Genomic DNA, 144179 nt, shown 5'->3' with positions numbered 1-144179 from the left:
TGCTTATTTTTCTCTCTCAGAACTCCTGTGATAAAGTCACTAGGATTTCTATTAATAGAACCATTTCCCATACTACTTAACTTTGTTTAATGTTTTCATCATTATTATTTTGTACTCTATCCTTGTGGAAACCCATGTTACTGCTAAATCTTACTGCTGTTTAAAATAAGTGAAAATGGAACTAAATCTATTTTATTACTCAGCATATCCATTTATTGAAAAATATTTTTTTGCCACCACATGCTTAATTACCAAGAACTTCTCAGTTTTATAATAACATTTTCTTTTTCATGGCTACATTTATCTGGTGATACACTTATTTTAACTTTTCTGTTTTCACTAAGTTAAGTCCTTCAAGGATTAGTTTTCTGACTTTTAAGTTTGATGCTTATTATGCAATTGGAGGTCCTCAAATATCTTTTGAGTCTTGAAATTTTGTTCATATTTGTGAGTTTCTAGACGCTTGCTAATATTTATAGTATTGAACGCTGGAATGTATTTTTTCACCTAGGTGTGAACATACAATGTTTCCTCTGGCTATGTGAGCCTTATTGGAAATGGGTATGCAAAGAAGCGGGGTGGGTGATATGCAGTCAAGCGACCTTCTGCTGATGTCTTTGAGTGATTTCTTTCCTTGGCTTGTTTTTCCTGTTTTCTTTCTACTGTCTGCTGACCAGCATCTCCTCTGGAAGTAAGTGGTTTCAGAACTCCTGGCACACACACACACACAAAAGAAAAAAAAGAAAGGAGGGCTCTGTGAGGACTAGAAGGATAGCTCTACTCTTTTCTAAGATAGGACCAGCTCCCTATTCCTTTCTTTATTTGTCCTGCCTCCTTCTTCTGTCTTCACCTGGGTTTTCCATGAATTTTATGAGAAATAGCTCTAAGAGTGTGCTTCTTTTTCTGCTTATATGATGAGCAGAGACGCTCTCATCATTTGTTGTGATTGTGAATTCCAGTCCTTTGAAACTCTGATAGCTTCAATTTTACTACTAAAATATGGCCATCTCTGAGAAAGTGAATTAGTTTTCAGTTGAAATTTCCATTGAAACTTACATGTTTATCAATACTAATGTAACCGTTCATTTAAATATCTATTGACAAACCAAAGTGCAGTGATGATAAAGCAATATTTATTTAGAAGTTCAAAGACTTATTGCATGTTTGGTGATAAGCTTGCACTTTGTTTTTTTCTTTGCACTTAGTTTTTATAAAGTGTTTGGATTCTAAGCTTTCAGTTGCCCTCATGCAAAGCACACCAATGGATCTCTTTGTAGTTCTGGTGATCTGTCTTTCTATTTTGATTTTCCTTTTTCTATGGAATCAGAGGTATGCCAAAGGGAAGCTGCCACCTGGGCCCACACCTCTCCCAATTGTTGGAAATATTCTTCAGATAAATATTAAGAATGTCAGCGAATCCATAAGCAAGGCAAGTATGACTACTTTTCTTCCAGTTGTTTGTGATGAGTAAATAAGACAGTCCTATGTCTTGTCCCAGACTCCATAGTCCCAGACACCATGTTTGTTAAAAGTGGTTTCAAAGGGGAGTTCCCATTGGACACCTGGACATTATTTTATTTATTTATTGTTATTTATTTTTATTCATTTATTTTAAGAATATTTATTTTTGGCTGTGCTGGGTGTTCATCACTGTGCACAGGCTTTCTCTTGTTGTGGCGAGCAGAAACTACACTCTAGTTGCAGTGTGCGGGCTTCTCCTGCCATGACTTCTCTTGTTGCAACAGACAGACTCTGTGGCTCATGGGCTTTAGTAGTTGCTCCTCACAGTCTCCAGAGTGTAGGCTAAGTAGCTGTGGTACTCAGGCTTTTTCCCTGCAGCAGGTGGGGTTTTCCCAGACCAGAGATCAAACCAGCATCCCTTGCATTGTGAGGCAGATTCTTAACCGCTGGATTACCAGGGGAACCCTGTTAATTTATTTTCAATTGAGCTAGAGTTGATTTACAATATTATGTTAGTTTCAAGTGAGAACATAGAAAATTTTATAGATTATGCTCCTTTGAAATTTATTATAAAGTATAGGCTGTATTCCCTGTGCTGAACAATTTATCCTTGTAGTTTATTTGTTTTATACATAGCAGCCTATAGTTTTTAATCCCCTACCCCTCATTTCCCCTTCCATTCTTCTTGTTTCCCACTGGTAACCACTAGTTTGTTCTCTATGTATGTGAGCCTGTTTATATTCTGTTCAGTTAATTCATTTTATTTTTTAAAAAAAATATTCCACATATAAATGATAACATAGAATATTTGTTTTTCTCTGTCTGACTTACTGCACTAAGTGTAATGCCCTCCACATTCGTTTATGTTATTGCAAATGGCAAAATTTCACTCTGTTTTATGGTAAAGATTGTAAAGAATCTGCCCACAATGTGGGAGACCTGGGCTTGATTCCTGGGTTGAGAAAGATCCCTTGGAGAAGGGAATGGCTACCCACTTCAGAATTCTTGCCTGGAGAATTCCATGGACAGAGGAACCTGGTGGGCTACAATCTAGGGGGTCACAAAGAGTTGGACAGAGCTTAGTGACTAGCACTTTCACTTCAGTAGGAGGCAGATCCAAAAATATATGCTATGATACATGTCAAAGTGTATACAGTCTATGTTTCCTTCCAGGAGTTTTATGGTTTCTGGTCTTACATTTAAGTCCTCAACCCTTTTTGAGTTAAGATTTGTATATAGTATGAGAAAATATTTGTTTCTGTGTTGTTCAGTTACTGAGTGTTGTCTAACTCTTTGTGACCCATGGACTGCGGCATGCAGGTATACTCTGTCCTCTACTATCTCCTGGAATTTGCTCAAACTCATGTCCATTATCAGGGATGCTATCTAACCATCTCACCCTCTGCCACCCCCTTCTCCTTTGTCTTCAGTCTTTCCCAGCATCAGGGTCTTTTCCAACGAGTTGGCTCTTCCCATCAGGTTGCCAAAGTATTGGAGCTTCAGCTTGATCAACAATCCTTCCAATGAATATTCAGGACTGATTTCCTTTAGGATGGACTGGTTGGATTTCCTTGCAGTCCCAGGGACTCTCAAGAGTCTTCTCCAACACCACAGTTCAAAGACACCAGTTCTTCAGTGTTCAGCCTTCTTTATGGTTCACCTCTCACATCCTTACATGACTACTAGAAAAACCATAGCTTTGACTAGATGAACCTTTGCCAGCAAAGTGATGTCTCTGCTTTTTGATATGCTGTCTAGGTTTGTCATAGCTTTTCTTCCAAAGAGGAAACACTTTTTAAATTCATGGCTGCAGTCACTGTCCACAGTGATTTTGGAACCCAAGAAAATAAAATCTGTCACTGCTTCCACTTTCCCCCTTTTGTTTGCCATGAAAAAATGGGATGGAATGCCATGATCTTAGTTTTTGAATGCTGAGTTTTAAGTTAGTTTTTCACTTTTCTCTTTCACCCTTCTATAGTTCCTCTTCGCTTTCTGCTATGAGATTGGATTTATCTGCATATCTGAGGTTGTTGATATTTCTGCTGGTAATCTTGATGCCAGCTTGTGATTCATCCAGCCCAGCCTTTCATATGATGTACTCTGCATATAAATTAAAATATACTCTCCATATAAGCAGGGTGACAATATACAGCCTTGTTATACTCCTTTCCCAATTTTGAACCAGTCAATTTTCGCATGCCCAGTTCTAACTGCTGCTTCTTTACCCGCATACAGGTTTCACAGGAGACAGGTAAGGAAGTCTGGTACTCCCATCTCTTTAAGAATTTTTCACAGTTTGTTGTGATCCACACTATAGAAGGATTTATTGTAGTCAATGAAGCAGAAATAGACATTTTTCTGGAATTCGCTTGCCTTCTCCTAGAAGAGGATGAAATGGTTGGTTGGCTTCACTGACCTAATGAACATGAGCTTGAGTAAACTCTGGGAGTTGGTGATGGACAGGGAGGTCTGGCGTGCTGCAGGCCATGGGGTCGCAAAGAGTTGGACATGACTGAGCGACTGAACTGAACTGAACCTGCTTTCTCTATGATCCAATGAATGCTGGCAATATTTGATCTCTGGTTCCTCTGCCTTTTTTAAACCCAGCTTTTGAATCTGGAAGGTCTCGACTCATGTACTGCTGAAGCCTATCTTAAAAGATTTTCAGCATAACCTTACTAATATGTGAAATATTTTAATTTAATTCTTTTACGTGTAGCTGTCTAGTTTTCCTCACACCGCTTATTGAAGAAATTGCCTTTTCCCCACTGTATATTTTTGTGTCCTTTTTCATGGATTCGTTGTTCATGTAAGTGTGTGTTATTTTCTGGGCTACATATTCTGCTCCATAGACCAGTGTCCGTTTTTGTGCCAGTGCAATTCTGTTTTGGTTACTGTAACTTTGTACTGTAATCTGACATCAGGGAGTATGATACTTTCAGTTCTGTTCTTTCTTTGGATATCTTTGTCTGCTTGAGATCTTTTGTGTTTCCATACAAATTTTAGAAGTACTTTTTGTAGTACTTTGAAAATTACACTGGTATTTTGATAGGATTTGCTTTGAATCTGTTGATTTCCTTGGGTAATATGTAATATGTTCATTTTAACAGTATTAACTTTCCCTGTGCTCGAGCATGTTATGTCTTTCCATCTATTTGTATTGTCTTTTTTTTTTTTTTTTAAAACAGCATCTTATAGTTTTCTGAGTACATGTCTTTTAATTCCTTGGTTAATTAGATTTATTGTTTGGAATTTTATTCTCTTCTGTGTGGTGATAGATGGGATTGATTTATTAATGTCTCCTTCTGATAGTTTGTTCTTAGTGTTTAGAAATGGAACAGATTTCTCTATGTGAATTTTTTATCCTACAACTTTTTCAAATTAACTGATGAGCTCTAGAAGACTTTTGTTGGGATCTTTAGAATTTTGGACAGCAAGGAGTCCAACCAGTTCATCCTAAAGGAAATCAGTCCTGAATATCCATTGGAAGGACTGATGCTGAAGCTGAAACTCCAGTACTTTGGCCACCTTATGCAAAGCGCTGACTCATTTGAAAAGACCCTGATGCTGGGAAAGATTGAGGGCAGGAGGAGAAGGGGACGACAGAGGATAAGATGGCTGGATGGCATCACCGACTCGGTGGGCATGAGTTTGAGTAAACTCCGGGAGTTGGTGATGGACAGGGAGGCCTGGCGTGCTGCGATTCATGGGATTGCAAAGAGTCAGACATGACTGAGCGACTGAACTGATGTCCTTGTGTATTTTGAAAGCTTAGAGGTCTCTGGTGCTAAAGATGTGAAGAATGGATGATGAGGGGATGATTATTAGTCTGCATGTGTGAGAGATGGAGCACTTTCCTTTAAAGAGAAGAAACATATCATTTATTGTCACTATATTAAGGAAGGAGCAATTACACATTTGGCAGAAAAAAGCTTAATAGAAAAATACTAATAAAATTCATGCTATGGCCTTTGTCACATAGTAGGACCTGAATAAAGAGTAACTATTGATGGTGATAATAATAATAACAGTATTCCTAATAATATAATGATAATTACCCTTGTATTAAAGTGATGTCACATTATATTACTGGTTCTAGAAATTGAAATCCTTTATAATGTGTGAATCTTAAGAAGATTGAAAATATTTCCCACATTATCTATATTTTCCTACATTATCTACATTTTCAGCTTTGAAATACTCACTGTTCTTGCATCTCCTGTTTTCTCCAGCTAGCAGAAGATTATGGTCCTGTGTTCACTCTGTATTTTGGCATGAAGCCCACTGTGGTGTTGCATGGATTTGAAGCAGTGAAGCAAGTCCTGATTGATCAGAGTGAGGAATTTTCTGGCAGAGGTAGTTTACCAGTGGCAGACCACATCAACCAGGGATTAGGTATGCTTCTATTTGGGGCATGTGTGGGAATTGTAGGTTGGAAAGATTCAAATAGGCTAAGGAATTGAGAAATTATAGGTAATAGAGAATTTTATGAAAGCATCATAAATAAACAGTTTTCTATGGATCATTAATCCATATTTAAAAGTATGAAGATGACATGGTCTGAATGAAACATTAAGTGCAGTGAAAGCAAATCTAATCACTGATGTTCTATTAGTAAATTATGGCCAGATAAGAAAATGAGAAAGAGACAGAAAAAGGGAGGAAAATGACAATAAATTTTCCTATTTATCAAATATCTTGCTTTCTGGCCTGAGTCATGGGTGCTAAGAGACTAGTTTTGGGAGCTTCCATAATATATACACGGAACTACCAAAGGTTTGAAGTATGTACATTGCATTTAATTTTCTATTCTTCTTAGAAAAAAAGCACAACAAAATTTTTTATGCGATAGAATGTAATACAAAGCATAAAGCACAAACATGCTCTGAAACGAGGGTCATTGGGAAACACAATAAATATAAATTAGGGTATTAAAGAAAATCTTTTGAAATCAAATACTTGCTCTGTCTGTCATCTGTGTTTTAGTAGCTAGACCTTAAACTGTCCTATCCTCTGTGGTTCACTGGGTTCTTACAAAAATAACGCCTGAATAGGGTCACTTCATCCTTTGCATTGTTCTTTAAGGTCTTATTAGACAAGCTCCCTATGAGCATTGTCTTTCCCTCTGATCTTGTCCTTGGCTCTGAAAGTCTGACATTGAACTTTCTTGGTACAGTGTGAAAAACAGATGACAGACAGTGCAAGCATTTGATTTCAAAAGATTTTCTTTAGTATTCTAATTTATATTTATTGTGTTTCCACATGACCCTCTTGTCAGAGCATATTTGTGCTTTATGCTTTGTATTATAGACCTAGCCTAGCTGTGGGGTTGTCAGAAGGAGGGTGGCAGGTACACACAGGGTAGAACACGGGGAAGACATCCATATTTTGTGATAGAGATTAGTAAATAGAGGGAAAATGTCAAAATGGGAAGAGCTATGGCTATGTCCCTTACTTGAGGAATAGATTTTCATGAACTTCCTTTCAATACACAAGTGCTCTTTATACCCGTCTTAAGAATTGACTCTTTTGTTCCTTCTCCTACAGTTCATTTTCTGTGCACAAATCAATACTGAAAACTTAACCTATTACTTGGACTCTATGGATTTTTAGCTGAGTCATCAAAGAGCAGGCATTTTTGCCTCTGTGATTTTCAGCATCTTTATAAGTAAAATGGAGACAAAATACTTGGTTCTTAGGGTTGTTCTGAATTTTTCAGGAGCTAATGGATAAAGAAGAGTGTAGTAATATGTAAAACCATGAGTCTTGACAGTAAGATACAAGCTGGGTTAAGAGAGGAGGAGGCAGGTGATGAATGGCCCAATAGGAATTCCTGAGGCTGTCACTACTATATTTAATTCCTGCTTAGGTGTTCTTGTCATTTCCTGGTTTAAAGACTCTCAGCTAGAATTCATGGCAATGGCTTATTCTCTACTTTTGGTTTTTGTCCTGGTAGGAATTATTTTCAGCAATGGAGACAGATGGAAGCAAACTCGGCGTTTCTCCCTCATGGTTTTGAGGAATATGGGGATGGGGAAGAGGACTATTGAACACAGAATTCAAGAGGAAGCCTTATGTTTGGTGGAAGCATTAAAAAAAACCAATGGTAGGTATTTCTTTATGCAATTAACAGTAACTGCTTGGGCAGACTAAATGATATTACAAGTAGACTACAGAGAGATAATGGCTCAAACACACCAAAGGTTTACTTTCTGCTCACGTGACAGTAGTAAGAGGTGAAGTGGTTGGCATAATGGCCTTTCCAAGCACCTGGTTTTCAGGGCCTTTGATGCCTTCAACATATGAATGCCTTCCTGTGGCATCCAGAGTTCATCTCTTTGAATGGTAGAGCGGGGGTAGTAAAGAAGAAAGAAAAGAACAAATAGTGTTTTTAACAGGTAAGATATGGCACTTGCACACAAAAGTTCTTTCATATTCCATGGGCTGTAACTCAGTCACAGGGCCACACCTAAATGTACAAGGAGCTGGGAAATGTGGTTAGCTGTGTGCACAGAAATAAGAGGAGAACGTGGATTCTGGCAATCTGCTAGTAACTTGAAAGACTAAGTTCTCAGGTAACTTCTTGAGAAGCATTGCAAATATTTTGCAACATATGCAAGTCATGTCATTATGCTATATAGCACCTTAAACTTGAGCAGATCTATCAGTGATATCTTAGTAAAACTAAAACAAAATTAGTGGTTCAGGTGTGGACTTTGCACCAAACCCTTCTCTGAGTAGGTCTGTATTACAGCTCCCCTGTTGGTGTGAAAGGAGGGAGCTTCAGCAGCACACATTTCCTCAGTGTACACATGTGTGGATGCCCATGCAGGACAGGAAGAGGGGATAGGAGAGAAACGGGTGACTAGAAGACTTGACAGGGAAGGAGCAAGATGAGGATCTTATGGCACATGTGCTTTTGTAAACCACAATGTTTAATTTTTATTACAAATATTTGCATGATTTGGGTTTCCTCTTTTGAGTAAGTTTCTCAAGATGGCAGCAGCGTGTCAATGAAAATCATTTGGACTTGGTGCATATTATCTAGGAATGGGTGGGAGATCTGACAGAAGAACACAAGGCTCAACCTGCATAGATTGTTCTCTACTCTTTTGTTCAAATTTAACATATTAAATAAATATTTTCACATGCTTAATTTTTAAACATTTATCATGAATATTGTTAATAAAATAGAATGGTAGTTCATTATTTTGGATGTACCTTAAGTTATTTTAGGTCATACAGATTGCTTTCATTTTTTGTTGCTAATAATATTAAACAATGCAATCTATATTAATCATTGAACACTCCTGATTACTTTCTAGAGTAAAATTTTGGAAATGCAATTAATAAATCAGTAAATATTGGGATTTAGCATGTTCTTGTTGTTCAGGCACTGAGTGATACCTGACTCTTTGTGACCCCATGGACCACAGCACACCAGGCTTCCCTGGTTTTCAATATCTCCCAGAGTTTGCTCAAATTCATGTACATTAATTTGGTGATGCCCTCCAACCATCTTGTCCTCTGCCACCCCCTTGCCCTCCTGCCCTGAATCTTTCCCAGCATCAGAGTTGGCTCTTATCATCAGGTGGCCAAAGAATTAGAGCTTCAGCTTCAGTGTCAGTCTTCCAATGAATATTCAGGATTGATTTCCTTTGCAATTGACTTGTTGGATCTCCTTGTTGTCCTAGGGACTCTCAAGAGTCTTTTCCAGGACCACAATTGGAAAGCATCAATTCTTTGGTGCTCAGCCTTCTTTATGATCCAATTCTCACATCCATGCATGACTACTGGAAAAACCATAGCTTTGACTAGATGGATCTTTGTCAGCAAACTGGTGTCTCTGCTTTGTAATATGTTATCTAGGTTTATCATAGCTTTTCTTTCAAGGAGCAAGTGTCTTTTAAACAGCTTCTTATTAACTGGCTCATTTTTTCCATAGTGAATAAGACCTTCCTCAGTTTCCTTGCCTATGACCACCCAGACTCTGCTCGAATCCACCTAACTATGGAGACCTCATCCTCTTTGGGTAGCCCAGTTTGTCACTGGTTAACTAACTGTTGTAAGTTTATTTCACATGTTGAGCAGAACCTTTTTTCTTGTAATTTCTACTTTTGATCCCTACGAAGTTTTTTCATTCTGTAGTTAACTGTTGTGGTAGTAGTCACCAGGAAGAGGCAGGATGGATTTCCCGCTGAAAATTTAGTATAGCTGTTGAGGTTGGTAGTGATACACATATCTCAATAGGATATGAAAAGTTCTATTACTCACATAATGAAGCTTTCTGTGTAGGGCACAGTAGCTAGAAAACTGAATAAAAAATGACTGGAGAAACCCGGAAAAGGATGCCAGCTTGGAATTTTTATGGTGGGTAAGGGCTGGAGTGGGGGGTGAGGGTTCCAATGTATAGACCAGGGTTTGTGTGGTTTAAACTTCCTGCTTGTGCCAAAGAAGCAATCACATCAGCTAGTCCAAATGTGAGTAGAAGAAGAAAAAGCAAGGCTTAAAAGTTGCCAGGACTCAAAAAACAAAAAATGGTGTCATATTTGCTATTTTATATTGTTAACCTGTTTATAGTTCAGTTCAGATCAGTTGCTCAGTTGTGTCTGACTCTTTGCAACCCAATGGACTGCAGTATGCCAGGTCTTCCTGTCCATCACCAACTGCCGGAGTCCACTCAAACTCATGTCCATTGAGTTGGTGATGCCATCCAATCACCTCATTCTCTGTTGTCCCTTCTCCTCCTGCCTTCAATCTTTCCCAGCATCAGTTGTCTTTTCAAATGAGTTAATTCTTCTCATCAGGTGGCCAAAGTATTGGAGTTTCAGCTTCAGTATCAGTGCTTTCAATGAATATTCAGGACTGATTTCCTTTAGGATGGACTGGTCGGATCTCCTTGCAGTCCAAGGGACTCTAAAGTGTCTTCTCCTGCACCACAGTTCAAAAGCATCAATTCTTCTGCACTCAGCTTTCTTTATAGTCCAACTCTCATATCCATACATGACTACTGGAAAAACCATAGGTTTACTAGATGGACATTTGTTGGCAAAGTATTGTCTCTGTTTTTTAAATATGTTGTCTAGGTTGGTCATAGCATTTCTTCCAAGGAGCAAGCGTCTTTTAATTTCATGGCTGCAGTCACCATCTGCATTGATTTTGGAGCCCCCCCAAAATAAAGTCTGTCACTGTTTCCATTGATTCCCCGTCTATTTGCCATGAAGTGATTGGACCAGATGACATCATCTTAGTTTTCTGAATGTTGAGATTTAAGGCAGCATTTTCACTCTCCTCTTTCACTTTCATTAAGGGACTCTTTAGTTCTTTGCTTTCTGCCATAAGTGTGGTGTCATCTGCATATCTGAGGTTATTGATATTTCTCCCAGCAATCTTGATTCCAGCTTATGCTTCATCCAGCCTGGCATTTTGCATGATGTACTCTGCTTATAAGTTAAATAAGCAGTATGACAATATGCAGCCTTGACATACTCCTTTCCCAATTTGGAACCAGTCTGTTGTTCCATGTCCAGTTCTAACTGTTGCTTCTTGACCTGCCTACAGGTTTCTCAAGAGGCAGGTAAGGTGGTCTGGTAGTCCCATCTCTTGAAGAATTTCCACAGTTTATTGTGATTCACATAGTCAAAGGCTTTGGTGTAGTCAATAAAGCAGAGGTAGATATTTTTCTGAAACTCTCTTGTTTTTTCTATGATCCAGCAGATGTTGGCAATTTGATCTCTGGTTCCTCTGCCTTTCCTAAATCCAGCCTGAGCATGTGGAAGTTCTTGGTTCACATGCTATTGAAGCCTTGCCTGGAGAATTTTGAGCATCACTTTGCAGCGTATGAGATGAGTGCAACTGTGTGGTAGTTTGAACATTCTTTGGCATTGCCTATTTTTGGGGTTGGAATGAAAATTGACATTTTCTAGTACTGTGGCCACTGCTGAGGTTCCAAACTTGCTTGCATATTGAGTGTAGCTCTTTCACAGCATCACTGTTTAGGATTTGAAATTGCTCAACTGGAATTCCATCACTTCCACTAGCTTTGTTTGTGGTGATATTTCCTAAGGCCCACTTGACTTCACATTCCAGGATGTCTGGCTCTAGGTGGGTGACCACACCATCATGGTTATCTGGGTCATTAAGATCTTTTTTGTATAGTTCTTCTGTATATTTTTGCCACCTCTTCTTACTATCTTCTGCTTTTGTTAGGCCCATATGGTTTCTGTCCTTTTCGTGTCCATCTTTGCATGAAATGTTCCCTTTGTATCTCTGATTTTCTTGACGAGATCTGTAGTCTTCAATCCCTCTCATTATTCTCTTCTGAGAGAAAAGCACACTCAACCTTTTTCAATGCATTTTGTAAAATATGATTTCAATTCTCCTCAGTCTTCTTACCTCCTTATTATATTGGTCAGTTTCTTCTGGGTATTTTGAATAATATCAACACCAAGAGCTAAATTTTATAATTTTAAAGACACTTCAAAATGATCTCCTTCTTGTGTATTACTTTGTGGCTTTAGTTAGAGAATGATATCAATAGAATATTGGGAGAAATTTAATAAATAAATAACACTGGATTAGATAATTTTGCTTAGGGAAATACAATTTTATTTTGTTGTTGTTGTTCAGTTGCTAAGTTATGTCCGACTCTTCACAACTCCATGGACTACTGCAGGCCAGGCTTTTCTGTCCTTCACTACCTCCCAGAGTTTGCTCAAACTTATGTCAGCCACTTCTCATCTTGCCCTCAGTCTTTCCCAGCATCACAGTCTTTTCCAATGAGTCAGCTCTTCTGATCAGATGGCCAAAATATTGGAGCTTCAACTTTAGCACCAATGAATATTCAAGACTGATTTCCTTCAGGACTGACTGGTTTAATCTTGCTGTCCAAGGGACTCTCAAGAGTCTTCTCCAACGCCACAGTTCAAAAACATCAATTCTTTAGCACTCAGCCTTCTTTATAGTCCAACTCTCTAGGCACATTGAATTTATAGTGATGATGGCAGGTCCAGGTTGTTCCTGTAATAAAAAAATCTTAGAAATCAACCCTTCTCCATTATTTTAAACAGTAAACTTAAGATTTATTTGAAAATTATATTCCAAATTTTGTATTTCTTTTTAGGATCTCCATGTGATCCTACTTACCTTCTGAGCTATGCTCCCTGCAATGTGATCTGCTCTATTATATTCCGGAATCGTTTTGAATACAGTGATGAAAATTTTATAACCTTGGCAAAGTATATTCATGAAAATGCAGCAATTTTTAGCACGCCCTGGATTGAGGTAAGGTCAAGGTTCCTTTTAAATAGGAAATAATTTTCTGTCTAAATTGATTACCACATCTCTTTGTGCTATCGTTTGTTACCACTTAGTGAGTTATCATGAGAAGGAAATGGCAACCCACTTCAGTATTTTTGCCTAGAGAATCCTGTCGATGGAAGAGCCTGGTGGCCTGCTGTCCACAGGGTCGCACAGAGTCGGACATGACTGAAGCGACTTAACATGCAATGGAGAAGGAAATGGCAGCCCACTCCAGTATTCTTGCCTGGAGAATCCCAGGTACGGAGGTGGGCTGCCGTCTATGGGGTCGCATAGTGTCGGACATGACTGCAGTGACTTAGCAGTAGGAGCAGCAGTGAGTTATCAAAGCAATTGAATGTGTTGAAATGAGTTTTTTAAAATATAAAAATGGTAATAAAAAATAGTGCAACAATTATAGCAAGGTCTTTTTTTTGGAGAAATCTTTTTTCCTCTGATTTTTATGTGTATAAATAGGATGTATATACATCGTATTTTTACTATTAGTAAACTGTCAGAAAAAAATAATAACATATGTTGTACTATAACTAACAACTAAAATTCCATGGATCATAATGTTATGATGTTTTCTACCTGGGAAGGACTCTAGAGAGCAAGTAGTCTATGGAACAGAAAGCTCATCTGGAAATACTGAGCTTATTTTCAAAATAACCTAACCAAAAGAAGAATGAGTTAGATATAAAAACTAGGTTTCTTGATTCTCTATCCAGTTTGATACAAGATAGCAGCTGAATAAATATCTTCAGTACCTATCGAGGGTATTAAGTCATGAAGGTACTGTTTAAAAAGGATTCTGTAAACCCTAGGACTGTGATGGCCAAATGAATAAAGGCAATGTGTACATTTCTGAAGATGTGAAATGCCTAAATAAAAGTAAGTTAGGTAATATATTCATTTCCTTAATCTTTCTGGTATAGTTTCTTCATTTAAAAAATGGTATGAACAGATCACCAGCCCAGGTTGGATGCATGAGACAAGTGCTCGGGCCTGGTGCACTGGGAAGACCTAGAGGGATCGGGTAGAGAGGGAGGTGGGAGGGGGGATCGGGATGGGGAATACATGTAAATACATGGCTGATTTATGTCAATGTATGACAAAAACCACTACAATATTGTAAAGTAATCAGCCTCCAACTAATAAAAATAAATGAAAAAAAAATGGTGTGGTGTGAACAGACTTAAAAGGAGTTATTGACAGTAACACAATAATACTAGGAGAAATTAACACATCAGTTACATCAATGGACAGAACAGTTCAATTCAGTCACTCAGTCATGTCCAACTCTTTGCAGCAGCCCCATGGACAGAACAGACAAACTAAATTAATAAGGAAACATTGACCTTAAGCAACATATTAGACACAATGAACTTGATAGATTTATATACAACATTCCATCCTAATGTAGCAGAATACACATTCTTTTTCAAGTACACATGAAACATTTTCCAAGATAGATCATAAATGTTACAAAACAAGTGTCAGTAAATTCAAGAGATTGAAATTATATTGTGCATCTTTTTGACCACAATGGTATGAAACTAGAAATCAATTACAAGAAAAAAAAAAAAACAAAAACAACAACTGGAAAAAACACAAACACACAGTAACTGAATATGTTGTTGACTATGTTGTTCAGTTCAGTTCAGTTCAGTTCAGTCACTCAGTCGTGTCCGGCTTTTTGTGACCCCATGAACTGCAGCACGCCAGGCCTCCCTGTCTATCACCAACTCCCAGAGTTTACTCAAACTCATGTCCATTGAGTTGGTGATGCCATCCAGCCATCTCATCCTCTGTCGTCCCTTTCTCCTCCCACCCCCAGTCCTTCCCAGCATCAGGGTCTTTTCCTATGAGTCAACTCTTTGCATGAGGTGGCCAAAGTATTGGAGTTTCGGCCTCAGCATCAGTCCTTCCAATGAACACCCAGGACTGATCTCCTTTAGGATGGACTGGTTGGATTTCCTTGCAGTCCAAGGGACTCTCAAGAGTCTTTTCTAACACCACAGTTCAAAAGCATCAATTTTTCAGTGCTCAGCTTTCTTCACAGTCCAACTCTCACATCCACACATGACCACTGGAAAAACCATAGCACTGACTAGACAGACCTTTGTTGGCAAAGTAATGTCTCTGGTTTTTAATATGCTATCTAAGATGGTCATAACTTTCCTTCTAAGCAGTAAGCATCTTTTAATTTCACGGCTGCAATAACCATCTGCAGTGATTTTGGAGTCCCCCAAAATAAAGTCTGACACTGCTTCCACTGTTTCCCCATCTATTTCCCATGAAGTGATGGGAGCAGATGCCATGATCTTAGCTGCTACTAAACAACAATGTGTCAAAAAGGAAATAAAAAACTTTGAGAGAAATGAAAATGGAAACAAAAACATTCAAAAATCTATGTGACTCACAAAAGCTGTTCTAAGAGGGAAGTTTATAGTGAAAAAGGTCTACCTCAGGAAATGAGAAAAATACCAAGTAAACAATCTAACCTTACACATAAAACCAGAAAAAGAGTGGGCACTCTCCACCCCCCTTCTGATGTCTATGTCAGAAGCTTTCTCTGTCCCTTTTCTTTCTTTAACAAAACTGCTACACAAAAGTTCTTGAGTGATCAAGAATGGTCCCTGGTCCCAAAGCTAAATCTTCTTGAGATCACGAATCTGACACCGTTCACCATAATCTATCATCTTGGGGACTCATCCAGGATTTTCAGGACAAGATAAGAATATTCAAGAGCATTAGCCTCTGTGCTTTCTCAGTATACACATTTTCTGCTTTACTTTGCTAACACCATGGTGTGTTTGTGTGAATGAAAGACATGCCCTGCATGAAGCAAGTGATGAGTCCTCTCTGTGGTTTCGAGGTGCCTCATGACTGAAGGCAGCCCCCCAAAGGGGAGCCTTGTTGGGGGTTTATGCTGACCTGCCAATGCGAAGAGGCACTCAACACCCCTTCAAGGAGAATGGCCAGAAATGGGCAAAGCATGTGGAGTGAACTTTCCTTTCTCGGTCAACTTTTTTTGGTCTCTTTGACCATTCCGTAACTGCCTGGGGAATTAGAACTACTAACTTAATCTGTCAAGAAAACTGAGCGCTGAAGAATTGATTCTTTTGAACTGTGGTGTTGGAGAAGACTCTTGAGAGTCTCTTGGACTGCAAGGAGATCCAATCAGTCCATCCTAAAGGAGATTGGTCCTGGGTGTTCATTGGAAGGACTGATGTTGAAACTGGAAAATACAATACTTTGGCCACCTGATGCGAGGAGTTGACTGATTTGAAAAGACTGTGATGCTGGGAAAGATTGAGGTCAGGAGGAGAAGGGGATGACAGAGGATGAGATGGTTGGATGGCATCACCAACTCGATGCACATGGGTTTGAGTGAACTCCAGGAGTTGGTGATGGACAGGGAGGCCTGGCATTCTGCGGTTCATGGGATCGCAAAGAGTGGGACACGACTGAGCTACTGAACTGATACTGAACCTAATCTGTCGGATCATAGACTTTCAAGGGAATTGTGATTCATGCCGATACTATGTACTTTTACTTAGACCCCAAGTATGGAAGCCCCTAGCCTTGCTAGGAGCCAAAAGTTACAAGAGCTTGTTTGCGAGCGAGCAGGAGCTCAAGATCCAGGAATGTCTCTTAGGCTAGAGGTCACTCTCTTGACTGCCTGCCTCAGGGCCCAGAGTCCTAAAAGTGAGTCTTTGTCATGGCTGTGCCTCCTATCTATGTGGATAAAAGCACAGCTGGTGACCATGAGGTTTTTGAGGATATTGATTCGGAATTACAGGACCTGTTCAGATTGGAAGTGCAATGGTCTTCTCCCTTTGGTAGTGCTAGCTGTTAGCAGACCAGAGAAACCTCTCCAATGGCTTCTGTCTCAACTCTCTAGATGTTCCTTTTGTGGAATCTGTGGAAAGGAACTGGAAGGATTGGACCTAGTAGCTTGACGACAAAAATCACTTTTTCCTCACTGGCCAGCCCTCTACCACCTCTTTTGCTATGACATATACTGGCATGGTGACACTCAGAAGGGACATCTTGGTTCTTGTTCATCTCTTTATGACTCACCACTTCAACTGAAGTCAGCAGTGTACTCAGGAATGTACATGGGCATACGTAAGATGGATACTTCCTCTAGTAGTCCTAGCTTGGGAAACATTGTGGGAAAGTACTCTGGCAAATCAAAGAAAGGTCTTGGTGGTAAGAAACTAGAAATCAATCTGGGATGCCATCAGGTCTATCCCTGGTGCATCTCCACCCCACCTTGGTGGTAGAACTAGGAGGGATGAGTAAGATGCCTGCGTCAGTAAGGGACAGACTAAGCCTGACCAGGGAAGGAAACTTCAGTGGAAAGTCTGTCTGCACTCCTATTTAGAGCAGGGAGGGACACCTCTGGTGGAAAGCAGCCATGGTCGTGGATGCTGCTTTTTTCTCTCCTACAGATGGGAGCTAACAGTTCCAGAACCACTCCTTTAAAGTATATTTAAAAAACGGGACAAGTTTGATCCCCAGAGTTTAAGAAATACACACCTGATTCTTCTTCTGTGATACTGAATGGCCACAGTATCCTTGGGAAAACAGGGAACACTGGCTAGTTAAAGGGTATCTCAATTATGATACCATTTTACAACTAGACCAGTTCTGTAGAAAACAAAGGAAATGGGTAGAAGTGCCATATGTGTTGCTCTTTATCTCTCTGCGAGACATGCCTGACTTATGTCCGAAGTGTGCAGATTTGGGTGTGAAGCCTTCAGCTGCCTCCTGTTCTCTTACTGTGCCCCTGTATCAGGGGCTCCCTACTGAACAGGCTGAGAATCAGGGTACCCTTCCAGGAGGGGTTGCCTCAGTCTCAGTAGAAATTCAAACAGTCCCAACTGTGGTCGAGACTATTTAGAGGATCCAAAAAGTACATAGAAGGCTTTATGGGGCTAACTTTACTTTATGACCTTACTTGGAAAGATGTAACTTATGTCTAGGGACAGACATTGACTCCTGATTCATAAACTTGAGTTTTGGGCGAAGCTACTACTTTTGGAGATGAATGGCTTGAAGGCAAGGGGAAAGAGGGAACATGAAATAGCCCTCCTTCCTACTGGGCGCCAAGTGATTCCAAGAACAGAGCCAGCTTGCCAGATGTATTCTTGAAGGACTCAAGTGAGTCCTTTATACTATGGACTTTATACTATGCTAAGTTGACTGAGACAGAACAGGGAGAGAAGAAAACTCCTAGTAAATTCCTAGCTAGACTATAGGGGGCTCTCTGCAAGTTTACTGATGTTTATCTTGAAATTACAGAGGGAGAAATGATCTTAAAAGATAGTTTTCTCACTTAATCGACTTCAGATATCTGCTGTAAGTTACAAAAACAGGCGTTCGGGCCAAATCAGTCTTTAGAAAAACTGTTGCAGCTGTCTCAGACAGAATATTATGGTGGAGAATATGAGGAAGAAAATGAGGCAAAAAAAGAACCAGTCAAAAGACTAAAGTCCCAGCATGGCTGTTAGATTCACTCTGAAACAGCCTGAGGGAAAATGCCCAGAGGGACCCGGGTGAAAAGGGATGGATTTGTTATTACTGTGGAAAGGAGGGGCATCTCAAGTGGGATTGGCCTGAGGCATCTAAGCTATCCCTGGCTCCATGTCCAGTCTGCAAAGGACCATACTGGAGAAGAGGCTGCCTCTGAGGCGTAGGCCCCAGGGGTTGGACTCTCAAGACAATCAGGACTGAAGGTGCCCAGGTGTCCCCACACAAGCTCCCATCCTAATTACCCCTGAGAAATCCTGGGTATTTATAACTGTTGGGGGCCAATCAGTCAGTTTGTTTTGGACACTGGGGCAACTTTCTGTGTACTCACTGAAGCCCCTGGTCCTCTTTCCTCCTGATCCCATACCGTAATGGGACTGTCTAGACAAGCCAAACATTATTATCTTAGTTGTCCTTTAAACTGCAACTAGAATTTTGTGCTATTTTCTCGAGTTTCTAATCGTGCCAGAATCTCCTTCACCCCTTCTGGGGAGGGATATACTGAACAAGGTCCAGGCCTCTGTTTTCATGAATATGGAGCCTGCTCTTTCTCTCCCATTAATTGAACAAAGTATAAACCCTAAAGTGTGGGCTGATGAAAAACTGAGGGTTGAACAAAAAATGCTGTTCCTGTCGTTATCAGGCTCAAAGACCCTCACCTATTTTCACATCAAAAGCAGTACTCACTAAAGCCCGAGGTTAAAGAAGGGTTAAAACACATCATTGAAGATTTAGAGGAACAGGGGCTATTAATTCCCTGTAATAGTCCATGAAGCAATCCTATTTTGGATGTAAAAATGTCAAATGATAAATGGGGACTAATTCAAGATATACAAACAGTAAGTGCCTAATCCTTATACTTTATAGTCTGAAATTCCTAAACAAGCCAAATAAGACTTTAAGATAGTTGAGAGGATTTTGAGGCATTACAGGCTAGTGCCACATTTGGATTGTGGGTTTTGGGGAGCTTGCCTGGCCTTAATATAAACTTATAACTGAGACTCAGCTGTCCAAAACTGACAAGCTGCTTAGGTCCCCAGAGATTCAAAAGGCTTTTAAGGCTCTTCAAACTGCTGTCTTGCAGGCTTCTGCTTTGAGCTTCCTCACAGGATCAGAGTTTAGTTTGTCCCTTAGTTAAAAAAAAAAAAAAAAGCCTATGGCCACATTCCTTAAGGGTAATTGCTGCTATTGTTTTGCTAATGTCTATAGCTCATAAGTTGACTAATGGGCAATGTCTTATTGTACTGACTTCTCATGATGTAAGTGAGATCTTAAACTGTAAAGTTCAAAGCAACACTGGCTCCATCTTTAAAGCTTTAACTCACGGAGCATTGAAAACTCTATGAATAGACTATCACTTACACAGAATCTGGAGACCCCAAGCTTCAGAAAAAGTTGAAAAAGCTAATGACATTATTAAGAGGCATCTGTGTAAGCTAACTCAGGAAACATAAGACAGTTGGCTTAAAGTTCTACCTGTAGATTTAGTGAGTGCTCAAACTGGCCCTAAAAGAAGGACTGTTCCCCTTTGAATGTATCTATGGAAGACCCTTCTTACACGCAGACATTGTTATAGACCCTGAAGCCTTAGAATTAACTATGTGACTCAGCTTTCAGCTTTTCAACCTCCTCATCAATTAAAGGCTTCCCATGGTGGGTTTCTCCACTTCAAGGAAATGACTTTCTTTAACTCTTCACCACAACAATCATATGTGTTGCCTCTTCTTAATCTGATGACTACTAGCGATCCTAAGATGGACCAATGTAACTATGGACATAATGTACTTTTAATTTTGATTATATTTTAACCTGGTTTAGTGACTATTTTGCCTCACATCTGTGACTGCAAAATGGGGTCTGTTTCTAACCGTCTGAAAGTTTCTAGGTTACAAATGGTTGTCCAGGCTCCTACGAGTGCCACAGCCTCCTCCAACTATTTCTTGAGTCCCTTGAATCAGAGATCCTCAATATGAGGGTTAGGAGAATATGTTGCCTCAACAATTTAGGGGATGATGCCCCTCAACCGCAGAAAGTAGTTAAGGAATGGAAATGATGTCCCTTTCTCTTGGCAACATAATTGCCCTAAAAGAAAAGAGGGGAACGAGAGAGTCAATTCCTAGGCAGGTTGATAAGAAGTCCGGCATCCCTGAGGAGGAGAAAGGGATCTGGGGCTCATGAAGTGCAGATAGGGGTCTGGAATTCTCAAGGAGGAGGAAAAGACAAACATCTCTTTCCCCCTCTACATTCTTTAGTCTTAGTCACGTAAAACATTTTTTTCTTTAAGCCTGGTACTGATGATTATACAACAAACAACTAAGTTTAAACTCCGTACTGGTGGTGGTGGTGGTGGAGTTGCTCAGTCATGTCTGACTCTTTGCGACCCCATGGGCTGTAGCCCACCAGTCTTCTCCATCCATGGGATTTTCCAGGCAAGAGTACTGGAGTGGGTTGCCATTTCCTTCTCCAAAACTCTGTACTAAGGATTATATAACAACAATATATCCTGCTTGAGGACAGTTCCTCCTTCTTGAAAACCTCCTGAATAATCCTGTTATCTTAAAATGTTAATTATGGGAGTGGATCTAGTAAGATCTTTACAACCTTGAGACATTCTTTTGATTTATCATAGTAACTAATTAAAAAAGTACATAACTCCCTTGCTTAGACTGAGGGGGGCATTCTCTGTCCCCCTTCTGATGTCTATGTCAGAAGCTTTCTCTGTCCCTTTTCTTACTTTAATAAAACTGCTGCACATACACACAAACAAACTAGAAAAAGAAGAACAAACAAAGCCCAAAGTTAGCCGAAGGAAGGAAATAATAAAGATCAGAGACTAAATAAACAATAGAGACTAAAAGGGCAATAGAAAAGATTCAATTCAGTTCAGTTCAGTTGCTCAGTCATGTCCGACACTTTGTGACCCCATGGACTGCAGTACACCAGATCTCCCTTCCATCACCAACTCCTGGAGTTTACCCAAACTCATGTCCATTGAGTCAGTAATGCCATCCAACCATTTCATTCTCTGTTGTCCTCTTCTCCTCCTGCCTTCAATCTTTCCCAGCATCAGGGTCTTTTCGAGAGTCAGTACTTCTCATCAGGAGGCCGAAATATTGGAGTTTCAGCTTCAACAGCAGTCCTTCCAATGAACACCCAGGACTGATCTCCTTTAGGATGGACTGGCTGGATCTCCTTGCATTCCAAGGGACTCTCAAGACTCTTCTCAAACACCAGAGTTCAAAAGCATCAATTTTTCAGTGCTCAGTTTTCCTTATAGTCCAACTCTCACATCCATACATGACTACTGGAAAAACCATAGCCTTGACTAGATGGATCTTTGTTGTCAAAGTAGTCTCTACTTTTTACTATGCTGTCTAGTTTGGTCATAACTTTCCTTCCAAGGAGTAAGCATCTTTTAATTTCATGGCAGTCACCATCTGCAGTGATTTTGGAGCCCAAAAATGTCAGCCACTTTCAAAAAGATTCAGTTCAGTTCAGTTCAGTCGCTCAGTCATGTCCGACTCTTTGTGACCCCATGAATCTCAGCACGCCAGGCCTCCCTGTGAAAGGTTGCTGCTGAATCATGCAAAGACGCTGGGGTTCTTGGCCTCCGGAGGAGAATTCAATCCAGGGCCAGAGACAAGGCTGGATCGCTCAGAGCTTTTGTGTAATAAAGTTTTATTAAAGTATAAAGGAGATAGAGAGCTTCTGACATAGACATCAGAAGAGGGTAGAAAGAGTACCCCCCTGCTAGTCTTAGCAATGGAATTATATACTCTCAAATTAGTTATTACAGTGACTCAAAAGAATATCTGGAGGTTGTAAAGACCTCACCAGACCTACTCCCAGAATTTACATTTTGAGATAACAGAATTAGCCAGAAGGTTTTTCAAGAAACTGTCCTCAAGCAGGATACATTATTGTTATATAAACCTAAGGAATGTAGAGGAGAAAAAAAATTTTGTCCTTTCTTCCTCCTTGAGAACTCCAGACCCCTCTCTCCATGGGGACCCCTACACTTCTTATCAACCTGTCTGGGAATTGACACTCTCAGCTGTCCATCACCAAGTCTCGGAGTTTACTCAAACTCATATCCATTGAGTTGATGATGCCATCCAGCCATCTCATCCTCTGTCGTCCTCTTCTCCTCCTGCCCCCAATCCCTCCCAGCTTCAGGGTCTTTTCCAATGAGTCAACTCTTCGCATGAGGTGGCCAAAGTAGTGGAGTTTCAGCTTCAACATCAGTCCTTCCAATGAACACCCAGGACTGATCTCCTTTAGGATGGACTGGTTGGATTTCCTTGCAGTCCAAGGGACTCTCAAGAGTCTTCTCCAACACCACAGTTCAAAAGCATCAATTTTTCAGCACTCAGCTTTCTTCACAGTCCAACTCTCACACCCATGCATGACCACTGGAAAAACCAAAGCCTTGACAAGACAGACCTTTGTTGGCAAAGTAATGTCTCTGCTTTTAAATATGCTATCCAGGTTGGTCATAACTTTCCTTCCAAGGAGTAAGCATCTTCTAATTTCATGGCTGAAATCACCATCTGCAGTGATTTGGAGCCCCCCAAAATAAAGTCTGACACTGTTTCCACTGTTTCCCCATTTATTTGCCATGAAGTGATGGGATCGGATGCCATGATCTTAGTTTTCTGAATGTTGAGCTTTAAGCCAACTTTTTCACTCTCCTCTTTCACTTTCATCAAGAGGCCTTTTAGTCCCTCTTCACTTTCTGCCATAAGGGTGGTGTCATCTGCATATCTGAGGTTGTTGATATTTCTCCCGGCAATCTTGATTCCAGCTTGTGCTTCTTCCAGTCAAGCGTTTCTCATGATGTACTCTGCATATAAGTTAAATAAGCAAGGTGACAATATATAGCCTTGATGCACTCCTTTTCCTATCTGTAACCAGTCTGTTATTTCATGTCCAATTCTAACTGTTGCTTCCTGACCTGCTTATAGGTTCCTCAAGAGGCAGGTCAGGTGGTCTGGTATTCCCATCTCTTTCAGAATTTTCCACAGTTTATTGTGATCCACACAGTCAAAGGCTTTGGCATAGTCAATAAAGCAGAAATAGATGTTTTTCTGGAACTCTCTTGCTTTTTTGATGATCCAGCAGATGTTGGCAATTTAATTTCTGGTTCCTCTGCCTTTTCTAAAACCAGCTTGAACGTCTGGCAGTTCACAGTTCATGTATTGCTGAAACCTGGCTTGGATAATTTTAAGCATTACTTTACCAGCCTGTGAGATGAGTGCAATTGTGCGGTAGTTTGAGCATTCTTTGGGTTTGTCTTTCTTTGGGGTTGGAATGAAAACTGACCTTTTCCAGTTCTGTGGCCACTGCTGAGTTTTCCAAATTTGCTGGCATACTGAGTGCAGCACTTTGACAGCATCATCTTTCAGGATTTGAAATAGTTCAACTTGAATTCCATCACCTCCACTAGTTTTGTTTGTAGTGATGCTTTCTAAGGCCCACTTGACTTCATATTCCATGATGTCTGGTGCTAGATCATGATCACACCATCATGATTATCTGGGTCATGAAGATCTTTTTTGTACAGGTCTTCTGTGTATTCTTGCCACCTCTTCTTAATATCTTCTGCTTCTGTTAGGTCCATAACATTTCTGTCCTTTATTGTGCCCATCTTTGTATGAAATTGAAATCAGCAATACATTAACATGTTATAATCTATGAATAAGCCAAATTTATTCTGAGGATGCAAAGATGGTTCAGTGTCTGCAAATCAATCTATGTGATACATCACATTAAAAATGAAGAATAAATCATATGATTTTTTAAGTTTTGCAAAAAAAAACTTTTTGACTGAATTCAGCATCCATTGAATGATAAAAACTCCAGAGTGAATAGAGAGGGAACATACCTGAATGTAATAAAGCCCCTATAGTAGAAGCTCCCATCATTCTCAATTCTGAAAAACCTGAAAGTATTTCAACACAAGTATTCTCACTCTCCCCATATTTATTCAGCATAGTACTGGAAGCTCCAGCCACAGCAGGCAAAGAAAAAGAAGTGTGGTATTGGCACAAAAGCAGGCATAATCAATGGAACTTAAGAGATAGCCTAGATATGAATCCACACTTAGCAGGTAATTAATATACAATAAAAGAAGTTAGAATACAGAATGTAGAAAAGACACCCTCTTCAATCACCGGTATTGGGAAAACTGGAGGGTTACATACAAAAGAATCAAAGTGGATGCCTTTATCACACCACAGATAAAAATAAATTCAAAATGGATTAAGGATTTAAATGTAAGAACCAGAACTATAAAAATTCTAGAAGTAATCATAGATGTGCGCTCTTTGACATTAATCTTGTTGATATATTTTTGGCTATTCATTGTTAGGCAAAGGATACAAAAGCAAAATTAAATGGATGTGACCTAATCAAATGTAAAAGCTTTTGCACAGTGAAGGTAACTATCAACAAAACAAAATGCCTGCCTGCTGAATAGAATATATTTGCAAATGATGTATCTGACAAGGAATTAGTGTTCAAAATACACGGAAAACTCATACACTTCAATAACAAAAAGAAAACTCTAATTTAAAAATGGACAGAAGGTTCAAATAGGTATTTTTCCAATGAAGACAAACAGTTGGCCAATAGGCACATTGAAAGATGATCAAAACACTAATTATCAGGAAAATACAAATAGAAACACTAAAAGATTTTACCTCATACCAGTCAGAATGCCTATTATAAGAAAGAGAAGAGGGGCTTCCCTGGTAGTCCAGTGGTTAAGACTCCATGCTCTCAATGCAGGAGACACGGGTTCAAACCCTGGTCGGGGAACTAAGATCCCACATGCCATAAAGCATGGCCAAAACAAAACAAAAATAAATAAAACACCTTTAAAAAAAAAGAAAGAAGAAATAACAAGTGTTGGGAGGATGTGGAGATAAGGGAACACTCATGCACTGTTGGTAGGAACGTAAATTGAAACGGTCACTATGGCAAACAGTATAGATGTTCCTCAAAAAGTTAAAAGTAGAGCTCCTATATGATCTGGGACTTAACTGGGTACTTCTCTCTAGAAAACATCTGGGTATTTATCTGAAGAAAAGAAACTTATTCAAAAAGATATATGCACCCCTATATTCATTGTAGCATTGTTGACAGTAGGTGAGATATCGAAATCACCTAAGTGTCCACTGATAGATGAAAGGATAAAGAAGAAGTGGTACACACACACACACACACACACACACACACACACACACACACAAAAAAAATGAAATATTACTCAGCCATATAAAAGCATGAAATTGTGCCATTTTTACAGCATGGATAGTCCTAGAAGATATTATGCTAAAGGAAAAATGTCAGGCAAGCAAAGAAATATTATATGATTTACTTCATATTTAGAATCTAAAAATTAAAACAAACAAAACAGAAACAAATTCATAGATACAGAGAAGAAACTGGTGGTCCTCAGAGAGGAAGAAGTGGAGGGATGAGTGAAATAGGTAAAAGGGATTAAGAAGTATAAACTTCAAATATAAATGTAATAAGTCACAGGTATGTAATATACAGCATAAGGAATAGAGTCAAAAACATTTCAGTAACTGTATGATGACAGATGATTCCTAGGCTTATCATGGCGATCAATTTGTAATGCATGTAAATGGTGAATCACCATTTTGTACACCTGAAACTAATATAATATGTGTCAACTGTTAATATATTTTCATAAAACTAAAAGTAGAAAAAGTGTATGATCCCTGCACACTTTTTAGTTGACTCTCTGTAGACATGTGTGTAGTGTAAACTGGGATAAACACTGTCACTACCTCTGTCACTAGTTTTGTGTCTTAGACTGGTTGACTAACCTTTCTGAACCTTAGTACCCTCATTTGGAAAGATGTGGTATGATCCTGAATTTCTTCAGAGCTATGGTTAGGAAAATAATTCAAATGGTTTTGAAAGTAGTTGTTAATCTGTGTATACTGTCACTCAGGCCATTTTATCAAATCTCTCTCTTCGTCAAATCCCAAATGGGTTCCAGAAGAAACATATTTTATTCATATTTATTTACTCATTTTATAGCAATATGTCTGCACCATAATATGGGCCTGTAAATGTTTGCTGAATTAATTGTCTCTTCTTTTTCAGCTCTGCAATGCTTTCCCCTCTTTACTACATTATCTCCCAGGGAGTCATAACACATTATTTAAAAACATGACTGAGCAAAGGAAGTTTATTTTGGAGAAAATAAAGGAACACCAAGAATCCTTGGACCTCAATAACCCTCAAGACTTTATTGATTACTTCCTGATTAAAATGGAAAAGGTAAAATGGGATCCAGATTTGCTACTTCATCTTTGTATGTGGAGTGATGTGATGCATGGAATAGCTTTGTTTCTTCTCAGTAGAATCAATTTATTAAAACAAATGCTCCTTCTTAAAGATATATTCATTGCCTGTGCAACCTATTGTTGTGCAAACCATACTGGATGTCTTGAATTATTTCTGCATTGTCACTGAAAATTGCTTGGAAGTTTTTATATTTACCATGTTAAAGCTGGTTCTTTATTTGAGAACAGATTGAAACACATACACACATTCAAGATAAGTGGTAGATAGTATATTCTCTTTCATTAGATAAATTCCATGAATGGGTGATGTAAGAAATGAGAGAAGGTAGAAATGGGTGGGAATCTAGAAAGGCTTACTCTTGGAAAGACAGTAGGAAACAGATGAAGTAGGTTTTGAGGATTAGCAGAGATGACAAAATTGGATCAGGGAAAGATAAGTGCAGTGATGAAGTGTGTGGAGTTTTTAAAGAGATTGTCTTGCTAGTAACTGAGGAATTGTCATGGGTTTAATGACTGATGAATTTGGGACTAGTGTTTCAGTTTGAGGATAGGTGGTTCTGAAGGCCTGAGTGAGAAATTCAGATATGATGAAATAGACAATAGATGCCCGAACTTATGGTGAGTAGTAGTGATGACTTCATAAGTGTCAGGTTAGAAAGAAATGACTGAAGAACTGATTTACTCCAATGGGTGAGAAAGTGAGGAATCAGAAAGTACTTGTTGGAAGTTTAACTCTGGTTATATTTTAACTGAAGAAATTCTAACAACTCATCTAAGTTTACCTTCATCTATAGCATTCTCTAATGTTTGGCTTAATTTGTCAAATAAGTAAACTTAAAAAATTATGTTGTTGTATGGAATTATTTTAAGTTACTTGTAAGTTTCTTTTACTTATCAAGTAATCCTAATACATCATTGCTAGGAGAAACACAATAAACAGTCTGAATTTACCATGGACAACTTGATTACCACTCTATGGGATGTGTTTACTGCTGGAATAGAGACAACAAGCATCACTCTGAGATACGGACTGCTGCTCCTGCTGAAGCACCCAGAGGTCACAGGTAATAATATCACAGATGATGGACAGGATGAAATTCCGATTAGAAATTGGCAGGCAACCCTGATGACTTTTCTACTCTTCATCTGCCTGGAAGATGTAATAGAAAAACTTCCATCCTTAGTAGATCTTCTTATCATTGTATGAGTTGCATTCAAATTAGAGAATAGTAAAAAAGGAGAATGAAATAGTTAACCAGCAGCAGAGTTATGGAGGGAAGAGATCACTGTCCTCCCTACTGTGGTGGAGTATCCTTGATTTGCATCAGGTCAGGTGCAGTTGGGCTCCCACAGTGAATCAGATGGTGAAGAATCTTCTCTACAATGATATTGCTGGTAAAGCTTTCCAAGTCCAGATAAATGTACTTTTGTCAAAAGTTAATTCTATGCAGATCCATTTTCATTGGAATGAATGACTCAACAAAATCACAATCTTTCTTCATCAGAAAACTTCACTCTTTAAGTTTAAAAATTATACACAAAAATTCTCTTCAAATACACCCTTTTGACCAAACAAAATTTCCTGAAAAATGTAATTTCTCATCCTCCTTTTTTCTTTATTCATTCCTCACCTAAGAGAACATTTCCTTTACTCTATCATGCTTTGTGCTTTGACCTATTAAGACACTTTTATTTATTTTTTTTTGAGTTTAATTGTCTTAGAATGTTGTATTAGTTTCTGCTGTACAACAGAGTGAACCAGTTATATGTATATGTATTTACAGGCTTCCCAGGGATTGCTAGTGGTAAAGAACTCACTTGCCAATGTGCATGTGAGACATAAGAGATGTGGGTTCATTCCCTGTGATGGGAAGATCCCCTGGAGGAGGGCATGGTAACCCACTCCATTATTGTTGCCTGGAGAATCCCATGGACAGAGGAGCCTGGCGGGCTATGGTCCAAAGGGTCACAAAGAGTCAGACATGACTGAAGCAACTTAGCACATATGCATGTAGATTTATAATTGTTATATCTTCTTGTTGGATTGATTGTTTCTTTCATCATTATGTAATGCCCTTCTTTTTTCTGTTGTTCCATACAGTCTTTGTTTTAAAGTCTATTTTGTCTAAGAATTGTTTCCTCAACTTTCTTTTGACTTCTGTTTGCATTCAATACATTTTTCTTGTGGAAGAGCTGCTGGGTGATATGGGTGGGGTTGGGTGATGTGGCAGCTGGTTATGAAACCCCTATGAGGCCCAGTCTAGTCCAGGCCCTCTGGTGGTTAGAGCTGGGTCCAGGGCCTCTTCCTGAGATGGCTGGCAGAGAGTTCTGGGGTTTCCTAGAACTGGGTGTGAGTTTGCTGTTGGGTGAGCCTGGGGCCCAAGATGTCTTCTAGTGGTGTGACCTGCTGTTGAGGAGGCTGGATCTTGACATGGTTGGCTGCAGGACTGCTGTGGTACTGGGGCTGAGGTTGGCCTGTTGGTTGGTGGATCAGGCCCCAGGAGTCTTGAGGATAGTACCTGCCTTCTGTGTGTATGAGGCCACATCCTGGCTTCTCTGGCTGCAGGGTCTTGGGTATCTTGGTGAGGGGAGCCAGATCCTATGTTCTCTGGCTGTGGGACCCTGAGGATCCTGGAGTTAGAGTTGGCCTGCCCGTTGTCTGGATGGGGGCCCAGGGGGACCCGGGGTTGGTGTCTCCCAACGGGTGAGTGGAGTTGGGTCCAGGGGCAGCTGGGACTCAGGGCTGCTATAGTAACCGGCATGCTGGTGGATAGGACTTTGTGCCAGCCCAGCTAGCTGCTTGGCCTCCCACATCCAAGAACGGGTGATAACTGGCTGATGAGAAGGACCAAGTTCTGGCAAAATAAGTCAGAGGGGAGATTCTAAAATTGCACTTACTATAATCCATGTCCATGTGTTGGGATGAGCTCTCTAAAATAGCTGCTACCAACTATTCTATATGTGTTCCAGAGGTGAGCCCCAACTGCCCCTTGCCTCTCTGGGAGGCTGTCCAAGATCAACAAATGGGTCTGACCCAGGCTCCTTTCAAATTACTGCTCCTGCTTCTGGGTCCTAGAGTGGGTGAGATTTTGTATACGTTCTTTAAGAGTGGAGTCTACTTCCCGCAGCTCACTGCTGCTGTCACTTCAGTCGTGTCCGACTCTGTGCGACCCCATAGACGGCAGCCTACCAGGCTCCTCCGTCCATGGGATTTTCCAGGCAAGAGTACTGGAGTGGGGTGTCATTGCCTTCTCTACCCGCAGCTCACTGCTGCTGCTGCTGCTAAGTCACGTCAGTCGTGTCCAACTCTGTGTGACCCCATAGACGGCAGCCCACCAGGCTCCCGTCCCTGGGATTCTCCAAGCAAGAATACTGAAGTGGGCTGCCATTTCCTTCTCCAGTGCATGAAAGTGAAAAGTGAAAGTGAAGTCGCTCAGTCGTGTCCGACTCTTCGCGACCCTATGGACTGTATCCTACCAGGCTCCTCCGTCCATAGGATTTTCCAGGCAAGAGTATTGGAGTGGGGTGCCATTGCCTTCTCCAACCCGCAGCTCACTAGCTCATCTGAAATAAGCCTTGTAGGCCTGCAAAGCCAAGTGCTTTGGGGGCTCATCTTCCTGGTGCAGCACTCCTGGGTTAGGGAGCCCAGTGATAGGTTCAGACCCCTCACTACTCGGGGAGAACCTCTGTAATTGTAATTGTCCTGTTCATGGGTCTTTTATCTGGGGGTATGATCTTAACTGTGCTATATTTCTGCTTCTCCTATGTATCACATGATTCCATCTTTAGATCTTTAGTTGTTGAAGAACTTTCCCCTTAGACTTCAGGTTGTTCTTATTGATAGTTGCTCTGTAAATCATTGTATTAATCATTTTGTAATGCTTGTGGAAGGAAGTGATCTCAGAGTCTTTCTACTCTGTAATTTTGGATATTCTCCCTTAACTTACTTATTATTCTTATGTGTTGAGTCAACCAAGTATCTGTTCAGTTGGTCCATTTATTAAGTATTTACTGCATGGAGTACTTCTACTCTCAGAACTTTCAGTGAGTTTATTTTTAAAAATACACAAAGGAGAGAATCAGAATTGAAAAATGAATTTCATAATGTAACTGTGTTTTATATGTATATGTATTTAAGTCTCTAATGAAATTCCAATTTGCCCATGACACTGAAATTCTGTTTCTTTTTTTCCCTTTTAGGGAAACACATGTAATTTTCCCTTCTTTCCATATCCTACCACAATGTAATCATCATTAAGAAGATAAAATTATATTTATCATTTGACATAAATTCTGATTTCTACCTTGCCAGCTAAAGTCCAGGAAGAAATTAACCGTGTGGTTGGCAGAAACCGGAGTCCCTGCATGCAGGACAGGAGCCACATGCCCTACACAGATGCTGTGATCCACGAGATCCAGAGATACATTGACCTTGTCCCCAACAACCTACCCCATGCAGCAGCTCAGGACATTAAATTCAGAGAATATCTCATTCCCAAGGTGAGAGGTATTTCATCTATACTCCTCATTAAGGCTCTTGGGTTTCAACTATCACAGCAGTAGATGTATAGATTGCCTAATTGTCTACAGGTATTACATAGTTGTGTCTAAGGTATTTCACCCTCTGACGATATGCTCCTTTCCTTTTAGTTTGTAGATACAGTTTAATAAATATAATAGTGCTCATACTCCCACAGGATTCTCAGTACATTGTTAGACCCATTTTCTGTGTGTTCATTAGGCTACTCTTCTGTCCACTCCTTATTTTCCAGTGTGTTTTATTACTCTTACCACTTAATCAGTAAGCACCTCCCTATCTGTTTCACTTGTCAAAAGATCAATGCAACAGTTTTCTTCCTCCCTACGTGCATTTGAGCTACTGATCCCTTCTGGAAGACCATGCATCCCATCAGGGTGATATTATTGTCACCAACTCAATCAGTTCAGTTCAGTTCAGTTGCTCAGTTGTGTTCAACTCTTTGTGACCCCAAGGACTGCAGCATGCCAGGCCTCCCTGTCCATCACCATCTCCTGGAGTCCACTCAAACTCATGTCCATCGAGTCAGTGAAACCATCCAACCGTTTCATCCTCTGTCATCCCCTTTTCCTCCTACCTTCAATTTTCCCCAGCATCAGGGTCTTTTCGAATGAGTCAGTTCTTTGCATCAGGTGGCTAAAGTATCGGAGTTTCAGCTTAAACATCAGTCCTTCCAATGAACACCCAGGGCTGATCTCCTTTAGGATAGACTGGTTGGATCTCCTTGCAGTCCAAGAGACTCTCAAGAGTCTTCTCCAACAACAGAATACAAAAGCATCATTTATTCAGCGCTCAGCTTTCTTTATAGTCCAACTCTCACATTCATACATGACTACTGGAAAAACCATAGCCTTGACTAGATGGACCTTCGTTGGGGAAGTAGTGTCTCTGCTTTTTATTATGCTGTCTAGGTTGGTCATAACTTTCCTTCCAAGGGGTAAGCATCTTTTTATTTCATGGCTGCGGTCACCACCTGCAGTGATTTTGGAGCCCCGCCAAATGCTGGCAATTTGATCTCTGGTTCCTCTGCCTTTTCTAAAACCAGCTTGAACATCTGGAAGTTCACAGTTCATGTATTGCTGAAGCCTGGCTTGGAGAGTTTTGAGCATTACTTTATTAGCATGTGAGATGAGTGCAATTGTGCGGTAGTTTGAGCATTCTTTGGTATTGGCTTTCTTAGGGATTTTATCCAATGTTTTTGTTTCACAACTGAACTCATCTTGCTCCAACAAGCATACCACCACCACCACCACCACCAACCTTCAGCTCTGAATTCTTCCCTTCCAGTTCTCCACCATGGACCTTCCACCAAATGATCTAGTCTTTCACAGAGAAATTCAGAAGCCATTTTAGGGGTCTTCCTCAACTCCTTTCCACTAGATTTACAAATTTAGCTACATCCACACCCCTTTATTTGCTTTTCATTTTATTGTTGTGGAAGAATGGCTTTCCTTTTATTTAAAGTAAATCTTTCCACTTGTGTCATAGATCTCTTTCCTCTCACTTTTTTATGGTTCCTCTTCAGGTAATCATTTCTTCTTTTTTCTTTATCCTCTCCTTCCCTGCTGGTTCCTTCCATTAGCATTTAAACATACCCAATTCTCTTGCGTCTTAAGGAAAATTTTCCCAAATCCTGACTCCTTCTGTTCAATATAAGTGATGATTCTGGTTTCCTTACTGATCTTAAAAGAAAAATTTTCAACTTTTCACTGTTGAGTATGATATTGAATGTTGGGGTGTCATATATAGCTTGTAGTAGGTTGAGGTACCTTCCCTCTATACCACTTTGTTAAGAGTTTTTATAATAAATGAATGCTGATTTCATCAAATGCTTGTTTTTTTTTTTCTGAATAAACTGAGAGGATTCTATGATTTTTATTCCCCATTTTGTTAATGAGTTCTATCACACCAGTTGATTTATACATGTTGAACCATCCTTGCATCCCTGGTATAAATCCAACGTGCTCATGAATCCACCTGTTACTGTATTCTTCAATTCAGTTTGCTAATATTTTGTTGAGGATTTTTGCATCTACGTTTATCAAGGATTGTTGTTGTTTTTCAGTCCCTAAGTTGTGTCTGACTCTTTTCATCCCCATGGACTGCAGTACGCCAGGCTTCCTTGACTTTCACCATCTCCCAGAATTTGCTCAAATTCATGCGTATTAAGTTGGTGATACTGTCTAACCATCTGATCCTTTGCCGCCCTCTTCTCCTTTTGCCTTCAATCTTTCCCAGCATCAGTTTCTTTTCCAATGACTCGGTTCTTCAAATCACATGGCTAAAGTATTGGAGCTTCAGCTTCGGCATCAGTCCTTCCAATGAACATTCACGGCTGGCTTCCTTTAGGATTGACTGGTTTGATGTCCTTGCAGTCCAAGGGACTTTTCAAGAGTCTTCTCCAACAGCACAATTCAGAAGCATCAATTTTTTGGAATTCAGCCTTCTTTATGGTCCAACTCACACATCCATACATAATTAACTGGAAAAACCATAGGTTCGACTGTACGAACATTTGTTGGCAAAGTGATGTCTCTGGTCTTCATACGCTGTCTAGGTTTATCACAGCTTTTCTTCCAAGGAGCAAGCGTTTTTTAATTTCATGGCTGTGGTCACTGTCTGCAGTGAGTTACTTTGGAGCCCAAGAAAACAAAATCTGTCACTGTTTCCAATTTTCCCCCTTCTATTAGCCATGCTGTGATGGGACCAGATATCAAGGATATTGGTCTATAATTTTCATTTCATGTAATATTCTTTTTGGTTATAATAGAAGGGTAATGTTGGCTTTTCAAAGTTAGTTTCGAAGTGGTCTTTCCTCTTGTATTTTTTGGAAGAGTTTGAGAATTGGTATTCATTTCTCTTTATATATTTGATAGAATTAATCAGTGAAACTGTCTGGTCCTGCACTTTGTGTTTTGGGAGTGTATGATTGCCAATTCAATCTCCTTACTTATGATTCATGTATTCAGATTTCTAATTCTTCATGACTGTTTCTTGATAGGTTGTAGGTTTCTAAGAGTCTGTTTTTTCTAAGTTTTCCAATTTGTTCAGGTATGGTTCATTATATTAATAGGTTGTTATGATTATATGTATTTGTCTGGTATCAGTTGTATTGTTTCCTCTTTTATTTCTGCTTATTTTAGTCTTATTTCTTCTTTTCTTGGTAAGTCTAGCTAAAGGTTTGTTGGGTTTTTTTTTATGGTTTAAAAAAGCCAGCTCTTAGTCTCATTGGGTTTTTTTTTTTTTTTCTTATTGATCTCTGTTTCTTTTATTTACTTTATGATCTCTATTTCCTTCCTTCTGCTGACTTTGAGCTTTATGTTTTCTTCTTTTTCTAGTTCTTTGAGGTGTCAAGTTAGGTTGCTTGTTTGATATCATTCTCATTTCTTAATGTAGGCATTTATCACTGAACTTTTCTCTTAGAACTGCTTTTCCTGACCTCATAAGTTTTGGTATGCCGTGATTACATTTTTTTTTTTTTGTCTCAAGGTACTTTTTGATTCTTTTTTGACTTATTCTTTGATCCATTGATTGTTCAGTAGCATATTGTTTAATATCCACATCTCTGTGAATTTTCCAGTTTTCTTATAATTGATTTCTCAATTTATAATATTTTGTTTGGAAATATACTTGATATGATTTCAGTCTTTTAAAACTTCTTAATATTTGTTTTGTGCCATAACATATGATCTATTCTGGATAATGTTTCATGTGTGCTTGAGGAGAACGTGTTCTATTGCTTTTGGATGGATTGTCCTTATATGTCTATTAAGTGCATTCTACTTTTTAAATTGGAATATTTAGTTTATTGCAATTTAATATAATTACTGATATGGTGGGTTTATATTTGAAAATTCATCATTTGTGCCCTGCTTATCCACCAAGTTCATAATTCTACTCTTCCTCCTTTACTGTTTTCTCTTGGGAATAACTGTACTTTTAAATAACTGGTTTTACTCTCCGACATAAATCACAGTAAGATCTTCCATGACCCACCTCCCAGAATATTGGAAATAAAAGCAAAAATAAACAAATGGGACCTAATGAAAATTAAAAGCTTCTGCACAACAAAGGAAACTATAAGTAAGGTGAAAAGACAGCCCTCAGATTGGGAGAAAATAATAGCAAATGAAGAAACAGACAAAGGATTAATCTCAAAAATATACAAGCAACCCCTGAAGCTCAATTCCAGAAAAATAAATGACCCAATCAAAAAATGGGCCAAAGAACTAAACAGACATTTCTCCAAAGAAGACATACAGATGGCTAACAAACACATGAAAAGATGCTCAACATCACTCATCATCAGAGAAATGCAAATCAAAACCACAATGAGGTACCATTACACGCCAGTCAGAATGGCTGCTATCCAAAAGTCTACAAGCAATAAATGCTGGAGAGGGTGTGGAGAAAAGGGAACCCTCTTACACTGTTGGTGGGAATGCAAACTAGTACAGCCACTATGGAAAACAGTGTGGAGATTTCTTAAAAAACTGGAACTAGAACTGCCATATGACCCAGCAATACCACTCCTGGGCATACACACTGAGGAATCCAGATCTGAAAGAGACACGTGCACCCCAATGTTCATCGCAGCACTGTTTATAATAGCCAGGACATGGAAACAACCTAGATGCCCATCAGCAGATGAATGGATAAGGAAGCTATGGTACATATACACAATGGAATATTAATCAGCCGTTAAAAAGAATTCATTTGAATCAGTTCTAATGAGATGGATGAAACTGGAGCCCATTTTACAGAGTGAAGTAAGCCAGAAAGATAAAGAACATTACAGTATACTAACACATATATATGGAATTTAGAAAGATGGTAACGATGGCCCTATATGCAGGGCAGAAGAAGAGGCGCAGAAGTACAGAACAGACTTTTGAACTCTGTGGGAGAAGGTGAGGGTGGGATGTTTCAAAAGAACAGCATGTATATTATCTGTGGTGAAACAGACCACCAGCCCAGGTGGGATGCATGAGTCAAGTGCTCGGGCCTGGTGCACTGGGAAGACCCAGAGGAATCGGGTGGAGAGGGAGGTGGGATGGGGGACCGGGATGGGGAATACGTGTAACTCTATGGCTGATTCATATCAATGTATGACAAAACCCACTGAAAAAAAAAAAAACTGGTTTTTTGTTTGTCCCTCTTTTTTATATCTCTCTACTTCTCGTTTCTTGCCTTCCTCTGGATTAGTATATATTTTTTTTCAGGATTGTAAGTATCTGTTGTCATTGAACTATTTTTTAAATGATTTCTCTTGAGATTACAATATGTATCCTTAAATTTTTACAGTCTTCTTAAAATTAAACTATTAAATTAAAAAATACAGGAACACTGCAGTCATATATGACTATTTAACCTGTTCCTCTTCCTTTATACCAAAGTTATTACATGTATAATACCTATGTATATTATAAAGCTGCCATTAGTGTTATAATTTTTGCTTTAAGCAGGGTTGGCAAACATCTCTTTAAGAGGTCACATAGTGATACAGATTTTGTGGACCATGTGGCCTCAATCTGCCATTGTAGAATAAAGGTAACCATAGATAATACTTTAAGAAATAGGCAGGGAAGTATTTGTTTACAACAGGTGGGTATCTGGATATAGATTACCAGGGTATAAGTTAACTGGGTATAAGTTTTTTCTTTTTAGCACTTTAAATATTTCATTTAAGTATTAAATGAAATCAATATTAAATATTAAATGAAATAATTTTAAATATTTCATTCAAAAATATTCCATATTTTTATTTTCTGGGTCAAGTATTTTCTGGTGAGTAGTCAGCAGTCATTTGAATTCTTGTTCTTGTGTAGGTAATGGGGCATTTTTCTTTGACTGTCTTCAAGTTTTCTCTGTGTATTTGACTATACTTTAACTACAATATATTTATGTTTAAGTCTGGTTTTGTTTTTATTTATTCTATTTGTCTACATTGTAGATGTCTACATTTTCTTCATTATTTTCTCAATTTTTTTTTGCCCATTCTCTCTTAATTATTTTCTTTCTTTTTTTGGTACTCCAATCACCTTATGGTGTTGTTGAAAATGTTCCTTAGGTTCTGTTTGCTTATTTGCTTTCAATTTTTTCCTTCCCTCCAGACTGAAAAAAGTTTTATTGATTTATCTTCTATTTCACCAACTTTTTCTTTCAAACTATTGTAAAGTCTATTTAATAATTAATCTAATCAACCATAAATTTTAGTTTTGGAATTTCCATTTGGGTTCTCTTTACAATTTATATTTTGATCACTCATTCATTAACATTTTACTTTATGTTGAGACATTTTTTCATTTCCTTGACTATAATAGTTATGATTATAAATTCAAAATTTGACCATGATTCAAAACTCTTATCTGTTTATTCCATTTTCGCTATTGTTATTTTAGTGCTAGTGTTGTTCTTCTTTTTCTCTTGTGTATGGGTCACATTTTCTTGGTGCGTGTGTGTATGTATCTGTGTCCTACATATTTTTAATGATATATCGCAGGGACTCGTGATTCATTTATGTCCTTTGAGGAACATCAATCTTTGTTTACTTGCTTGTTTTAGCAGGTCGTTAACTATGCTGTTCTCAACTCAAAATTCTGAGTTTTAAATTTAGTTTTTTTAACTTTAGGGTAGTTATCTGGAATTTATTCCACACGTAATTCAAGGATTATAGGATTGTCAGAGATTTGGGATATTTCATACAGGGAATTTAAGGGTCCTCTTCTCTGGCTCTTTCTTTTATGGTATTACCCCCCGCCCCCTCTTTTTTTTTGGTTTCTGTGCAGTAGGTACAGCTGAATGTTGTCATTGATTCTTTAAAGCAGTGAGACGTGGCTTATGGCCATGTTCTAGTCACTCAATATTTTGTTGTCTGAGACCTGTCCTCATGATAACATCTTTAAAGTGGAAAACTCACCCAGTATCTTTTTGTCTTCTCAAGTGTTTTCTACACTTCAGTATTTTCATGCTTTTGGCTACCTTGCAGAATGTGTGTGTTTGTGTTTATTTCACAGTTTATAATTACTGTCTGTTGGAAAGTTCTTCCAATAGGGGCTTCTCAGCTGTTACTCTATTGATAAGTCTCTAAATTCACTAACATTTTCTTTTGCAGTCTCTAATGTTTTTAATTCAATCCTATAAAAATTTCATTTCTAGAATTTCTATTTTTATAGTTTTAAATCTCTGTTGAGATTTCTCATTTGTTCTTTTTTTGTTATTAATTATTCCTTTAAGAACTTGGATATACTTATGATAGATGGTTTGTAATTCTTGTGTAGTTCTTAGATAATTTTAACATCTAGGATAATATGGGTTTTACTTCTATTGGCTATTTTTCTTCAAATTTGGGTCACATTTCCTTCATTTCATATTTATTTTTTGTTTTCTGTTGTATAGTGAATGTTCTGAACGATGTCTTACAGGGAATCTGGAATACCTTTTCTTTAAAGGGCACTGAATTTTATTTTGAAAGGCAGCTAAATTACTGACAGATGTCTTTTAGTCTCTTAAGCTTACTATAATTGTCATTGTGATTTAATTTCAATGTTTGATTTAATCTTAGGGCATGACCATTAGTCCAGGGTGGGTTCTTTAATCCAACAATTTAGAATTAGGGGATCAATCATGATAGAAAATCTGAGTTGCCAGGAAAGTTCTTTCCACTCTCACTGGGATGGAACCTCAACTTCTCTGTCACTGTACAGTATCTGGTATCCACCTTCAGTTCTCACCTCCCCAGCAGTCATACTCTAATTGGGGTCCTGAAGCTGCCCAACCCACAGATATGAATGTACAGAGGATGGTCTTGTATACTTTTGAGTTTGTCCCTGTTTATAGATTCTTCCTGACTTGTGTCCTTCCTCATTAGTTGTAGGCATCAGGCATTGATCTCTGTCTCCTTAGCTCAGAAAGGGTCTCACTTTGCTTGGCTACCACCTCCCTGCACTCTAGGAGGAAAGTGTTCTCAGAAGTGTATTAGGAGTGAATATAGGGCCTACCTAATTCCTCTTTATTAAAGTATCACAATCCTGGATTGCCTCTTGTTCAATGCTGGAAAGCTGTTACTTCATGTTTTTCCCCTGTAGATTTCAGAAAGTATTATTTATTTGGCTGCACTGGGCCTTCATTGCTGCATGTGGGCTCTCTTTAGTTGCGGTGAGCAGAGGCTAGTCTCTAGTGTGGTGCCTGGGCTTCTCATTGCAGTGGCTTGTCTTGTTGCAGCATGCAGGCTGTAGAGCATGTGGGCTCAGTAGTTGTGGTGCACGGACTTTGTTGCCCTGAGGCATGTGGGTTGTTCCCTGACCAGGGATCAAACCCATGTCCTGTGGCAGGCAGATTCTTCACCACTGGACCAACAGGGAAGTCCTCCTCTCTGTATTTATATTTATTTCAGGTTTGTGAGGGCAACTCAAAAGCAGTTGCTCTGTTATACCTTGAAGTACATGGTCCCATCTTCCTCAGTTGGGAAGATCCCTGGGAGAAGGAAATGGTAACCCAGTCCAGTATTCTTGCCTGGGAAATCTCACGGACAGTGTGGCCTGGCAGGCTACAGTCCATGGGGTCGCAGAGAATCAGACACAACTCAGCGACTAAACAGCAACAGATGGTCCCATCATCCAGGATAAATTTTTTGTCACTAATTAACTTATATGAAAGCCTTTGTAGTGTGGCCATACTATCTTCCTGTACTTCATGCTCAAGGCATATATCTAAGTCCACCCAGGTCAGAAAATGAATCACAGGAGTTGCTGTGTCATAAGGAAGAGGTTCAGGAAAGACTGAAACTTCAGTTTGTCCTTTATTCCACTCAGTTCAGTTACTCATTCATGACCAAGTCTTTGCAACCCCATGGACTGCAGCATGCCAGGCCTCCCTGTCCATCACCATCTCCTGGAGCTTGCTCAAACTCATGTCCATTGAGTCAGTGATGCCATCCAACCACCTCACCCTCTGTCGTCCCCTTCTCCTCCTGCTTTCAATCTTTCCTAGCATCAGGGTCTTTTCGAATGAGTCAGTTGTTGTCATCAGGTGGCCAAAGTATTGGAGTTTCTGCTTCAGTCCTGCCAATGAACTTTCAGGACTGATTTCCTTCAGGGTTGACTGGTTTGATCTTGCAGTTCAAGGATCTCTCAAGAGTCTTCTCCAACACCACGTTCAAAAGCATCAATTCATCGATGCTCAACATTCTTTGTGGTCCAGCTCTATACTTGACTACTGGAAAAACGATTGTTTTGACTGGATGAACCGTTGTCAGCAAAGTAATATCTCTGGTTTTTAATATGTTGTCTAGGTTGATCATAGCTTTTCTTCCATGGACTAAGCATCTTTTAATTTCATGGCTGCAAGTCACAATCTGCAGTGATTTTGGAGCCCAAGAAAACAAAGTCTGTCACTGTTTCCATTGTTTCCCCATCTATTTGTCATGAAGTGATGGAACTGGATGCCCTGACCTTCGTTTTTGAATGTTGAGTTTTAAGCCAGGTGTTTCATCTTTCACTTTCATCAAGAAGCTCTTTAGTTCCTCTTCACTTTCTGCCATAAGTGTGGTATCTGCGTATCTGAGGTTATTGATATTTCTCCTGGCAATCTTGATTCTTTTATTTATTTTCATACATGGAAATGATGGTCTGTCTTTCAATTCATGATGTTTTGGAGTGAGAACTATATCATGTATTTGGAAAGGCCATACAGTATACCAGAAGGTATTCAGATGAATCTGAATTTGAATTTTGTCTCTGTATTATTATGATCCCAAGATATTGTGAATAAAATCATTGTTATCATAACGGTAGCAAAATTTTTATTTATTGAACATTTTAGCTTGTGGTAATAGCCTCTGTTTAAAAAGTATTTCTTATATTATCTCATTATATAATAAAATAATGCAAATTTATTGTTTATGCTTTTTTGTTTTTGTTAGTTTAGTTTTTTTGGCATGCTGAGTGACTTGTGGGATCTCAGTTCCCCAACCAGGGATTAAACCTAAGCTACAGATTGAACCCTAGACACCAGGGAACTCTGTTTATATTTTACTTGTGATGAAAATGAGGCATGCAAATGTTAAAAAAAACTTGCCTATAGTCACAGAGATTAATTTAATAGAGAAAAATGTTCAATTGATTCTAAAAACTAAACTCTAAATCATTATGTTACATGGTATCTCTGAGTTTAGGATAAACCTTACAAGAAACCAGAAATGCCATCTTATTTCCAGAAGAATATTCAACAAATACATTGAAAAAACAGCAGGAGGAGGGAATGCTTACCAGTGTCTCATCTTAGTAGGAGAAGAAAATAGGTTTCAAAAATATGGCCACTCATGTAGTTTTCTTTTTTCCCCCTTGGAATAAGTTTTTATTTTTTAAATTTTATTTATTTATTTATTTTTAATTTATTTTTATTAGTTGGAGGCTAATTACTTTACAATTATAGTGGTCTTTGCCATACATTGACATAAATCAGCCATAGATTTACATGTGTTCCCCATCCTGATCCCCCCTCCCACCTCCCTCCCCACCCGATCCCTCTGGGCCTTCCCAGTGTACCAGCCCCGAGCACTTGTCTCATGCATCCAACCTGGACTGGTGATCTGTTTCACCCTAGGTAATATACATGTTTCGACGCTGTTCTCTCAAAACATCCCACCCTCGCCTTCTCCCACAGAGTGCAAAAGTCTGTTCTGTATATCTGTGTCTCTTTTTCTGTTTTGCATATAGGGTTATCATTACCATCTTTCTAAATTCCATATATATGCGTTAGTATACTGTATTGGTCTTTATCATTCTGACTTACTTCACTCTGTATAATGGGCTCCAGTTTCATCCATCTCATTAGAACTGATTCAAATGAATTCTTTTTAACGGCTGAGTAATATTCCTTGGTGTATATGTACCTTAGCTTCCTTATCCATTCGTCTGCTGATGGGCATCTAGGTTGTTTCCATGTCCTGGCTATTATAAACAGTGTTGTGATGAACATTGGGGTGCATGTGTCTCTTTCAGATCTGGTTTCCTCGGTGTGTATGCCCAGAAGTGGGATTGCTGGGTCATATGGCAGTTCTATTTCCAGTTTTTAAGGGATCTCCACACTGTTCTCCATAGCAGCTGTATTAGTTTGCATTCCCACCAACAGTGTAAGAGGGTTCCCTTTTCTCCACACCCTTTCCAGCATTTATTGCTTGTAGACTTTTGGATAGCAGCCATTCTGACTGGCATGTAATGGTACCTCACTGAAGTTTTGATTTGCATTTCTCTGATAATGAGTGATGTTGATCATCTTTTCATGTGTTTGCTAGCCATCTGTATGTCTTCTTTGGAGAAATGTCTGTTTAGTTCTTTGGCCCATTTTTTGATTGGGTCATTTATTTTTCTGGAATTGAGCTTCAGGGGTTGCTTGTATATTTTTGAGATTAATCCTTTGTCTGTTTCTTCATTTGCTATTATTTTCTCCCAATCTGAGGGCTGTCATTTCACCTTACTTATAGTTTCCTTTGTTGTGCAAAAGCTTTTAATTTTCATTAGGTCCCATTTGTTTATTTTTGCTTTTATTTCCAATATTCTGGGAGGTGGGTCATAGAGGATTCTGTTGTGATTTATGTCAGAGAGTGTCTTGAAGAAGATGTCATATTTGATTCCAAAGAGAAAGAGCTAGATTTTCAGTGACATCAGCACGTTTAAACAGCATGGCTTTTTTATTTGGTCAAGAAAAATGAAGCTCCTTTAATTTACTGGAAAGCAACTGCAACAGATAGGCGTCAAGCTGAAGATGATGGTCTTGGAGTCAGGTTTTAACAGTGCCCTGAACTGACATTATAGGATTTTTTTTTTAATTTTTAATTTTTTCAGTGGGTTTTGTCATACATTGATATGAATCAGCCATAGAGTTACACGTATTTCCCATCCTGATCCCCCCTCCCACCTCCCTCTCCACCCGATTCCTCTGGGTCTTCCCAGTGCACCAGGCCTGAGCACTTGTCTCATGCATCCCACCTGGGCTGGTGATCTGTTTCACCATAGATAATATACATGCTGTTCTTTCGAAACATCCCACCCTCACCTTCTCCCACAGAGTTCAAAAGTCTGTTCTGTACTTCTGTGTCTCTTTTTCTGTTTTGCATATAGGGTTATCGTTACCATCTTTTTAAATTCCATATATATATGTGTTAGTATGCTGTAATGTTCTTTACCTTTCTGGCTTACTTCACTCTGTATAATGGGCTCCAGTTTCATCCATCTCATTAGAACTGATTCAAATGAATTCTTTTTAATAGCTGAGTAATATTCCTTGGTGTATATGTACCACAGCTTCCTTATCCATTCGTCTGCTGATGGGCATCTAGGTTGCTTCCATGTCCTGGCTATTATAAACAGTGCTGTGATGAACATTGGGGTGCACGTGTCTCTTTCAGATCTGGTTTCCTCGGTGTGTATGCCCAGAACATTATAGGATTTAAGACCAGTTAGACTCGGTCATTGGGGTTCCCTGGTGGCTCAGACAGTAAAGAATCTGCCTGCAATGAGGGAGACCTAGGTTCGATCCCTGGATTGGAAAGATTCCCTGGAGGAGGGCACGGCACTCCATAATTCTTGCCTGGAGAATCCCCATGGACTGAGGAGCCTGGTGGGCTACAGTCCATGGGGTTGCAAAGAGTCGGACATGACTGCGTGACTAAGCACAGCACAGGCTTGGTCATTAATTTGTTCTCTGACATGGAAAGAATAACTTTTTTGTATGTGCCTCAGTCATCTCATCTACAAAAGGAAAGGATTAGACAAGGTATTTTTTTTCAAGCACCATGACCATTTTTATAATCTCGTTAATCTGTTTGTTTTTATCTCAGGGCACAACCATATTAACATCTCTGACTTCTGTCCTGCACGATGGCAAGGAGTTTCCCAACCCAGAGCAGTTTGATCCTGGTCACTTCCTGGATAAAAGTGGTAACTTTAAGAAGAGTGACTACTTCATGGCTTTTTCAGCAGGCAAGCATGCTTCATTTTTGCCTGTACATCAGTGGTGAAAGGAGAGAAGGAAGGGCTTTGCATGGAGGCTAGTCTGGGCTGGACAAATTGTCATTTGCATGAGGCCAGAGGCACCACTCCCAAAGTGCAGATAATTTCTCACTGGATTGGAGGCTGTATTTCCTGACTTCTGCTCTCTTACCCAGTGCTGAGTATTCTAAGAGCTCCTCCTAGATGTCTAGTTCCACTGCGACTTTTCTCCCCTGCCCTGAGAAGTCAATTCTCTCAATGAAGTCAATTCACTCAATGAATGAGTCAATTCACTCAATGTAGTCTACATACCTTATATGCAGTAGACTCATGCTCACTCAGGTCCAGAGATACAAATGTGAGTAACAGACACATCCTTCCTCTAAGAAAGAGGAATGCAGGTTAAAGGCAAGTATACTCCAGAGAGAAAATACTCTTCAAAGGGCTTCTGTCGGCCCCCAGAGAGAGAAGCCCCTGAATGTTGCATTTTGAGGGACAGGGCAGAGGGCAGAGTAGTTGGAGAATAAAAGAAGTTTTCTTGCAGGAAGAAATATTTTATATTTAGTATCTTCCTTTAGTTTGTTAGGGTCCTTGAAAGAAAGAGGTAGCATACTTCAGACTGTTTAATGAACAGACTGTTTTCAGAGGTGTGGACATGATTAAGGGAAGTGGCAAGGAGTGGTCGAGGATTCATGGATGAGCATCAGCAGGATGATGTTACCATCCTATGTCGGAAGGGTAGGGAGGTGGAGGATATTGCTGAAACTCAAGCAGATTTTTAGCAAAGAGAGAATGGATGCCTCAGCAGGAGATGGGTCTGTAGATTGGAGAATACAGCCACTGCTGAAACTGTGGCCTGGCAGGCTGGGACTGAGGGAGGACATACTGTAACCTTCTCAATGTTTAATCCTCTGAGTTTACTCACAGTGAAGAAGGTAGCTAACTACTGGAGTTATGCATTCCAAATAAATCAACTTCCTAAACACAGAGTAGGTGCAAAAGAAAAACAAACAGAATTGATCTGGGAAGATGGAGAAACATCCCCAGACTATGAACAATGTCCAGAGGTGATTGCATAGAGAGACCCTGCTTATCTCCTTAAGTTCTTCCTGTATTTTGGGTCCACTGTTGCATAATGAGCCTGCTCAAAATTTCTGCTCAATTTACAGGGTTTGTGGGATTGCTTTTGTACTGACACTGTGCTACCATTTTAAGATCTAAGGCTTTACCTTATGAGCTTATATTCCAGTGTGTGGGTCAGAGGCATAATTGCGATTTCATGTGAAATATTCTGTATTAGAAGCATTAATAATTAATAATAATACTCCCAGTGAGTGAGTAAATTATATCTCCCTAGATAGATCAAAGAAGTTTGTATGGAATAAATGACACCTGTGCTGTATCTAGAAGGATGTAGAGAATCTCAGCTGGCAGAGCTGAGGGGATGAGTATTTCAGTTGGAGGAATGATTGGAAATTCCTGACACTTGAAATAGTTTATGTGTCTGGGGCTTGGTGAGCATGTAGTAATACTTGTGTCTAGATTGTGACATTTCTTTTTATACCTGATATGGGTAAACTCTTAAAATAGTGTTAATACAGGGACATGCAAGGTCAAGATTTTTTTAGGACTCAGATGAGGAGAAATAAACCTGTTGTTGAGACTTGGGTTGGAGGTAGATGGAAAGGCTATAGTGTGCCTCATGCCAATTGGGATGAGTGTGTGTGTGTATATATGCCTGTGTGTGTGTGTATGTTTGTGTGTGTGTGTATATCTGTGTGTGTGTGTTAGTGTAGAAAAATGTCGCTGGCCACCCTCAGGAAAGCAATTCCAATGTGGGTGTACAGAACAGATTTTTAAAAACATATTAAATAGAATGTACACAGAAATATGTTCTGATGGAATGAAGCAGACCAGATTTTGGTGTAAATAGGAGAAGCCATTGGTTATTTGGTCTTTCCTTAGTTTATGTATTTATTTACTCTATTCTTTCATTTCGTATTTATCTACACCTCCCTGTGCACTAGGTCAAATGAGAATTATATGGATATTTCACTTATATGTCTTTTTTAGGAAAAAGAGTTTGTGTTGGAGAAGGCTTGGCACGCATGGAGCTGTTTTTACTCCTGGTCAGCATTTTACAGCATTTTACCTTGAAACCTCTGGTTGATCCGAAGAACATTGACACTACACCACTTCTGAAAGGGGTGGGCTCTATACCACACTTCTACGAGGTCTGTTTCATTCCAATATGAAGAAAGGGCCGCTGCCAGATTGCAATGAGCTTCTTCAGCTCTATCTGCACAAACTGATGCTCTTTGCCCTTGCTTTTAGCTATGGTCCACCTCTCCCTAATGTCAGGAGTGACATTCCTGAGTCCTGTCTCTTCTGATTTTCCATAAGATTCAGTTCAAGTTTTGCTTCATGAAATATAGCTCACTGTTTTGCCTTCAATAAAATGTTTTTTGTAATTCTATCCTGAGATCTTAAGCTGTATCTCATCTACAGTGGAAAGGTACCCTACAAATGTCATATTTTGATTTTTTAAAAAATTAGAGTAGAAAATTATTACGTGTTAAAAATATATGTGTATAATGTACTCATCTCTTACTGCTATTATCTCTTCAGGGGAGTAATCTCTTGACAGTTTGGCTTGTATAGTTTCTGTTTTTTTCAATGTTCATTAGAGTGTAATTATATGTGTGGTGTATATGTTTTTATATATGCATACATACATATATATATATATATATACACACATACATACATACACGCAAGAAGAAAGCAGAAGAAGATTACTCCAGCTAGAAGGAATAACATGAGATAAAAATTACATTTGCTAGTTATTTTCAAGGCTGTCCTTTCTCTTTTCCCCTAGTTATTAAACACAGATCCACACATAGATCCAATTACAGATATACAGACATATTAAAACAAAAAAGAAGAAAAATAATATGTATTTATGGTTATATTTGAACACAGATAGAAATATGCATATGTTTCTGTGGGTATGTGTGTATGTATGTATTCTTTATAATATATCTCTGATTTCTCACTTCTTGGTGACATTAGACAATAGCAACAGATATTTTCACAATCTATATAAATAAATGTATTTCATAATACCATATTTCATGCCTATAATAATCTTAAAAATTATCTTAGTTTTCAAGGATATTTAGATTAATTTTGTACTTTTGTTAATATAGAAATGCTCCTACCTGCATATATCTTTTATTATTCCTGTACTATCTCTTTGGGATAGTTTGCTAGAAATGAAGTGTCTGCATGTGCATTTTTGTTTTTCATCAATACTGAAGAATAATGCCCTAAAAAGTATGTATCTCTTTACTTTTCTGTCATGACTGTAATAGAAAGACTATTTGACCAAACCCTTTTATATGCTGAGAACTGAATTTTTTGGTAGATTTAGTAACTTTAGTTACTTTTCATGGATTTTTCAAGTAGGACATTTTATCATCTACAAATAATATATAATTGCAAAGACCAGAAACTTTTTGATATAACATCTATATTTATGTCTGCATTTTCTTCCTCTGTCTGGCTCATCACACACACACACACACACATGCCTATGTACATATATATTTGTCAGCAGGGAAGAGTGTTCAAAGTTGTGAGGATTTTTGGTGACAAGAAAGCAGAGGGTTTGGGAAATCCATATTAGGAAGCCTGTTACTTGATGTGCTTTTACCTTTGAAGTGATTGTTGATTTGAAATCAGGAGCTGAGAGTCTGAAGGGCTGGCTATAAAATGTCATGTAGGAACTTTAGAACCATAAAAATTTTTTTTGAGGTTCTGACTACTTGGAGAAAAAAAAATTGGTATCTAGAGCTTGCCAAGTAAGAAGGATCAAGTAAATATTCCAGTAAATATTCAAGTAAATATTCCACCTGAAGCCTGAAGGTCATGAAGATCTGCAAACAACCTTAAGAATTAACCTGAAATTGAAGAGTAGTTATAAAGCTAAAGTTCATCTCTAAGTAATTTTAAACATTGGTTAAATTACATTGATTCACCCCTAAACATTTTTTGCTTGCTGGAACATGTCTTCTGCTGGAGAAAACTAATGTCACCCAGAGCCCTAGATTATCAGTGCATTGTTTGATGTACAATGTGTAGCATAATCACTAACCTATCTGGTGGAAAAAGTGACCTTCTCAGTAAATGTAAAAAGTTTAATAATGGTCAACATTTTTTTTTTTATGATATACATTCTCTGTAAATTGAGAAAAATTCTGAAAAAAAAGATGTCCAAAATCCTAGAAACTATTTTCATTAATGGTGAAATATTGAACCCTATAAGTTTGAAAAAAGTAAGAGTATCCACTTTTCATTACTTCTGTTCAAAATTAGACTGAAAGATGTCAGCAAATGTGGTATGGAGTAATGACTTTTAATAATTCTCTCTGATGTAAAACAATGAAAGCGCAAGTAAAAATTATCAGGTCCGTTTTCTCAGATCTTTGGCCATTAGCCAAGACGTGCATCAATCTGCAGAGTGTTTCTTCAGGAAAATGGATAAACCTCAGTTATAAGAGTGAGGTTTGTCATGTTTTGCCTTATTCCCTTCTATCTTCCCAGCTCTGAGGTAGCCTTGAAAAGCTACAGACTATAATCATGGTGAAAAGCATCAACAATATGTCACCCACAAAGAGGAAGCAGTGAGTGGAGCTGGAACTCCTTCAAAATCCTGTTCCCAGAGAATCATTATTTGACCTGCCTGTGGTCCCTGTGGAAGACTACATTCAGGATTGATCTGACTCAGAACTTTCCCAGTATGAACAGCCTTTCCACAGACACATTTGTTGAAAACAATCAGGGGCAATTTTTGAATATTGTAGATGCCCAAAGCTATAGAAATCAGTACACTAACGAAAAAGCTTAAAAGGAAAAGTTGAGGAATGAGATATTCATGGAAGTCTTTGAAAACCTGATGAATTCCTAAGACACTTTGTGTGGGTGCATGTCAAGTCACTTCAGTTGTGTCTGACTCAGCACAAACCTAAGGGCTATAACCAGACAGGCTCCTCTGTCTATGGAATTCTCCAGGCAAGGATACTGGACTGGATTGCCACGCCCTCCTCCAGGGATCTTTCTAATCTAGGGATTGAACCTTCAACTCTTGTGTCTTAGGCCTTGGCAGGCAGGTTCTTTACCACTAGTAACACCTGGGAAGCCCTCCTGAGACGTTAGAAATCTACAAATGCCCTGAAAAGACGGGAGTAGACCCTAAACTCTCACCTCTGGCAAATCTGGAGGTTCTGTGCAAGAAGGAAGTGAAGGACACAGCAGAACTATTAAGTGTCTGGATGCATGTTGAAGGCATGCTCCAATCTCTCTCTCTCTCTCTTTCTCTCTCTCTCTCTCTATATATGTATATATATAAAGCGTCTTGCAAACAGTAGGTGCTGTTTTGATTCCTAAAACTACTAAGGAAATATCTGTCCAATTATTAGATGAGCACTAAGCTAACTGAGTGGTCTTTAGTGGACATATATGACAAAGAATAGAAACTTTTTGAAAGTCCCAAGGAGCTGCTAAGCAAAAATAAACAAAGCAAACTGTTAAGCATGTCCTCCTTAGATCTTGAGAATGTTACATTTGAGAGTGTAATAGAAGTACACTGCTGATGGCAAAGTAGAATGGCCTTGAGAACTGGCTACAAGGTTAATAAAGAAATGAATTGAATAAAAGGAATTCTACTGCTTTGTACTAAGATCAAATAATTAAATAATGATATTGATAAAAGATTCACTTAAAATAAGCTAACTGCTCCCTGCAAATATCTAGGGCTGAATCTAATGAATCATGTGAAACACTTCAATACTTCAAATTTCGCAACGTTGCTGGGAGAAATTATACCCAAATATAGAGTTATACCCTGTTCATAAATTTAAAAAAATCAGTATTGTTTAAGTGTCAATTCTGCCAATGTAGAGATTCAATGAATTCTCAGTAAATATCAGAAATTCTGAATTGATCAATTGATCTAAAATTTGTGTGGAAATACAAAAAAGTTATTATAATCAAGAAAGAAAGAAGAATAAAGGTTGAAGACTTACACCCGATATGAGGACTTAGTTTAAAGCTATAATAATTAGGACAATATGGTATTGGCATAAGAATAACAACTTGAAATACACTAGAATAGAAAAACCTTTAGAAACAGACTCACACCTGTATGACCATGTGATGGTGCCACTTAACTTAGCTGGAAAGAACAATCTTAATGCTAGATGAAATGGATATTGGGGAAAAAATCAACTTGTTCCTTATGAATTGCTTACAAACACTTGTTTGAGGTGGATCATGGACAAAAGTATGAAAAATAGAACTATAAAGCCTCTGCTGTGAAACATAAGAGAAAGTCATTATGACCTTGAACTTGACAGAGTTTTAACAAAATAGAACAAAAAAGCACTGATTATAAGAGATCAACAAATTGGTCTTTATTTAAATTAATTTTAAAACTCCTATTCATCAATAGATATCATTTAATATCATCAAAAAGCTAGCCAGAGTCTGGGAGAAATATTTACACTGAATAAATCTAATGAAGAACTTATATCCAGATTACATCAGTAAAAAGAATGACTTCCATTCAGATATTTTGTTAGATGGGCAAAATGTGTGAACAAATTCTTCACAGAAAAGAATATCCATGTGGTCAATAAATATGAAAAAAGGTACTCAACATTTTTAGTTATGTGGGAAATAAAAATTAAAATCACAATGGATTACTAGTATGTACCTACCAGAATTTTTTAAAAGTCCTGAAAATTCCAAGTGTTCATGAGGAAGTGGTACTACTAGACCTACCATATATTTTGGTGGGGGGATAAACTGTTTCAAAACTTTGAAATGTTTACCATATGTTCTAAAGCTAGACATCTGCCTGGTCCTGGAGCCTGAGGACATTAAGGTGTATATCCTTGAAAAATGTCAGCCTGTAACTAAGATCACACATGGAAAAAAGTGTTCACAATAGCTTTCTTTATAGTAGCTCCAAACTGGAATCAACTCAATGTCTATTAGCATAACAGTGGGTAAATATATCACATCACATTCATGAAATAGGATACTGCCATCAATAAAAAAAGACAATCCTCTGCAACTTGTGGAAACATGGAAGAATGTCCAAGATGAGGTTGAACGAAAGAGTCCAGACACCAAATAGTACATTCTGTAAGATTCTGTTTCTGTTCTTTTCTAGCATAGGCAGAACTAACCTTCATTGAGAGAAGTCAGAATAAGGGTTTATTGTCTGGGGTAAAGAGACTGGAAAAGGAAGTGAGAGAGCCTCCTGTGGTAGAGGAATACATTCTAGATTTTGATGTAGATGGTGCTTAGGAAGGTGTACACATATGTAAAAATTCAGCAAAGTGTACACTTAAGGTTAATACACTTTACTGCAGGTATTTTATGTTAATATTTTATCAAGGGAAAAAGAAAATAAAATAGACATGAAAAACAAGATGCACACAAAAGTATGAGGATAAAAGGTAGACAATAGAAAGAAAAACCTGTTAAATCTAAGCATTGGAATTATCTGAAAGTAGCAAGTATGGTGAAAAATTATGGAGTGAAAAGAGAAAGAATGCCAGAATAAAAAGCAGAAAAGAGCGTATTTAACGTGCAATGTAATGGTTTTATATATGAATACATTGTGAATGATTACCACAATTATTCCATAATTATCATAGACATTAAAGCAGGTATGAGGCCATGCCTATCTGTGGTTTTTTATTGCCTTTCCCTGGTGACTAGGGATGTTGAGCATCTTTTAACAGACCTGTTAGCCATTTGGAAACTTTCTTTGGAAAAACGTCTGTTCAGATCATCTGCCTATTTTTAAAAAACTTTTTTATTTTGTATTGGGTTATAGCTGATTAACAATGCTGTGAAAGTTTCAGGTGATCAGTGAAGGGTCTCAGCCACACATACACATGTGTCCATTCTCCCCTAAATACCCCTCCCATCCAGGCTGCCACAAAACACTGATCAGAGTTCCATATGCTATACAGTAGGTCCTTGGTTATCCATCTTAAATATAGAAGTGTGTACATGTCCATCCCAAACTCTCTAACTATCCCTTTCCCCTGGCAACCATAAGTTCCTTCTCTGTGAGTGTCTGTTTTGTAAGTAAGTTCATTCATATCATTTCTTTTTAGATTCTACATATAAGAATGTCTGCCCAATTGAGTTGTATGAGTTCTTTTTCTTTCTTTCTCTATTCTTTATGGATATATGAAAAATTTTTATTTACTTACATATTTAAGTATAGTTGGTTTATAATACATTTTTCACATGTACAGCATAATTTTTCAGTATTTTGTAGAGTATACTCTCTTAAAAGTTATAACATGTTAGTGGCTATAATTCCCTTTGCTATACAATATATTTTTGTTCTTATCTATTTTATAGATAGTAGTTTGTATCTCTTAACCTCATGCCCTGGATTGACCTTTCCCTTTGTCTGTTTCCTTTGGTAACCACTAGCTTGGTATATATATCTGTAGGTCTCTTTCTGTTGTACATACACATTTGTTTGTATTATTTTTTAGTTTCCTCATATAATGGTATTATATAGTATTTCTGTTTATTTGTCTGACTTAATGTTGATCAATGTTTCTGTAACTGGGAGAATTTCATTCTTTTTATGACTGGGCAATATTCCATTATATTCATATACTACATCTTCTTTATTTATTCATATGTTGACTGACAGTTTGCTTTCATATCTTCACTATTGTAAATAGTGCTGCTAGGAATATTCGGGTGCATGTATCTTTTCAAACTAGAATTTTCATTATTTTGATATATACCCAAGATATGCTCAAGATTGCTGGGAGAAATACCAACAACCTCAGACATGTAGATGATACCACTTTAATGGCAGAAAGTGAAAAGAAACTAAAGAGCCTGTTGATAAGGGTGAAAGAGGAGAGTGAAAAATCTGGCCCCAAATTCAACATTCAAAAAATGAAGATCATTGCATTGGGTCCCATCACTTCATGGCAAATAGATGGGGGAAAAGTGGAAACAGTGATAGATTATACTTTCCTGGGCTCCAAAATCACTGCAGATGGTGAATGCAGTCATGAAATTAAAAGACATTTGCTCCTTAGAAGAAAAGCTGTGACAAACCTAGACAGCATACTAAAAAGCAGAGCTATCACTTTGCCAACAAAGGTCCATATAGTCAAAGCTATGATCTTTTTTAGTAGCCATGTATGTATGCATGTGAGAATTGGACCGTAAAGAAGGCTGAGAACCAAAGAATTGCTGCTTTGGAACTGTGGTGCTGGAGAACACTGTTGAGAGTCCCTTGGACAGCAAGATCAAACCAATCAATTCTAAAGGAAATCAACCCTGAATATTCATTGGTAGGACTGATGCTGAAGCTGAAGTTCCAACACTTTGGCCACCTGATGTGAGGACCAGACTCCTTGAAAAAGATCCTAATGCTGGGAAAGATTGAAGGCAAAATGATAAGGGGGCAACAGAGGATGAGATGGTTGGTTGGCATCACTGTCTCAATGGACCTGAGGTTGAGCAAACTCTAGGAGATAGTGAGGGAGTGGGAAGGCTGGCATGCTGCAGTTCATGGGGTTGCAAAGAATCAGACACAACTTAGTGACTGAACACCACAACAATACCCAAGAGTGGAATTGCTGATTCTATTTTAGCTTTGTGTGGAACCTCCATACTATTGATATTTTTCTTCTTGGTTGCACCAATTTACATTCCCACCTCTTCACATCTGCTCCAACATTTGTTATTTGTGGTCTTTTTGACGACAGTCATCTGACAGGTGTGGGATATCTCATTGTTTTGATTTTCATTTCTCTAATAATCAAGAATGTTGAGCATCCTTTCATGTTCTTGTTAGCCTTTAGTGTGTCTTTGGAATAATGTCTGTTCAGATCTTCTGTCCACTTTTTGATTTGGTTGGGTTTTTTATATTAAGTTTTATAATTTGTTTATATATTTTCAATATTAACCCCTTGTTTGTCACATCATTTGCAAATACTTTCTTCCAGTCTGTAGATTTTCATTTAATTTTGTTGATGGCTTTCTTTGCTGGGCAACAGCTTTTAAGATTAATCAGGTCCCATTTGTTTACTTTTGCTCTTGTTCCCTTTGTGTTAGGAGACAAAGAAAAAGCAATATTGCTATGATTTGTATCAAAGTGTGTTCTGCCTATCTTTTTGTGTAGGAGTTTTATGATCTCCAATCTTGCTTGTAGGTCTTAATCCATTTGAGTTTGCTTTATTTTTATAAATTTATTAATTAAATTATTTTATTAATTAATTAATTTTTGGCTCTGCTAGGTCTTTGTTGCTGCATGTGGGCTTTCTCTACTTGTGGTGAGCTGGGGATATTCTCTATCTGTGGTGCTTGGGCTTCTTGTTGTGGTGACCTCTCTCTTTTATTTTATTTTATTTTATTTTATTAGTTGGAGGCCAATTACTTCACAACATTGCAGTGGGTTTTGTCATACATTGACACGAATCAGCATAGAGTGGTGACCTCTCTTATTGCAGAGCATGGACTTTGGAGCACAGGCTCAGTAGTTGTGACCCATGGGATTAGTTGCCCCAAGGCATGTGGAATCTTCCCAGAGCAGGGATTGAACTGGTGTTCCCTGCATTGGCAAGCCAATTCTGAGTCATAAGACCACAGGGAAGTCCTGAGTCTATTTTTGTGTATTATGTGAGTAAATGTTCTAATCTCATTGTTTTACATGTAGCAGTCCAATTTCCTCAGCACCACTTGTTGAAGAAACAGTGTTTTTCCACTGTTTACTCTTGCCTTCTTTAACTGTCCATAAGTGCATAAGTTTATTTCTGAGCTCTATATTCTGTCTTCTGTCCACTTTTTAATCAGAGGAGTTTTTTCTTTTGATACTGAGTTGTATGAATTGGTTATATATTTTAAGCATTAGCCCTTTATTGGTCATATCATTTGCAACTATTTTTTCCTATTCATTAGATTGTCTTTTTGTTTTGTTGATGGTTTATCTGCTGTGCTTTTACAATTGCTTGTAAGACATATTTAGTGGTGATAAACTACCCCCAGCTTTACTTTACTGGAAAATTCTTTTTTTTTTTTTAATATATAGTTACCTCTGCTATATAACAGGACCTTGTTTTTTTACACTTTACTTTTTAAAAAATTTATTTTTTTTAATTGAGGGATAATTGCTTTACAGAATTTGTTGTTTTCTGTCAAATCAATATGAATCAGCTATAGGTGTACATATATCCCCTCCCTTTTGAGCCTCCCTAGGTTGATACAGAGCCCCTGTTTAAGTTTCCTGAGACATACAGCAAATTCCCGTTGGATATCTATTTTACATATGGTAATGTAAGTTCCCATGTTACTCTTTCCATACTTCTCACTCTCTCCTACCCTCTTCCCATGTCCGTAAGTCTATTCTCTATATCTGTTTCTCTATTGCTGTCCTGCAAATAAATTCTTCAATATCATTTTTCTAGATTCTGTATATATACATTAGTATACAATATTTGACCAAGAGGAGCTACCCCTGGCCGGAAGTCAAGGGCAGCGGGGGAGAGGAGCTACCCTGTATCAGAGGTAAGGAGTAGCAGCTGTGCTTTGCTGGAGCATCTGTGAAGAGAGACCCCATGTCCAAGGTAAGTGAAACCCAAATAAGATGGTAGGTACTGAGAGACGGAGGAGAAGGCAATGGCAACCCACACCAGTACTCTTGCCTGGAAAATCCCATGGCCGGGGGAGCCTGGTGGGTTGCCGTCTATGGGGTTGCACAGAGTCAGACATGACTGAAGCGACTTTGCAGCAGCAGCAGCACTGAGAGAGTGGCTCAGAAGGCAGACAGACTGAAACTACAATCACAGACAACTAGCCACTCTGATCACATGGATCACAGCCTTGTCTAACTCAACAAAACTAAGCCATGCTTAGTTTTGGGGTCACCCAAGACGGATGGGTCATGGTGGAGAGGTCTGACAGAATGTGGTCCACTGGAGAAGGGAATGGCAAACCACTTCAGTATTCTTGCCTTGAGAACCCCATGGATAGTATGAAAAGGTAAAAAGGACACTGAAAGATGAACTCCCCAGGTCGGTAGGTGCCCAATATGCTACTGGAGATCAGTGGAGGAATAACTCCAGAAAGAATGAAGGCATGGGGCCAAAAAAAAAAAACCCAGTTGTAAATGGGACTGGTGATAGAAGCAAGGTTTGATGCTGTAAAGAGCAATATTGCATAGGAACATGGAATGTTAGGCCCATGAATCAAGGCAAATTGGAAGTGGTCAAACAGAAGATGACAAGAGTGAACATTGCATTGTAGGAATCAGTGAACTAACATGGACTGGAATGGGTGAATTTGACTCAGATGACCATTATATCTACTACTGTGGGCAGGAATCCCTTAGAAGAAATGGAGTAGCCATTATGGTCAACAAAAGAGTTGGAAATGCAGTACTTGGATGCAATCTCAAAAATGACAGAATGATCTCTATTCGTTTCCAAGGCAAACGGTTCAATATCACAGTAATTCAAGTCTATGCCCCGACCAGTAACACTGAAGAAGCTGAAATTGAACAGTTCTATGAAGACCTACAGGACTTCCCTGGTGGCTCAGATGGTAAAGCGTCTGCCTACAGTGCAGGAGACCCGGGCTCAATCCCTGGGTTTGGAAGATTCCCTGGAGAAGGAAATGGCAAACCACTCCAGTATTCTCGCTTGGAAAATCCCATGGATGGGGGAGCCTGGTAGGCCATAGTCCATGGGGTCACAAAGAGTCGGACACGACTGAGTGACTTCACTTCACTTCACTTCACTTCATGAAAACCTACAAGACCTTCTAGAACTAACACCCAGAAAAGATGTCCTTTTCATTATAGGGGACTGTAATGCAAAAGGAGGAAGTCAAGAAACACCTGGAGTAACAGACAAATTTGTCCTTGGAGTACAGAATGAAGCAGGGCAAAGGCTAACAGAGTTCTGCCAAGAGAACGCACTGGTCACAGTAAACACCCTCTTCCAACAACACAAGAGAAGACTCTACACATGGACATCACCAGATGGTTGACACCCAAATCAGATGGATTATATTCTTTGCAGCCAAAGATGGAGAAGCACTATACCATCAGCGAAAGCAAGACTGGGAGTTGACTGGTTCAGATCATGAACTCCTTATTGCCAAATTCAGACCGAAATTTAAGAAAGTGGAGAAAACCACTGGACCATTCAGGTATGGCCTAAATCAAATCCCTTATGACTATACAGTGGAAGCGAGAAATAGATTTAAGGGACTAGATATGATAGAGTGCCTGATGAACTATAGATGGAGGTTCATGACATTGTACAGGAGACAGGAATCAAGACCATCCCCAAGAAAAAGAAATGCAAAAAAGCAAAATGACTGTCTGAGGAGGCCTTACAAATATCTGTGAAAAGAAGGGAAGTGAAAAGCAAAAGAGAAAAGGAAAGATATACCCATTTGAATGTAGAGTTCCAAAGAATAGCAAGGAGAGATAAGAAAGCCTTCCTCAGAGATCAGTACAAAAAAGTAGAGGAAAACAATAGAATGGGAAAGACTAGAGATCACTTTAAGAAAATGAGAGATACCAAGGGAACATTTCATGCAAAGATGGGCTCAATAAAGGACAGAAATGATATGGACCTAACAGAAGCAGAAGATATTAAGAAGAGGTGGCAAACTATGGAAAACAGTGTGGAGATTTCTTAAAAAACTGGAAATAGAACTGCCATATGACCCAGCAATACCACTTCTGGGCATACACACTGAAGAAGCCAGATCTGAAAGAGACACGTGCACCCCAATGTTCATCGCAGCACTGTTTATAATAGCCAGGACATGGAAGCAACCTAGATGCCCATCAGCAGATGAATGGATAAGGAAGCTGTGGTACATATACACCATGGAATATTACTCAGCCATTAAAAAGAATTCATTTGAATCAGTTCTAATGAGATGGACAAAACTGGAGCCCATTATAAAGAGTGAAGTAAGCCAGAAAGATAAAGAACATTACAGCATACTAACACATATATATGGGATTTAGAAAGATGGTAATGATAACCCAATATGCAAAACAGAAAAAGAGACACAGAAGTACAGAACAGACTTTTGAACTCTGTGGAAGAAGGTGAGGGTGGGATGTTTCAAAAGAACAGCATGTATATTATCTATGGTGAAACAGATCACTAGCCCGGGTGAGATGCATGAGACAAGTGCTCGGGCCTGGTGCACTGGGAGGACCCAGAGGAGTCGGGTGGAGGGGGGTGGGTGGGAGGGGTGATCGGGATGGGGAATACGTATAACTCTATGGCTGATTCGTGTTAATGTATGACAAAACCCACTGAAATGTTGTTAAGTAATTGGCCTCCAACTAATAAAATAAAATAAAATAAAAAAATACAAAAAAAAAAAATAAATAAAACTTACGTGTGTCTGGAAAAAAAAAAAAAAAAGAAGAGGTGGCAAGAATACACAGAAGAACTGTACAAAAAAGATCTTATGAACCAGATAATCACGATGCTGTGATCACTCACCTAGAGCCTGACATCCTGGAATGTGAAGTCAAATGGGCCTTAGAAGTATCACTATGAACAAAGCTAGTGGAAGAGATGGAATTTCAGTTGAGCTATTTCAAATCCTGAAAGATGACGCAGTGAAAGTGCTGCACTCAATATGCCAGTGAATTTGGAAAACTCAGCGGTGGCCACAGGACTGGAAAACATCTGTTTTCACTCCAATCCCAAAGAAAGGCAATGCCAAAGAATGTTCAAACTACCGCACAATTGCCCTCATCTCACACACTAGTAAAGTAATGTTTAAAATTCTCCAAGCCAGGCTTCAGCAATAGGTGAACCGTGAAATTCCAGATGTTCAAGCTGGTTTTAGAAAAGGCAGAGGAACCAGAGATACAATTGCCAACATCCACTGGATCATTGAAAAAGCAAGAGAGTTCCAGAAAAACATATATTTCTGCTTTATTGACTATGCCAAAGCCTTTGACTGTGTGGATCACAATAAACTGTGGAAAACTCTGAAAGTGATGGGCATACCAGACCACCTCACCTGCCTCTTGAGAAACCTGTATACAGGTCAGGAAGCAACAGTTAGAACTGGACATGGAACAGACTGGTTCCAAATAGGGAAAGGAGTACATCAAGGCTGTATATTGTCACTCTGCTTATTTAACTTATATGCAGAGTACATCATGAGAAACACTGGACTGGAGGAAGCACAAGCTGGAATCAATGTTGCCGGCAGAAATATCAATAACCTCAGATAGGCAGATGACACCACCCTTATGGCAGAAAGTGAAGAGGAACTAAAGAGACTCTTCATGAAAGTGAAAGAGGAGAGTGAAAAAGTGGGCTTAAAGCTCAGCATTCAGAAAATGAAGATCATGGGATCCAGTCCTATCACCTCATGGCAAATAGATGGGGAAGCAGTGAAAACAGTGGCTGACTTTATATTTTGGGGGCTCCAAAACCACTGCAGATGGTGTTTGCAATCATGAAATAAAAAGACGCTTACTCCTTGGAAGGAAAGTTATGACCAACCTAGATAGCATATTAAAAAGCAGAGACATTACTTTGCCAACAAATGTTCGTCTAGTCAAGGTTATGGTTTTTCCGGTGGTCATGTATGGATGTGAGAGTTGGACTATAAAGAAAGCTGAGCGCTGAAGAATTGATGCTTTTGAACTGTGGTGTTGGAGAAGACTCTTGAGAGTCCTTGGACTGCAAGGAGATCCAACCAGTCCATCCTAAAGGAGAACAGTCCTGGGTATCCATTGAAAGAACTGATGTTGAAGCTGAAAGTCCAATACTTTGGCCACATGATGGGAAGAGCTGACTCATTTGAAAAGACCCTGATGCTGGGAAAGATTGAGGGCAGGAGGAGAAGGGGACAACAGAGGATGAGATGGTTGGATGGCATCACCGACTCGATGGACATGAGTTTGGGAGGAGTCTGGGAGATGATGGACAGGGAGGCCTAGGATGTTGCAGTCCATGGGGTCTCAAAGAGTGGACCACCAGCAAGTGACTGAACTGAACTGAATTGATACAATATTTATCTTTTTCTTTCTGACTTACTTCACTGTTTATAATAGACTCTGGGTTCATCCATCTCATCAGAACTGACTCAAATACATTCCTTTTTATTACTCAGTAATATTCCATTGTGTGTATATACCACAACTTCATTCATTCATCTGTCGATGGACATTGAGGTTGCTTCCAAGTTCTAGCTATTGTAAATAGTGCTGCAATGAACAATGGGATACATGTGTCTTTTTCAATCTTGGTTTCCTCAGGGTATATGCCTAGGAGTGGGATTGCTGCGTCATATGGTGCTTTGATTCCTTGTTTTTTAAGGAATATCCATACCGTCTTCCATAGTGGCTGTATCAATTTACATTCCCACCAGCATTATAAACGCATTCCGTTTTCTCTACACCCTCTCCAGGATTTATTGTTTGTAGACTTTCTGATGATGGTCATTCTGACCTGTGTGAGGTGATATCTCATTGAAGTTTTGATTTGCATTTCTCTAATAATGAGCGATGTTGAGCATCGTTTCATGTGTTTGTTAGCGATCTGTATGTCTTCTTTGGAGAAATGTTTGTTTAGGTCTTTTCCCCACTTTTTGATTGGGTTGTTTCTCTGGTATTGAGCTGTCTGAGCTGGAAATTAATCCTTTGTCAGTTGTTTCATTTTCTATTATTTTCTCTCATTCTGAGGGCTGTCTTTTACCTTGCTTAAAATTTCCTTTGCTGTGCAAAAGCTTTTAAGTTTCATCTTAAGCTTTTAAGATTCCACTTGTTTACTTTTGTTTTTATTTTTACTGGAAAATTATTTTGCCTTCACTTCTGGAGGATAACATTACTGGGTAAAACATTCTTTATTGGCAGTTTTTTTGGTTGGTTGTTGTTAGAACTTTGAATGTATCATCCCATTATCTCCTGGTCTGCAAGGTCTCTGTTGAGAAATATTCTAATAGCCTTAAGGTTGGGTCCCTTTTATAAGAGAAATATGCTTTCTCTTGTTGCTTTTAAAACTCTCTCATCTTTGATTTTAAATAGCTTCATTACACATGTTTTGGAAAAGATTATTTTGGATTGAAGTTTTGGGGTGATTTATTTCCTTCATGAACTTGAATAGCCAAATCTCTCTCCAAGTTTGGGAAGCTGTTAGCCATTATTTCTTTAAGCAAGCCCTTCACTCCTTTTCCCTACCTTTCTCCTTCTGGGACACCAATGGTGCATACATTATTTCTCCTGAAGATGTCCAATAAGTTCCATAACCTCTTTTCATTCCTTCTCATTGATTTATTAATTTACTCCTCTGAAAATATAATTTCAATCTTCTGTCTTCAGGCTCACTGCTTCTTTTCTTTGCTTGGTCCTTCCTGTCTGTTGTTGAAACTGCCTATTGTTCAGTCATTGTACTCATAAGCAATGTTTGGTTCTTTTTATATTTTCTATCTCTTTGTTGAACTTCCTATTTAGTTCTTTTATTGTCTCCCAATATTGTTAAGTTGTTTATCTGTGTTCTCTTGTAGCTCTCTGAGCACCTTTAGAACAATTGTTTATAATGCTTTTGTTGGACAATTCCTAGATCTCCATTCTTTAGGGCCAGCTACTGGAGATTTCCTGTAGTCTTCTGGTGGAGTCATTCCCCCCTGATTCTTCAGTGATCCCTGTAGCCTTCCACATAGGTCTACAGAGTTGAAAAAGCATGCACCTCTTCCAGGCTTTATGGACTGTCTTTAGTAAGAGAAGATTTTCACCTCTGAGTGGGAGTATGCTGACATATGCTGTTACTCTAGGTCGAGTGCTGCAAGGTATGAGTTATGGGAGCATGTGGAAGCACTGAGTCTGAGGAAAGGGGCATGATGTCTTTTCAACTCAGGCCACTGGTACCACAACACTGACAAGCTATGTGGATCTTGATGAACACTGCTGGGGTTGCACAGCGGCTGCAAGGATAATAGGTATCTTCAGTGGTGTCTCAAGGCCCAATGGCTAGGGAACAGGACAGGCATTGTTAGTGGCCAGAGAAAGTGGTGGACACCAACTCAGCAGTATGAGTCAGCTACAGGCCTTGTGTTGGGGCAGAAGCCAGGTGCAGACATATATATATAGTGTGTAGGAAGCAAGAATCAGGCCAAGTAAGGGCTCACTGGCAGTTGCAGGGGTCCTGTCTGTTGGCAAATTCTCGCATACCTGCAAACTCTCCCTCTGGACATGTGCACTTCAGTGGAGGTCACACACAGGGCTCAGGTTCGGTGTGTACAGGTGCTCAGCTGGTGTGGTTAGTCCAAGTGTATGACCAGCAGTGAGTATGAGCCAGAGGAGTCTAGGCTTGCATCTTGCACTCACACAGCCTCAGAAATCTGAGCTGGCTTTGGGTGTGGCTCTTGGATTCTGGTGGGGCTCTGGGGACAGACTGGGAAGTGGCTCCAGTAGCTGCATCAGCAAATGTGAATACCCGTGGCACAAAAGCTGGTGTCATCTGCGGGAAATGCCAGGTGGCTTATAAGATTTTTGTTTAATCAGTGGTGAAATCTGCTGTTTGTTTTCTTAGTAGGTCCCTGTGAACTGCAATAACTTCTACTGTGTGGCTGCTATTAGTAGCCCCTGCATTTATTCTTATTCCTCACATCTCTATACATCTGAGCTTTGTGAGTCTGGGTAGCGTGAAATCAAAGCAGGACATTTGTACAATGATCCCAAAGGCTGGAGAAGCCTGTTGCTCAGACTTCTCTCCCTCTCCTGGTGAGGGGCCCTCTTTCTACCTAGGAGATTCCCTCACCACACTGAATGTTGCTTACTTGGGGGATGGTTTGATATTTTTAGCCTCTACTAATGCCCATTCTCTACCTACTCACAAATTAGAATTCTGGTCAGGGACCTAGAAACTAGATTCTGTTCTCAAATATTCTGACTTATTCTTTATTTAGAATTTTGGGGATCACCAAGAGCAAAGGGCAAGAGAGTATGTCTTGTATTGACATCCCAGTTTCTTTTTGAGCTCTGATTGAGGATTTTAGGTAAAAGGCTATTCTCTAAACTTTGATGTCCCTACTATCTGGGGTAAGACAGGTTATCACAAACTTTCATAACCTTTCAGTTTTCTCATGCTAATTTACTAGAGAGTTAAAATTTAATAGTATGTGTTTACTATGGTCAATATTATATTTACAATTTCTTCAGATTCACATGATTAAAAAACTCATATTTGAGGAAGCAAGGACTTTTCAACTGGAAGTTCTGATATTAACCCACTGTGTGATTATGTGTGGAAGTCTTTGCCTCTCTGAGCCATTATCACATTGCTCTTAAAATACAGCTATAAGGCATTTTATTAGAACATTTCTAAGATCTGTCCCAGCTGAACAATTTCTATGGTTTCTTCCTTCTGTGAAGAGTAAAATGGTTAGGCATATGAGACCCCAGAAATTTTGCATAGAAAAAGAGAAGTCACAAGTTTTTCAGGTAAAGAGATTGCTCTGGAGGAATAGAGAGAATATTATCATTCAAAAATCTGCTCTTCTATGTAGCTTCCATTGATCTTCTACATAAATGATCATATACTCTTCAAATAAAGACAATTTTTCTTTGTTTCTCAAAATTATTCCTGTTATTCAGTCACTAAGTCCTGTCCACTCTTTGCAACCCCATGGACTGTAGCATGCCAGGCTTCCCTGTTCTTCACTGTCTCCTAGAGTTTGCTCAAATTCACGTCCATTGAGTTGGTGATGCTATAGAGTTATCTCATCCTCTGCTGCCCTCTTCCCCTTTGGCCTTCCGTCTTTCCCAGAATCAGGGTCTTTTTCAAGGAGTCTGTTATTTACACTGGTGGCCAAAGTATTGAAGCTTCAGCTTCAGCATTAGTTCTTCCAATGAATATTCAGGGTTGATTTCCTTCAGGATTGATTGACTTGATCTCCTTGCTGTCCAAGGAACTTTCAAGGGTCTTCTCCAGCATCACAGTTTGGAAGCATTAACTCTTTGGTGCTCAGCCTTCTTTAATGTCTAACTCTCACATCTGTATGTGACTACTGGAAAAACTGCAGCTTGGACTATATGGATCTTTGTCAGCAAAGTGACGTCTCTGCTTTTTAATACACTGTTTAGGCTTGTCATAGCTTTTCTTCCAAGGATCAAGCATTTTTTTTAAGAGTTTCATGGCTGCAGTTACCATGTGCAGTGATTTTGGAACCCAAGAAAATAAAATCTGTCAGTTTCCACTTTTTCCTCTTCTCTGCCATGAAGTGATGGGATCAGATGCCATGATCTCAAATTTTTCATTGTTGAGTTTTAAGTCAAAACTTTCCACTCTCTTCTTTCACTTTCATCAAGAGGCTCTTGAGTCCTCTTCACTTTCTGTCATAAGGATGGTGTCATCTGCATACCTGAGGTTGTTGTTATTTCTCCTGGCAATCTTGATTCCAACTTGTGATTCATCCAGCCTAGTATTTTACATGATGTACCCAGCATAGAAGATAAATAAACAGGGTGACAATACACAGTGTTTTTGTACTCCTTTCCCAAGTTTGAGCCAGTAAGTTGTTCCACGTAATGTTTTAACTGTTGCTTCTTGACCTCTATATAGGTTTCTCAGAACATAAGTAATGTGGTCTGGTATTCCCATCATCTTAAGAATTTTCTAGGGTCTGTTGTGATCCACACAGTCAAAGCCTTCTGGGTAGTCAACAAAACAGAAGTAGATATTTTTCTGGAATTCCCTTGCTTTCACTATGATCCAACAAATCTCGACAATTTGATCTCTGGTTCCTCTGTCTTTACTAAACCTCTGCCTTTCTTGTACATCTGAAGGTTCTCAGTTCACATACCGCTGAAGCCAGAGTTGAAGGATTTTGAGCATAACCTTACTAGCATGATAAATGAGCGTAATTGTTCAGTAGTTTGAACATTCTTTGACACTCTTCTTCTTTGAGATTGGGATAAAAACTGACCTTTTCGAGTACTGTGGTCACTGCTGAGTTTTCCAAATTTGTTGACATATTGAGTGCTACACTTTAACAGCATCATCCTTTAGGATTTGAAATGGTTCAGCAGGAATTCCATCACCTCCACTATCTTTATTTGTCATGTTTCCTAAGGCCCACTTGACTTCACATACCAGGATGTTTGGCTCTAGATGGGTGACCACATCATCATGGTTATCCAGGTCATTAAGACATTTTCTTGTGTAGTTCTTCTGTGTATTCTTGTCACCTCTTCTTAATCTCTTCTTCCTCTGTTAGGTCTTTACAGTTTCTGTTCATTATTGTGCCCATCCTTGCATTAAATGTTCCTTTGATATCTCCAATTTTCTTGAAGAGATCTCAAGTCTTTCCCATTCTATTTTTTTCATTTACTTCTCTTCATTATTCACTGAAGAAGACTTTTGTATCTCTCCTTGCTATTCTCTGAAACACTGCATTCATTTGGGTATATCTTTATCTTTCTCCCTTGATTTTTAACTTCTCTTCTTTCCTCAGCTATTTGCAGATCTCCCTCAGATAACCACTTTGCCTTCGTGTTTTTCATTTCTTTGGGATAGCTTTGATCACTGTCCCCTGTACAATATTGCAAACTTCTGTCCATAGTTCTTCAGGCACTCTGTCTATGAAATCTAATCCCGTGAATCATTTGTCCCCTCCACTGTAGTTATAAGGGATTTGATTTAGGTCATACCTGAATATCCTACTGGTTTTCTCTACTTTCTCCAATTTAAGCATAAATTTTTGCAATAAGGAACAATTTTGCAATAAGGATGTTATGAGCCACAATCATCTCCAGGTATTTTATTTATTTATTTTTTATTGACTGTATAGAGCTTCTCCATCTTTTTTTTTTTTCCATTTATTTTTATTTGTTGGAGGCTAATTACTTTACAGTATCATAGTGATTTTTGCCATACATTGACATGAATCAGCCATGGATTTACATGTGTTCCCCATCCTGATCTGCCCTCCTGCCTCCCTCCCCATCCCATCCCTCTGGGTCTTCCCAGTGCACCAGCCCTGAGCACTTGTCTCATGCATACAACCTGGGCTGGTGATCTGTTTCACCCTTGATAGTATACTTGTTTCAATGCTATTCTCTCAGGACATCCCACCCTTACCTTCTCCCACAGAGTCCCAAAGTCTGTTCTGTACGTCTGTGTCTCTTTTTCTGTTTTGCATATAGGGTTATTGTTACCATCTTTTAAAATTCCATATATATGCGTTAGTATACTGTATTGGTCTTTATCATTCTGACTTACTTGACTCTGTATAATGGGCTCCAGTTTCATCCATCTCATTAGAACTGATTCAAATGAATTCTTTTTAATGGCTGAGTAATATTCCATGGTGTATATGTACCTTAGCTTCCTTATTCATTCGTCTGCTGATAGGCATCTAGGTTGCTTCCATGTCCTGGCAATTATAAACAGTGCTGCGATGAACATTGGGGTGCATGTGTCTCTTTCAGATCTGGTTTCCTCGGTGTGTATGTCCAGGAGTGCAATTGCTGGGTCATATGGCAGTTCTATTTCCAGTTTTTAAAGAAATCTCCACACTGCTGTCCATAGTGGCTGTACTAGTTTGCATTCCCACCAACAGTGTAAGAGGGTTCCCTTTTCTCCACACCCTCTCCAGCATTTATTGCTTGTAGACTTCTGGATAGCAGCCATCCTGACTGGCGTGAAATGGTACCTCATTGTGGTTTTGATTTGCATTTCTCTGATAATGAGTGATGTTGAGCATCTTTTCATGTGTTTGTTAGCCATCTGTATGTCTTCTTTGGAGAAATGTCTATTTAGTTCTTTTGCTCATGGTTTGATTGTGTCATTTAGTTTTCTGGAATTGAGCTTCAGGGGTTGCTTGTATATTTTTGAGATTAATCCTTTGTCTGTTGCTTCGTTTGCTATTATTTTCTCCCAATCTGAGGGTTGTCTTTTCACCTTGCTTATAGTTTCCTTTGTTGTGCAAAGGCTTTTAAGTTTCATTAGGTCCCATTTGTTTATTTTTGCTTTTATTTCCAATATTCTGGGAGGTGGGTCATAGAGGATCCTGCTGTGATTTATGTCGGAGAGTGTTTTACCTATGTTCTGCTCTAGGAGTTTTATAGTCTCTGGTCTTACATTTAGATCTTTAATCCATTTTGAGTTTATTTTTGTGTATGGTGTTGGAAAGTGTTCTAGCTTCATTCTTTTACAAGTGGTTGACCAGTTTTCTCAGCACCACTTGTTAAAGAGGTTGTCTTTTTTCCATAGTATATCCTTGCCTCCTTGGTAGAAGATAAGGTGTCCATAGGTTCGTGGATTTATCTCTGGGCTTTCTATTCTGTTCCATTGATCTATATTTCTGTCTTTGTGCCAGTACCATAATGTCTTGATGACTGTGGCTTTGTAGTAGAGCCTGAAGTCAGGCAGGTTGATTCCTCCAGTTCCATTCTTCTTTCTCAAGACTACTTTGGCTTTTCGAAGTTTTTTTTTGTATTTCCATACAAATTGTGAAGTTGTTTGTCCTAGTTCTGTGAAAAATACCGTTGGTAGCTTGATAGGGATTGCATTGAATCTATAGATTGCTTTGGGTAGTATAGTCATTTTCACAATCTTCATTCTTCCAATCCATGAACATGGTATATTTCTCCATCTATTTGGGTCCTCTTTGATTTCTTTCATCAGTGTTTTATAGTTTTCTATATATAGGTCTTTAATTTCTTTAGGTAGGTATACTCCTAAGTATTTTATTCATTTTGTTGTAAGAGCTTCTCCATTCTGAGCTGCAAAAATATAATCAATCTTATTTCAATATTGACAATTTGGTATTCTCCATATGTAGAGTCACCTCTTTTGTTGTTGGAAATGGGTGTTTGCTACGACCAGTCTGTTCTCTTGTCAAAACTCTGTTAGCCTTTGCCCTGTTTCAGTTTGTATTCCAAGGCCAAACCTGCCTGATACTCCAGGTATCTCTTGACTTCCTACTTTTCCATTCCAATCCCCTACCATGAAAAGGACATCGTTTTTTTGGTATTTTTTCTAGCTTGTAAGTCTTCATAGAACTGGTCAACTTCAGTTTCTTTGGCATCAGTGGTTTGGGCATAGATTTGGATTGCTGTGATGTTGAATGGTTTGCCTTGGAAATGAATGTAGATCATTTTGTCATTTAAGAATGCACCCAAGTACTACATTTCAGACTCTTTTATTGATTGTGAGGTCTACTCCATTTCTTCTAAAGGATTCTTAGAACAATATCCCACAGTAGTGGATATAATGGTCATCCGAATCCCCAAAGAATAGCAACAACGAAACAACTCTTCTTCCAGTACAAGAATGTCCTGAGGCAGTGCACAATAGGTATGGGGTTGCGCAGCTAATAAGTGCTTTTCTTTGAAATCAAATTCTTTGAATCTGTGAATCTGGCTTCCTAAAGTTCTAAAGATTTCAAAGGGACAAACTTTTCTGAACTCTTATTTTTATTTACTCATGATGAAATTACTGACTCAGTAACTTTTTAATCCTAAATGGATTTTCATGCCAAAATGAGGCTGCAAGATATATAACAGTTACTCAGCAAATGTAGAATATATTAGACTTGAAACACTTTTCAATGCAGAGTTCACAAGTTACAAAACCAGAGTCAAAGTTTTGTACTATGCCTGAGAAAGAGTAATTTGGATGCATCCCTTCAGTTCTGGTTCTCATTCTCCTCAACTGTAAAATGGATTGAAAGATATCTGTTTTATGAGTTGATTATAAGAGTCAAATAAGGCAGCCGCAAAAATGCTTCATCAAGTGTCTACAAATAAAAAGAATTACTTTTTAGTTAAGGGAAACCATTTATTTTCTTTAAAAAGAGCACTTTAAAATTCTAGGCACATTATTTAAAAATCTAATCGCAGCTTTAACGAACACTGCTTTTAAATTGGTTCTTTTGATTTTGTTACATTTAGATGCTAATTTAAATGTGTTGTGTTCTTATCTGTGGAAGATGGACATGGTGGTCTTTCCAGACTGGGTTGTTATTGAATGTGGTTAGTTCCCCAGCCTCCACCCTGAGCCGTGCTCCTCTGCTGCTGCAGATGCTTTGGAGGGAAGCTCCTGTCTCTGAGAACCTTCTTGCTGGCATCCATGTTGAAAACTAGGTAACATTGGGTGTTCTGTTTGAGTTTTATATGTCATAGCTTTTAAGAGGGGGGCTGCTCTCCAGGTTGCTGTTGTGGAGCACCAGTTTCTTTTTAAAAGTTATACTTGGCATATGTGGTGTGGCAAATGTCTTAGGTTCACATTCCATCTCTACCCTTTATTAACTGGGCAGGGAGGTCGGTATCAGGTAATTCAGCTGAAATATTTCTGTTCAAAGCATCTTATGAAGATAAAGTGAGCTAACTGGGTGGGAAATGTCTGACACAGAAGAACCAGTGAAATATTTCCTCAATCAATCTTATCTTGTTAGTTACATGCTGCTGCTGCTGCTGCTAAGTCGCGTCAGTCGTGTCCAACTCTGTGCGACCCCATAGATGACAGCCCACTGGGCTCACCCGTCCCTGGGATTCTCCAGGCAAGAACACTGGAGTGGGTTGCCATCTCCTTCTCCAATGCATGAAAATGAAAAGTGAAAATGAAGTCACTCAGTCGTGTTCACTCTTAGCAACCCCATGGACCGCGGCCTACCAGGCTCCTCTGTCCATGTTTTCCAGGCAAGAGTACTGGAGTGGGTTGCCATTGCCTTCTCCGAGTTATATGCTAATTGTATTTTATTATTAAATTCAGCTTCTTAAATATTAGAAACTATTTATTAACTACATTGGACTTCCCAGGTTGTGCTAATGGTAAAGAACCCACTTGCCAATGCAGGAGATGTAAGAGAGGTGATTTTGAATCTGGGCTGGGCAGATTTCCTGGAGGAGGGCATGGAAACCAAATCCAGTATTGTTGCTTGGAGAATCCCGTGGACAGAGGAGCCTGGCCGGTTATAGTTCATGGGATCACAAAGAGTCAGACAGGACTGAAGTGACTTAGCATGCATGTATTATCTAAATTAATTGATTAAATGTTATTCAAAATAAATCCCCAGATATACCTGAAATAAATGTTGTTGATGTACTTGCTAGCAATAAAGGACATTCTAGAACTATCTTCCATACAACTTTTTGGGTAATTTTCATCATTGCTATTGTTTGCACTTGATTTTTGTACACAGAATTCACTTTTAGTCTTCATATTTATTTGATCCATAGTGGTTTGGGCAGTATATTCAGGAGGTGCTTCTGATAAAAACCCATGCAGTCTTTCCAGGAAATGAGAAGTCTTAGTGCCTCACTTGATGATTTTTACCCCATGCTTAACAGACTTCATACTTCTATTTTGTCCTTAGCTGGACTGATCAAGCTTTCTTCATTTCTTTTTGCTTTTCTTCTATTCAAAGGAAAGATTTCATTTTAGGTGTATTTTAAACTTTCAGGCAAAATTTTTGTGTTGTAATTGCTTGTATCTGTCTATATAATTAAAAATTATAATTACTATCGATAGCCTTACTAGCATAAGACAGATCACTCTCTAAATGCTGACAACTTCCTACCCTCTATGTCAGCTTGCATATTTTGTTAGAAACATCTAGAATTTTAGCCCTGTTTTCTTATGGAAAATAGCTTGATAATTTCTTTAAGCTTTGCTACCACATTATCAATCACTATTTAGACTCAAAAGTTTTGCTTGCCTTTTGTATGTCATTAATTTTGTGTCCCACTTTCTCCCCTTTTGGGGATATGTTTTTATTTTGTTGGAATTTTTCCTCAGGTAATTATTTCAGAAATGATTTCAAGATTATAAAAGTCTGAATGTTCACATGTCGAAAAATGTTTTTATTTTTCTTACTTATTTTATTTTTGGCTGTACCACACAGCATGAGAGACCTTAGTTCCATGACCAGGGATTGAACCCCTGCTCCCTGCAGTGAAAGCATGGAATCTTAATCACTAGACCACCATGGAAGGCCTCCAGATATCTATACTTTGACCTTATGGTTGAATTGAGATTATCAGGTAGAGAATAACAATTTTGAAAATCATTTCCTATTGAACTTTTGAAGATTTTACTTGATTGTTTTTAATCATTTATAAGCATTGTGTAAGGAAAGGTTTATTCTAAATTGAGTCTCATTCTTTGTAACTTCCTTTTTCTCTTTAAAACTTTTCAAGGTTTATTTTCTCTTGATAGTCTTATGTTTCACAAGATTTTGGGAGTGTGGATCTATTCTCTGTAATCCTGTTTAGAATTTGGTAGATTCTTTGGATTTTTCACCTTTGGAGGAAAAATGTATTCAATTATCTTTGCTTATTTTTCTCTCTCCTTAAAACTCTTGTGATAAAATCACTAGGATTTCTATTAATAGAACTATTTTTCATACTGCTTAACTTTGTCTAATATTTTCATCATTATTATTTTGTACTCTATCCTTGTGAAAACCCATGTTATTGCTAAATCTTACTGCTATTTAAAATAAGTGAAAATGAAAAAAAATAAAATAAAATTGGTGATGTGATTCAAATAATCCATTGAAGTTAATATGGAAACATGAAAGATAAAGTTAGTGAACTAAAAAAAATAAAATAAAATAAGTGAAAATGGAACTAAATCTATTTTATTACTAGCATATCCATTTATTAAAAAATATTTGTTTGTCACCACTTACTTAATTACCAAGAACTTCTCATTTTTCTAATAACTTTTTCTTTTTCATGGCTAAATTTATCTGATAATTTTAACTTTTCTGTTTTCACTAAATTAAGTCCTTCAAGGATTAGTTTTCTGACTTTTAAGTTCGATGCTTATTATGCAATTGGAGGTCCTCAAATATTTTTAGAGTCTTGAAATTTTGTTCACATCTGTGAATTTCTAGACACTTTCAAATATTTATAGCATTGAATGCTGGAGTATATTTTTTCACTTAGGTATGAACATACAATGTTTGCTCTGGCTGTGTGATCCTTATGGAAATGTGTATGCAAAGAAGCGGGGTGGGTGATATATAGTCAAGGGACCTTCCACTGATGTCTTTGAGTGATTTCTTTCCTTGACTTGTTTTTCCTGTTTTCTGTCTACTGTCTGCTGACCAGCATCTCCTCTGGAAGTAAGTGGTGTCAGAACTCCTGGCACAAAAAAAGGGCTCTGCGAGGACTAGTGGGATAGTTCTACTCTTTTCTAAGATAAGACCAGCTCCCTATTCCTTTCTTTATTTGTCCTGCCCCTTTCTTCTGTCTTTACGTCGGCTTTCCATGGATTTTATGAGAGAAAGTTCTAAGAGGGTGCTTCTTTTTCGGCTCATATGATGAGCTGAGATGCTCTCATCATTTGTTGTGATTGTGAATTCGAGGCTTTTGAAATTCTGATAGCTTCAATTTTACTACTAAAATATGGCCATCTCTGAGAAAGTGAATTAGTTTCCAGTTGAAATTTCCATTGAAACTTACATGTTTATCAGTAGTAATGTAACCTTCCATTTAAATATCTATTGACAAGCCAAAGTGCAGTGATGATAAAGCAATATTTATTTAAAAGTTCAAAGACTTATTGCATGTTTGGTGATAAGCTTGCACTTTGTTTGTTTGTTTTTTTTCTTTGTACTTAGTTTTTATAAAGTGTTTGGATTCTAAGCTTTCAGTTGCCCTCACGCAAAGCACACCAATGGATCTCTTTGTAGTTCTGGTGATCTGTCTTTCTATTTTGATTTTCCTTTTTCTATGGAATCAGAGGCATGCCAAAGGAAAGCTGCCACCTGGGCCCACACCTCTCCCAATTGTTGGAAATATTCTCCAGATAAATATTAAGAATGTCAGCGAATCCATAAGCAAGGCAAGTATGACTACTTTTCTTCCAGTTGTTTGTGATGAGTAAATAAGACAGCCCTATGTCTTGTCCCAGACTCCATAGTCCCAGACACCATGTTTGTTAAAAGTGGTTTTAAAGGGGAGTTCCCATTGAACACCTTGACATTATTTTATTTATTTATTTATTCATTGTTATTTATTTTTATTCATTTACTTTAAAAATATTTATTTTTGGCTGTGCTGGGTATTCATCACTGTGCACAGGCTTTCTCTTATTGCGAGCAGAAACTACACTCTAGTTGCAGTGTGTGGGCTTCTCCTGCCATGACTTCTCTTGTTGCAACAGACAGACTCTGGCTCATGGGCTTTAGTAGTTGCTCCTCACAGTCTCCGGAGTGTAGGCTAAGTAGCTGTGGTACTCAGGCTTTTTCCTTGCAGCAGGTGGGGTTTTCCCAGACCAGAGGTCAAACCAGCATCCCTTGCATTGTGAGGCAGATTCTTAACTGCTGGATTACCAGGGGAACCCTGTTAATTTATTTTCAATTGATCTAGAGTTGATTTACAATATTATGTTAGTTTCAAGTGAGAACATAGAAAATTTTATAGATTATGCTCCTTTGAAATTTCTTGTAAAATATAGGCTGTATTCCCTGTGCTGAACAATTTATCCTTGTAGTTTATTTGTTTTATACATAGCAGCCTATAGTTTTTAATCCCCTACCCCTCATTTCCCCTTTCATTCTTCTGTTTCCCACTGGTAACCACTAGTTTGTTCTCTATGTATGTGAGCCTGTTTATATTCTGTTCAGTTAATTCATTTTATTTTTTTAAAAAATATTCCACATATAAAAGATAACATAGAGTATTTGTCTTTCTCTGTCTGACTTACTGCACTAAGTGTAATGCCCTCCAGATTCGTTTATGTTATCGCAAATGGCAAATTTTCATTCTCTTTTGTGGTAAAGATTGTAAAGAATCAGCCAACAATGTGGGAGACCTGGGCTCAATTCCTGGGTTGAGAAAGATCCCTTGGAGAAGGGAATGGCTACTCACTTCAGAATTCTTGCCTGGAGAATTCTATGGACAGAGGAGCCTGGTGGGCTATAGTCTAGTGGGTTGCAAAGACTCGGAAACAGCTTAGTGACTAACACTTTCACTTCACTAGGAAGTAGATCCAAAAATATATGCTATGATACATGTCAAAGAGTATACTGCCTATGTTTTCTTCTAGGAGTTTTATGGTTTCTGGTCTTACATTTAAGTCCTCAACCTTTTTTGAGTTAAGCTTTGTATATAGTATGAGAAAATATTTTCTTTCTGTGTTGTTCAGTCACTGAGTTGTGTCTGACTCTTTGTGACCCAGACTTCAGAATGCCAGGCTACTCTGTCCTCCACTATCTCTTGGAGTTTGCTCAACCTCATGTCCATTGAATCAGCGATGCTATCTAACCATCTCACCCTCTGCCACCCCCTTCTCCTTTGTCTTCAGTCTTTCCCAGCATCAGGGTCTTTTCCAATGAGTTGGCTCTTCCCATCAGGTTGCCAAAGTATTGGAGCTTCAGCTTGATCAACAATCCTTCCAATGAATATTCAGGACTGATTTCCTTTAGGATGGACTGGTTGGATTTCCTTGCAGTCCCAGGGACTCTCAAGAGTCTTCTCCAACACCACAGTTCAAAGGCATCAATTCTTCAGTGTTCAGTCTTCTTTATGGTTCACCTCTCACATCCTTACATGACTACTAGAAAAACCATAGCTTCGACTAGATGTACCTTGGCCAGCAAAGTGATGTCTCTGCTTTTTGATATACTGTTTACGTTTGTCATAACTTTTCTTCCAAGGAGGAAACATCTTTTAATTTCATGGCTGCAGTCACTGTCCACAGTGATTTTGGAACCCCCAAAAATAAAATCTGTCACTGCTTCTACTTTTCCCCTTCTATTTGCCATGAAATATTGGGACTGGGTGCCATGATCTTAGTTTTTTGAATGCTGATTTAAGTCAACTTTTTCACTCTCCTCTCTCACCCTCATCAACTGGTTCTTTAGTTCCTCTTTGTTTTCTCCCATTAGATTGGTATCATCTGCATATCTGAGGTTGTTGATATTTCTGCTGGTAATCTTGATGCCAGCTTGTGATTCATCCTGCCCAGCATTTCATATGATGTACTCTGCATCTAAGTTAAGATATATTCTGCATATAAGCAGGGTGACAATATACAGCCTTGTTGTACTCCTTTCTCAATTTTGAACCAGTCAATTGTTCCATGCTAATTTCTAACTCTTGCATCTTTACCCGCATACAGGTTTCACAGGAGATAGGTAAGGAAGTCTGGTACTCCCATCTCTTTAAAATTTTTCACAGTTTTTTGTGATCCATACTGTAAGAGGATTTAGTGTAGTCAATGAAGCAGAAGTAGATATTTTTCTGGAATTTCCTTGCTTTCTCCTAGAAGAGGATGAGATGATTGCATGGCATTACTGACTCAATGGACAAGAGTTGAGTAAACTCCAGGAGTTAGTGATGGACAGGAAGGCCTGGCGTGCTGCAGGCCATGGGGTCGCAAAGAGTCGGACATGACTGAGCGACTGAACTGAACTGATCTTGCTTTTTCTATGATTCAATGAATGTTGGTAATTTGATCTCTGATTCCTCTGCCTTTTCTAAACCCAGCTTTTGAATCTGGAAGGTCTTGATTCATGTACTGCTGAAGCCTATCTAAGATTTTGGACATAACCTTACTAGCATGTTAAATATTTTAATTTATTTCTTTATGTGTAGCTGTCTAGTTTTCCTCACACCACTTATTGAAGAAATTGCCTTTTCCCCACTGTATATTTTAGTGTCCTTTTTCATGGATTCGTTGTTCATATAAGTGTGGGTTTTTTTCTGGGCTTTATGTTCTGTTCCATAGACCTGTGTCCATTTTTGTGCCAGTATAATTGTTTTGGCTACTGAAACTTTGTACTGTAGTCTGACATCAGGGAGTATGATACTTTCAGTTTTGTTCTTTCATTGGATATCTTTGCTTACTTGAGATCTTTTGTGTTTCCATACAAATTTTAGAATTACTTGATGTATTACTTTGAAAATTACACTTGTATTTTGATAGGATTTGCTTTGAATCTGTTGATTTCCTTGGGTAATATGTAATATGTTCACTTAAACAATATTAACTTACCCAGTCCATGAACATGTTATGTCTTTCTATCCATTTGTATTGTCTTTTTTTTTTTTTTTTTAAATCAGCATCTTATAGTTTTCTGAGTACATGTTTTTTAATTCCTTGGTTAATTAGATTTATTGCTTGGAATTTTATTCTCTTCTATGTGATGATAAGTGGGATTGTTTTATTAATTTCTCTTTCTGATAGTTTGTTCTTATTGTTTAGAAATGGAACAGATTTCTGTATGTTGATTTTTTTTATCCTACAACTTTTCCAAATTCACTGATGAGCTCTAGAAGACTTTTGTTGGGATCTTTAGAATTTGGTACAGCAAGGCGATCCAACCAATCCATCCTAAAAGAAATCAGTCCTGAGTATTCATTTGAAGGACTGATGCTGAAGCTGAAACTCCAATACTTTGGCCACCTGAAGCAAAGAACTGACTCATTTGAAAAGACCTGATGCTGGGAAAGATCGAAGGTGGGGGGAGAAGGGGATGACAGAAGATGAGATGGCTGGATGGCATCACTGACTCAATGGATATGAGTTTATGTAAACTCCGGGAGTTGGTGATAGACAGAGAGTCCTGGCGTGCTGCAGTCCATGGGGTCGCAAAGAGTGGAACATGACTGAGCGACTGAACTGAACTTAGAATTTTGTATACATGGTATTATGTCATCTACAAATAAGAACAGTTTTACTTCATTCTTTTCAAATCCTTTTATTTCTCTTTCTTTGACTGCTATGGCTTTGATTTCCAATATGATATTTTGAGTAAAACTGGCAAGAGTGGGCATCTTTGTCTTGTTCTTAATTTTAGAGAAAATGCTTTCAGTTTTTCACAGTCAAGTATGATGATATTAGCTGTAGACTTATTATATATGTGATTTTAAAATTATGTTGAAGTATGTTGCCTCTATACCTACTTTGTGGAGAATTTTTAATCCTAAATGGATATTGGATTTTATAAAAAACTTTTCTATATCTATTGAGTTAGCATATGATTTTTATTTGTTAATGTGGTGTATCACATTGATCAAATTGAGAATATTGAACCATACTTTCATCCCTGGGATAAACCCCACTTCTCAATGATGTATGACACCCAGACATGATTTTAGATGGTATACAGCTAAAGGTTGCCAGAATGGAGTGAGATCAATGAGATCATTGTTGAAATTGTCAAAAGTAGGAATTCTCTGTCCATGTTGTGACCTATGTGTCCTTTATAGCATTTATTTTGGTGAATTCTAATGGCAATGAAATTGCTTTAATTTTTAAAAACTGTATAGTTACAGAGTGACAACCCCAAAATTTTCCTGAAAGAATACATTGATTTGAAATCAAGGAAATAACCAAATTTCAAGAGATTTCACAGCTTCTGTTGTATTTGCTCAATGAATGAATAACTGTTCTACAGCTCTTTAAATTTTGAAGGAATTATCTGAAATCTGACTTCTCTGGGAAAGGTAGTTATGAGAGCACTGCCCCTGGAAGCTCCTCCTTTTGTGTATCAGACTCTGGTTTTGAAGAGATTGTGTCAGGACCCGAGGTCATACACTTGTTAACTCACAGCCTTGGTCAAATTTTATTAATCTCTCTGAGCTTTAATTTCTATTTCTTTAAAATGTGAATAAAATTGTTATGTACAAATATTAATACCTGAGTTTAACAAGTTATTGAGTGCCTATTTTCAGTACCAGGTGTGTCAGATGCTTGAAATTTTCAAAGTGAAAGAAAGTGAAAATTTTAGTCAATCATGTCTGATTCTTTGCGACCTCATGAACTGTAGCCCACCAGCCAGGCTCCTGTGTCCATGGAATTCTCCAAGCAAGAATACTGGAGTGGGTAACTCTTCCCTTCTCCAGGGGATCTTCCCAACCCAGGGACTGAGCTTAGGCCTCCCACATTGCAGGCAGGTTCTTTAACTATCCAAGCAGTGAATTAAAAAAAAAGTCAGCAGTATGGAATTTACAGTCTAGATGGTAGACATGTATTTATGAAACAATCATGCAAATAAGTGTATGATTACAAACCATGTAATAGGAACACAGTAGACAAAGGTGATGTAGTTTAAAGGATTACAGGTAGGAGGCACAGTCAGTAAGGGTTCTCTGTGGAAGTGAAATTGGAGCTGAGATCTGAAAAATAATTAGTCATTAGCTAGATAAAATACAAGTAAATGTTTGTTCGATCTTTTTTTCAGTCTGGAGCAGACTTAGTTATTGAAATGTCTGAAAGAGGACCAATCTGTTTGTCAGCCAGAGAGTAGGTAAAAGCATGGTGTGAGATGAGATTAGGCAGGTAAGCAGGGACCAGAGTATGTAGATCTTACAGGGATTTTAAGACTATTGGTCTTTAGCATAAGAGCCATAGGATGTTCTTTAACATTTGCTTTGTGAAATGGGTTGCTGTATGGAGAATGAATTAGAAGGCAGCAAAGGGACTCAAACATTGGACAAGTTGAAAGAGTGAAAGTCTATATCATGTAGTACACTAAATAAGCTGCCATGACAGAAAGACCACAATAATGCAGTGACTTAAGGAAGATAGTTTATTTCTGCCTTCCACATAGAAGGCATAGAGTTAAGTGCTGCTGGGCTGCCTCTCCTCCACAAGGTCTTTCAGAGAACCAGATCTTCTCAGTCTTGTAGTTTACCATCCTGTGTTCTAAGGCTGTCACAGAGGGGTCATCTCCATGCTGTCATTTCAATCTATGGATAGGAGGAGAAATGAAAGATGTGTTGTCACCTATTTATGCCAGTGTAGAATTTGTGTACATCCCTTCTGCTTATCTCAGTTCATGAAAACTTACTTACATCATCACACCGGGAAGATGGAAAATGTCCGTGGCTATGTCCTTGTGCATTTTGATAGCTTAGTGGTTTCTGGTGCTAAAGATGTGAAGAATGGGTGATGGGAGGATGATTATTAGTCTGCATGTGTGAGAGATGGAGTCCCTTCCTTTAAACAGAAGAAACATATCATTTATTGCCTCTATAAGAAGGAAAGAGCAATTATAGGTTTGGCAGAAAAAAGCTTAATAGAATAATACTAATAGAATTCATACTATGGCCTTTGTCACATAGTAGGAGCTGAATAAAGAGTAACTATTGATGGTGATGATAATAATAACAGTATTCCTAGTAATATAATGATAATTACGCTTGTAGTAAAGTGATGTCATATTAAATTACTGGTTCTAGAAATTGAAATCCTTTATAATGTGTGAATCTTAAGAAGATTGAAAATATTTCCCACATTATCTATATTTTCCTACATTATCTACATTTTCAGTTTTGAAATACTCACTGTTCTTGCATCTCCTCTTTTCTCCAGCTAGCAGAAGATTATGGTCCTGTGTTCACTCTGTATTTTGGCATGAAGCCCACTGTGGTGTTGCATGGATATGAAGCAGTGAAGCAAGTCCTGGTTGATCAGAGTGAGAAATTTTCTGGCAGAGGTAGTTTACCAGTGGCAGACCACATCAACCAGGGATTAGGTATGCTTCTATTTGGGGCATGTGTGGGAATTGTAGGTTGGAAAGATTCAAATAGGCTAAGGAATTGAGAAATTATAGGTAATAGAGAATTTTATGAAAGCATCATAAATAAACAGTTTTCTATGGATCATTAATCCATATTTAAAAGTATGAAGATGACATGATCTGAATGAAACATTAAGTGCAGTGAAAGCAAATCTTCTAATCACTAATGTTCTATTAATAAATTATGGCCAGGTAAGAAAATGAGAAAGAGACAGAGAGAAAAAGAAGGGAGGAAAATGACAATAAATTGTCCTATTTACTTAACATTTTGCTTTCTGATCTGAATCATGGTTGCTAAGAGGCTAGTTTTGGAAGCTTGCATATTGTACACATGGAACCAACAAAGGTTTGGAATATGTAAATTGCATTTAATTTTCTATTCTTCTTAGAAAAAAAAGCACAGCAAAATTTCTTATCCAATAGAATATAATACAAAGCATAAAGCACAAATATGCTCTGAAAAGAGGGTCATGGGGAAACACAATAAATATAAATTTGAATATTAAAGAAAATCTTTTGAAATCAAATACTTGCTCTGTCTGTCATCTGTTTTTTAATAGCTAGACCTTAAACTGTCCCATCCTTTGTGGTTCAATGAGTTCTTACAAAAATAATGCCTGAATAGGGTCAGTTCATCCTTTACATTGTTCTTTAAGGTCTTATTAGACAAGCTCCCTATGAGCATTGTCTTTTCCTCTGATCTTGTCCTTGGCTCTGGAAGTCTGACAGTGAACTTTCTTGGTACAGTGTAAAAAGCAGATGACAGAGCAAGTATTTGATTTAAAAAGATTTTCTTTAACATTCTGATTTATATTTATTGTGTTTCCCCATGACCCTCTTATCAGAGCATATTTGTGCTTTATGGTTTGTATTATAGATTTAGCCTAGCCGTGGGACTGTGAGAAGTGGGGACAGGCACCTGCAGGGTAGAACACGGGGAAGACATCCATATTTCTTGGAGGAGATTAGCAAATAGAAGGAAAATGTCAAAATGGGAAGAGCTATGGCTATGTCCCTTACTTGAGGAATAGATTTTCATGAGCTTCCTTTCAATACAAAAGTGCTCTTTATCGCTGTCTTAAGAATTGACTCTTTTGCTGTTTCTCCTACAGTTCATTTTCAGTGCACAAATCAGCCCCCAAAACTTAACCTATAACTTGGACTCTGTGGATTGCTAGCTGTGTCACCAAAGAGCAAGCATTTTGCTTCTGTGATTTTTAGCATCCTCATAAGTAAAATGGAGACAAAACACTTGGTTCTTAGGGTTGCTCTGAATTTTTCAGGAGCTAAAGGATAAGGAAGAGTGTAGTAATATGTAACACCAAGAGTCTTGACAGTAAGATACAAGCTGGGTTAAGAGAGGAGGAGGCAGGTGATGAATGGCCCAATAGGAATTCCTGAGGCTGTCACTACTATATTTAATTCCTGCTTAGGTGTCATTGTCATTTCCTGGTTTAAAGACTCTAAGCTAGAATTCATGGCAATGGATTATTTTTCTCTGTTTTTGGTTTTTGTCCTGATAGGAATTGTTTTCAGTAATGGTGAAATATGGAAGCAAACTCGGCGTTTCTCCCTCATGGTTTTGAGGAATATGGGGATGGGGAAGAGGACTATTGAACACAGAATTCAAGAGGAAGCCTTATGTTTGGTGGAAGCATTAAAAAAAACCAACGGTGGGTATTTCTTTATGTAATTAACAGTAACTGCTTGGGCAGACTAAATGATTTTACAAGTAGACTATAGAGAGGTAATGGCTCAAATACAACAGAAGTTTACTTTCTGCTCACATGACAGTAGTAAGAGCTGAAGTGGTTGGCATAATGGCCTTTTCAAGCACCTGGTTTCCAGGACCTTTGATACCTTCAGCACATGGTTGCCTTCCTGTGACACCCAGAGTTCATCTCTTTGACTGGTAGTGGGGGTGAAGGAAAGAATAAAGAAAAGTGCAATACTGTTTTTATTAGGTGAGGTATGGCAGACATACAAAAGTTCATTCATATTCCATGGGCTGTAACTCAGTCACAAGAGTTGGGAAATGTGCTTATCTGTAAGAGGAGCTGGGAAATGTGCTAAATCTCAATAAGACTGAAATAAAATTAGTGGTTCGGGTATAGATTTTGCACCAAGTCCTTCTCTGTGCATAAGGCTGTATTATAGCTCTCCTTGGGTGGGAAGGGAGGGAGCTGCAGCAGCACACATTTGCTCAGTGTACACATGTGTGGATGCCCATGTAGGACTGGAAGAGGGGATAGGAGAGAAATGGGTGAGTAGGAGACTTCACAGGGAAGGAGCAAGATCAGGATCATAAGACATAGGTGGTTTTTAACCTCAATATTTCACTTTTAAAGAACATTATTAACTTACTAATGCTATATTTTAAGTTGTGACTCAGTATTGTTGTTTTTTCCCACTGATATATAGTCATCCAGATAGGTTTCTCCCCCTCATTTTTTGCTGCTACTGATATAAATAATGCAATAATTACAGATATATGGATGATTCTGGTTTCTTCTTTTGAGTAAGTTTCTCAAGTAGACTGTCAATGAATATCATTTGGACTTCTGGTGCATATTACCTAGGAACGGGTGGGAGATTTCACAGAAGCAGTGATAAGAACACAAGGTTCATCTAAATAGATTGTTCTCTACACTTATGTTAAAATTTGACATATTAAATAAATATGTTTGCATGTTCTTTTATCATTGCCATTTTTTATTATCATTATCATTATTAATAGTATAGTAGTCTATTATTTTGCAGGTACCATAGTTTATTTTTTTTTATTTTTTATTTTTTTATTAGTTGGAGGCTAGTTACTTCACAACATTTCAGTGGGTTTTGTCATACATTGATATGAATCAGCCATAGAGTTACACATATTCCCCATCCCGATCCCCCCTCCCACCTCCCTCTCCACCCTATTCCTCTGGGTCTTCCCAGTGCACCAGGCCCGAGCACTTTTCTCATGCATCCCACCTGGGCTGGTGATCTGTTTCACCCTAGGTAATATACATGCTGTTCTTTCAAAACATCCCACCCTCACCTTCTCCCACAGAGTTCAAAAATCTGTTCTGTACTTCTGTGTCTCTTTTTCTGTTTTGCATATAGGGTTATCGTTACCATCTTTCTAAATTCCATATATATGTGTTAGTATGCTGTAATGTTCTTTATCTTTCTGGCTTACTTCACTCTGTATAATGGGCTCCAGTTTCATCCATCTCATTAGAACTGATTCAAATGAATTCTTTTTAATGGCTGAGTAATATTCCATGGTGTATATGTACCACAGCTTCCTTATCCATTCATCTGCTGATGGGCATCTAGGTTGCTTCCATGTCCTGGCTATTATAAACAGTGCTGCGATGAACATTGGGGTGCACGTGTCTCTTTCAGATCTGGTTTCCTCAGTGTGTATGCCCAGAAGTGGTATTGCTGGGTCATATGGCAGTTCTATTTCCAGTTTCTTAAGAAATCTCCACACTGTTTTCCATAGTGGCTGTACTAGTTTGCATTCCCACCAACAGTGTAAGAGGGTTCCCTTTTCTCCACACCCTCTCCAGCATTTATTGCTTGTAGACTTCTGGATAGCAGCCATCCTGACTGGCCTGTAATGGTACTTCATTGTCGTTTTGATTTGCATTTCTCTAATAATGAGTGATGTTGAGCATCTTTTCATGTGTTTGTTAGCCATCTGTATGTCTTCTTTACCACAGTTTATTTAACCAAGCTTTATTTATTTGTCCAGATAGATTGTTTTCAACACTTTGTTGCTAATAATATCAAAAAACATATTAACCATTGAATATTTCTGATTGCTTTCTAGAATAAAATTTCTGAAATGAAATTAGTAAATCAATGAATATTGAAATTTGATACATATTACTTGTAAGTGGTTTTGTCCACCTGATTTGTATTTCAAGCAGAAATTATCGTTAGCTGATTTAGTTTTCCCATAATTAATATGGCCTTCTCTCAGCTTCCTCACTGATGACCTCCCAGACTCTGCTTGATTCCACCCACCCACGGAGACCTCATACTCATGGGGTAGCCCAGTTTGACTGCAGAGTTCCAGAGAATAGCAAGGAGAGATAAGAAAGTCTTCTTTAGTGAATAATGCAAAGAAATGGAGGAAAAAAATTGAATGGGAAAGACTAGAGATCTCTTCAAGAAAATTAGAGATACCAACGGAACATTTCATGAAAGATGTGCACAATAAAACAGAAATGGTATTGACCTAACAGAAGCAGAAGATATTAAGAAGAGGTGGCAAGAATGCACAGAAGAACTACACAAAAAAGATCTTCAAGATCCAGATAATCATGATGGTGTGTTCACTCACCTAGAGCCAGACATCCTGGAACATGAAGTCAAGTGGGCCTTAGGAAGCATCACTATGAACAAAGCTAGTGGAGGTGATGGAATTCCAGTTGAACTATTTCAAATCCTAAAAGATGATGCTGTGAAAGTGCTGCACTCAATATACTAGCAAATTAGGAAAACTCAGCAGTGGCCTCAGGACTGGAAAAGGTCAGTTTTCATTCCAATCCCTAAGAAAGGCAATGCCAAAGAATGTTCAAGCTACCGCACAGTTGCGCATATCTCACATGCTAGCTTTGTTGTTAGTGATGCTTCCTAAGGCCCATTTGACTTCACATTCCAGGATGTCTGGTTCTAGGTGAGTGTGTATGAACAAAGCTAGTGGAGGTGATGAAATTTCAGTTGAGCTATTTCAAATCCTGAAAGATGATGCTGTGAAAGAACTGCACTCATTATGTCAGCAAACTTGGAAAACTCAGCAGTGGCCACAGGACTTGACAAGGTCAGTTTTCATTCCAATCTCAAAGAAAGGCAATGCCACAGAATGCACAAATTACCACACAATTGCACTCATCTCATACACTAGTAAAGTAATGCTCAAAATTCTCCAAGACAGTCTTCAGCAATACATAAACCATGAACTTCCAGATGTTCAAGCTGGTTTTAGAAAAGGCAGAGGAACCAGAGATCAAATTGCCAACATCCGCTGGATCATCAAAAAGCAAGAGAGTTCCAGAAAAACTATCTATTTCTAGTTCCAAAAAAAAAAAAAAAATGCATTTCTGCTTTATTGACTAAGCCAAAGCTTTTGACTGTGTGGATCACAATAAATGTGGAAAATTCTGAGAGAGATGGGAATACCAGACCACCTGATCTGCCTCTTGAGAAACCTGTATGCAGGTCAGGAAGCAACAGTTAGAACCGGACATGGAACAACAGACTGGTTCCAAATAGGGAAAGGAGTATGTCAAGGCTGTATATTGTCACCCTGCTTATTTAACTTATATGCAGAGTACATCATAAGAAATGCTGGGATGGAGGAATCATAAGCTGGAATCAAGATTGCTGGGAGAAATATCAATAACCTCAGACATGCAGATGACACCACCCTTATGGCAGAAAGTGAAGAAGAACTAAAGAGCCTCTTCATGAAAGTGAAAGAGGAGAGTGAAAAAGTGGGCTTAAAGCTCAGCATTCAAAAAACTGAGATTATGGGATCTGGTCCCATCACTTCATGGCAAATAGATGGGGAAACAGTGGAAACAGTGTCAGACTTCATTTTTTTGGGCTCCAACATCACTGCAGATGGTGATTGCAGCCATGAAATTGAAAGATGCTTACTCCTTGGAAGGAAAATTATGACCAACCTAGACAACATATTAAAAAGCAGAGACATTACTTTGACAACAAAGGTCTGTCTAGTCAAGGCTATGGTTTTTCCAGTAGTCATGAATGGATGTGAGAGTTGGACTATAAAGAAAGCTGAGCACTGAAGAATTGATGCTTTTGAACTGTGGTGTTGGAGAAGACTCTTGAGAGTCCCTTGGACTGCAAGGATATCCAAGCAGTCAATCCCAAGGAAATCAGTCCTGACTATTCATTGAACAGACTGATGCTGAAGCTGAAACTCCAGTACTTTGGCCACCTGATGTGAAGAACTGACTCTCTGGAAAAGACCCTGATGCTGGGAACGATTGAAGGCAGGAGTAGAAGGGGACGACAGAGGATGAGATGGTTGGATGACATCACCGACTCGATGGACATGAGTTTGAGCAAGCTGCGGAAGTTGGTGATGGACAGCAAAGCCTGGTGTGCTGCAGTCATGAGGTTGCAAAGAGTCAGACATGAATGATCGACTGAACAGAACTGAACTGAGTTTGTCACTGGTTAACTGACTGTTGGAAATTTATTTCACATGTTAAGCAGAACCTTTTCCCTTGTAACTTCTACTTTTTAATCCCTGCTAGACTTTTTCCTTTTGGAGTATAGTATTGTGGTAGTAATGAGGCAGAGGCAGGATGGACCCATCCAAAATTTAGTTTAGCTGTTGAGGTTGGTAGTGATACACACATCTCAATAGGATATGAAAAGGTCTATTACACACATAATGAGGCTTTCTGTGGAGGGCAGGTGGCTAGAAACCAGATCCAAAAATGGCTTGAGAGAGCACAGGAAGGATGCAGGTTTAAGATTTTTATGGTCTTTTGGGGATGGATTGGACATGAAGGTTCTCAGTGAAAAACTAGACCTTATGTGCTTTAAATTTTGTTTTTGTTGCAAAGAAGTATCACTTGAGCTTTCTTTAAAGTCACCTAGTCCAGATGTCAGTAGAAGAAGAAAAGACGAGGCTTACCAATTGTCATCAGTCGAACAGGAATAAAGCTAGTCATATTCTTTATTTGGGTTTGGAAGCCCATTTCTAATACTATAACATATTTTTAAAATATCTGAATGTAACTCCAATTTCTGTCACTGTTCTTTTCTTCTACAGAGAAAGCACACTCCATTTTTTTCCTCTTTAAAAAAAATTATTTGTTTTTAGTTGAAGGATAACTGCTTTACAGTATCATGTTGGGTTCTGCCATACATCAACATGAATCAGTCACAGATATACATATATCCTCTCCCTTTTACCTCTCACCCCTTTCTACCCCTCTAGGTTGTCACCCTGGTTTGAGGTCCCTGATTCATACAGCAAATTCCCTTTGGTATCTATTTTACATATGTTAGTGTATATGTTTCCATGCTACTCTCTCCATTCATCCCACTTTCTCCTTCCTCTCACCCACTTGTGTCCATAAGTCTGTTCTCTATGTCTGCATCTTTGTTTCTATCCTGCAAATAGTTTAATCAGTGCTGTCTTTCTAGATACATATATATGAGTTAATATACAACAGTTGTTTTTCTCTTTCTGACTTATTTCACTCTGTGTAATAAGCTCTAGATTTGTCCATCTCATTAGAACTGACTCAAACGCCCTCCTTCTTATGTCTGAGTAATATTCGTTGTATATATGTACCACAGCTTCTTTATCCATTCATCTATTGATGGACATCTAGGTTGCTTTCATGTCCTAGCTATTGCAAATAGTGCTTCAGTGAACACTGGGGTACATGTGTCTTTTTCAATTTTGGTTTTCTCAGGATAATGCCTAGTAGTGGGATTGCTGGGTCATAAGGCAGTTTTATTCCTAGTTTTTAAAGGAATCTCCATACTGTCTACCATAGAGGCTGTATCAGTTTACATTCCTACCAACTGTGCAGGAGTGTTCCCTTTTCTCCACATCCTCTCCAGCATTTATTGTTTGTGGAGTTTTGATGATGACCATTTTGACCAGTCCATTTTTTTCAACTGCATTTTTGAAATATTATTTCAAATCTCCCCAGTCTCTTGATTTTCTTATGATATTGCTGTTTCCTGTAGGCATGATGAAGAAGTATCGACAGCAAAGGCTAAATCTGGCAACATTAAAGACATTTTAAAATAACCTTTTTCTTGTGAATTACGTTGTGGCTATTATTTGGAGAATGGCATAAATAGGAGGACACTTGGAGGGAAAACAAATAAATCACACTGGATTAGATAATTTTGCTTGGGAAAACACAATACATTTTATTTTAGGCATATTGAATAGTGATGATTGCATGTCCAGGTTGTTCCTATAAGTAAAAAAAAAGGTTTGGATGTCAACCCGTCTTACTTACTTTAAACAGTACATGTAAGATTTATACTAGAATATTTTCTAATGCTTATATTAACTTTTTAGGATCTCCTTGTGATCCTACTTTACTTCTGAGCTGTGCTCCCTGCAATGTGATCTGCTCCATTATTTTCCGGAATCGTTTTGAGTACGGTGATGAGAAATTGCTAACCTTGATAAAATATTTTAATGAAAATGCAGTGCTTGCAAGCACCCCCTGGATAGAGGTAAGGTCAAGATTCTTTTTAAATGGGAAACAGTTTTCTAGCTAATTGATTGCTCATCCTTCCACATCCCTTTGTGTTCTATCAAAACGGATAGTGTTTATCAAACTATCACCTGTAACTGATTAGTGAGTTATCAATTCAATTTAGCTAATGAATTGAGTTTTAAAATGTAAAATATAGTAATAAAAAGAAAAATATAATACTGTAGTGTACTAATTATAGCAAAATATTTTTTTTCAGAAACCTTTTTAACCCCCTGATTTGTATATCTATAGATAAAGACAGTGGCATATAAAATATGTTTTTTTATGACAGTACATGTCAGGAAAAGTTATTAACATATGTGATACATCCTTTATAACTAAAATTCTATGTGGAATGTAATGTTATGATGTTTTCCACTTGGGAAGGACCATAGAGGATAAATATTCTATTCCTCATTTTTTGGAACATAAAAATTCACCCAGAGATATTAAACATGTTTTCCAAAGTAGCCTAACTAAGAAAAAGAATGAACTAGACTTAGAAGCTAGATTTCTCAATCTTTAGCTAGTTTGATACAAGCTACCAGCCCAGCCTTAATAAATTTCTTCAGTGTCTAGCAAAGGTATTAAGTCATGAAGGTGCTATTTAAAAAGGAGCCAATAACTTTTAGGATTAGAAATAGCCAGGTGAATAAAGGCAACATGTATACTTCTCAGGGCTTTCCAGGTGGTGCTAGCAGTAAAAAAGGCATTTGCCAATGCAGGAGGTGTAAGAGATGCAGGTTCCATCACTGAGTGAGGAAGATTTCCTGGAAGAGGGCTTGGCAACCCACTCCAGTATTCTTGCCTGGGAAATCGCAAGGACAGAGGAGCCTGGCAGGCTACAGTCCATAGGGTCACAAAAAGTTGAACATAACTGAAGAGATTTAACACATATATTTCTCAGGGTATAAAATACCTAAATAAAAATAAATGACATAATTTAGGCATTAACTTAATATTTCTGGTGAGTTTATTCATTACTAAAAAAGGGTGTGAATATTAATAGACATAAAGGTAATTGTTGATCATAATATAATAATAGTATGAGACTTTAACACACCATTTACACTAATGAACAAATCATGCAGATCTAAACTTAATAAGGAAATATTGGTGTTAAGCAACACATTAGATCAGATTTATACAGAACATTCCATCCAAATGCAGTCAAATACACAATTCTCTTCAAGTGTACACAAAACATTCTCCAGGATAGATTGTGTTATGTCATAAAACAAATTAATTATGTCAATGAATTCAAGAAATTGAAATCATATCAAGCATCTCTTCTAACCACAACTGTGTGAAACTAGAAATCAATCACAAGAAAAAAAAAAAAAAAACTGGAAAAAATACAAACATGTGGGGACTGAATAATAGATCAATAAGGACATCAAAGAGGAAATGAAAATATTTTGAGATAATTGAAAATGGAAATACATTTTAAAATCTTTGTGACAAACAAAAACAGTTCTAAGAGGGAGGGAGTTTTTTAGCAAACAGGCCTACCAACCCAGGAAACTAAAAAAAATCTCAAAAAAACAATCGGACCTTACATATAAAATAACTAGAAAAAGAAGAACAAACAATGCCCAAAGTTAGTAGAAGGAAGGAAATAATAAAGGTCAGAGATTAAATAAATGAAACATTAACTACAGGCAATAGAAAAGATCAATGAAACTAAAAGCTGGTTGTTGAAAAGCTAAACAAGAATTGATAAACCTTAGCCAGACTCATCAAGATAAAAAGAGAGACAATCCAAATAGATAAAATCAGAAAGAGAAAAGCATTACAACTGATATCACAACACTTCAAAGGATCATTATCACCACCATGAACAATTACATACCATTGAACTGGATACCTAGAAAAAAAGTGTGCATTCACAGAAACACATAACATACCAAGACTAAATCAGGAAGACACAGAAAATCTAATCAGACTGATCATTAATAATCAAATTGAATTAATTATCAAAACACCTCCATCATTGAAAGTATAGGACCAGGTAGCCTCACAGGTGAATTATATAAAAAATTTAGAGACGAGTTAATACATAACTTTCTCAAACTTTTGCAAAAAAATTAAAGAGAAAGGAACACTTCCCTAAAAATTCTCAATAAAATATTTGCAAACAGAATTCACCAGTACATTAAAAGGGACATAAACCAAATGATTGTGAAGTGAAAGTCGCTGAGTCGAGTCTGACTCTTTGCAACCCCCATGGACTATACAATCCATGGAATTTTCCAGGCTAGAATACCGGAGTGGGTAGCTGTTCCCTTCTCCAGGAGATCTTCCCAACCAAGGGGTCAAACCCAGGTCTCCTGCATTGCAGGTGGATTCTTTACCAGCTGAGCCACAAGGGAAGCCCAAGAATACTGGAGTGGGTAGCCTATCCCTTCTTCAGCGGATTTTCCTGACCCAGGAATCAAACAAGGGTCTCCTTCATTGCAGGCAGATTCTTTACCAGCTGAGCTATCAGGAAAGCCAAAACCATGATTAAGTTAAATTTACCCCAGCGATGCAAGGGTGGTTCCTTATCTGCAAATCATTCAATGTGATACATTAAATTAACAAAATGAAGGAAAAAAATCTATGATTGCAAATTATGTTAAAAAAGACTAAAAAATTCAACCTCCATTTATGACAAAAGCTCTTCATGAGTGAGTATTGAAGGAATCCACCTCAAAATGTAGTAAAGGCCATAATGACAAGCCTATAGCCAACATCATACTCAACAGTGGAAATCTGAAAAGATTTTTTAAAATCAGGAAAAAGACAAGGATGCCAGTGAAACAAAATGGTTACCTATTAAATGGGAAAAGACATTTCCAAACAATATATCTGACAAGTGGTTAATATAAAAAATTCACACAGAACACATACAATTCAAAATCAAAAACAAAAAAGCAAACTCAAAATAAATAAAAGTGCCTAGAGGACTTGAATAGACATTTTTCCAAAGAGGATATATAGATGTCCAATAATCATATGAAAATATATTCATCATCACAAGTCATCAGGGAAATCAAACCCACAATGAGATATCACCTCATACCAGTCAGAATAGCTCTTGTCAAAAAGAAATAACAAGTGTTGGGGAGAATGTGGAGAAAAGGGAACCCTCATGAACTGTTGGTGGGAATGTAAATTGGTGCAGGCACTATGGGAAACAATACGCAAGCTCATCAAAAAATTAAAAATAGAACTAATGTACAATTGAGCAATTCCAGTCCTGGGTATTTATCCAAAGGAAATAAAAACACTAATTTGAAAATGTATATGTACCTCTATGTTCATTGTACCTTTGTTTGCAATAGTCAAAATATAGAAGCAACCTTAGTATCTGTCAAAGAATGAATGGATAAGGAAAATATAGTTTGTATATATACAATGGAAATTTATTCAGCCATATAACAGATTGAATAGTGCTGTTTATGGATGGGCCTAGAAGATATTATGCTAAAGGGAAAATGTCAGGCAGAGAAAGACAAATACCATATGATTTACTTCATATTTGGAATTTAAAAATGAAAACAAACAAAACAAAACAGAGACTCATAGACCCAGAGAATAAACTAGTGGTCACTTGAAGGGAGGGAATGTGGGCATGAATGAAATAGATGAAGGAGATTAAGAAGTCTGAACTTCTGGTTATAAAATAAAGTCACAGGGATACAGCACAAAGAATAGTCAATAACATTTCAATAGCTATATGATGACAGAAGGTTCCTAAACCAACCATGGTGAAAAATTTGTGATGTATATAAATGTCAAATCACAATTTTGTACACCTGAAACTAATAAATATTGCATGTCAGCTATACTTTCATAAAAACTATAACGAAAAGGGTGTGATCCCTGCACACTTTTTAGGTGACTCTCTGTAGACATGCGTGTAGGGTAAACTGGAGGGAACACTGGGTTCTACCTCTATCACTAGTTTTGTGTCTTAAACTGGTTGACTAATCTTTCTGAATCTCAGTACCCTCATTTGGAAAGATGGTAGTATGATCCTGAAATTTTTAGAGAGTTATGGTTAGAAATGAATTTGAATGGTTTTGAAATTAGTTGGTAACCTGTGCATGCTGTTACTCCAGCCAGTTTATCAGTTCCCTCTCAATCTCAAATGTATTCTAGTGCAAGATGCATGTCTTCTTCATCTTAATCTACTTACTTTTCACTTTCATGCATTGGAGAAGGAAATGGCAACCCACTCCAGTGTTCTTGCCTGGAGAATCCCAGGGATGGGGGAACCTGGTGGGCTGCCATCTGTGGGGTCGCACAGAGTTGGACATGACTGAAGTGACTTAGCAGCAGCAGCAGCAGCTACTCATTTTATAGTAATGTGTTTGATCCATAATATGGGCCCGTAAAAGTTTGCTGAATAAATTAATGAATGATTCTTTCATCTTTCAGCTCTTCAATGCTTTCCCCTCTTTACTACGCTATTTCCCAGGAAGTCATAATACAATATTTAAAAACATGACTGAGCAAAGAAAGTTTATTTTGGAGAAAATAAAGAAACACCAAGAATCTCTGGACCTCAATAACCCTCAAGATTTTATTGATTACTTTCTGATTAAAATGGAAAAGGTAAAATGGAACCCAGATTTGCTATTTCATCTTTGTGGGTAGAGTGATGTGACACATGGAATAGCTTTGTTCTTCTCAGTGAAATTGGTTTATTAGAACAAATGCTCCCTCTTAAAGATGTGTTCACTGCTTGCACATACAAGAATGAAGATTGCTTGTGCAAACCATACTGGATGTCTTGAGCTATTTATAAATTGTCACTGAAAATGATTTGGAAGTTTTTATATTTGCCATGTTAAAGTTTGTTCTTTATTTGGGGACAGGTTGAAGCACTCACACACAGACAAATAGGCACATTCAAGATTACTGATAGACAACATATTCTTTTCATCATATAAATTCCATGAATGGATGATGTAACACATGAGAGAAAGCAGGAATTGGTGGGAATCTAGAAAGGCTTACTGTTGGAAAGGTAGTAGGAAACAGCTGAGGTAGGTTTTGAGAAAACTCTGGCTTAGATTAGCAGAGATGACAAAATTGGTTCAGGGTATGATAAGTGCAGTGATGAAGTGTGTGGAATTTTTAGAGATTATCTTGATTGTAACTGAGAAACTGTCATGGGTGTAATGACTGATGATTTTGGGAATAGTGTTTCAGTTTTAGGGTAGGTGATTCTGAATACTTGAGTGAGAACTTCAGATGAAATAATAGATGAAATAAACAATAGATGCTTGAATTGACAGTGAGTAGCAGTGATGACTTGATAAGAGTCAAGTTAGAAATTACTGAAGAACTGATTTGCTCTAGTGAGTATCAAAAGTGAAGAATCAGAAAGGACTTGGAAGTTTAACTCTGTTTTAACTGAAGTAATTCTAACAAACTCATCTTACTTTATCTTCATCTATAATACTCTCTAATGTTTGGCTTAATTTGTCAAATAAGTAAATTTTTAAAAATTATGATGTTATATGGAATTATTTTATGTTATTTATAAGGTTATTTATAAGGTTCTTTTATTTATCATTGCTAGGAAAAACATAATAAACATTCTGAATTTACCATGGACAACTTGATAACCACTGTATGGGACGTGTTTAGTGCTGGAACAGAGACAACAAGCCTCACTCTGAGATATGGGCTCCTGCTCCTGTTGAAGCACCCAGAGGTCACAGGTAGGATCACAGATGATGGATAGAATGAAATTCTGGGTAGAAACTGGTAGGCAACATTGATGACTATTCCATTCTTCATCTGCCTAGATATTGTATGAGAAGAAAATTTCATCATAAGTAGATCTTCCTATAATTGAATAAATTAAATTCAAATTAAAGTAAAACTCATAATGAAATATTTAATCAGCAGCAGAGGTTTCAAGGGCTGAGGTCACTGTTGTTTTCTGTGGTGGAGTATCGTTGATCTGCATCATGTCAGATGTAGTAAAGAGAGTTACCCTAGGATCTGGAAAGAATTAGCCTTCCTCTTTCTCTAAAAGAGCATTACTTGATAAAGCCTTCTAAGTCCACGTAAATATATTTTTGTCAAAAGATAATTCTACTCAAATGCATTTGTAGTGAAAGGATTGATTCAGCAAAATCACAATTCTTTGTCAAAAAGATTCACTCTAAAAGAGTTATAGACAAATTAAAAATTCTTTTAAATTATATCCTTTTGGGCAAACAAATTATCCAATGTAACCATGATTAAGAAGCTAAAAAAATGTCTTTATCACTTGACCTAAATTCTGATTCCTATCTTGCCAGCTAAAGTTCAGGAAGAAATTGACCGTGTGGTTGGCAGAAACCGAAGCCCCTGCATGCAGGACAGGAGCCGCATGCCCTACACGGATGCTGTGGTGCACGAGATCCAGAGATACATTGACCTTGTCCCCAGCAATCTGCCCCATGCAGCAACTCAGGATGTTAAGTTCAGAGAATACCTCATTCCCAAGGTATTTCATCTATATTCAAGACTCCTGAAAGTGAAAGCCGCTCAGTCATGTCCGACTCTTTGCGACCCCACAGATTACACAATCCATGGAATTCTCCAGGCCATTATACTGGAGTGGTAGCCTTTCCCTTCTCCAGGAGATCTTCCCAACTCAGAGATTGAACGCAGGTCTCCCGCATCATAGACAGATTCTTTACCATCTGAACCATGAGGAAGCCAGTAGATAAGCACTGTAGAATTCTACTGCTGTGATAGTTGATAACCTAAGAGTCTTAAAGTGGCTCAGCTGGTAAAGAATCTTCCCGCAGTGCAGAAGACCTGGGTTTGATCCCTGGGTTGGGAAGATCTCCTGGAGGAGGCATGGCAACCCACTTCAGTATCCTTGCCTGAGAAATCCCTATGGACAGAGGAGCCTGGTGGGCTACAGTCCATGGGATCACAAAGAGTCGGACACAACTGGGTGACTAAGCATGCACACAAGTGTTTACAGGTACTAACTACACAATCATGTTATACATTTTACCCTCTGACCACATGCTCCTTTCCTTTTTGTTTGTTAATACAATTTAATAAATATAATAGTGCTTAGGCTTCCACAGGGTTTTCAGTACATCGATAATGCCACACTCTGCCTGTTCATTAGCCCACTCTTCTGTCTACTTCCTTATTTACCAGTGTATGTTTTACTATTATGAGCACTTAACCAGTATCCTCTATTCTCATATGTCTCACACCATGCTGCCCCCACCTGAGTATCTATCAGATAGTTAGTCACCTTCCTAACTATCTGTTTCACTTATCCAAAATCCAATGCAACAGTCTTCTGCCTTTCTGCCTGTGCTTATGCTATTGACTCCTTCTGAAAAAGACCATACAGCCCAGCAGGTTGGTATTATTATCACCAACCTTAAATGAATCCTCAATCTTATGCAACATTCTTGCTTGGTAACCCAACTCAACTTGCTCCAACAAGCATGACATGGGCTTTCAGCCCTGAATTCTTCCCTTCCAGTTCTCTGCTGAGGACTTCTCCCCAAGTGAGTTAGTCTTCCACAAAGAAACTAAGCGCCATTGTAGGAAACTCCCTCAACTCCCATCCACAAGGTTTACAAATTTAGCTACATCCACACCCTTTGTTTTCTCTTTCATTTTGTTGTAGAAGAAGGGCTCTCTTTTTATCTAAAGTAAATCTTTCTGCCTGTCTCATGGATCCCTTTCCTGTCACGTTTTCAGGAATCATTTCTTCTTTTTTCTCTGTTTTCTCTCTCTCCTTGCTGGCTCCTTTCTATTAGCATTTGAACATATTCAATCCTTTTGCATTTTAAGAAAAATTTTCCCAAATCCTGATCCCTTCTGTTCAGTAAAAGTGGTGAGAGTGGTCATCCTCATCTTATTCCTGATGTTAGAGGAAAAGCTTTCCCCTTTTCACTGTTGAATATGATATTGGCTGTGGGGTTGTTACATACAGCCAGTATTAAGCTGAGATATGTTCCCCCCATACCCACTTTGTTCAGAGTTTTTTTTTTTTTTTAAATCATGAATTAATGTTGACTTTCATAGATGCTTTTCCTGACTCTTTTGAGATGGTCATATGATTTTTATCGCTCATTTTGTTAATGAGTTGTATCACATTGATTGATTTACACATATTGACCCATTCTTGCATCACTGAAATTAATCCACCTTGTTCATAGTCTATGGCCCTTTTACTGTATTCTTCAATTTAGTTTGCTAATATTTTGTTGAGGATTTTTGCATCCGTGTTTATCAAGCCTATTGGCCTTTAATTTTCATTTTTTTGTAATGTTCTTCTCTGGTTGTGATAGCAAAGTAATGTTGACCTTGCAAAATAAATTTGGAAGTATTCCTTCCTCTTGTATTTTTTGGAAGAGTTTGAGAAAAGTTGGTATTCATTTATCTTTAAATGTTGTATTTGGTAGAATTCATTATCAAAACTGTCTGTGTGCTGTGCTTAGTTTCTCAGTCGTGTCTGACTCTTTGTGACCCATGGACTGTATCCAACTGGGCTTCTCTGTCCATGGGGATTCTCCAGGCATGAATACTGGAGTGTGTTGCAATGCCCTCCTCCAGGGGGTCTCCCCAACCCAGAGATTGAACCCAGGTCTCCCCCATTGCAGGCTGATTCTTTACTGTCTGAGCCACCAGGAAAACCCAAAACTATTTGGTCCTGCATTTTGTTTGTTGGGAGTTTATGACTACCAACTCAATCTCCTTACTAGTTATTGCTGTGTTCAAATTTTCTGTTTGTTCATGATTCTGTCTTAATAGTTTGCATGTTTTTAAGAATTTATCTTTTTTTCCAGGTTGTCCAATTTGTTCATGTATTGTTGTTCATTATCATCTGTCATCATCCTCTGTATTCTGTGGTATCAATTTTAATGTTTCCTCTTTTATTCCTGATTTTGTCTATTTGAGTTGTACCTCTTTTTTTTTTCTTGGTGAATCTAAAGGTTTGCCAACTTTGCTTATCATTAAAAAAAATACAGGTCTTATCAATACTTTCTATTGTCTTATTGGCCTCTCTCTCTCTTTTTTCCACTCTTAGTTATTTCCTTTCTACTAATTTTGAACTTTGGTTTTTATTCTTTTTCTAATTCTTTGAGGTGTCAAGTTAGGTTTCTTGTTTGAGATCTTTCTTATTTCTTGATGTAGGTATTTATCACTATGAACTTTTAAAAATTTTATTTAATTGGATGCTAATTACTTTACAATATTGTAGTGGTTTTTGCCATACATTGACATGAATCAACCATGGGTGTACATGTGTTCCCCATCCTGACCCTCCTTCCTACCTCCCTCCCCATCCCATCCGTCAGGGTCATCCCAGTGCAGCAGCCCTGAGCACCCTGTCTCATGCATCGAACCTGGACTGGTGATCTGTTTCACATATGATGATATACATGTTTCAATACTATTCTCTCAAATCATCCCACCCTTGCCTTCTCTCATAGAGTCCAACAGTCTGTTCTTTACATCTGTGTCTCTTTTGCTATCTTGCATATAGGGTCATGGTTGCCATCTTTCTAAATTCCATATATATGCATAAATACACTGTACTGATGTTTTTCTTTCTGACTTACTTTGCTCTGTATAATAGGCTCCAGTTTCATCCACCTCATTAGAACTGATTCAAATGTATTCTTATTAATGGCTGAGTAATATTCCATTGTGTATATGTACCACAGCTTTCTTATCCATTCATCTGCCGATGGACATCTAGGTTGCCTGTATGTCCTGGATATTATAAACAGTGCTGTGATGAACATTGGGGCACATGTGTCTCTTTCAATTCTGATTTCCTTGGTGTGTATGTCCAGCAGTGGGATTGCTGGGTCATATGGCAGTTCTAGTTCCAGTTTCTTAAGTAATCCCCACACTGCTCTCCATAGTGGCTGTACTAGTTTGCATTTCCATCAAAAGTGTAAGAGAGTTCCCTTTTCTCCACACCCTCTCCAACATTTATTGCTTGTAGACTTTTGGATAGCAGCCATCCTGACTGGCATGTGATTTTTTTGATTTGGCATTGTGATTTTTTTGATTTGCCTGTCTCTGATAATGAGTGATGTTGAACATCTTTTCATGTGTTTGTTAGCCATCTGTATGTCTTCTTTGGAGAAATGTCTCTTTAGTTCTTTGGTCTATTTTTTGATTGGGTCGCTTATTTTTCTGGAATTGAGCTGCAGGAGCTGTTTGTATATTTTTGATATGAATTCTTTGTCAGTTGCTTCATTTGCTATTATTTTCTCCCATTCTGAAGGCTGTCTTTTCACCTTGCTTATAGTTTCCTTTGTTGTGCAAAGGCTTTTAAGTTTAATTAGGTCCCATTTGTTTAGTTTTGCTTTTATTTCCAATACACAGGGAGGTGGGTCATAGAGGATCCTGCTTTGATTTATGTTGGAGAGTGTTTTGCCTATGTTTTCCTCTAAGAGTTTTATAGTTTTGGGTCTTACATTTAGATCTTTAATCCATTTTGAGTTTATTTTTGTCTATGGTGTTAAAAAGTGTTCTAGTTTCATTCTTTTACAAGTGGTAGACCAGTTTTCCCAGCACCACTTGTTAAAGAGGTTGTCTTTTTTCCATTGTATATCCTTGCCTCCTCTGTTGAAGATAAGGTGTCCATAGGTTCATGGATTTATCTCTGGGGTTTCTATTCTGTTCCATTGATCTATATTTCTGTCTTTGTGCCAGTACCATAATGTCTTGATGACTGTGGCTTTGTAGTAGAGTCTGAAGTCAGGCAGGTTGATTCCTCCAGTTCCATTCTTCTTTCTCAAGATTACTTTGGCTATTCGAGGTTTTTTGTATTTCCATACAAATTGTGAAATTATTTGTTCTAGTTCTGTGAAGAATACCATGGGTAGCTTGATAGGGATTGCATTGAATCTATAGATTGCTATGGGTAATATACTCATTTTTCAGTGTATTGATTCTTCCAATCCTGGACATGGTGAGAATGGGCACCCTTGTCTTGTTCCTGACTTTAGGGGAAATGCTTTCAATTTTTCACCATTGAGGATAATGTTTGCTGTGGGTTTATCATATATGGCTTTTATTAGGTTGAGGTATGTTGCTTTTGTTCCTGCTTTCTGGAGGTTTTTTTTTTTTTTATATCATAAATGGATGTTGAATTTTGTCAAAGACTTTCTCTGCCTCTATTGAGATAATCATATAGTTTTTATCTTTCAATTTGTTAATGTGCTGTATTATATTGATTGATTTGTGGATATTGAAGAATCCTTGAGTCCCTGGGACAAAGCCCACTTGGTCATGATGTATGATCTTTTAAATATGTTGTTGGATTCTGTTTGCTAGAATTTTGTTAAGGATTTTTGCATCTCTGTTCTTCAGTGATATTGGTCTGCAGGTTTCTTTTTTTGTGGCATCTTTGTCAGGTTTTGATATGAGGGTGATCATGGCCTCATAGAATGAGTTTGGAAGTTTACCTTCTGCAACTTTCAGGAAGAGTTTGAGTATGATAGGTGTTAGCTCTTCTCTAAATTTTTGGTAGGATTCAGCTGTGAAGCCATCTGGTCCTGGGTTTTAGTTTGCTGGGAGATTTCTGATTACAGTTTCGATTTCCGTGCTTGTGGTGGGTCTATTAAGACTTTCTATTTCTTCCTAATTCAAGTTTGAAAGTTATACTCTTCTAAGAATTTGTCCATTTCTTCCAAGTTGTCCATTTTATTGGCATATAGTTGCTGATAGTAGTCTCTTATGATCCTTTGTATTTCTGTGTTCTCTGTTGTGATTTCTCCATTTTCATTTCTAATTTTGTTGATTTGATTCTTCTCCCTTTGTTTCTTGATGAGTCTGGCAAATGGTTTGTCTATTTTATTTATCTTCTCAAAGAACCAGCTTTCGGCTTTGTTGATTTTTGCTATGGTCTCTTTTGTTTCTTTTGCATTTGTCTCTGCCCTAATTTTTAAGATTTCTTTCCTTCTACTAACCCTGGGCTTCTTAATTTCTTCCTTTTCTAGTTGCTTTAGGTGTAGAATTAGGTTATTTATTTGACATTTTTCTTGTTTCTTGAGGTAAGCCTTTATTGCTATGAACCTTCCTCTTAGTTCTGCTTTTATAGTGTCCCATAGGTTTTGGGTTGTGTTTTCATTTGCATTTGTTTCTATGCATATTTTGATTTCTTTTTAAATTTCTTCTATGATTTGCTAGTTATTCAAAAGTGTGTTTTTTAGCCTCCATATGTTGGAATTTTTAATAGTCCCCCCCCCCCCACCCGGTAGTTCACATCTAATCTTAATGCATAGTGATCAGAAAAGATGCTTGGAATGATTTCATTTTTTTTGAATTTACCAAGGCTAGATTTATGGCCCAGGATGTGATCTATCCTGGAGAAGGTTCCGTGTGCACTTGAGGAAAAGGTGAAATTGATTGTTTTGGGGTGAAATGTCTTATAGATATCAATTAGGTCTAACTGGTTCATTGTATCATTTAAAGTTTGTGTCTCCTTGCTAATTTTCTGTTTAGTTGATCTATCCAAGATGTGAGTGGGGGTATTAAAGTCTCCCACTATTATTGTGTTACTGTTAATTTCCCCTTTCATACTTGTTAGCATTTGCCTTACATATTTCAGTGCTCCTATGTTGGGTGCATATATAATTGTTATATCTTCTTGTATTGATCCTTTGATCATTATGTAGTGTCCTTCTTTGTCTCTTTACATAGCCTTTATTTAAAAGTCTATTTTATCTGATATAAGTATTGCTACTCCAGCTTTCTTTGGGTCTCCACTTATGTGAAATATCTTTTTCTAGCCCTTCACTTTCAGTCTGTATGTGTCCCTTGTTTTGAGGTGTTTCTCTTGTAGACAGCATATATGGGGGTCTTGTTTTTGTATCCATTCAGCCAGTCTTTGTCTTTTGGTTGGGGCATTCAACCCATTTACATTTGAGGTAATTATTGATAAGTATGATCCCGCTGCCATGTACTTTGTTGTTTTGGGTTTGAGTTTATGTGCCTTTTCTCTGTTTCCTGTCTAGAGAAGATCTTTTAGCATTTGTTGGAGCGCTGATTTGGTGGTGCTGAATTCTCTGAGCTTTTTGTTATCTGTGAAGTTTTTGATTTCTCCTTCATATTTGAATGACATCCTTGCTGGGTACAGTAATCTGGGTTTTAGGTTTTTCTGTTTCATCACTTTAAGTATGTCCTGCCATCCCCTTCTGGCCTGAAGTGTTTCTATTGAAAGATCAGCAGTTATCCTTATGGGAATCCCCTTGTGTGTTATTTGTTGTTTTTCCCTTGCTGCTATTAATATTTGCTCTTTTTGTTTGATCTTTGTTAATTTGATTAATATATGTCTTGGGGTGTTTTGCCTTGGGTTTATCCTGTTTTGGACTCTCTGGATTTCTTGGACTTGGGTGGTTATTTCCTTCCCCATTTTAGGGAAATTTTCAACTATTATCTCCTCAAGTTTTTTTCTCATGGCCTTTCTTTATGTCTTCTTCTTCTGGGACTCTTATGATTCGAATGTTGGGGCATTTGACATTGTCCCAGAGGTCTCTAAGTTTGTCCTCATTTCTTTTAATTCTTTTTTCTTTTTTCCTCTCTGCTTTATTTATTTCCACCATTCTATCTTCCACCTCACTTATCTTATCTTCTGCCTCCGTTATTCTACTGTTGGTTCCCTCCAGAATGTTTTTTTATCTCATTTATTACATTATTCTTTATTGATTGACTCTTTTTTGTTTCTTTAGGTCCTTGTTAAACATTTCTTGCATCTTCTCAATCCTTGTCTCCAGGTTATTTATCTATAACTCCATTTTGTTGTTTACATTTTTGGATCATTTTTAGTATCATCTTTCTAAATTCTTTTTCAGGTAGATTCCCTATCTCCTCCTCTTTTGTGTGGTTTGGTGGGCATTTATCATGTTCCTTTACCTGCTGAGTATTTCTCTGCCTTTTCATCTTGTTTAGGTTGCTGTGTTTGTGGTGGCCTTTCTGTATTCTGGCAGTTTGTGGTTCCTCTTTATTGTGGAGGTTCCTCCCTGTGGGTGGGGATGGGCAAGTGGCTTGTCAAGGTTTCCTAGTTAGGGATGCTTGTGTTGGTGTTCTGGTGGGTGGAGCTGGATTTAGTCTCTTTGGAGTGCAATGAAGTGTCCAGTAGTGAGTTTTGAGATGTCTATGGGTTTGCTGTGACTTTGGGGAGCCTGTATATTGAAGCTCAGGGTTATGTTCCTGCCTTGCTGGAGAATTTGTGTGGTATGTCTTGCTCTGGAACTTATTGGTTCTTGGGTGGAGCTTGGTTTCAGTGTAGGTGTGGAGGCTTTTGGATGAACTCTTATTGATTAATGTTTCCAGGAGTCAGGAGTTCTCTAGTGTTCTCACGTTTGAGATTTAAGCCTTTTTTCTCTGGTTTTCAGTCTTATTCTTGCAGTAGCCTCAAGACTTCTCTATCCATACAGCACCAATGATAAAACATCTAGGTTAATGGAAAAAAGATTCTCCACAGTGAGGGACACCTAGAAAGGTTCGCTGAGTTACATGGAGAAGAGAGGAGGGAGGAGGGAGATAAAGGTGACCAGGAGGAGAAGAGGGGGAATCAAAAAGGGAGAGAGCAATCTAGCCAGTAATCAAATCCCTATGTGCTCTCCATAGCCTGGAACACCCAGAGAGGTTCACGAAGTTACATAGAGAAGAGAAGAAGGAGGAAGGAGATAGAGGTGGCCAGGAGGAGAAGAGGGGGGGTCAAAAGGAGAGAGACAGATCTAGCCAGTATTCAGTCCCCTAAGTGTTCACCACAGCCTAGAATACCCAAAGAGATTCACAGAGTTGGGTAGAGAAGAGAAGGGGGAGGGAGGAGACAGAGGTGACTTAGAGGAGAAAAAGGAGAGTCAACAGGTGGAGAGGGCAATCAAGCCAGTAATCACACCCCTAAGTAAAAATGAGTACTGAAGATTTGATTCTTAAAGGTCCAAATTGATAACTAATACCAAAAAGCAAAGATTAAAAATCTAGAATAGACATTAGACTCTCAAAAGTACAATATTAAAAAACAAAACATGATCACAAAAATTATTAAAATATATATGAAATTTACTTTAAAAATAAGATTTTTTGAAAGGTAATGGTTATAAAAGTGAAAATTAAAGCAGTAATAAAGGACTTAAAAATTTAAAAATCTAAAGATGATAATAGTAAAAATATATCTAGGAATTTCTCTGGAGATGTTGAGGGCTGTGTGGGGTCAGTTAAGTTTCAGATAGTTCCTTGTTCCAGCTTATACTTCTCAAGGTCTATAGACCCCTTCCAATGTAGTTGGTGCCAAATACAGGGTTTAATCTGTTGCACCTGTCACTTCCAAAGAGGTTCCCTCTGTTTATTTTGGCTTCTGTTTGCAAGTCTCTTCAGTGTCTAATATCAGCCCTGACACAAGGGGCAAAGGTGGTCATTAATTTAGGTTCACTTGTTCAGTCGTGCTGTGGGGTGGGAGGAACACTGCAAACAAATATCACTGGCGTGTGTGGGCAGTGCTCACAGTGTCCTGGACACACTGGGTTTGCCCCCGCTCAGGGTATGTGTGCTTTCCCGGTCTACACAGCTCAGGCTCCAGATTGCTCTGCAGGGGAACTGTCTAAAGCGGGCCCTGGATTGCCTGCACTTCCTAGGTCTAAGCCACTCAGATACAGATTCTCGGGTACTCCATAAAGCGCAGACTCAGTTGGGCCTGCGTTTTGTGCCCTTCCCAGGTCTGAGCAGCTCAGGTGACCAGGTGCCTGGCTGGCGCACTCTCCTCAGGTGGGCGGTGTGTCTTATCACTTCCCCAGTCCTGGCTACTTGGTTTCCTGGGTGCGCAGCGGGAGCCATCTCAGGTGTGCTGAGTGTCTCCTCTGGGGAGCTGATCTCTGGCTGTGACCCTCCCGGTGGATGTCAACCATCCAGGATCCCAGGAAGACTTGGTTAGTAACTGGGAGCCTGCTCCCAGTTTTGTAGAAGATGCCTTCTTTGGGGCCGAGATTGCCAGTTTCTGGCTCTGGCTATCGCCAGCCTGCCTCTCTGCCTCCAGCGGGGAATGGGCTGGTCTGCAGCCGGCTAGCTCTCCTCTGGTACTCGCTTAGTCCTCTGTTTGGTGAGCAGGCTGGCAGTGCCTTAGCATAGAGCTTTTCATAGGAAAGTTCTCACTCTCTCTTTTTTTTCTCTCTCCCTGGCTATCCCACTGTTTGGGTGGCCATCTCATGTTAGCTCCCTCAGATTGTCCTCAGGGAATTCAGGCCCCCCTGTTCAGCCCCCACTTGCTGGTGGTGGACGCTAGCACCTGGGCTACTTCTCTGCTGTGAGTTGCTGTCAGGCGCATAATCTGTAGGTTTTATTTATTTATTTATTTTTCCTCCCAGTTATGTTGCCCTCTGAGATTCCAAAACTCCCCACAGACCCACTGGTGAGAGGGTTTCCTGGTGTTTGGAAACTTCTCCTCTTTCATGACTCCCTTCAGGGATGGGTCTCTGTCCCTAACTCTTTTGTCTCTCTTTTAATCTTTTATATTTTGCCCTACCTACTTTTGAAGATAATGGGCTGCCTTTTTGGGTGCCTGGTGTCCTCTGCCAGTGTTCAGAAGTTGTTTTGTGGAACTTGCTGAGCAATCAAATGATCTTTCAATGAATTTGTGGGGAGAAAATGGTCTCCCCGTCCTACTCCTTCACCATCTTAAGACCTCTCCTCACTATGAACTTTCATCTTAGAACTTCTTTTCCTGAATCTCATGAGTTTTGATATGCTGTACTTACATTTTTGTTTGTCTCAATGTACTTTTTGATTCTCTTCTGATTTGTTGTTTGGATCATTGACTGTTCAATATCACATTGTTTAATCTCCACATCTTTGTGAATTTTCCAGTTTTCTTCTTGCAATTGATTTCTTGATTTATACTATTTTGGTTGGAAAAGATACTTGATATGATTCCAATCTTCTTAATTTATTAATACCTTTTTTTTGTATCCTATCATATGATCTATCCTGGAGAATCTTTCATCTGTGCTTAGAAGAACATGCTCTGTTGCTTTTGGATGGAGTCTTCCTTATATATCTGTTAAGTGCATTCTGACTTTTAAATGGGAATGCCTAGTTCATTAAAATTTAATATAATTATCAATAGGTGTTTTATGTCTATAAATCTATCATTTTTGATCCACTTGTTCACTCAGTTTATGTTATACTCTTCCTCCTTCATTGTTTTATTTTTCTTGGAATAATTATATATTTAAATAATCACTTTTGTTTGTCCTCCTTTATATTCTGTTATTTCTCCTTTTCTTCCTTCTTCTGGAATAGTTTAAGTTTTTGCGTTATTGTAAATTTCTATTCACATCAAACTATTTTTTTTAGTGGTTTCTCTTGAGATCACAGTGCATTTGCATGTGTTAAGTTGCTTATGTGACCTTATGGGCTGTAGCCTGCCAGGCTTCTCTGTCCATGGAATTCTCCAGGCAAGAATACCAGAGTGGATTGCCCTCCTTCATTGCAATCCGTGCCCTCCTCCAGGAGATCTTCCTGACCCAGTGACTGAACCGATATCTTCTGTGTATCCTGCATTGGTAGGCAGGTTCTTTACCACTAGCACCACTTGGGAAACCTCTGAGGTTATAATTTGCATCCTTAAATATTTACAGTCTTAAAATTAATAATATTAAATTTTGTTTAAAATACAAAAATACTGCAGTTGTATATGGCTATTTAACTTGCTCCACTTCCTTTATGCTAAAGTTATCACATGTATATTTTGTATATTATGAACATACTATTAATATAAATTTTGCTTTAAAGCAAGGTTGGCAAACTTTTTGTAAAGGGCATGGAAATGCTGAACAACTTACCTATGGTCATAAACCTTAATTTAAGAGAGAAATACTTGATTGATGATAAAAACTAAGCTTCAAGTCATTATGTACTATATCTCTGAGTTTATGAAAACCTTACTAGAACCCAGAAATTCCTTCCTGTTTCCACAGCGTATGCAACAATTACATTGAAAAAACATAACATAAGAGGGATACTTGTCCGTTTCTCATCTTAGAGGGAAACTGAATAGTTTTCAAGAATATGGCCAATCAGGTCATATTTGAAGAGGATCCTATATTCAGTTCCAAAGAGAATGAACTGAATTTTTAGTGACATCAGCACTTTTAAACAATGCTCCAATTTGTTTGTTAAGAACAAAGCACCTGCCTTAGTTTTCTGAAGAGCAAGTGCTGTTGGTAGGCTACAAGCTAAAGATGATTAGCCTTGGAATCACTTAACAGTGCCCTGGACTGGCACTTTGATTTATATGATTGAATCATAAATCATTTATATGATTTGTATGGCATCATATGACTTAAACCTGTTAGGCTTGGTCATTAATTTGTTCTTTGACATAGACAGAATAAAATATGTTTTATTTTGTGCCTCAGCCACCTCATTTATAAAATAAAAAGATTAGATAAGGCATTTTTTCAAACTCCATGACTTTCTTTATAATCTAGTTATTGTGTTTCTCTTTATCTCAGGGCACAGTCATATTAACATCTCTGACTTCTGTCCTGCACGATGATAAGGAGTTTCCCAATCCAGGGCAGTTTGATCCTGGTCACTTCCTGGATGAAAGTGGCAACTTTAAGAAGACTGATCACTTCATGGCTTTTTCAGCAGGCAAGCATGATTCATTTTTGTCTGTACATCAGAGGTCAAATGAGAGGAGGAAGGGCTTTGTATGGAGGCAACTCTGAGCTGGATAAATTGTCATTTTCATGAGGCCAGAGGCACCACTCCCAAGGTGCAGATAATTTCTGATTGGATTGGAGGCTGCACTCACTGAGTTTTGCCTTCTCACCTGACAATCTTAAGAGCTCCTCATAGAAGTCTAGTTCCACTGACACTTTTCTCCTCTGTCCAGAGATGCCATTTACTCAATAAATTCTCTGAGGACCTTATATGTAGTAGACCCATGCTCACTCAGATCCAGGGATAGAAATGTGAATAAGGGACAGCTCTCCTCTAAGAAAGAGGAATGCGAGTTAACAGGTGATGATACTCCAGAGAGACAAGTACTATTCAAAAGGCTTCTGTGGAAACCTAGAGAGAGGAGCTCCTGAATCTTACATTTTGGGGGCGGGGCAGAGGACAGAGTAGTTGAAGCAAAAGAGAAATTTTCTTGCAGGAAGAAATATTTTAGTATCTCCCTTTAATTTGGGGAGGACCTTGAAAGAAAGAGGCAAGGTACTTAAAAAGTTTCATTAAAGGCAGTTTAATGAAGAGACTGTTTTCAGAGGTGTGGACATTATTAAGTGAAGTAGCAAGGAGTGGTCAAGTACTCGGGGAAGAGCATCAGCAGGACAATGTTACCATCCTATGTCGGAAGGACTGGGAGAAGGAGGGTGTTGCTGGAACCCAAGCAGATCTTTAGCAAAGAGAGAATGGATGTCTCAGCAGGAGATGGGTCGATAGGTTGGAGAATACAGCCACTGCTGATACTGTGGCCTGACAGGCTGGGACTGAGGGAGGACATAGTCTAACCTTCTCAATGTCTAATCCTCTGAGTTTATTTACGGTGAAGAAGGGAACTAACTACTGGGGTTATGCAGTCCATAAAAATCAACTTCCTAAACACACAGTAGGTGTAAAAGAAAAATAAACACAGTATGGATCTGGAAAGATGGAGAAATGGAGAGTGTTCAGCACAGTCTGAAGGAGAAGGGTAGAAAGTAGAGGGTGAAGAGCCTTTTCTACAGAAGGAATTGAAATAGGGATAGAAGTAGGAGGTTTACTGCTCATTGAACATCCAGGAAAACAGATTTCAAGGAACCCTTGATGCTTGGTCCCAAGATTATGAACAATGCCCAGAATTTGACCTCAAAACTAGACCCTGCTAATCTTTTCCTTATCTACTTCCTGAATTTTGGGTCCATTGTTTCATAACAAACTGGCTTAAGATTTCTGCCCAGTTTATGGGATTTGTAGGATTGCTTTGTCCTGGCACTGTAGTATCATTCCAAGACCTAAGAATTTACTTTGTTGTTGCTGTTCAGTTGCTAAGTCGTGTTCGGCTCTTTGCAACCCCATGAATGGCAGCACACCAGGCTCTCTGTCCTCCACTGTCTCCTGGAATTTGCTCAAATTCATGTCTATTGAGTTGGTGATACTATCTAACCATCTCATCCTCTGTCACATCCCTTCTCCTTTTGCCTTTACTTTATGAGCTTATATTCCAGTGTGTGGGACACAGGAATAATTATAATTTCATGTGAAACATTTTGTATTAGAAGTATGTATGAGTCTTGTGGAAAACCAGCAAGAGAGTGAATTATATCCCCCTGAATAGATCAAAGAAGTTTGTATAGAGCAAGTGACACCTGTGGTGGTTCTAGAAGGATGTAGAGAATCTCAGCAGGAGGAGTTGAGGGAACCAATGTTTCAGTTGGAGGAATGACTGGATACTCATAACACTTGAAATAGCTAGTGTGTCTGGGGATTAGAGAATGGTTAATAATATTTGTGTCGAGTTTGTGACATTTCTTTTTATACTTGGCAACGGTAAGCTCTTGAAATATTGTTAGAAACAGAGACATGACAAGGTCAAGATTAGTTTTAGGAATCCAGATGAGGAGAAATAAATCTGTTGTTGAGTCTTAAATTGGAAGTAGATGGAAAAATATAGTGTGTAGCTAATGTTATTTGGGATGGGTGAGTGTGTGTGTAGAAAGATATTATTGGCAAGCCTTAGGAAAGTGATCCTGATATGGGTATACAGAACAGATTTATTTTAATATAGAATGTACGCTGAAATATGTTCTGAGGAAATGAAGCAAACCAGATTTTTGTGTAAATAGAAGCCATAGGTTAATTTGTCTTTTATTAACTTGTTTGTTTATGTATTTACTCATTCCATATTTATTTATGCTTCCCTTTGTGATATGTTAGAAATAGAATTGAACAACTATTTAATTTATGTGTCATTTTTAGGAAAAAGAGTTTGTGCTGGAGAAGGCCTGGCCCGCATGGAGCTGTTTTTACTCCTGGTCAGCATTTTACAGCATTTTACCTTGAAACCTGTGGTTGATCCAAAGCACATTGATATTGCACCAAGTTTCAAAGGGATAGTCTCTATTCCACCCATCTGTGAGATGTGTTTCATTCCAGTCTGAAGAAAGGGCTGACTGCCAGGTTGCAGAGTGAGCCTCTCCAGTTCCATCTACACAAGCTGATGCTCTCTGTCCTGGCTGTTAGCCATTGTCCGCCTCTCCCTTACCTTTAGCAGTGACATTCTTGAGGCCTGCCTCTTCTAATTTTCTTTAAGATTCAGTTCAAGCCTTTTTGCATGAAATACAATAGTTTTGTCTCCAATAATTTTTTAAAAAAATTACAGTCCTGAGATCTTAAGCTACATCCCATTTATTGTGTATACTAAATGGAGGGCAACTTATAAATGTTGTATTTTACTAAAAATTAAAGTTGGCAATTATCCCATGTGCTAAAATTTTAAAAAATGCACTCATCTCTTACTCCTATTTCTCTCTCTAGGGGAATGATCTCTTGATAGTTTGGATGTATAATTTTGCTTTTTCCCAATGTTATTAAAATATAATTATGTGTTTGATGGGTATGTTTGTGTATATATGCATATACATGCAAAAGAAATCAGGTGAAGATGACTACAGTTAGAGGGAGTAGTATGAGATAAAACTTGAATTTATTAGTCTTTCCAGAGATGTTCTTCTCTTTCCCTAAGTGATTAAACACACACACACACACACACACACAGACATACAGACATATAAAAGCAAAGAAGAGGGGAAGGTAATTAATATACATGTGGGTTATATTTGAGAAAGAGAAATCTGTCTACACAGAGAAATCTATGTGTGTGTTTAGTGTTTGTGTGTGTAAGTATTACTTATAGCTATGGTTTTTTGGTAACATTAAATAACAGCATAAGATTGATATTTTCACAAGCAGTGTAAGTTAATGTATCTCATAATACTATGTTAATAGCTATAATAATTTTTAAAAATTATCTTCCTATTCAAGGATATTTCTATTATTTTTGAAATCTTATTAATATAAAAATGTTACTACTAATACATGCATATAACTTTTATTATTCCTTTACTGTCTCTTCAGGATAGTTTCTTAGAAGTAGTGTGGCTGCACATATATATTCACTTTAATTTTTCATAGATACAGAAGCATAATGCCCTAAAGATTATATATCTGCTTACTTTAATAAAAAAAAATTTTTTTTTTTGCCCATGCTCCCTGGCATTTGGGATCTTGATTTCCTGACCAGGCATGGAAACCATACCCCATGCAGTGGAAGGGAGGTCTTAACCACTGGACCACGAGGGAAGTCCTTTTCTTTTCTGTCATGACTGTAACAAAAGGACTATTTGATCAAACCTGTACATGTACTGAGGATTGAATTCTTTGGTAGATTTAATAGTTTTTAGTTACCATTCAAATAGAAATCACATCATCTGCAGATAACATTTTATTGCAATGACTAGAAATTTCTAGATATAATATATATATTTATGTTTGTATTTCCCTGACTCATCACATAGACACACACAGATCATACACAAACACATATGTGTGTGTGTGTGTGTGTGTGTGTGTGTGTGTGTGTGTATTTGTCAGCATGCGAGAGTGATCAAAATTGTGACAATTTCTGGGGACAAGAGAGCAGAGGGAATGGGAAGTCCATGTTAGGAAGCCTCTTATTTGATGTGATGTTACCTTTGAGGTAATTATTGATTTGAAATCAAGAGGTTAGAGTCTTAAATGTTGACTCTAAGGTGTCACATAGGAGCTTTAGGACTCCTCCAAATCTTTCAGATTCTGAAGGCTATCAGAAAAAAGATGGACCAAGTAAACATTTCAACTTCGGTTGAAGCTTGAAGGTTATGAAGAAGATCTGCAACTAAGTAATAAGATTAGCCTGAAGTTGAAGAATGCTTATAAGACCAGAGTCCTTCTTTACATAATTTCAGTCATTGATTAAATGCTTGTTGGAACATATTTTTTCCTGTAGAGAACTAATGTCATCCAGAGCCCAGGACTGCATTATTTGATATACAATGTGTAGCACAGACACACACATGCACATAAACTTACCTGAAAAAAATGTAATCTTCTCAATAAACATACAAAAATTAATAAAGTTTAATACTTGTATAGGGTAAACACTCAGCAAATTGAGAGAAAAATGGGACTTCTTTAATTCTGAAAAAGGGCATCTCCAAATCCTAGATAATATTTAAATTCATGGTGAAATACTGAACCCTTTCCCCATAAATTTGAAAAAAGCTGCTTCTATTCAATGTTAGTCTGAAGAAACCATGTAGAGTAATGACTTCTATAGGTCTTCCCAGGTGGCTCAAGTGGTAAAGAACTCACCTGCCAATCTAGGTGTTGTAAGAGATGTGAGTTTGATCTCTGTGTCGAGAAGCTCCCCTGGAGGATGGCACAGTCACCCACTCCAGTATTCCCCAGTATTCTGGAGAGTCCCATGGACAGAGGAACCTGGCAGGCTACAGTCCACAGGTTTGCACAGAGTTAGACACAACTGAAGAGACTTGGCATGCACGCAATCACACAATGACTTCTATAGTAATTTTGCCCAACACAAAACAGTGAGAGCACAGGCAAAAATTGTCAGAACAACTTTTTTAGAACTATGGACATTACACAAAGACTTACAGGAATCTGTATTGTGTTTATTTTTTTTTTTAAAGTGGGAAAATATCAGTAAGAATAGTGAGGTTTTTCACTTGCCTCATTCCCTTCCCCATCACTCCAGCCTTGATGTAGCCTTGAAAAGCTACAGGACATAGGTGAAAAGTAGTGGCCTAACAGCCACTGGATGGGGCTTTCCTGGTGGTTCAGACAGTAAAGAATCTGCCTGCAATGTGGGAAAACCCAGGTTTGATCCTTGTGTTGGGAAGATCCTCTGGAGAAGGAAATGGTTACCCACTAGTATTCTTGCCTGGAGAATTCCATGGACAGAGGAGCATGGCAGGCTACAGTCCATGGGGTCACAAAGAGTCAGACACAACTGAGTGACTAACAGACAGTGGAGGAGGCAGAATGGAGCTTACACTCCTTCAAAACTCTGTTCCCAGAGATCATTATTATGTTTCCTTCCTGTGGTCATCCTGGAAGATCCTACATCTAGGATTGATCTGACTCTGCTCTCGCCTAATATTATGTACAGTATGGAGATGTGCTAAGTCACATCTAACTCTTTTGCAACCTCATGGACTGTAGCCCAACAGGCTCTTCTGTCTATGGAATTTTCCAGATAAGAATACTGGAGTGGGTTGCCATTCCCTTCTCTAGGGGATCTTCCCGACCCAGGGATCAAATCTGAGTCTCCTGCATTGGCAGGTGGATTCTTCATTACTGAGCCACCAGGGAAGCTGCCCAGTATTGGGTTGGCCTCCCAAAAAACTGGGATGAACTTTTTGGCCAGCCAAATATGAACAGTATTTTCCCTAGGGCATTTGTCAAAAATAATCAGGGGCAATTTTTAAGCACTAAAGATGCCTGACACTGTAGATAACAACTGGATAAATCAATACACTAACCAAAAAGCTTAAAAGGAAAAACTGAGGACTGAGATATTCATCAACACTTTGAAAAACTGATGTATTCCTGAGACATTTGTTGTTCAGTTGCTAAGTCATATCTGACTCTTTGTAACTCCATGGACTGCAGCACGCCAGGCTTCCCTGTCCTTTACTATCTCCCAGAGTTTGCTCAAATTCATGTCCATTGAGTCAATGATGCCATCCAACCACCTCATCCTCTGTTACCCTCTTCTCCTTTTGCCTTCAATCTCTCCTAGCATTAGAGTCTTTTCCAGTGACTCAGCTCTTCACATTAGGTGGCCAAAGTGTTGGAACTTCAGATTCAGCATCATCCTTCCAAATAATATTCAGGATTAATTTTCTTTAGGATTGACTTGTTTGATCTCCTTGCGGTCCAAGAGAATCCCGAGTCTTCTAGTGCCACAATTCAAAAGCATCAATTCTTCGGTGCTCAGCCATCTTTATGGTCCAACTCTCACATCTATACCTCATTACTGAAAAAGCCATAGCTTTGACTATACAAAAAGGTATAGTGATGGAAGGTAAAGGTAACGTAAAGGAAGGGGTAAAGTGATATCTCTGCTTTCTAATATGCTGTCTAGGTTTGTCATAGTTTTTATTCCAAGGAGCAGCATCTTTTACTTTCATTGGAAGTCCACAAATGCTCAGAAAAGATCAAAAGAAAACCCTAAGCTGTCATCTCTGGCAAACCTGGAGGCTCTGTGTAAGAAGGGAGTGAAGGATAAGGCTGAATTAGAAACTGCCTGGATGCGTGTTGAAGGGATGCTCCAACATACACACAGAGCCTCTTGCAAAGACAGTGTACTGCTTTAGTTCCTAAGACTACTAAGGAAATGTCTATTCAATCATTAGATGAGCACCAAGCTAACTGAGTAAAGTTTTTGGTGGATATAAATGACAAAGAATAGAAATTTTACATTAGTTCAGAGTAGCCACTAAACAAAAAAGAGCAAGGCAAATTGCTAAGAATATTCTATTTAGGTTTTTATAAAAATTTTTTTTTATTAGAGTACAGTTGATTTACAACATTGTGTTAGTTTCAGGTGAATCAGTTATGCTTGTACATATATCTTTTTTTTTTTTTTAAGATTCTTTTCCCTTATAGGTCTTTATGAAGTATTGAGTAGAGCTCCCTATACTATACAACAGGTTATTATTATTATCTATTTTATATATAGTAGTGTGTACATGTCAATCCTAATCTCCCAATTTATCCCTCCATTGTCTATAAATATGTATCACATCTTCTTTATCCATTCTTCTATTGATGGACAGTTAGATTGCTCCTATGTCCTAGCTATTGCACATAATGCTGCATGTATTATTTGCATGTATCATATGCATGTAAATTGGGGTGCACGAATCATTTCAAATTATGGTTTTCTCCAGGTATATAACCAGGAGTGGAATTGCAGGACCATACACAAAAATAAACTCAAAATGGATTAAAGACCTAGATGTAAGGCTGGACACTATAAAACACTTAGAGGAAAACATAGGCAAAGCACTCTTTGATGTAAATCACAGCAAGATCTTTTTTGATTCACCTCCTAAAGTAACTAAAATAAAAACAAAAATAAACAAATGAGATCTAATTAAACTTAAAAGCTTTTGCACAACAAAGGAAACTATGAAACAATAGCACAACTCTCAGAATGGGAGAAAATACTTGCAAATGAAGCAATCAACAAGAGGTTAACAGATAACACACTAAGTTCAATATTAAAAAAAACAAACAAAAAAACAAAACAGCCAAATAACCCAATCAAAAGATGGGCAGAGGATCTAAGCAGACATTTCTCCAAAGAAGACATAGAGATGGCCAAAAAGTACCCGAAAAGATGCTCAACATCAATAATTATTAGAGAAATGCTAATCAAAACTGCTCTTACCTCACACCAGTCAGAATGGCCATCATCAAAAAATCTGTAAGCAATAAATGCTGGAGAGGGTGTGGAGAAAAGGGAACCCTCCTACATTGTTGGTAAGAATGTAAATTGGAACAGTCACTGCGGAGAACAGTATGGATGTTTCTTAAAGAAATTAAAAATAAAACTTCTATTTAAGTTTTGAGTGCCTAATAGATGTACACAGCTGATGATAAAGAGAAATGGTTATAGAAACTAGATACAAGGTTAATACAAAAATGAATTGCACTGCTATAATTAAATAATGATATTGTTAAAAGAATGATTTAAAATAAGTCTACTGATCCCTTAAATACCTAGGAATAAATCTAATGAATAATGTGAAACATCTCAGTTGGTAAAGAATCCACCTGCAATGCAGGAGACCCCGGTTTGATTCCTGGATCAGGAAGATCTGCTCGAGAAGGGACAGGCTACCCACTCCAGTATTCTGGGGCTTCCCTTGTGACTCATCTGGTAAAGAATCTTTCTGTAACGCGGGAGACCTGGGTTTGATATTTGGGTTAGGAAGTTCCCCTGGAGAATGGATAGGCTACCCACTCCAATATTCAGGCCTGGAGAATTCAGGGTCCCAAAGAGTCGCACAGAAACGACTGAGCAACTTTCACTTTTCACTGCAAACTTCATAATGTTGCTTGGAAAAATTAAAGAATACTCAAATACATAGATAATTATTTCAAGTTTATAAGTTTAAAAAGTATTGATAAGGTTTCAGTTCTCTTAATGCGCATTATAGACTCAATGAATTCTCAGTAAATATCTTTTTAAAAATATGTATTTAAAAATATATTTATTTATTTGACTGCACTGGGTCTTAGTTGTGGCACGTGGGGATGTTTTATTGTGGCATGCAAGATTTTTAGTTGTGGCATATGGGATCTCATTCCTTCACCAGGATATCACAGAGTCTTAGCCACGGGACCACCAGGGAAGTCTTTCAATAACATCTTATCAGATCTTCTGTGGAATTGATCAATTGATTCTAAAATTTGTGTGAAAATGCAAAGAAGCTAATATAGTCAAGAAAATATTGAAGAAGAAGAATAAAGGTGGAAGATTTACACACTCGATATCAAGACTTACTTTAAAGCTAAAATAATTAGGACAGTGTGGTATTGGCACAAGAATAAAGACTTGGAATAAACTAGAATAGAACAAACTTTAGAAAAAGACTCACAGCTATATAACCATGTGATAGTACCACTTAATTTAGCATAGAAAGGATAATCTCAGTGGTAGATGAAATGGATATTCAATTGAAAAAAAATGTAACATGCTCCTCATAAGTTGTTTACACTTGTTTGAGACGGATCATAGACATAGGGCTTCCCAGGTGGCTCAGGAGCAAAGAGCATGTGAGTCAATACAAGATACACAGGAGACTCTGCTTGGATCCCTGGGTCAGGAAGATCCTCTGGAGTAAGAAATGATAACCCATTCTAGTATGCTTGCCTGGAAAATTCCACAGACAAAGGAGCCTGGTGGACGACAGTCCACGGGGTCTCAAGGAGTTGGACACGACTTAAGCAACTGAGCCCATCACGACACAACATAGACATAAGTGTGAAAAACAAAACTATAAAACCTCTACTGTGAAGCATAAAAGAAAGTCACTATGACATTGAACTCTGCAAAGATTTTTTAAAAATATAACAAAAATATTATGTATATTATCTATGGTGAAACAGATCACCAGCCCAGGTGGGATGCATGAGACAAGTTCTCGGGCCTGGTGCACTGGAAAGACCCAGAGGAATCGGGTGGAGAGGGAGGTGGGAGCGGGGATCGGGATGGGGAATACATGTAACTCTATGGCTGATTCATATCAATGTATGACAAAAACCACTGAAAAAAAAAATATAACAAAAGACTAATTATAAGTGATCAACAAATTGGTCTTTTAAAAATTAATTTTAAAACTCCTATTCATCAAAAGATACCACCTAATATAATCAAAAAGTTAGCCAGATACTGGGAGAAAAGTCTGAAATAAATAAATCCAAAAAAGGACTTATATCCAGATTACATAACTCAAAAGTCCCCTGTCCAGATATCTTATAATTGGGCAAAATGTTTGCACAATTATTTCACAGAAAAGAATATTCATGTGGTCAGTAACAATGAAAAAAGGTACTCAACATTTTTAGTTATATAGGAAATAAAAATGAAAATCATTATGAATGATTAATACATATCTACTGGAATTTTAAAATTTCCCCCCAAATTCCAAGAGTTCATAAGTATAGCTAGACCTACCATATATTGCTGATGGGATTATAACTTATTTCAAAACCTTGGAGTGTTTGAACATATGTTCTAAAGCTAGACATCTGTTACCCCTAGAGTTCAGGGATTTTATTTTTAGCTGTACACCCTAGAGATAAGTGAGCCTGTATCTAAGAAAACAAATACATGGACTAGAGTGTTCACAATAGCGTTCTTCATAGAAGCCTCAAAATGGAACCAACTCAATGTCCATTAACATTATAGCAGGTAAATATATCATGTTACATTCATGCAATGGGATAGTGCTAATGGGATAGTGCTATCAATAAAAAAGAACAGGACATCCCTGGTGGTCCAGTGTTAAAGAATCTGTCTGCCATTGCAGAGGACATGTAGTATAGTATGTGTCTTTCTTTGCCTGACTTATTTCACCTAGCATAATATTTATTCTCTAAATCCATCTGTATTGCTACAAATGGCAGAATTTCATTCTCTTCATGGCTGAGTAATATTTCATTGTATGTATATGTCATGCATATACATGTCTTCTTTATCCATTTGTTTTTTGATGGACATTTAAGTTGCTCCCATATCTTGGCTGTTGTAAATAGTACTGGTGAAGTGCAATATACCCAAGAGTGGAATAGCTGGTTCTATTTTTAAATTTTTAAGGAAACTATACTGTTTCCCATAGTGACTAGACCAATTTACATTCCCACCAACAGTGTACAAGGGTTCCTTTTTCTCCACATCCTTTCCAAAATGTGTTATTTGTGTCCTTTTTGTTGATAGTCATTCTGACAGGTATAAGGTAATATCTCATTGTTTTTATTTTAATTTCTCTAACACTTAACAGTGTTGAGTATCTTTTCATGTGTATGTTAGTCATCTGCATGTCTTCCTTAAGAAAATATCTGTTCAGGTCTTCTGCCCAGTTTTTTATTTTTTTATTTTTTGTATTGAATTGTGAGAGCTGATACATTGATTTATGTATCATTGTCAGTTATATCATTTGCAAATATTTTCAACCATTCTGTAGGTTGCCTTTTCATTTTTCATTTCATTTCATTAGGTTTCCTTTGCCATGCAAACCTTTTAGGCTTAATTAGGTCTCAGTTGTTTATTTTTGCTTTTGTTTCCTTTGCTTAGTAGGCAGATACAGAAAAAAATATTGCCAGAGTGTTCTGCCTATGTTCTCTTCTAGGAGTTTTATGGCTTCATATCTTACATTTAGGCATTTTGAGTTTTTTTTTTTTTTTAAATATATTGTAAGGAAATGTTCTAAAATCACTTTTTACATGTAGTTGTCCAGTTTTCCCAGTACCACTTTTGAAGAGACATTTTTTTCATTGTACATTCTTGCCTCCTTTGTTATAGATAATTGATCATAGGTACCTGGGTTTATTTCTGGACTCTCTAGTCTGCTTCATTAATCTGAGTTCTTTAAATATTTGCAATAATAACATCAAATATATGACTTGCAAATAATTTCTCTTGTTTGATAGATTCCCTTTTCATTTTGCTGACAGTTTCCTTTGGTGTACAAAAGCCTTTTACTTTGGTATACTCCCACTTGCTTATTTTTGCTTTTGTTACTTTTTATTTGGCTGTCAAATCCAAATTATCACTGCCAAGACTGATGTCACAGAATTTATTCCATATCTCTTAGGACCTATATTCAATTCCATGCTATCTAAGTCAATCACATATTCAATGCAGTTCTTATGAAAATTCCAATGGTGTTTTTCACAGAAATAGAAGAAGCAATCCTGAAATTTGTATGAAATCACAAAATACTCCAAATATCCAAAGCAATCTTGAACATGTAGATCCATGTCTGGTTGATGTCAATGTATGACAAAATCCACTACAATATTGTAAAGTAATTAGCCTCCAACTAATAAAAATAAATGAAAAAAAAAAAGGAGCTGGAAACATCACACTTTCTGATTTCACACTCTAGTAAAAACACATAAATTGGGAATTCCATGGCAGTCCAGTGGTTAGGACTCCAAGCTGACTGCTGAGGGACTGTTTCAATCCATGGGCAGGGAACTTTTGAACAAAATATGACAAGCCTCAAAGAATGGTCAAAAAAAAAAAAAAAGAATAAAACAGAAATAAACTGTGGAGATATCATCCTCCTTTAACTACTTATGATAAAAATAAAGCTGAAAAATAAACTTTGACATTGTTGGGATGTTAACAAGTATTAACTCTGCTCAGCTGAAAATATTAAGTGTTAAATCTGGGTGGAAGGCATAAAATGGTCAGAATATTCTTCTTTCAACAAACTTAAACTTTTCAAAAATAAAAAGTTGTGAGTTACTAGATAGAGCCCTTTCCATAATGTTTAAAATGTTAAGTTATTTCTTAAATTGTCTTTTTTCTCTTTTTGGCCATATTGATCTTAGTTCCTCAACCAAGGGCTGAGCCTGGGGCCATGGCAGTGAAAGCACAGAGTCCTAACCACTGGATTGCCAGGGAACGCCTTTAAAAAGCTATTTTGAGAAAAAAATCAGTTATGCTATGAAGGCATAACTGACCTACAGAAATGAGAAATATAAATGGGTATTGTTTTTTAATATTTATTTCCCCAGACTTCAGGGATTTCATGAAAGGAGGACAGCTTCTCTTGGCAAAGAAACTGTTATGGGGAATCAGCCACTAGTGATAAGAAAAAAGAGGCCTGTTCATATAACAGTATATGAACAGTGTATTCCTTCCAAAGAAGGAATTCACACAAAACTAAGTGCATTAATAATTCAGTTTTGTTCACACACTTATTCAATATGGTAAATAAAGAAGAAAAGCACTATCAAACTGCTAACCATTACTATCTCTGAGTAGTAAGATTAGCAGTGGTTTTTTTAAAAAATGCATATTACTTTTTTCAGGGAAAAAAAACTTTAGGCAAAAAAAAAAAAAAAAGAATGACTTGGGTCAGTGGGTTTTATTTTTAACCCCGACAGCCCCCACCCCCAGAAGTCCAATATGCACATCACCATCCTGAGAACAAAGTCCACTTATATCCCCAGTACATATCAGCTCTTTCAGAAATTCAAGGATAACTACAAGAGTACATGCTTGGACCTAAAAATTTCTGAAGCTGAAAACTTCCATTGATATCAACTTTTCCCCTCCTACAAAGTCCCAATAACCTCTTTACCCTCTCAACAGAGTAAAGATGATGAGTGTTCCTTGAGTGTTTGTCAATTAAAATATCACTTAACTAACCCACATAAAACTATCCTATTAAAAAAAAAAGTGATAGTCCCTAAAATGGTTCAAAAATTACATGAAATCAACATTGTTAAAGAAATAACAAAAGGTTACCAAAAATTATTCTTTTTTTGTTTTTAAGTCTTCATCTAGTCCTGTGTTTCTCATGAATTCAGTCCTCAAAGAGGAATCCTTCCTTGTTTCCCTGGTGGCACAGTGGTAAAGAATCCACCTGCCAATTCAGGATGCAAGAGACTCAGGTTTGATCCCTGGGTTGGGAAGGTTACCTGGAGTAGGAAACAGCAACCTGCTCCAGTACTCTTGCCTGGAAAGTTCCATGGACAGAGGAGCCTGACAGATTACAGTCCATGGGTTGCAAAGAGTTGAACATGACCGAGTGACTGAACACACACACATATCACTCTGCAATTCCATGAGTCTTGACAGAAATGTGCTGTATGTGCTTCCTTCTCTCTCTCTATTTCTAAAAACCATTTAAACCAAGGGAAAGAATGTCCAATAAAATTCTTCAAAATAAAGAGTTACAGGAGGTAGGTCCTTGGAAGGGAAACATTCATTGACATGTTAGAAGGTAAGCCAATATACTGTTCTCATCAGCCTTAGGCTCAATGACTCCATGATTCCTCCAATTTTGTTTTGGAATCTCTCTCTCTCTTTCTCTCTCTCTCTCTCTCTCTCTCTCTCTCTCTCTCTCTCACACACACACACACACACACACACACACTCCATATCACAGACATAACATGGAGCTTAGTCCCTTCAGCCATGTCCAACTCTTTGAGATCCTATGGACTCTAACCCGCCAGGCTCCTCTGTCCATGAGATCCTCCAGGCAAGAATACTGGAGTGGGTTGCCATGCCCTCTTCCAGGGATCTTCCCAACTCAGGAGTTGAACCCACATGTCTTAGGTTTCCAGAGTTGGCAGGTGGGTTCTTTACTACTAGAACTACCTGGGAAGCCCAGACGTAACCACACAGACACACAAATATCCAAGAGACTCTTGTGTTAATATCCAATAGTTATGTATTTCTCTTTCACTGGTTCATTTGAATTTTGTAATCAGGAATTCTTGTACCCCACATTATAGATGAGGATCAGAGTGTGAAGAGTAGTAACAGAGTATAGAGACTATTATATAAACAAGTACAGAGAAGCTCAGGAAACTGTCTTTAGTGGAGGTTGGGTGCTCACTGGATATTGAGGGAATGGGGAGATGAGGGGAGAGGTCAGAGAAGGCATTCCAGGAAACAGGATGAAGTGGGAAGGAGGTGAATGATACCCTCATGTCATTGCCGATGACTGCACAGCAGCAGCCAGATGGTCTGCCCTTCCTCAGATGGGAATGAAACAGATTTCATAGAAGGGAGGCACAGAAGCAAATCCATTGACAACTGGAGTGGCATCCTTTGGATCAATCACAGATTTCAGGTAAAATTTCTGTAACATTGTGGTCAGGAATAAAAACAGCTTCATATAGGCCAGGCCTTCTCCCACACAAATCCGTTTCTCTGAAAATAGCAGACACAGAGGATAGTTATTCTTTGAATACTGTGTTTATGACTGGCACAAAGAATACCCAGTTAATGATTTGACGAGTCATTGAATGGAAGGGTGGGTGGATGGAGGGATGAAAGACTGGTTGGATAGACAGAAGGACAGTAATAAGGATAGACAAACTTGTTATCCACCTAATATCTTATCTTAACAAGTACCCTCCATTCAACAGATATTTGAGTGTCAGCTCTATGCTAATCATTTCGGTAAGTATTCTCACATTATAACTGCTCTTTTGGAATTTCAAATTTCCATCCATCTTCTTCTAGAAACACACTCACATTGCTTTTCCAGTGGGCTGAAGGGAGAAGAACGGTGTGAAGATTCATATATCTGTGTTTCCCTTTCTACCTCTGGTACAAAATTCTGCCAAAGATTTTTCCCCAGTGTGCTTTCAGAAGATTTGTATAAACATGTGATGACCTAAGTTTTTAAACTTTAAATTTCTTTCCATTTGTCCTATAGGGTACAGTTCAATGGCTTGACCTGTCTCTTCACATTCTTTATCCAGCCTGATGTCCTGTGATCTTTCCTTCCATTAGCCACACCCTGTACTCTCAGTTCTAAGTGAAGCCACTCTTTATCAACTTCCAACACATCATCAATTTCCAGCTTTATCTCATGTTATTCTTTTTGACCAAGATGTACTTCTCTTATACTTCCTTCCAAGTCTAGGCCAGATGTTATATTTCCTTTACATTCTGTATTCCCTCAGGTAGTAGATTCTTGCTCTCTCTGGCTTTCTTCAGTATTATACTCATGTTTTCCATGAAGCACCAATCACCTTGAATCTTAATTCTTTATTTTTCTAGCCTGCTAAAATGTGAATTCTTTGAAGGGAGGGCTAGTCTTTGTGTCTTGGTATCTACAGTGCCAGGCCTGAAGTATGCACCAAGTCACAGAATAAACGAAGGCGACTTTGTGGCCAGACACACAGAGCACACCTTTCAGGTATGGAGACTCAATAACTAAGAGACAGGATCATGACTAGAGGAAGAGCAGGTGCTCTGGAATCACTGTGTGGTACCCTACTGCAGTCCCAACATTTTGCTGACCCTATATTTAGTTGGCAGGAAGTTCTCCTCCTTGACCTAGAGCAAGAGGCTCATTTCTATTGTTCAGTTGCTCAGTCATGTCTGACTCTTTGCGACCCCATGGAAGAGGTTCATTACCTCCTTAAAAACGTCCTTTCTTCTCTTCCTTCATTTCTCTCTGCCCTTTATGAAGCAGCTCAAATATAACTTCTCTTATTAAAATGTTGCTTATTCCATTTTATGCCTCACCACGAGGTATGAGTAATGAAAGAGGCAGTTTCCATCTCATGTTGCTGAGCAGCTTCTTATTCTCTCTCTCCCAGCACTAGTTGTCCTGGCTACAGCAGTCTGTTTACTCTTCTCCTTTAGTAATTGGAATGTAAGCTTCAGGGGTGCCTATTTTGTACTTCAAGGTACTTGTGGGAAATCCCCTTATTGTCCAGTGGTTAGGACTGAATTTTGACTGCTAGGGGCCCGGGTTTGATCCCTGGTCAGGAAACTAAGATCCTATAAGCTGCATGGCATTGCAAAAGAAAAAGATCTCAGGCTTCTCTGGTGGCTCAGTGGTGGAGAATCCGCCTGCCAATGCAGGAGATGCAGGTTCTATCCCTGGTCTGGGAAGATTCCACATGCCATGGAGCAGCTGGGCCTGGGTGCCACAACTATTGAGCCTGTGTTCTAGGGCCTGGGAGCTGCAACTACTGAAGGACAAGTGCCTTAGAGCTGGTACTCCACAAGAGAAGCCCCTGCAATGAGAAGCCTGATCACTGCAACTAGACAGTAGCCTCTGTTTTCAGAGTAGTCACAACTAGAGAAAAGCCAGTGCAGTAATGAAGACCCAGAACAGTAAAAATTAAATAAATAAATAAATGATATTATTAAAAAAAAAAAGATCTCACCCTGTGATGACAGGTACCACACAGAAGTTACTCAACAAAGGTCTTAAGTTAGATACCTTTGTTAGAACTGATGAGATATTTTCACATTTCAGGAAGATTTCTGGGTATTGCAGTAATATATCTGGAGGTAGAATTCAAGGAACCCATTTTCTAGCTTTTTTCTGTTAGAAGAACTCAGTTGACTTCCCAAAGCCCCATTGATCTGGCCTAAAGCTGAGGATGGATCATGAGGCGGGAAAGCAAGTGGGCACTGGGAGTGCCATTCCTATGCATATGCAAAAGCAATTCTACCAGCTTGAAAGTGGGCACTGTGTACATCTTAGCTGATTTAATGAAGCTGTGTGTTCACCAAAGTTCCAAAAGTAATGAATTTCTGTTACCTGTTGAGAAAAGCATGAAGTAGTCACTCTAAAGTTACCACTCTCATCCAGGAAGTGGCCAGGATCAAGTACCTTTGGGTTGAAGAATTCTTTACCATCATGTAGCACAGAAGTCAAAGATGTTAATATGGTTGTGACCTGGAAGAGTGGACAGAGGAAAATAAACTGAGTTATAAAGAAGTCAGGGTGCTAGAAGAAATGTTAAAAGTTAATTAGTCAATCTTTTTGATCTATAAATGGAGAAATTGTGGTCCAAAGAAGTGAAGTGAAATTTTCAACCAGACAGACCAAGTAATAAACAGGGATGAGTTTGAGGCCAGTGGTTTTAAGTGGGGAAATCTGTTGGTTGCAATAGGAGGAAGAGAGAACTTTGTGGGATGAGGTAAATATTTTATACCTTGATTGTGGTTTGGTTATATGACTACACATATCTGTCAAATTCACTGGACTGTATACTTAAGGGAATGAATTTTATTTTACATAATATATACTTCAACTAAAAATTAAAATGATGCATTAAGTCAAAAAAGCATATATAGTGAAAAGTAAGTCTCCCACTTCATCATGAATTTCTATTTAGAATTCTCAATAACAGGCATTCCTATTAGTTATATGTGCTTACAATAAAAATGATTATCCAGAGATGTTCTATGCTTTCGATCAGAAAACCCTATGTACACCTTTTACTTTCCTTCTTCCCTCACTCAAATTACAAATCATCTACTGTATCTGGACTTTTGTATTTAATAAAATAATTTGGATATTTTCCCATATCAACATATACATAGCTGCTTCATTCATGTTGCATAATATGAATGTCACTATAATATTCATAATCACTAGGAGTCTGAATATTTCTTTATTATAAACTATTATGCAATTAAGAAAATTTTGGACATTTCTCCATTTGAACATTGAATAGTTACCAAGAATTTGAATTCTTGAATCATATGACATTTAATATTTTAATACCATCAAATTATCCAATTAAATTGATGTATTAACTTATAATTCTGCTATCAGAGCATGCAAGTACCCATTTATAAATATCCTCACCAAAAAAATGTTTTGACAACCTATGGATGTTTATCTTTATCAAACTGATGGGTGGAAATGATATAGTTTTAGTTAACATTCTGCATATGTTAGCTAAGAGAGTTCCAGAAAAACATCTGTTTCTGCTTTATTGACTATGCCAAAGCCTTTGACTATGTGGATCACAACAAACTGTGGAAAATTCTGAAAGCAATGAGAATACCAGACCACCTGACCTGCCTCTTGAGAAATCTGTATGCAGGTCAGGAAGCAACAGTTAGAACTGGACATGGAACAACAGACTGGTTCCAAATAGGAAAAGGAGTACATCAAGGCTGTATATTGTCACCCTGCTTATCTAACTTACATGCAGAGTACATCATGAGAAATGCTGGCCTGGAGGAAGCACAAGCTGGAATCAAGATTGCCAGGAGAAATATCAATAATCTCAGATATGCAGATGACACCACCTTTATGGCAGAGAGTGAAGAAGAACTAAAGAGCTTCTTGATGAAAGTGAAAGAGGAGAGTGAAAAAGTTGACTTAAAGCTCAACATTCAGAAAACTAAGATCATGGTGTCTGATCCCATTACTTCATGGCAAATAGATGGGGAAACAGTGGAAACAGCGGCTGACTTTATTTTTTTTTGGCTCCAAAATCACTGCAGATGGTGACTGCAGCCATGAAATTAAAAGATGTTGACTCCTTGAAGGAAACTTATGACCAACCTAGACAACATATTAAAAAGCAGAGACATTACTTTGCCAACAAAGGTCCGTCTAGTCAAAGCTATGGTTTTTCCAGTAGTCATTTATGGATGTGAGAGTTGGACTATAAAGAAAGTTGAGCAATGAAAAATTGATGCTTTTAAGTGTGGTGTTGGAAAGACTCTTGAGAGTCCCTTGGACTGCAAGGAGATCCAACCAGTCCATCCTAAAGGAGATCAGTCTTGACTGTTCATTGGAAGGACTGATGTTGAAGCTGAAACTCCAATACTTTGGCCACCTGATGTGAAGAGCTGACTCATTTGAAAAGAACCTGATGCTGAGAAAGATTGAAAGCAGGAGGAGAAGGGGGTGACAGAGGATGAGATGGTTGGATGCCATCATTGGCTCAATGGACATGAGTTTGGATAAACTCCTGGAGATAGTGAAAAACAGGGAATCCTGGCATACTGCAGTCCATGGGGTCACAGAGCTGGACACAAACAACAACAACAAAGCAAACATTCAGTTTAAGCAAGATCACCAACATGTACTGAGTGTGTACTGTAGTTCAGTATTCTGTGATTTTCCCTAATCAGTGATGTTTAAAATAAACATTGAGATAATAATTACAGCATCAGTTGATTAAAATAAGAATCAGAAATGTTGGTTTGCAACCTTGAATAAGCCAAGTCACAATGAATTTTTTACCCAGGACACAGAGCCATCATTTGCTACCCGAATTACATAGTGTATACTCTGAGAGAGCTGCAATACTTTATTTTGAATCCAAAAAAAAAGCTGAGTTGCTCTCTTTTCGGTAATCATTTTATTACTCTACTCTGCTCTTCCATCTGGGAAAGTTTCTGTTGGTCCTTTATCTTTCTGTAGAATGAAAGAATCATAGATATTTTAGAGGCAGGAGGGTCTCAGAAATCCACTAGTCTCATTCCTACCTTATTTTTAGGAATTGCTGACTTAGTGAAATGAAGTGGCACCAACACATCAGTACAAGACCCTATCTTAGGGTCTAGGTTTCCAAACACCCAGTTCAAGAATTTCTCCCATCAAAGAGATTTCCTATGGGTGTCTAGGAACTTCCTTCCCTTGTAGATCAATCAGTAAAGAATCTGTCTGCAATGCAGGAGACCGGGGTTTGATTCCTGGGTCGGGAAGATCCCATGGGAAGGAAATGGCAATTCACTTTAGTATTCTTGCCTGGAGAATTCCATGGACAGAGGAACCCGGCAGGATGTAGTCCATGGTGTCGCAAGAGTTGGGCACGACTTAGCAACTAAACCACCCAGGGTGGCCAGGAGGACATCAACATGAAGTCCTCTACAGTCAAACTTGGGCAGAATTGTACGTTCAAATTTTCTGTTTAAATAACCTTTTTCATTGAAGCATAATATACCTAGAGAAGGCTGCCTATGTCTTCAATGTACAGCTTGGTGAATTATCATGTGACTATATACTGTGCAGTCAACACACAGGTCAATAAAAAGAATTAGCCAGGACCCAGAAGACCATTTGTATCCCCTCTACTCAGTACTTACCTGCTACCCGAAATGTGTTGTTTCATGCCATAGGTTAGTTTTGCCTGTTTGCAATCTTTAAATAAGTGGAATCATAAATTTTCTCTTTTGTATCCATGTTTTATCACTTGATAATTCATTTGTGAGCTCAGGCAAATTCTTTACCATCTGAGCCACCAGGGAAGTTTGAGTTTATTGCATGTTGTTACAAATTCTACAGTTTATTTTCTGCATTGTATTGTTATGGATATTTAGATGCTTCTAGACTGGCATTATTTTGAATGGTGTCATTATGAACATTCTTTTTTCTTTTAAAATCTAATAACTTGAACATCTCTTTCTGCACTACTTTCTTTTTAAAATTCATTTTTATTGGAGAATAGTTGCTTTACAATGTTGTGTTAGTCTCTAGTATACAGCAAAATGAATCAGCTATACATATATATACATCCACTTCCTTTTGAATTTCCTTCCCATTTAGGTCACCACAGAGCATTTAAGTAGAGTTCCCTGTGCTACAAAGGAGGTTCTCTGTGTTATCATTTTTTTTAAAAAGATTTATTTATTTTCATTTTGGCTATGCTGGGTCTTCACTGCTGTGCAGGGGCTTTCTCTAGTTGCAGTGAGTGGGGACTACTCTCTAGTTGTGGTGCTTAAGGCTTCTCAACGTGGTGCATGGGCTTTAAGGCATGCGGGCTTCAGTAGTTGTGGCACACAGGCTTCGTTGCTTCTCTGTGGGAGAAGAAGAAGTTGCATGTGGGATCTTCCTGGAGCAGGAACTGACCCATGCCCTCTTCCTTGGCAGGCAGATTCTCAACCCCTGGACCACCAGAGAATCCCAGTTATCTACTTTATACACAGTATCAATAGTGTATATGTGCCCATCCCAGTTTCCCAGCCCTCCTAACCCCTTCACCCTTATCCCTGTTGGCATTCATATATTTGTTCTCTACATCTGTGTCTCTATTTCTACTTTGCAAATAGGATCATCTATACCATTTTTTTTTTGATTCCACATGTATGTGTTAATATATGATATTTGTTTTCTTCTTTCTGACTTACCTCACTCTGTATGACATACTATAGGTCCATCCACATCTCTACTAATGATCCAACTCTGTTCCTTTTTATGGCTGAATAATATTTCATTGTATATATGCACCACATCTTTGTTATCCGTTCCTCTGTTGATGGACTTTTAGGTTGCTTTCATGTCCTGGCTATTGTAAATAATGCTGCTATGAACATTGGAGTGCATGTATTTTTTTAAGTTTATTTTCTCTGTGTATATGCTCAGGAGTGGGACTGCTGGATCATAGGGTAGTTCTATTTTTAGTTTTTTAAGGAACTTCCATTCTGTTTTCCTTAGTGGCTGTATCAAATTACACTCACACCAATAATTTTTAAATATGGCTTTTTGATATTCCAATGTACTGCATATCTGTTCAGTACATACCTACAAGTGGAATTGTTGGATAGGCATGTGTTCACTTTAAGTGCATGCATGCGTGTGTGTGTGTGTGTGTGTGCTCAGTTGCTCAGTCACTCAGTCATGTTCAACTTTTTGTGATGCTAGAGACCCGCCATGCTTCTCTGCCCATGGGATTTTCCACAGGCAAGAATATTCGAGTGGGCTGCCATTAGTAAACACTGCCAAATAATTGGCCAAATGATTGAACCAATTTATGGTTTACTTTGAGAGTGCCAGTACCTTCATTTTCTTGCCAACATTTAGTATATTCTATCTTTTTCCATTTTAAGTACTCTGATGAGTATATAATAATACTTCATTGAGGTTTCAATTTGCATTTCTGTGATGCATAATTAACAATGCCGAGCACTTTTTCAGATGTCCACTAGCAGTATCAAATCTTTTGTGAAAGGCTTGTGTATTTGGAAATGAAACAAAGCATAAACATACAGATATATACATAATTACATAGTGCAAGTGTACAGGAAGGTTGGTAGTATGTAGTTTGAATAAGTTGAGAGTAAAATGCTCACCCAATGTTCTAAAGAACTGAACAGTTAGTATGTATTTTCTTCAAACCAGGTGATTTTCCTGTATAACCATAACACAAACTTAAATACAAACAGGAAATTAATATTGATGCATTTGGATCATCTAATTCTCATCTCTGTCTTTAACCAGTACATCCCAAAGATATTCCTTATGTCCAGTTCCTTAGAATCACATCCTACAATTAGTTGTCATGTCTCCTTAGTCACCTTCAGTCTGGAAGAGTTCCTCAGTCTTTCCTTTCCTTCCAGGACCTTGTCACTCTTGAAGAGTATAGTCTGGGTATTTGTAAAATGTCCCTCAGTTTGAGTTTGTCTGATGTTTCCTCGACTCAATGGACATGATTTTGGGTAAACTCCAGGAGTCAGTGATGGACAGGGAGGCTTGGCACGCTGCAATTCACGGGGTCGCAAAGAGTTGGACATGGCTGAGCAATTGGAATGAACTGAACTCAACTGATGTTTCCTCATGATTATATTCAGTTTGTGCATCTTTGACAGAAATATTACAAAATAATGTTTCTTCTTTTCACTGCATCCTGTGAGGTGACAATTTCAATCTGTTCATCATAGATGCTATGTGCTTTGATTGGAAGGTTAGGTTAGTATTTATCAGCCTCCTCTCATCAACATGGATAGGCTTTTCAAACAAGGTAGCTCCCCCAACCTGCTCCACGTGGTTACCCTCCTTATCTCTCTTGGCTATGATACTCCATACTGGGGTGTCCCTCAGCAGGAGTTCTTTCTTCACCTTACTTCATGCTAAGTGCCCTCACCAGGTTGTCTCATATTCTGCCTCTGCACCCTCATCCCCACCCCAAACCAAGATAGCTCAATAAACAAATATTTTTTTAAAAAATTAATTAAACTTCAAAAATAAAATTACAAAGTAATTTTTTTAATGTGCATACCTTGGGACTTCCCTGGTGATACAGTGGCAAAGACTCCATGCTCCCAATGCAGGCGGCCCAGGTTTGATTCCTGGTCAGGGAACTAGATTCCACATGCCTCAACTAGAGATCTCACATTCACATGCCACAATTAAGACCCAACGCAGCCAAATAAATTTTTTAAAAATTGCATATCTTGTAATGACAACCCACAAAGAAAGAAATATGAAAGTTCAAGGAGTAGATGAAAAAAGTGATACAACATAATTATTCATCAGGGTTTCACACTTCATGAAAAAGGCTAAATTTCAAAAACAGCAGTAATTGGCAAAGATGTGGGAAACCGAGTACTGTCAGACTCTAGGAAAATGTAAAAATACGCCCACTTTGGAAAAAGATAGGTAAACATAACATCTATAGGATGTCTAGGGACCATGGGTTGAAGTGACAGATAGAAAGACAGAACTGCCTGTCTCCCAGGCTAGTGGCATCCACTGGCTTGATATGTCCTGGGCCTCACAGAAGGGCAAGCTCAGAAGTTTAGGGAGAAACACAGGATCTTTAATTTTCAGTTTTCACATTAGTACATGAGACTGTCAGCTTCCCATGAAGAGAGCAACCATTCTGGGGGAATGAGTTTGGTTCACATTACCCTGCAAACCTCCCATGAGTGTGTGCTTTTCCAGCAAGGTTTTAAGCTGTACTTAGGGAAACCTTTTGGAGAGTTCACAGAGTTCACTGTGCAACCTCAGCATCAGCCAATGATGGCTTTGTCCCTGGCTCACTCATTTTCTTTCTTATTGATTCATCCCATAACCATTGTTAATGCAAGTTTGTGTGCCCAATGCACAGTGAGGCCAAACAAACTGAAAGGCTGAAATTTGGAGCAGAGAAAGATTTATTGCAAGCTGAGGTAGTTCATACCCTAAAAAGCCCTGAGCTCCCTGGATGGCTTTGGTGAAGCCTTTTTTTTAAAGGGCAGGTGCAGTTGGCGGGGGTGATGCCACCCGTAGGGTAAGTGATCAGCCTTGTGCACAGTTCTCTGATTGGCTGATGATGAAGTAGTAGGGTGGTGTCATGGGGGTTAATATTATCAGTCCTTAGGCTCCGGCAGGCCTGAGGCTATGTCCTTATGATCATCAATCAGTTCCCCCATTTGTTGGTAAGGGAGATTCACACCTACAAAACAACTCAGAAAATGTGCATCAAATACCAGTATCTAAGTACTTTAGAGAGGAGCTAAAGCAGAAGATACAGGGGAAGGCCCTAGAGGGTTCTGCTCAGTTACACCATGAACAGGTACATCCCAGACAGAAGGTCTGCACTCACCTCCTTCTTCAAAGAAATCCTCCAATAGAATCTATGAGAATCAGAATCTGTCCTTTTACTCTTTATACTTAACATGATAAAACATTCTAAATACAAATAAGGCATAATACTAGCCCAACCCTATGTACAGGAACTATTACAAACAACTAAAAAAGCCTCAGAGTCTCCAAGGTGAGCTCCAGCTACTGTGTTGAGAGTCCCGTCATACCTCTGCAGGAAGCTGGCTCAAGATCAAAGTCCAGGCAGGTTCTCTGCTGAATGTGGGAATATGAAATCAAGGGACAGAGTGAAAGTTAATGATATGGCAAACATGTCTAGGAGAATGTTGAAGTGTTAGTGGCTCAGCAGTGTTTCAGCAGTGTCTGCCTCTGTGACCCCTTGAACTGTAGCCTGCCAGGTTCCTCTGTCCATGGGATACTCCAGGCAAGAATACTGGAGTGGGTTGCTATGCCCTCCTCCAGGGAATCTTCCAGACCTGGGGATCGAACCCCGTTCTCATGCATTATAAGCAGATTCTTTACCACTTGAGCCCCCTGGGTAGCCCAGAGGATGTTGATTGTAGGTTGCAAGTCAAGTGCTCATTTAAGCATTCAAATCAAAGGGAACAATCCGTCTTACACCAACGTGGCTGAGAAGAGAAATAACCCACCTGACATGTCATCATAAAATTTTCCAGACTAAAGAAGGCTCCTTTGAAAGAGCATGTCTACATGTTGAGGAAAAAGGAAATTAAATAACTGAACTTTATCATCATAAAAAAGGGGAACGCCTGGAGGTGTTACCTGTCAAGGCAGATTGTGACTTGGAGCAAGAAGTGGGATTTTCCTTAAGACCTACAGAAAGTGACTTTAAAAACCTCAAAGAAACACCGCAAAGAATCATTTCTTTACAAAGGCAGATTCTGTTCCCTGGAACAAAAATCTTGCGTTCTTTGGTGAGATCTTGGGCGATTGGACAAAATCTCTTCATCTGTGGGGAGGAGATTACAGACTTTACACAAAGATCTGCCCACTTGTGATTAAAGTCCAGCTTCCAGGCATGGAACCTTAGGTAGCTGGTGATTCCCTTGTAGCATTTGCTCCCTGATTCCTGTTCATGGGTGCTGCTTCCTCTGAGACAGGAGGGTCCCACATTCCTTCCCTGGACCTTCCGCTTAAGGGAAGGCTGTATTCCTTTATTCTGAACCTGAAATTTCCTTTGGATCAGAAAGAGCTGGTCTTAAAATCAAAGAATGGAAAGACCCTCTTTTCCTCACAACCCAAATCAAAGTCCCCACTTTAGTTGGAACCAATTTTTGGAACCCCCCAGGTCCCATTGCAGGTCCTGAGAATGATAAAACCTTTCAAGGAACCTCACCTCTAGGTGTGGTCCCACAGGACTCTACCCTTCATTGTCTGAAGGGTTTGTAGGCATTCTGAGGTCAGACATTGAAAGCAGTTAAAACCAGCTGCCCAGCCTTACTCCCAGTGACTCATTCTAGGGCAGGAGCTTGGGATTGGAGAGGAAGTGGATTATCCTTTCATTTAAGTCCACTGATGTGGTAGAGAAGTTAATCCTTCTGATAATGATGGAGTGGCTTTATCAGTCCCACCTTGCCATGGATAACAGTGTTTCAACCTGGAGAAGTTATTCACAAGAAAATAGCTCACAGAAGTCACTGCAGGGTCACGCAAATTGGCATGTCCTGGAGAGGATAGAGTGATGGGGTGCCACAAGAAGTGGATTCTCTGATGGTGAAGTTTTACCACCCAGGACCAGCTCCCTGAGTGATGTCACTTGAGTTCACTTCACACCTTGCAAATATAGTTTTCTGAGCAGTTTTTATTACACAAAATAGTTTACTCATTTATGTTGTTCTTCTTTGCATTATTTAGATAAGTAGCATTAAAAATTTTTTTTTAAACATTTTTGTCTGTGCTAGGCTTTTTTCATTATGGTTCATGGGCTTCTCTTGTTGTGGTATATAAGCTTAGTTGTCACATAGCATGTAGGATCTTAGTTCCCCGTTCAGGGATCAAACCTGCATCCCCTGCATTGGCAGGTAGATTCTTAACCACTGGGCCACCAGAACATGTCCCAGTTAGCAGCAAATTTTAATTCAAGAAATCAGTCTACATTTTCCTAAAAAATACGATATTTTCTGTGAGAGATCAGCCATGAGAATCATTTGAAATGTCCAAACGGTCTTCCCCTTTTTAATGTTTTCTAGTGTGAGGAGCTCCAGGGTGCCTCCAGGCTTCTCCTCAGATGCATACATCCTCCTCAAAAGACCTGGAGGATCCAAGAGTCCCTTCACCCAGCCCTCAGCCCAAGAATCCAAGGCCAAGTCCAGGGCAGTGAGGAAAACACTGCTCTGTCACTTGTCCTGAGCCTGCTCATTGGGAGCAGTCACTTCGAGCCTAGATCTCTCCATCCCCCTCACACTGGGAGCCCTTGCACAGAGGATGCATGACTTAGAGCTGGCTTGAGGAAGGAGTCCCCAAATCCTCCATCTGTACCAACCACAATACAACATGGGCAGCACAGAATTCTTCATCATCCTAAGGGTCCTGTGACTTTGTTGTGTGCTGACTTCTGGGCCAGCACCCTTGATCTGTGTCCAACTGGAGCTCCAGGTTTCTGTGGCTCCTTCTGGGAACCTCATGCCCAGCCAGGAATTGAACATCATATCCTATGGATTCTCTTGTCCCTGGGCTGGGGTCCTCACTGTGACCCTATCTCTACCTCCTCTGCCTCCATGTTGGGGGGGGGGGGAGTCACACCAGTCACTTTTATGAAATTCTCCATAGTTTCCAGGTACCGAGAACCTGTTCTCAGCATTCAAGTCCTCCTTCTAAGCACATCTCCCATTGCCCTTCAGCACCCTCCCTCCTGTCACACAAGCATGCCCTGTATTCTTCCATCTGGACCTCCTCAGGTTGCTTCTTTATTCTGGAAGGCCCTTTCCCCATCTTCCATGCCAATTCCTCTCCAAATTTGGAGCCTAGCCCAAATGTTCTCCCACAAGGAGTGGTCACTGCTGTTGCAATCTCCACTCCCACTCCCCAAAGGGCTGGGCGAGACTCTTCATTCTCTGAATCCTCTGTCCTCTTGTATTTGGTCACTGTCATCCCCACTCCTGCATTTTTGTCCCATCCCACATCTCCATGTGTCTGAGGGCAGAGCCTCTGGGTCTCCATGTCAATCATCTTACAGTTTGCCCTCTCTGAGCTAGGGCTGGCCCACAGCATGAGCACTGTGAATGCAGGAGTGCCAGTGGGAACAGGGATTTGGGCACTGAGTGGTGTCCTCCACCTCCACTGAGCTCTAACTGGGATTGGCACTCAGACCAACTACTTTAAGATACTTTTCTCTTATCCTCTCTTCTAAGAAGCTTCCTGTGAGATGATGAGGTGGGAATAATATGACGGTTTCATGAAAGCCCAGAGAACCAAGTAAGAATTTTTTTTTTTTAATTATGAAGGCAGCAAGATACTTTGAATGGATATTTGTCAGCTTTCACCTTGTTCTCATAGAATTATAATTCTGTCAAACACTAAAAATTTATCTGAAAGCAGCAGAAACAGATGCTGAAAGATTCTTAGACAGATGTGACACTCCAGGTAAGATTTATTCCTTGGTTGAATGGATGTGGACCTAAATCATGAGTCATGGACAAGAACGGTTCCTCATTATCTGCATTAATGGTTGTCCTGTAGGCAAGATTGCCAAATTTAACAAATAAAAAATACAGGATATTGATTTAAATTTGGACTTCATTGCTGTATGATGCAAGGAACACAAAGCAGGTGCTCTGTGACTACCTGGAGGGGTGGGATGGGGAGGGAGGTGGGAGGGAAGTTTAAGAGGGAGGGGACATGTGCACACCTTGGGCTGACTCATGTTGATGTATAGCAGAAACCAGCGCAATATTGTAAAGCAGTTATGCACCAATTAAAAATTAAATTAAATAAAAAAAAATAAAAGTTTGAATTTCACCTAAACAGTAAAGAGTTTTGTTTTTGCATTCTTTTTTTAATCTTAAGGGGATATACTTACATCACAAAATTATTTCTGTTATAATGTTTACATTTGAACCATGCTGTCAAGCTTGTACCCAAGTTATTTTTGACTCTGGTTGGGTTAAGAGGTCTTTCCTGAGCTCTGTGTGGCTGGTGAGCAGGGGCTCTGGAGCATGTGATATATGAGGATAAATGAGCTGGGACTTAGAGCAAAGCTGGTTCTGCAGGAAGGACATCCTGTCCTTGCTGAGTTAGCCCTCAGCTGGTCTGATTCCTGGTGGATCTCCAGAAGGGCTCTCTCTGCTTCCCAGGCCCACTGTGGCCTTATATCCTCCCCTCCTAACTTCTAAAGACCCCCTTTTCTAGCTAATGCCAGAAAATTCAAGTTACAGAGGTCAAACAGAGAAATAACATATTTGAGTTAAAAAATATAGAACTAAAGGCATGATGTCCTGGAGGAGGGCAAGGCAACCGAGTCTGTGCCTTTGTGGAGTACCTGAGAACCTGAACCAGAGTGGTGTAGACCTGGGAAGTGCAGGAAACCCAGGGCCCACCTTAGACAGTTCCCCTGCAGGGCAACCTGGAGCCTGACCAGTGTAGACCAGGAAAGTACACATGCCATGAGTGGGGGCAAACCCAGTGTGGCCCAGACACTGCAAGCACTCACCACACATGCCAGTGATATTCGTTCGCAGTGTTCCTCCCTCCCCACAGCACAATTGAACAAGTGAGCCTGAATAAATGACCACCTTCGTCCCCTTGTTTCAGGGCAGAAGTTAGATATTGAAGGGACTTGCAAAGAGAGGAAGCCAAAATAAACAACAGGGAACCGCTTTGGAAGTGACAGATGCAACAGATTAAAACCTTGTAGTTAGCACTGGCTACATTGGAAGGGACCTATAGACCTTGAGAAGTATAAGCTGGAGTAAGGAACTATCTGAAACTGAACTGACCCCATACTGTCCTCAATAGCTCCAGAGAAATTCCTAGATATATTTTATTATTATCATTTTTAAATTTTTAACATTAAAAAAATTTTAAGTTCTTTATTATTCCTTTAATTTTCATTTTAAAAATGTACTATTACCTTGTAAAAAAAAAGACCCTATTTTGAAAGCAAATTTCATATATATATTATACATATATATTTATAACTTTTGAATTTTTAAATTTTTATTTATTTTTGAATAATTTTATTTATTTATTTATTTATTTATTTATATTAGTTGAAGGCTAATTACTTCACAACATTTCAGTGGGTTTTGTCATACATTGATATGAATCAGCCATAGAGTTACACGTGTTCCCCATCCCAATCCCCCCTCCCACCTCCCTCTCCACCCGATTCCTCTGGGTCTTCCCAGTGCACCAGGCCCGAGCACTTGTCTCATGCATCCCACCTGGGCTGGTGATCTGTTTCACCATAGATAATATACATGCTGTTCTTTCAAAACATCCCATCCTCACCTTTTTTTAGAGTCTAACTTCTACTCTAAATTTTTAATCTCTGCTTTTTGGTATTTGTTACCAATTCTGTACCTTTAAGAATCTAATCTTCAGTACACATTTTTTACTTAGGAGTGTGATTACTGGTTTGATTGTTCTCTCCCCTTTTGACTCTCCTTTTTCTCCCCCAGGTCACCTCTATCTCCTCCCTCCCCCTGGTCACCTCTATCTCCTCCCTCCCCTTTCTCTTCTCTACCCAACTCTGTGAATCTCTTTGGGTGTTCTGGGCTGTGGAGAACATTTAGGGAACTGATCACAGGCTAGATTGATATCTCTCCTTTTGACCCTCCTTCCTCTCCTCCTGGTCACCTATATCTCCTTGCTCCCTCTTCTCTAATGAACTCCATGAACCTCTCTAAGTGTTCCTGACAGTAGAGAGCAAATAGGGAATTGATTGCTGGCTAGATTGCTCTCTCCCCTTTTGATTCCCCCTATTCTCCTCCTAGTCACCTCTCTCTCCCTCCTCCCTCCTCTCTTCTCGTGTAACTCTGTGAACCCCTCTGGGTGTTCCCCACTGTGGAGAACCTTTTCATCATTAACTTAGATGTTTTTTCATCAGTGCTGTATGGATGGAGAAGTCTTGAGGCTACTGTAAAAATAAGACTGAAAGCCAGAGGCAGGAGGCTTAAATCCAAAACTTGAGAACACCAGAAAACTCCTGACTTCAGGGAACAATAATCGACAAGAGCTCATCCAAAAGCCTCCATACCAACACTGAAACCAAGCTCCACCCAAGAGTCAACCAATTTCAGAGTAAGACATACCAAGATAATGCTTCAACAAATCAGGAACATAACCCTGAACACAAAAATACAGGCAGCCAAACGTCACATCAAACCCACAGACACCTCAAAACTCACTGCTAGACACTTCATTGCACTCCAGAGAGAAGAGATCCAGCTCCACCCACCAGAACACCGATGCAGGCTTCCCTAACCAGGAAACCTTGACAAGCCACTCATCCAACCCCACTCATGGGGGGAACCTCCACAATAAAGAGGAACCACAAACTTCCAGCATACAAGAAATGCCACCCCAAACACAGCAACCCAAAGAAGATGAAAAGGCAGAGAAATATTCAGCAGGTTAAGGAACATGATAAAGCCCACCAAACCAAACCAAAGAGGAGGAGATAGGGAGTGTAACTGAAAATAATTCAGAATAATGACAGTAAAAATGATCCAAAACCTTGAAAACAAAATGGAGTTACAGATAAATAATCCTGAGGAAAGAATTGAGAAGATGGAGGAAAAGTTTAACAAGGACATAGAAGAAATAAAAAAGAGTCCATCAATAATGAATAATGCATTAACTGAGATCAAAAGCACTCTGGAGGGAATCAACAGTAGAATAATGGAGGCAGAAGATAGGAAAAGTGAGATGGAAGATAGAAAGGTGGAAATAAATGAAGCAGAGAGGAAAAAAGAATTAACAGAAATGAGAACTATCTCAGAGACCTCTGAGACAATGTTAAACACCCCAACATTCGAATCATAGAAGTCCCAGAAGAAGAAGACAAAAAGAAAGGCTATGAGAAGGTACTTGAGGAGATAATAGTTGAAAACGTCCCTAAAATGGGGAAGGAAATAGCCACCCAAGTCCAAGAAACCCAGAGAGTCCCAAACAGGATAAACCCAAGGCAAAACTCCCCAAGACACATATTAATCAAATTAACAAAGATCAAACAAAGAGCAAATATCAAAAGCAGCAAGGGAGAAACAACAAATAACACACAAGGGGATTCCCATAAGGATAACAGCTGATCTTTCAATAGAAATTCTTCAGGCCAGAAGGGAATGGCAGAGAAAAACCTACAACCCAGATTACTATGCCCAGCAAGGATCTCATTCAAATATGAAGGAGAGATCAAAAGCTTTACAGACAAGCAAAAGCTGAGAGAATTCAGCACCACCAAACGAGCTCTCCAACAAACACTAAAGGATCTTTTCTAGACAGGAAATACAGAAAAGGTTTATAAACTCTAACCCAAAACAACAAAGTAAATGGCACAGGATCATACTTATCAATAATTACCTTAAATGTAAGTGGGTTGCATGTCCTAACCAAAAGACAAAGACTGGCTGAATGGAAACAAAAACAAGACACCTATATATGCTGTCTACATGAGACTCACTTCAAACCTAGGGACACATACAGACTGAAAGGGCTGGAAAAAGATATTTCACACAAATGGAGACCCAGAGAAAGCAGGAGTAGCAATACTCATATCAGATGAAATAGACTTGGAAATAAAGGCCATAAAAAGAGACAAAGATCACTACATAATGATCAAAGGATCAATCCAAGAAGAGCACTGCAATATGTAAGGCAAATGTTAACAAGTATGAAAGGAGAAATTAACAGTAACACAATAATTAATAGTGGGAGACTTTAATATTCCACTCACACCTTGGGTAGATCAACTAAACAGAAAATTAGCAAGAAAACACAAATTTTATTATTATTATTTTTATTTTTTTTATTAGTTGAAGGCTAATTACTTCACAGCATTTCAGTGGGTTTTGTCATACATTGATATGAATCAGCCATAGAGTTACACGTATTCCCCATCGCGATCCCCCCTCCCACCTCCGTCTCCACCCGATTCCTCTGGGTCTTCCCAGTGCACCGGGCCCGAGCACTTTTCTCATGCATCCCACCTGGGCTGGTGGTCTGTTTCACCATAGATAATATACATGCTGTTCAAAACATCCCACCCTCGCCTTCTCCCACAGAGTTCAAAAGTCTGTTCTGTACTTCTGTGTCTCTTTTTCTGTTTTGCATATAGGGTTATCGTTACCATCTTTCTAAATTCCATATATATGTGTTAGTATGCTGTAATGTTCTTTATCTTTCTGGCTTACTTCACTCTGTATAATGGGCTCCAGTTTCATCCATCTCATTAGAACTGATTCAAATGAATTCTTTTTAACAGCTGAGTAATATTCCATCGTGTATATGTACCACAGCTTCCTTATCCATTCGTCTGCTGATGGACATCTAGGTTGCTTCCATGTCCTGGCTTAAACAGTGCTGCGATGAACATTGGGGTGCACGTATCTCTTTCAGATCTGGTTTCCTCAGTGTGTATGCCCAGAAGTGGGATTGCTGGGTCATATGGCAGTTCTATTTCCAGTTTCTTAAGAAATCTCCACACTGTTTTCCATAGTGGCTGTACTAGTTTGCATTCCCACCAACAGTGTAAGAGGGTTCCCTTTTCTCCACACCCTCTCCAACATTTATCGCTTGTAGACTTTTGGATGGCAGCCATCCTGACTGGTGTGTAATGGTACCTCATTGTGGTTTTGATTTGCATTTCTCTCATAATGAGTGATGTTGAGCATCTTTTCATGTGTTTGTTAGCCATCTGTATGTCTTCTTTGGAGAAATGTCTGTTTAGTTCTTTGGCCCATTTTTTTGATTGGGTCACTTATTTTTCTGGAATTGAGCTTCAGGAGTTGCTTGTATATTTTTGAGATTAATCCTTTGTCTGTTTCTTCATTTGCTATTATTTTCTCCCAATCTGAGGGCTGTCTTTTCACCTTACTTAGAGTTTCCTTTGTAGTGCAAAAGCTTTTAAGTTTCATTAGGTTCCATTTGTTTATTTTTGCTTTTATTTCCAATATTCTGGGAGTGGGTCATAGAGGATCTTGCTGTGATTTATGTCAGTGTGTTTTGCCTTTTTTCTCCTCTAGGAGTTTTATAGTTTCTGGTCTTACATTTAGATCTTTAATCCATTTTGAGTATATTTTTGTGTATAGTGCTAGAAAGTGTTCTAGTTTCATTCTTTTACAAGTGGTTGACCAGTTTTCCCAGCACCACTTGTTAAAGATGTTGTCTTTTTTCCATTGTATATCCTTGCCTCCTTTGTCAAAGATAAGGTGTCCATAGGTTTGTGGATTTAGAGAGACTGGTTTAAAACTCAACATTCAAAAAGCTAAGATCATAGCATCCAATCCCATCACTTCATGTCAAATGGAGGGGGGAAAATTGGAAACTGTGGCAGATAATATTTTCTTGGGCTCCACAGACAATGTGGATGGTGACTCCAGTCATAAAATGAAAAGATGCTTGCTCCTTGGATGGAAAATTATGACAAAACTAGACTGCACATTAAAAAGCAGAGACATCACTTCTGTAAAAAGGTCTATCTAGTCATAGCTACAGTTTCCCCCTTAGTCATGTATGGATGTGAAAATTGGGCCATAAAGAAGTCTGAGTGCCAAATAATTGATGCTTTCAAACTGTGGTGCTGGATTAGACTCTTGAGAGTCCCTTGGACTGCAAGGCGATCAAACCAGTTAATCCCAAAGAAATCAACCCTGACTATTCATTGGAAGGACAGATGCTGAAGCTGAAACTCACATACTTTGGCCACCAGATGGGAAGAGCCAACTCATTGGAAAAATCCCTGATGCTGGGAAAGCTTGAGGTCAGGGGAAGAAGTGGGCAACAGAGGGTGAAGTGCTTGGATGGCATCATTGACTCAATGGACATGAGTTTGTTCAAACTCCAGGAGATAGTGAAGGACAGCAAAGCCTGGCATGCTGCAGTCCATAGGGTCGCAATTAGTTATGAGAGACTTAGCAACTGAACAACAATAAGCAACTCATTTGCCTCTCACTCTAATAGAACTGCAGCAGTTTATTTTGAATAAAATAAGTTCAGTCACGCGTCTTTAGCAACTATTTTATTCCTTGAGTAGGGAGTGTCTTGCTCTATACTTCATTCTTCCTGCTATAATTTCCAAAAGGCTCTTCTTTATATGGAATGAAAGAATGACAAAAAATTGGAAATCTAAGATCAACTAATCTGACCTTTATTTTTTTCAAGTGAACAATGTATGTCTTAGTGAGTTTAACTGTCACCAATTCATCAGTATAAGACTTTATCTGAGAATTAAGCATTTTTGACTCTCAGTTTAGTGGTAATACACATCAAATGGAATTTCTATTGATGTCCAAATGACAAAGAGGGAATCAGCATTAAATCCTCCACAACCAGAGAGGAATGCACCTTGCTTTGGTGAAAGTTGTGGAATAGAGCTGTATATTTTTCTTTTAAGTAATTGCCAGGCTCTTCTCTTCGTGTTATTTTTCAGGCAAGAATATTGGAGTGGGTTGCCATTTCCTTCTCCAGTGGATAGTCCCCACCCGAGGATCCAACCCATTTCTCCTGCATTGCAGTCAGCTTTTTACTGCTGAGCCACCAGGAGAGCTGACAGAATATATTCTCGTTGCTTACATGTTGTATACATAGTAGTTTATATCTCTTAACCCCAACTAACAATTTATCCATGCTTACTTCCCTGTTCCCTTTGGAAACCACTAGTTTCTCTAGTATGTTTGTGAGTCTATTTCAGCTTTGCATACACATTGATTTATTAAATACCACATTTCTCCCATTCATCCACTGATGGACATTGAGGTTTTTCCACATTTGTCTAGAGTGAATAATGCCAACTTGAACATGGGTGTGTAATATCTCCTTAGCATCATGATTTCACTTCTTTTATTAAATAGCCCAAAATGGGATTGCTGGGTCATGCGGTAATTCTATTTTTAGTTTTTTGATTTACCTCTCTTCTGTTTTCCATAGAAGCTGCTTCATTTTGTCTTTTCACCAATGATATACAAGGATTTCAATTTCTTCATATCCTTGCCAATACTTTTTTCTTTCTTATAATATTCAGCCTAACAGATGTAAGGAGCTATCTCACTGTGGTTTTGATTTGCATTCTCTGAAGATTACTGATGTTGATCACTTTATCATACACCTGCTTGCCATTCTTGTTTTTCTTTAGGGATATGGCTCATCTAGGCCTTTGCCCATATTTAAATTGGGTTAATAGGTTTTCTAACTTTTTCTATTGAGTTTTAAGTGTTTCTATTTATTTTGGAGATTAACCCTTTATCAGATATGATTTGCAGATATTTTTCTCCTATTCTGTATGCTGTCTTTTAAGCTTTTTGACTGTTTTTGCTTTCTGTGTAGATTTTTTTTTTTGGTCCCACTTGTCTAAGATTGTTTTTGCTGCCTGTGCTTTTAGTGTCATAAGCATGAAATCATTGTCAGAATCAATGTCATGGAGATCATACACTATGTTATCTTCTAAAAGTTTTATAGTTTCAGGTCTTATATTTAATCTTTCTAGTTGAATTTTCTCTCTGGTGTAAAATAAGGGTCCAATTTTATTCTTTTGCACATGAGTATCTATTTTTCCTGCATTATTTGTAGAAGAGATTGTTCTTTCCCCACTGGGTAGTCTTAGCATACTAGATGATGAGCACATGACTCTGTAAACTTGGATTCATTTTTGGGCTCTCTATACTGTTATATGGCTCTGTGTCTATTTTTAAGTTAGTATAATACTGTTTAATTACTTTTTAAATATATTTAAAATCAGGAAGTGTGATGCCTCCAGCTTTGTCCTTCTTTTGCAAGAGTGCTTTGGCTATTTGGAGCCTTGTAGTTCCACATGAATTTTAAGGTTATTTCTATTTTTGTATAAAATGTCATTAGGATTTTGATGCATACTACATGGAATATTAGATGGCTTTGGGTAGTATGGACACTTTAACAATATTCATTCTTCCAACCTATGAACATGGACTATCTTTCCATTTCTTTGTGTCTTTTAAAAGTTCTTTCAGCAATGTTTTGCATGGCTTGGTGTACAAGCTTTCATTTCCTTAGTCAAGTTATTAATTAACTTTTTGATATTTTCCTTGCTACTACAGATGTTATTGTATTCTTTTTTTTTTTTTTTTAAATATTATTTTATTAGTTGGAGGCCAATCACTTCACAACATTTCAGTGGGTTTTGTCATACATTGACATGAATCAGCCATATAGTTACACGTATTCCCCATCCCGATCCCCCCTCCCACCTCCCTCTCCACCCGACTCCTCAGGGTCCTCCCAGTGCACCAGGCCCGAGCACTTGACTCATGCATCCCACCTGGGCTGGTGGTCTGTTTCACCATAGATAATATACATGCTGTTCTTTCAAAACATCCCACCCTCACGTTCTCCCCCAGAGTTCAAAAGTCTGTTCTGTACTTCTGTGTCTCTTTTTCTGTTTTGCATATAGGGTTATTGCTACCATCTATCTAAATTCCGTATATATGTGTTAGTATACTGTAATGTTCTTTATCTTTCTGGCTTACTTCACTCTGTATAATGGGCTCCAGTTTCATCCATCTCATTAGAACTGATTCAAATGAATTCTTTTTAACGGCTGAATAATA

General features: G+C 38.5%; 2 protein-coding genes across 6 annotated transcripts; both read left to right on the top strand.

The window, feature by feature from the left end:
- The first annotated feature begins 1261 nt into the window (after nucleotides 1-1261).
- On the top strand, nucleotides 1262-46429 carry LOC136158250 (cytochrome P450 2C21-like). 3 transcript variants are annotated; one of them, XM_065920043.1, is made up of 9 exons: nucleotides 1262-1429; nucleotides 5694-5856; nucleotides 7418-7567; nucleotides 12584-12744; nucleotides 26443-26619; nucleotides 27568-27709; nucleotides 30958-31145; nucleotides 44024-44165; nucleotides 46248-46429. In XM_065920043.1, exons 1-9 carry the CDS (start codon nucleotides 1262-1264, stop codon nucleotides 46427-46429), a joined length of 1473 nt encoding a protein of 490 aa, XP_065776115.1. The 3 variants fall into 3 exon arrangements, with proteins under 3 accessions (XP_065776115.1, XP_065776117.1, XP_065776118.1); XM_065920045.1 differs by having other exon boundaries at nucleotides 1262-1433; nucleotides 5698-5856; XM_065920046.1 differs by lacking the exon at nucleotides 26443-26619 and having other exon boundaries at nucleotides 1262-1433; nucleotides 5698-5856.
- Nucleotides 46430-72916: 26487 nt separating this feature from the next.
- Nucleotides 72917-109179, top strand: LOC136158249 (cytochrome P450 2C21-like). 3 transcript variants are annotated; one of them, XM_065920040.1, is made up of 9 exons: nucleotides 72917-73084; nucleotides 79565-79727; nucleotides 81296-81445; nucleotides 87856-88016; nucleotides 92465-92641; nucleotides 93615-93756; nucleotides 94345-94532; nucleotides 106546-106687; nucleotides 108998-109179. In XM_065920040.1, the coding sequence occupies exons 1-9, from the start codon at nucleotides 72917-72919 to the stop codon at nucleotides 109177-109179; spliced, it is 1473 nt and encodes a 490-aa protein (XP_065776112.1). The 3 variants fall into 3 exon arrangements, with proteins under 3 accessions (XP_065776112.1, XP_065776113.1, XP_065776114.1); XM_065920041.1 differs by having other exon boundaries at nucleotides 72917-73088; nucleotides 79569-79727; XM_065920042.1 differs by lacking the exon at nucleotides 92465-92641 and having other exon boundaries at nucleotides 72917-73088; nucleotides 79569-79727.
- Nucleotides 109180-144179: the final 35000 nt, after the last annotated feature.

This window comes from Muntiacus reevesi, chromosome 2 (assembly GCF_963930625.1).
Source record: "Muntiacus reevesi chromosome 2, mMunRee1.1, whole genome shotgun sequence".
NCBI lineage: Eukaryota > Metazoa > Chordata > Mammalia > Artiodactyla > Cervidae > Muntiacus > Muntiacus reevesi.
The sequence above is the reverse complement of the archived record's forward strand: the minus strand, read 5'-3'. Positions and strand labels throughout refer to the sequence as shown.

Bases quoted from the DNA above. Each gene is read 5' to 3' on its own strand.
- LOC136158250 (XM_065920043.1), top strand. From the start codon at position 1,262: ATGGATCTCTTTGTAGTTCTGGTGATCTGTCTTTCTATTTTGATTTTC. The intron at 12,745-26,442 runs GTAAGGTCAAGG...CTTCTTTTTCAG, and splicing joins TTAGCACGCCCTGGATTGAG to CTCTGCAATGCTTTCCCCTC. The intron at 27,710-30,957 runs GTAATAATATCA...CTACCTTGCCAG, and splicing joins GAAGCACCCAGAGGTCACAG to CTAAAGTCCAGGAAGAAATT.
- LOC136158249 (XM_065920040.1), top strand. From the start codon at position 72,917: ATGGATCTCTTTGTAGTTCTGGTGATCTGTCTTTCTATTTTGATTTTC. The intron at 94,533-106,545 runs GTATTTCATCTA...TCTTTATCTCAG, and splicing joins GAGAATACCTCATTCCCAAG to GGCACAGTCATATTAACATC. The intron at 106,688-108,997 runs GCAAGCATGATT...TGTCATTTTTAG, and splicing joins CTTCATGGCTTTTTCAGCAG to GAAAAAGAGTTTGTGCTGGA.